Source organism: Dioscorea cayenensis, chromosome 12, assembly GCF_009730915.1.
Source record: "Dioscorea cayenensis subsp. rotundata cultivar TDr96_F1 chromosome 12, TDr96_F1_v2_PseudoChromosome.rev07_lg8_w22 25.fasta, whole genome shotgun sequence".
In the NCBI taxonomy this organism is placed as follows: Eukaryota; Viridiplantae; Streptophyta; class Magnoliopsida; order Dioscoreales; family Dioscoreaceae; genus Dioscorea; species Dioscorea cayenensis.
The window spans coordinates 21,017,161-21,161,339 of NC_052482.1; the positions used below are offsets into that span (position 1 = coordinate 21,017,161).

The window sequence follows — 144,179 nt, forward strand, 5'->3', positions numbered from 1 at the left end:
CAATAGAAACCCTATACTGCAAGGTCCTAGACATATGAACATCCTCTTGAAATGTGATTTCCCCTCCTTTGATTCTTTGTCAATTTTTACTAAACTTCCATGATTCCTTCTTATCAACTCATCCTTGAAATTTGTGATTCATATAAGAATCCTCCCAATTACCATGTATGCATGGTAGACACTGCTTCTTCTTTCCCCCTACAAATTAACCTGATGATATGGTAGATCCATATATATTATACTTTTCATTCAGCCTTCTTCTTAACTCCTTGGCAGATAAATCACCTTCCTGTCAAAGCTAATCACAAACCTTACTTGCAATCCAATGTTGGGTAGCCATTTTACTCCCACATTTGTTTATTGAGCAACAAGAGTGTTCATCTTGCATTTACCTAAAAGGTATTAATGCATATTAATTGCTAGTTAATGTGTATTGCAAAATTAAGTAACAATAAGTAAATAATAATCGTTCTTACTTGGAATACACCTTGCTCTTGAATAATTGATGCATGGACCCAGCTCCAAGAGCATTTATAATTTGCACTACTTGCCGTCACTCTTGATCGATCCCTTTTGATGTACTTAATGGAAAACTCCCTAAGGATGGAGTATTGTTCAAGTGCCCTTTAGATTTAATAACAATCAACAAACAAGGACCCAATCTTTATACTTGGGTTTTCGCCATCAATCTGAATTTGGTCTTCCTTAGCACCTGATTCATCACCTGATTCATCACTCGATTCACTACTATATATACAATGAATGGTAGCTAGTTTCACAATCAATCTGCTCAACCAAGTCATCATCTTGACCACAATCTTCTTCATGCACTATATTGATGATTTCATGATTTACATCAATGTTTGCTTGAACTGGAATAGGTCTGTCATTAGAAGTACAACTTTGAGTTTCTCTCCTATACAGTACTTCTAAATTAGTGACCCTTTGCCCACCCTCCTGTACAGAACATGGTGTTGCATCAACTAATGTTACATAAATCTCACACTTCTTTAAGTCCTTATACTCATTAAACATGTTGGTGAGATCTTCTTCTCTTCTAATTTCAACAAATGACTTCTGACTATTTTGTCATATCACACTCCAAAATATTGGTATTTGATTCAACCCTCAATTGTAGAATTGAGATAGATCTTCTTCCATATTCATTTTGTTGTATAAATCAACATCTACAGTAATTGATTTTTGTTTGCCCAAATGATACTTCAATCTTGTAGTGCCTTTAATTTCCTTGAAGTATCCACCATACTTGAATGTCAACTTATACACATTGTTGACACTATCACTACATTAAATGGAAATTGTTGGAATTGTTTAAAGAACTTACAACCTAAAACAAAGTGGGAAAACATTTTAGCACAAAACAAAAATCTTATTTTGATACCACATTGTTGTAAACTTAATAGGTACTAGGAATCAGCCCTTTAATTCTTCAAAGGTATCATTTAGCATGTAAAAGAAACCTCATCCAAGGTACTACATCCAGTAAGGACCAATAATTCAAGAAACAAAGATGTTATTATCTTTCAGCCATTCAGCTATTGATTAAGTGAATGCATATAAAATACCAAGAACAAAGAAAACATAGAAATTATTTAGACAGTAAATAGATCAAACACCAAAAGTTGACAGTTGAAGCAATATAAAAGAACCTTCTGAATAATAACCAGCAAATATACATATCACCCAAAATTAGGATTTATGTTAAAAGCATACATAGTACACAATAAACAAGATACATAGTACACATGTTTGGTACAAGATTCACATGAGACACTCACCGCTCTCAGAATTGTTCTTCTATCTCTCTCCCTAGCATTTTTAATGGCCTACAAACATTTCCACAAGTCACTCAACTACCAAACACCATTAAAAATTAAAGAAATAGGCACCATGGTATCACACATTCAAAGAGAAAGAACAAAAAGAAGGAATAGCAACCTCCTCTAGCTCCTTCTCGCTCTTGCGATCCACCTCAAAATATCCCTACACAAACCATCCAAACTTGCACCTTTGAAAATACTTTTACCCAATAATATATAAAATAAATCCCCAAAGAAACTCAAATAACACCCGCCAACAATCATGCTCCACTACGCACAGAGACTTGGCACACACATTAACATTCTTAGAGCATCCACGCATCATTAGAAACCAAACTATCAAAAATAATTAACACACAAAAACATGCAAACTAAAAATTTAAAACACACACAACACAGACACCCAAAAGAAAAAAGGAAAAGAAAAGGAAATACCATAAAGGCTTGTACTTACCACACTTGGCACACCAAACACATCAAAAAGAGCACCAGAAACATAACAAAAATCTAAAAATTAAGAAAAATAAGAAAAGATGAACTTGGGCTTCCAATGGATCTGATCCTTGCAACGGGGCAAACTCCAGTGATCTCCGAGTATGGCCGAAGCCGACCCCCAACTTCCGGTGAATTTCCAATAAATCACTCAACAAATCAGCAACAATAAACAGCAGGGGATAAAGTTAATTAACTTCTGTTAATGGAATCTAACATCAGGGACATATCCGTAAGTATCTATATTTTTCAGGGGTATATATGCAATTATATTTTTTTCTGAAGGTAAATATGCAATTATAGAATTTTTGAGATGTTTATAACCAATTTTCCCATTTCTATACTTGAACAAGATAGGATCAAGCGCTAGTTCCAGTTTAACCCACACTAATTGGTCGATTGGGTCTAATTTAACAAACATTGATAAAAATTATTTTTATTATAAGTAAAAGTTTGTGAAAATTCATATTGAGAAAGATTTGAGACAAAGATATAAATATATTGACAAAATAATAAATACCCAATTAAAAAAAAATCCAGCCCCAGCTGCTTGGGTGACCACACCACCATTTTCCTAATAGTTTGCATATCGCTAGAGTTCATATATCTTATTTAGTTATTTTTTAACTCATCATAATTTTTAAATATTTGAATTATCTCTAAAAAATTTGAAAGAAAGTCTTCTAATTAAAAATATAAATTTTCAAAGAATTTATTGTCAAACCTATAATATCCACTTCACCTCGTGTTTCAAAGGAAGTTACTGACGTTGTCTGATGACAGTACGTGATGCACGACCAACACATAAACCAAGTGCCTTGCAATCAAAATAAAGATTCTCCATTCCTCCATGATGCATGCAATCAAGAAAGAGCTAATTATATATTTTTCGTTTCATCATGAAAATTAATGTACTTAAATAAGTGCACCGGATGTTTAAATAGTTTAAATAAAGACAAATATATAAAAAATTTTAAGATTATTACTATTAACCCACTTCAACTATATAAACCCCTTATATACGTTTAGTTTTTATCCCACATATAACTATTATCCTGCTCCATCATTTTCAACAAATTAAATTACTCCAAAATCTTGATCTTCTATGAAACTAAAACTGCCTCCGTGATTGAGTACAATATGACAGATCTCTCTCACCTCACCTTTGGTACGCCACTGCTAACAAGAGTCATCACTGAGACAACTTTTGTTGTGTAAGGCTCGCATACCTTGTTCACCATCAAAGTCGGAGCATTCTCAACTTCTACAGACTTGACTGCAGCACTCCATTTTGTAGCTCGTCATGCAAACGTGCAAAGAACTACTTGTAATGCTAGCTGTTTCGGATATCTCAAGGATAAACACAGCAAGGATGCCGGTGCATTGTTCCGAAGCTTAGATTAATTACTAAAAATTTGCATAACAAAAATATGAATGAGCTACAAATTAATTACTGCACTAATAATATTATGGTGCCTTCCAAGTTCATGACACTCGCACACACATTAAAAAACAACGAGGGTTAAAGATGGTAGTGGTGGATAACAATACATTTAAATGGATTGATAATATTGTGGTGCCTTCCCAAGTTCATGACACTCGCAGGCAGATTAAAAAAAATAATAAAGAATTAAAGATGATAGTGGTGGATAACAATGCATTTAAATAGATTGATAACGTCAAATTAAAAAATTAGCATATTTATATTAAGTATGTGAAAAAATATCATGGAACATAAAAATTTCTAAAAAATGAATATTATGGGACCGAGGAAATAGCTAGTATTTTAAATAGAGAAAAGTAATAATAAATCTTATTACTTAAACACAACTAATTTGGTGCTCACACTTCACTGCATATTCCCTAAAAGTTTTTTTTTAATTATACTTTTTAATCCGACTGACATTAATTTATAATTAAATTTAAAAACAAAAAGTTAAAAAAAATAAATATTTTAAGTGGATATCATGTCATTTTTCATTTTGAGTATCTGACTTCAATTTATATCATTTTGATTATTCAATTTTAATTTGTATTCATTTGGAGATTACCTATAAAATTTCAGAGAGAATTTGATAACATATATGCCGGATTCGACATGTTAACACCAGTTCACCCCTTCATCTATATATACGGAATGACACATCATTAAAGAGAGCCATGTGACCACTCTTATTGACACGACATATGCCACATCAGCCAAGTGAACTTGTTAATAAGTATAGCCATGTGGCTCTCTTTGATGATGTGGCATATCCACATATGCAAATGATATGCAAACTGGTGTTGAAATGATAAATCCGACATAAATGTGATCAAATTCTCTCAAGAATCTCATGGGTACCCTCCCAGTGAACACAAATTAAAGCTGAGTGACTAAAATGATATAAATTAAAGTTTGATTCTCCAAATAAAAAATAACTATAGTATGATAGCCATCCAAAAAATTTGCCCGACTAAAAGGCATAGTAGTACGTGGGGTTTATATACAAATATATAAATCACCCATGTTTGAGTGTTTTTTCATGTATGGCCTAACAAAATGTATAATTTACTCATAGATTTGTTTAGAACTTCTCCAAATATAATATCAAGTACGTTTTTCTGAAACAAAAAATTGTATAATTCTCTACACATTTCCTCTACTTTTTCAAATTTAACCTTTTAGTCCCTTTACTTTTAACTGTAACATTTCGGTCTCTCAAAAATTTTAATTTAGCCATGTCAGTTCCCCTAAACCCCAAACTCTAACCCTAAACCATCAAAAAGGGTGTCTGACATTGCTCATTTAAACATAGTAGAGGGACTAAAAAGTTGCAATTTAAAGTGAGGGACTTAAAGGATAAGTTTGAAAAAATATAGAGACTATTTATAAAATTTTTTAAAATAATTTAAATGTAAAATAATAAAAAATATCTTATATATATAATTTTTTGCTTGATGGGGCCACTTTCGTGTCTAATCCTGATATAGTTGGTTACCGTGATAGTTGTTTATGCAACTCGAGGATGGCTAGGGACAAGGAGTGGTGGACTCTCATGCCAAATGGAAATTTCACGGTGAAATCATTTTATACTATCCTGAATGATGGGGGCATGCATTGTCCGATTGCTAGATGGTTTTGATGCAGCAATTGTCTGAAGAAAGTCAACATTTTCAATTGGTTGGTTTGGCAAAACAAGATCTTTTCTCTTGAAAATTTGGAGAAGCGCAGATGTAACAATCTCCCGACAGCTACTTGTGTGATGTGTCATTATGAGATTGAGTCTATAGATCATCTTTTTCTCCATTGTCATTTTACCTAAGAGATTTGGGAGTACTTTGTAGATTTATTTCAGCTGCATGTTCCAGCTGAGTCCATGTGTCAAATTTGGGGGATGTGGAGTTCCCGACTTAGGCCTGCTTTTAGAAATATGGGTGTTTGGATTGTGAAAGCTCTTGTCTGGAATATTTGGCTAGCTAGAAATGATCGTATTTTTAATGCTAATGCTTCGCCCACTATTGCTATTATTGTGGAAAGTGAACAAATGATTTTATCTTGGTTTTCAGCAGGTACTGATGGATCCAGAGAGAAGTTTGAAGGCTCTATCAATTCTATTAGACGCAATCTGGAGTTTCTGGGACAACGTTCGAAGAAGCGAAGAGACGATGTGATGGCCGAGGAGGCGCATATCCAGATCCCAGGTTAGACCTTGTTGTCTTCTTCTGGTGTTAGGTGCTTGGTGATGGTCATACCTAGTTTTTCTTTTCTGTTCGGTTTGTGACTTTGGGCTTTTGTACCACATATAGTGGTATGTTCTTGTATATTCACTACAAGAAAAATCATAAATCGGCACGGTAAAATTGGCACGGAAATGGAGTTAAAAACCGTGCCAAATTAATTTTGGCACTGTATTTGGCACCAAAAATTAACCATGCCTATAGCACCGTCACAAATACATTTTGACACCGTTTTTTTAATACCGTACCGAACTTTGTCACTGTTTTCGACACGGCTTTTTACTATTGTGCCAACCATTGCCATTGATGTTTGGCACGGACTTTGATTCTACATTTGGCACTATTTTGGCACTGTTTTATTGGTTCAATATTTGGCATGATTTTTAGCACGATTTTATATACTATTCTTTTTTTCACGGTATTTGGCACAGCTTTTAATAAAACTTTTTTGTTACAACTTTCGGCACGCTTTTGTTTAATCTGTGAAAAAAATAATTTATATGAAATTAATTTTATTTAATTTTTTTTAATTACACTAGTTAAAAATTTTGAATTACCAAACAAAAATCATTTTATTGAACTAACAATACATATAGTATAACTATATGCATTGGAAATCATGTAGTATAACTATACAAACACTTGTATCAAAACAACATTAAAACTCCATTCCACATGCAACATTAAAATTCAGTATTGCAGCCTTGTTGCTGGGGAACAAACAAGATCCAGTCCTGGAATACTTCCGGGACTGTTTCATCAATACATTCTAATATCAAAACCCACTTAGTGAAGATATCAAGATCAAGATATTCAAAACAGAGAATTTGAATAACAGTACTTCCTAATGCATACAATAGCCTTTCGATTGTATCGTAAGATGTATGATAGAAATAACCACCAAGGACAAAGATAATGTCCAGTCCTTGAATATCGCCATTATCTTTAGCAAAAATCTGGTAATCTGTATCCCCAGGAATGATGCCAAATATATCCTGAATAAACATGTTACGGATGAGCATTACCAAAAGTAGAGGACAACAATGAAAATGTTGTGAAAATGCATGAGAAACAGAATTTAAGAAGACAGTTTCCTCTCATAGAATAATGTTTGATTGAAAATCTACCAAACCATTTCAAACTTTCATTTAAAACCAGTCTTCCTCACAGACGTTTCCACTAGGTATTAGAGACTGTAAAAAAGAACATGTTTACAGGTTGCAACAGAGCAAAACAATTTATTTAGAAAACCTAATTGACTTCTGAGAGAGAAATGAACTTGGGAAAAATTGAAGCCATGCATGATCAAATAAGCAAGAGAAACAATATACCACTAAAATAAAAATTGGAAAAAAGTATCTCACTTTCCTTAGAAAATATTCAAATCCAACATTGATTTTTATTTTTACTAATAATAGAAATCTCAAAAATCTGAGAGAGCTCCATTCATGAATTATAAATTAAATACAATATCCATAAAAATTTCCATAATAGAAAAAGTAAAAGTCACTGGAAAATCATCATCAAAGTATTAAGCCAATAAATTAATAACAAGATTTCTATCAACTAAACTTTAAACCCATTCATACAAACACAGAACTGGACACAATAACAATGAATTCCAACAAAAAAAGTCAGCAAAAATCATCATCAATCTCTCACATACAAAATAAAAAATCTTTTTTTTTGTCAATAATAAAAGAAAACCATACTTTGTTCAAATAAAAATCATTCATTTTCAGTAAAACCAAACAAATTGAAAAAGAATAAAAACAAACTTGTTATGGTATTCAGCAATGAAAGGGAAAGAAGAACTTGAGAGGGAGTCTTGATGGGTGGTCATGGCCTTATGCATATGAAGAAGCCGATCACACAACCCATCTGTGCATCCCAAAATGGATGGAAGAAAACCCTAATTTTAAAAAGGTGGCTGGAATATTGTAAGTTAAGGAATATTGTAAGAAAACCATACATGTGCTTCTAATGCAACATGGATGGTTAAAAGGGAATATAGTAACTAGTTTGCAACACAAAGATGCAAAATAAGATCACAAAGCTGCCACAATAAAATCCATAGGTCATAAAGGACAGTGCATTTTGTGTTAGAAATGATTATCTAGTTTGTTTCTAAGAAATGATCTAGTTACAATATTATTTGTAGTTTAATAACGGAATTTATCTTACCATGTTGATTAATTTACCATTTTAAGTCTCTAGAGAGAGTGAAGTTATGGAATAATAATACCCACCACCAATAACAATCAAAGAAGTATGATCTAGGCCTACCACACCACCAATCATTTATTCAGAAGTAAAAAAAGTGATTTGATTAACTGGCATTTGCAATATACGAAATTGTAAGAATTCAAACTGCAAGAAAAGAGAGACCTAGGCTAACAATCACACAACAACAAGAATCTTTGGGAAAAATTGACTTGAACCCTGCACACAATTTAACCATTTAAGTGTTGCTTGTTACCAAAAATAAACAAAAATTAAAATCGATTCGTGATTATAATTGATTCCATGGCCCTAGGAAGCGATAACACCTTTTCAAAAATAAGCTGCTTAGGTTATTCCATTGTATCGGATGTCATTTTTATAAGGAGCATGAGCAATCAAAATTGGTTAATGTTGCATGAAAAAATCTGTTCAAAATATCACGTAAAAATTCATTTCGATGTGACCGGATAAAAGTGAATGACTGCATTTTTAACATTTCCATGCATTTCTGCCACTTCTAGTGAAATAAGAAAAGAAAAGCGAGAACACATAAGTATAAAGAAATTTGCATAGAAGACTAGCAAATGAAATTTGAGGTAAAGAAAAGGGAACTAAGCATGATGAGCAAAAATTGATAATGTTTTTACCAAAAGAAAAAAACTTCCTCGAGACCATTGAAAAGAAAAAAATTATTTGTCGCGGAGGGACCTAGCTAGAATCAACTATTTGCCGTGTTGTTTTCGGGCATTGATGCTCGAAGTCAAAAGCAAAGAAAAAAATGAATTATTCAAGTATACAAGATAACTATTCCCTGACTATTAAGCATGAATGGTTAATATTATTCAACTCACCATCATAGGAACCACGATCCACTGTCACCGGGAGAACCGAGCGGACTATCAAAGTGACCATTCACCATAGCGGAAGGATCATCATCCTGAGAATTCCTTGATGAGATCCTGTGATCAAAGCTGAAATTATTGATAACACCTTATATGAAACTAATCAAAGAGGTTGTTGCAACTATTGAAACAAGGATCATTTGAAATGAGATTTTTTTCTAAAGGATTACATTTTGGCTTTTTATCCCATAAAGAAATTTATCGAAGTTTAAGCCAACTCTAGATTTTTATTACTAATTACATCGGAGATACGTAAATATTTTTTATATCGAGTTCATTAAGAAATTAGTGGAGATAATGAACATTTCTTTTAGTAGACGTGATGGGTAAATGATAGACTAAACCCCCACTTGTTTTTCTTAGTTCTTAACATTAATATTTGACTCCATATCTAGATGTGAGTTATTTGCATAACTCTAATTTTTATTCTTTTTGGTAAGATGTTACATTAATAATCTAGTCTTTGTTGTTTACGTAAAAATTCAACTTTTTGTTGCTTTGTAGGATAAGGTATGGTGCAACTATACTTATAATGAAGAAGTTTGATGCTTTGTGAAGTTGATGGAGCTAGTGCAAAAAAGTATAAGGTCACAATTGCACCATTTGTGCCACCAATTCTAATTGAGGATTGCCAAGAGCCGGTGGTTGATAACTATGGTCTCTCATCTATAAGGATGGTTATTTGAGGGTCAGACTAATGGGAAAGTTTATACATATATAAACTTCTGAGGGTTTTCAGGGTCAAATGCAATTATAAATTGACACGGGTGTATGCACACACACATATAAGATGTTCTTCTTTGTAAATATATATATATATATATATATATATTTTCAAATAAGACTCTGTGAGGTTATATATATGCAAAATTCTTAGATATAAGCAATTATGGGCTTTTGCCAAGGTTTGCAGAAAAAGCCCAATTTATATATATATATATATATATATATATATATTACATGCAATTATCGAGACTTTTGTAAGGTATAAATGCAAAAGAGGGATGAAAGCAGGGCAAAGAAGCAGGACAATTTTGAAGATTGGAAACGCTAGAACATGAATATATACAGACAAGAATATGAAACACAATTTTCATATAATAATGCGAGTCAAGCATTAAAAAGACACAAAAAAATGCTTTTTGAATTTTTATTCATGGAAGTACACATATAACCTTACTTCTTTACTTTCTAGCGAGATAAAATATCTATTTGGAATCCATTATAATAATAAAAATCACTAACAGGGAAAAAAAAGAGAATTTTCTTTTATGAACAAAAAAAACTTCAGATATGATTCAGATTCTATTCACAAAGTTTGGAAAAAAGATGATAAAATTCTAATATCTTGAATTCAGCCCTATAACTATAATTAAGATTTAATTACGGAATGTTTATCACGAATGAAAAGAGCTCTAATGGTATCTCCGTGGAATTCGGACAAGCATCCAGAAGCCAAACCAAGAAAGTGTGTTCAGGTTGTTTATCCACATAATAAATCCCAAAGGAAACTGGAGATCAATGTAAGGTCACCACTTTTAACGCCATTAGACATCCAATTATTTCATCCACTTGTAAAAAAATCATCATACACGGCAACTTTCTTGGTTTTCTCGATTGGGACAAACTTTGCACCAATAGCTAGTGCAATGGGTGATCCAAATATAAAAGCCCTCGGCCTCGATTCCTAAGAAACTCGAGACCATCACCAAGTTAGTCATAACAATAATACAGCATCCCTAGAATAGTAAGAATGATATGGCTAGAAACTTGACCAAACACCAAACATATAAATTATAAACACTAGCACCATTACGCTCCGTATGGAACTCCCCAAGTATAGTGTACAGGTGTCAAAAATTTCTTCCCAATTTAAACATGCTACTTGCCTTTACAAAACTTTTTACTAAAAATTAATCACATCAACTACAATATAAGCGAAGTTCGTTGATATTTTACTAGTCACTTTGTGCTATTTTTCCATGTTCGAGTGGAAAAGTTACATTTTAGTTAAGAACTAGAAAATAAAAGAAAATCTGAATTTAGCATAAAGAGGGGAACTTGGCCATATTTAGTAAATCTCTGAGATTACGCTCAAAGACAACAAGAAAGAAATGCATTACTACCTCACGAAGTCTCGACTCTCTACCAATTTTTCAAAGATTAAACACTTCTTGCCCAACAACTATAACAACTAATAATAACTACAAATTCAAATTGATTACCTTTTTAATCTCGATCAGGTCTTGATGATGAAATTTCTTTCTCCTTCTTGTTTAAAAGCAACACTTGAACCTAATAACATTTCCGGTATACCACTATATGAGCACTAATCCCTCAATTTCTACCTAAACTTGTTCGTTTGAGAATTCAAAAGAATGATAAATTCAGTAAAAGTCATGAGTAATATTACTATCAGCAATAGGTTACAATAACAATAATATATAGACAAGCAGTAAATAAAAGAAAGGATTCAGGAAACAATAAAAAGCAGATAGCGAGACAACATGTTTAACAAGAGAACCATTAATTGCAAGATAGACAGGAACAATGGCATATAATTCGAGTTGATTTCGCAAGATATACCGCACCATAACCACACAAATTGTCGCATATCATTATCATGTAAAAATTCAGCTACAAGGACACACTTGTCATGTTGATTCCATCAAATCAAACCATATCATATATCCAAAATAAAAGTCACTTTTGGAAAGGAGATAATATCAACCAAAGTTATTTTGTGATTTTAAATAGACATCAATTTCTTAATTTGAGAATCATAAAATTAAAAAAATAATGTCTATTTTAAATTCAATAAGATAAACCATAAGATTCCCATAACATCATAAACCCCTTAACAGATATCCACCTGCACAACATCCCATTCCATAACATAAAAAACATGATTTTGAATTAAGAAATAAAAGAAAAACATAGAAAACAATATAAACCAATTTGAAACTTTGATTTAAATCTCAATAAAAACAATTGCTAATGTTACTGATAATCTCAGTAAAAACAAACAAATTGAAACTCAACTTAAATTTGACATATTACAATAGAACAACTATACTTGACAATATAAATTACAAGGATGATAGCATCATATGTAAATACAATTGAAACCAAGAAGATAATTCCCAAATCCTTAATTTACTAAAAGATTATTCCATGTGCACTTTCCAAATTTGGAAAGCGAATTTAACAATTGACCACAATAATTTTTCAATACCATGTTCGGATTAAGCATGCCCAAAAATATACATTGATAATTTGATCCCTAAAAGAGAAATAAACAAGAGAATGAGTTATTTGTATCCCAAACAATATAGTATATCACATATATATGATACATATAATGAGAGAGAAATAGTTGATACCTAATTTTGTCCCCCAAACCCAAAAGCCTTCTCATGAATACTGTACCATCATTTTTCCCATTTCAACAAATTAGGTCCTGCAATTAAATAACAAATAATAAATTGTGCTTTTTTATGCTTCAACAATTGAAAATTTCTGTTCATTTGATGTTCTCTTTCTATTTTCTGTTAGTGACTAACATCATCCAACAAACAAGAAAATGTTAGTTCATACTCATGCCAGATGTTGATGCTGATAAATTATCCTCAAATGCATTCATGATGAAAGAAAACAAGATAATAAATAAAATAACAAAATTCTTCCCCATGTAAACAACAATGACCAATAGGATTCGGAGTGACTACTTAAAAACAAAATGTCTGGATTAATTAGCAAACGTATTGAACTATGGAAATCAATGGAGATAGTGAACAGTTTGTACATCAGATGGCTAGCAATCTATAAAAAAGATTATTAACTAACCTGTCCCCAGCTCACAAATTTGACTGCCAATGCATGGGCAATTAATAGGATCATAACAATTTTAACCACCCTATTCTTCATCTGTTCCAATTCAAACTTATTTTAGAAAAAACACAAGAAAATAACTGACACAAGAACAAGATGACAACAATAATTCAGAAATCAGAAAATTGAAACCCCAAAATAAAATTATAAAAAAGAACCTTATAAGGAAGAGAGCTTCTCCACCACCATCATCTTCTCCTTTGAAAACAGTATTTGATACCTAGAATCAATGAACCCTAACCCTAGAAAAAGTTAATTAATCACCAAACCAACAGAAATTCAGAAATAAATCAATCAAAAGGTTTACAGATCACAATACCACTTCGGAAGCACTCTAGGCCAAGATTGTCAACTTGCGATCAAAATTATAGTCATTTGTTAGCAGACCTAGAACTAAAACACCACAAAAATTAGGAAAAACTCAGAAAAAAAATTAGGTAAAGAAATTGCAATACTTCGATAAATCTCCGGCGAGGTAGGCATCGTCGAAGTTGAGGGCGTAAAGAGGATCATACCTGAAATCCTCGAAATGGCAACAATGGTGATGATTGTCCGACATCCGAGACATCAGGCGGAGGAGCAATAGAGGTCGCCGATCGTATCCAAGTGAAGGAGGAGATGATGAGGAAGGCGGTCTGGTGGTCGTCGGCGTCACGATCGGCTGCGGACATGGAGGCGACTTGTAGGAATCTCGAGAGAGGGAGAGGATAAGACAAGCCGGTATTAATTATAATTCCATCCGAGACATCAGGCGGATGGAATTATGATTATATAATATATTATATATATAATATAATTATATATAATAATACAAGTATATATATAATTATCTTAAATCAAGAGTTTAAGTGTTTAACAATGTATTAAAAAATTATTGTATTTGTATTTTTTGCACTGTATTTGATACGGCATTAATCAATTTAGTACTTTTAGCATTATACTTAGTACGATATTAATAATTTACTTATATTTATATTTTTTTGAGTGCAGGATTTGATCACGGTGTTAATATATTATTATATTTATATTTTTTTATACCATATTTAGACGAGTATTAATATATTATTATATTTATATTTTTTTAGCGTAGTATTTGGAACCCAGTATTAATACATAAATATATTCATATTTTTTAGTAGCAGTATTTAGATGCAGTATTAATATATTATTATATTTATATTTTTAGCACCGTGTTGTACGAGTATTAATATATTATTATATTTATACTTTGGCACTGTATTAATATATAAATATATTTGTATTTTTGGCATGGTATTTGGCACGATATTAATATATTGTTATATTTATATTTTTTAGCACTTTGTATTTGACATTTGTATTAATAATTTTCTATATTTATATTTTTTTACGCGATATTTGAGTACGGTGTTAATATATTATTATATTTATATTTTTGGCACCGTATTTGGCTACATATTAGTATATTATTATATTTTTATATTATTGTAGCGGTATTTGGTACGAGTCTTAGTATATTATTATATTTTTATATTGGTGGCTACGAGTATTTGCACTGGAAGTAATATAATATAATATTTATATTTTGGTATGGTATTTGACATGGTATCAATATACTATTATATTTGTATTTTGGCACGACATTTGGCACAGTATTAATATATTATTATAGTTGAGTTTTTGGCACAGTATTTGGCACGGTAATAATATAATTATATTTTTTTAAAAATATGTTTGGAACTGCATTTGGCACTGTCATTTAAAATTATTAAATTTATATATTTGGCACGGTATTTGGCACGGAATTAAAAAATATTTTTAAAAAAATTCATATATTTGACACTATTTCTTAGTTCCGTATCAAATGTTGTAACAAATTTGTCACGATTTTGTTTTCGTGCCAATTTTACAGTGCCAATTTGAAGTTTTTCTTGTAGCGATTATACTGTTGCTTTCTCCTTTTTCTTAATCAAAGTGATTTATTCACTTCGTCAAAATAAATAAAATAAAATAATTACTTTTGAAAGTTGTAGCACAGAAAAGTGTGGTCATCAAAATCGCAGGCACTTTGGATCTTATATTATATTTATTCAATACTAACATTAAGATGCGTGGTCCGTGGATTTTTTTTTTTTAAGAAATTTTACTGAACTATCATCTAGTTGCCTTTTTATTAGTTCAAAATTTGTGGTTAAAATTATAACACTTTTGTACTGTATAATCTAAACCGTTTTCAAAAAATATCAAAATACTTAACTCCGTTAATTTATACTTGAATTAATCTTTTTATCCTTATTTACATTCTTTAATTAAACATGTACTAATTAAGAATCATTCAAGTCTATTTTTAATGTGAATGGTTTTAAATATTATTCAAATAGACTTAATTTACGGTTTTAGTCGTAATACTTTTATAACCTATTATTTAAACTGTTTGAAAAAAAGTGCCAAAACATTCAACTCCCTTAGTTATTGATAACGTGGCATAAAAATAGATCTGAATTTTTTTTATCCTATTTACATTACATACTTTATCAAATATATATATATATATATATATATCAGCCTCTCATAGCAAATACAGTTAATGATATTCTGACAAGACTTTGCAAATCAGGAAGATGCAGGTGGCATTTATTAATTAAACATTAATATATAGATAAAAAGGACATTAATACTCAATGTCACTGCGCCACCAATTTTAACATATATAAACCCTTTGGATTGAAGTTATCTAGTAAACTTCAACACGCCAGTGATTAGTTTTCTGCAGTTGGTCCAGCATCTTTGGCCAATCCACACCTCTTTCTTGAGCAATCTTAACGAATGTCTCCTTAATTCCCGGCAGCATGGTACTTGATCCAGCGATATATATATATGCACCAGCTTTCAAAAGTGTGAAAATTTCATTACCACTTTCATAGATGCTATCCTCCACAGAGTTATTCAAGGCCCTCTGATATCTGCATTAATATTTTAATCATCATTAATATTTGCAAATGATTAATTGATATTATTTATAGGTATACTTTAACAAATTTATGTGAATTTAAAAATTAATTAAAATTATTTGATAATATTAAATTTATAAAAAAAATATTGTATAAATTTTTTTAAAAAAATTATTCTTATTAGAAATTCATCAATGTTCTATTGATTTTTCTCTAATTTAATTATTATCATTTTTTATTATTTCTCTCAAAATAGTACTTTATGTTTTCTAAAAAAAATATATTTTCACATTAGATACGAACATTTAATTTGAAAAAAAAACATTTAATATTTTATAAATTTTTTTTATGAACACGTAAAAAAAGAAAAAAAAACATCTTCTAAAAGAATAAAAAATATACATAGGGCGTAAAGAAATATTAGATAGTCTTTTAAGTACCTGAAGTGATTAATATTGTCATTTTGAATTTGAGTAAATTCGTTGTCGTAAAGAAGACTATTATAGTTGTCAGCCCCAGAGATCAACCAGACATGTTTATTGAATGTAAGAATTTTTTGTTGTTGTTGGGTGTCGAATAAATATTGATGATGTAGGAACAATCGTTGGATGTTGCTGCGAAAAGGAGCAATACCAGTTGTTGTTGCAACCATAATATGTTTGACTTCCCGTGTTGGCCATATCGGCATGGGTTCCAATGTTGATATGGGTTCTATTTCTGGTTTTGGTGGGCTTAGCGGTATGAGTTCCGGTGGGAATACCATTTTACCTCCTGCAGGACCTGTAATAAAAGCACATGACAAAACCAATTTTATTACTGATAATTAAAAGTATTGTGAAAATTTAAATTAAGAAAGATTTGAGAAAAACACAATTGAAAAAAACACACCCAATTTTAACAAAGTTCCCGCACCATGCACCACTTTGACAATATTGTTGGAAATAATCAAGACGTGGGTTGTTTGGATCTAACGCATAGATGTTTGAAGTTTGTGTTAGTTTATCTTGTAGATTTATGTGGATAAGATTAATATTATTTAATTATGTTGATTTGATTAGATAAGAAGAGTAGTTATTTTTTTGAATTTATCTTGATAAGGTAAACGTCTCATAGCTTATCTAGATGGTTTTGTTAGTCTATATATACAGCTTGTAATCTAGCTTTTGATTAGATGAAATAAAATCAGTGAGATTAAAGCTGTGCATCTCTCTCGTTCTTCTCTTTTCTTCTTCTTGTTTTCTCATTTCAAGTAGGCATCTTCTACACGTGGTATCAGAGCCAGTGCATGCCAAGTACCTGAGGTTCACACCAATGGCGATCACCACCCAACAGGCAGCGAAAGAAAGCGGCGGTGTGTCGTTTCACTGCCCAATGTTGACGTCATCCAACTATGACACATGGGCGATCAAGATGGAGGCGATCATGGATGCTCAAGGGGTTTGGGAATCCATCGAACCGGTGGCCGGAACGACCGTGGATCCAAAGAAGGACAAGATGGCGCGGGTATACCTGTTCCAGTCCATTCCCGAGGACGTGCTTCTGCAGGTTGCAATGAAGAAGACAGCCAAGGAGGTTTGGGACAGCCTCAAGACGAGGTACCTTGGAGCAGATAGAGTGAAGAAGGCCCGTTTGCAAACCCTGAAGAGCGAGTTTGATAACTTGCGCATGAAAGAAGACGAATCAATTGATGAATTCGCCGGTAAGTTGAGCGGGATGGCGACCCACTACAGCAACCTTGGCTCCACCTTGGAGAACGCTGCCCTCGTCAGAAAGTTGCTTGATTCTGTCCCTGACAAGTTTTTCCCGGTGATTGCTGGAATTGAGCAATTTTATGACATTGACACTATGCCTTTTGAGGAGGCAATCGGTCGTTTGAAGGCATATGATGAACGTGTTCGTCTTCGCAGCGGCCATGGCAACAACAATGGGCAGCTCTTGTTAACCTATGCTGAGTGGCAGGCACGACAAAAATACAGTGGCGGAGAGGTGTCATCCGCTACCAAGGGGCGAGGAGTAAATGCCAACAGCAATGATGGTCGCGGCCGTGGACGAGGCCATGGACGTGGTCGTGGTTTTGGAACGGGTCGTGATAAGAGTCACATAAAATGTTTTAATTGTGATCTTTATGGCCATTTTGCTTTGGAATGCAGGAACAAGAAACGAGAGGAGGAGACACACCTTGCACAAGCACAGGAGGAGGATCCAGCACTATTATTAGAGGATCCAGCACTACTGTTAGCAATGAACACGGAGTTAGGCAAATTGGTGTTACTGAATGAAGACAAGGTGGAACCGCAACTACGAGCTGACGGTGAGGCATATGTAAGCTCTGACATGTGGTACTTCGACAACGGTGCAAGCAATCACATGTCAGGCCAGCAAAACAAGTTTCATGATCTGGATGACTCTATCCAGGGTCATGTGAGGTTCGGTGACGGCTCTACTGTGCAAATCAAAGGAAGAGGAACAGTGTTGTTCCAGTTTGAAGGTGGAGAGCAAAGGCTTCTCACAGAGGTGTATTACATTCCCGCACTGTCCAGTAACATCATAAGCATCGGCCAACTTACTGAGGGAGGTAGCAAAATTGTTATTGCTAGTGCCTTCCTGCAATTGTATGATTCACAAGGAAGACTTCTCATGAAGGTCAGACGCTCATCCAATCATCTTTACAAAGTGTTGATGAAGACGTGTGAGCCGGTGTGCTTGTATGCAAACATATCTAACCCAGCTTGGTTATGGCATGCAAGATTGGGACACGTAAATTTTCAAGCTCTCAAGATGATGGTCAACAGAGGAATGGTATATGGGTTGCCTAAGATTAGTCACCCGATGCAAGTATGTGCAGGTTGCACAATTGCCAAGCAACCACGTCTTCCATTCCCCACTGTGGCAACATACCGAGCTAAGGAGCGACTCGAGCTAGTGCATGCAGACTTATGTGGTCCCATTACTCCACAAACGGCGGCCGGGAACAAATACTTCTTACTCTTTGTTGATGACTACAGTCGGATGATGTGGGTGTATATGCTCAAGTCAAAGAGTGATACATTAGAACAATTCAAGAAGTACAAGGTACTTGTGGAGAATGAGTCTGGTCATAAGATGAAGATACTCAAAACCGATCGTGGGGGTGAGTTCTTATCCAAAATGTTCAACACATTTTGTGAGAGCGAAGGCATTCAACGGTATTTCACCGCACCTTATACACCACAACAAAACGGTGTTGTAGAGAGGAGAAATAGAACCGTGGTGGACATGGCGAGAAGTTTGCTGAAAAGCACACAGATGCCTTCAAGATTTTGGGGCGAAGCAGTCCGGCACACGGTCTACATCTTAAATCGTGTGACTACAAAAGCATTGCATAATTCAACCCCTCATGAAGCGTGGACTGGAAGAAAACCACGCTTGGACCACCTGAGGGTGTTTGGTTGCATGGCTTACATGAAGATACCAACTGCGCACCTTAAGAAGCTTGACGATCGTAGTATTCCTGTGGTCTATCTCTGCGTTGAAGCTGGGTGTAAAGTGCATAGACTCTTCGATCCACATCACAACAAGGTTCATATTAGCCGTGATGTGATCTTTGAGGAGAGCAAAAGTTGGATGTGGAGTGAGGCTGTAACAGATGACCAAGACATATGGGCCACATTCTCCATTGAGGAACCAGACATTGAAGAAAACAATGAAGCAAGAACATCGAACTCACCAGGGATGCCAAGGGATGTGACTACGACATCAGATGTAGCTCCAGACACTAGAAGCTCACCCTCAGCCACACCAAAACCAACAGATGTAGCACCAACATTACCAGCCACTATGGGAAGTTTGAGCCCTCCATATTCATCCAAATATGATGATAAACCAGGTAAGTTTCGATCTCTTGCAGAAATTTATGAAGAAACAGAGGAATTACATCCATTGTCAGAGGAACTATTACAGGCTGAAATGCATGAACCTGTAACCTTCTTTGAAGCAGTCAAAGAGAAGCAATGGGTTGAAGCAATGGACCAAGAGATTGCATCAATTGAAAAGAATAAGACATGGTCACTAACTGACTTGCCAGCTGGACATAAACCTATAGGTTTGAAATGGGTTTACAAACTAAAAAAGGATTCAGAAGGGAATGTGGTTAAACACAAAGCCAGACTTGTTGCAAAGGGATATGTACAGCGACAAGGAATTGACTACGAGGAAGTCTTCTCTCCAGTGGCAAGAATCGAAACAATCAGGTTATTACTTGCACTAGCAGCTCAATGCAAATGGCAAGTGCATCACATGGATGTCAAAACGGCGTTCTTGAATGGAGAGCTACTGGAAGAAGTCTATGTTACTCAGCCAGAAGGATATGTAGTGAAGCAACAAGAGCACAAGGTGTACTGCATTGTTCAAGGCACTATACGGATTACGCCAAGCACCCCGAGCCCGGAATCTTCGGGTTGGATAGAAAAATTGAAGAGCTTTTTGTTTTATTAAATGCCCCCCAAGAGCATGTCTGTTTATGTGAGAACTAAACAATCTAATATTTTTGATTATTGGAGTTTATGTTGATGATCTTATTATAACTCGAAGAAGTTATAGACATCCAAGAATTCAAGCATCGGATGATGAATGAATTTGAGATGTCCCGATCTCGGACTTCTTTCCTATTATCTGGGCATTGAAGTGGAGCAAAGGGAAGAGAGAATTTCCCTCAAACAATCGGGATACGCTAGAAGGATCCTACAACAATTCGGTATGGAAGATTGTAACCCATGTAAGTGCTCCATGGAACCAAAACTACAACTTGGAAAAAGATCCCCGAGGGAGAGTTTGTTGATCCAACTGAATATCGGCGTGCCATTGGAAACCTAATGTACATGCTGCACACTCGACCTGATCTTGCATATTCAGTTGGGATGGTCAGTAGATACATGGAGAAGCCTACAATGCTACACCAAAAGGCTGTAAAGCAAATCTTAAGGTATATTAAAGGTACAATTGAATTTGGTTTGGAATACACAAGTGGAGGTGATGGCGAAATTATTGGGTTTTGTGATAGTAGTTTGGCCAGTGATATTGATGACAGAAGAAGCACTAGTGGGATGGTGTTTTATGTCAATAAAAGTGTGATTTCATGGAGTTCACAGAAACAAAAGAGCGTCGCATTATCGTCATGTGAAGCTGAATTCATGGCAGCAACGGCAGCCGCTTGTCAGGCGATATGGTTGAGGGGATTGATGAGTGAAGTGACAGGGCGTTCTCCAGAATTAGTCAGGCTATATGTTGATAACAAATCAACGATAGCACTAATGAAGAATCCAGTGTTCCATGGGAGAAGTAAGCACATCAATACCCGGTTCCATTTTATTCGTGAATGCATTGAAAGAGGGGAGATTATTGTTGAGCATGTAAGTGGAGAAGAACAACGTGCAGACATTCTCACTAAGTCACTTACAAAGGTGAAGTTCTCAGAGATGCGCCTCTTAATTGGAGTCAAGGACTTAACACAACCAAGTCTAGATTAGGGGGAGAGTTTGTTGGAAATAATCAAGACTTGGGTTGTTTGGATCTAACGCATAGATGTTTGAAGTTTGTGTTAGTTTATCTTGTAGATTTATGTGGATAAGATTAATATTATTTAATTATGTTGATTTGATTAGATAAGAAGAGTAGTTATTTTTTTGAATTTATCTTGATAAGATAAACGTCTCATAGCTTATCTAGATGGTTTTGTTAGTCTATATATACAGCTTGTAATCTAGCTTTTGATTAGATGAAATAAAATCAGTGAGATTAAAGCTGTGCATCTCTCTCGTCCTTCTCTTTTCTTCTTCTTGTTTTCTCATTTCAAGTAGGCATCTTCTACAAATATATAGTCCACACAAATTGAATTCTACTTAAGCTCAAAATGAATAGAGTTTATTGTTCAAGTTAATAATATTTAGATTGTCTTAATTTTTTTTTTTATAAATGCAACAAGTGTTGTTAGTAAAAGAAACGTTCACACGGCCAAAATTCAATCATCTAGTTAATGTGCCCTCACCCAAAAATATATGGTGCAAATTGCAAGCATAAATCCACATTTGAAGAACTGTTATCATTGTTATCATTGTTGTGGTTAGTGAAATTCAAATTTGAGAAAATTAAATGTCTTGCACCCACTTTTCCCAGTGTGGCTGGGCAATAAATGTCTTGCACCCACTTTTCACAGTGAGGCTGGGCAATAAACCCTTTTGCTCCCTACAAATTTAAAACAAAGTCTTGTAAATAAATATAAAATTTCAAAGTACGTATTTTCAAACCTGAAATTTCAACCACGTCTCCAGCTTTAACGTTACAGAGGTAGTTACTAACACTGTCTGACGACAGTTCTGCACGACGAACACATAGACTGAGTGTATTGCCATCACAAGAATCTCCACGTCTCCATGATGCAATCGAGAAATAGCGTTTGTTCTGCAGGAATGATTGATGTATAATTAGTAGAGATCGAAAACACTAAAAATTAAATCACAAACGTGAAAATGCACGTACTTAAACAAACTCACTGATTGAAAACATACTGCAAGATATTGGCCTTCCATGAAACTAAAGCAACCACAGTGATCAAGCACAATATGGCAGACCTCTCCGAGGCCGCCTTTGGGGCCAACAAGAGTCTCCACTGAGACAACTGTTGTTTTGTAAGTCTTGTCAGCACTCGAAGGTATTTCTCTAGTCTCCCAAGCTTCTAAAGGGACGACTGCAGCATTCAGTTTTGTAGCTTGGCGTGCAGACATGCCGAGAACCTTGTGGTTATACTTGGAATGCTGTTTCTCATTTCTTAAAGATAAACTGGGTAGGGATGTCGGCACCTTGTTTTCGAAGCTCAGATTACTGGTTATCTGCATAACAAGAATATGAATGAGCTACAACTGCATTAATAATCTTGCCTTCCGATCGAGTTCATAATACACTTACACAAGCAGAAAAAAGTTACAACAAAGTATAAGAAACAGACAGAATTATTTATACAAGGGCTTAATTAAGATGTTCACCAGTGAGGCAGAGTGATTAAACCCTAAACTCTTCCCAGGGAGCATCTGCGCATGCATGACACTGCAAAGATTAGCCCTGCAATCAATTAACACAACCAAAACCTTAGCTTGACACGGATATATATATATATATATATATTAATATTTTTAACCAACCACACAATTATCTGAATAATATATACAAAGGATGTTAGTGAAAATAGATACTTGAGAGCCATTTTGGAGTTTCAACAACACAGTGAAAACCTCAGACAACAGTATGAAGAGTGAAGAAGAATGACTCCAAACCCTAAACATATATAGAAGAGAAATGAGGGGAACTCGGTCGTAAAAATCTTCAATTTCGTGGTGCAAAATGCTCACGTGCCCCACCACACTTCTTACTGATGTGAATGCCTAGAACTTTTGAGTGTTAATCAATGCAATTGCAAAATACTTGCCCAGTTAGTTATCTTGTACCTCTTTAACATCAATGCCGCATAAAACAGTTGAGTGTGAGCACATATGACACGTATTTTATGTGAACATATAAAACATTAGCGATTTTAAAAAATAAAAAAAAATAAAATGAATTAACCAACCACCCAATAGCTAAGAGGTAAGTCGTTTAGCTCTCATGAGGGAAGTTGAGACTTTGACTCTCTCTCAATGGTTGAGTCTATAGGGTGTGGTAGCTTGTCCACTTTATTAAAAATAATAATAATAAATAAATCAATAAAATATATTTAAACAAAAAAAATACAAAAAAAATACTCTTTTCTGCCCTTTAAACAAAAAAAATACAAAAAAATATATTAAATTGGAATAGGTTTGGCCTATTAATTAGGGCATTTAACAAAGTGGTCTTTAGTGCATCAACACTCACCTATGCAATGGACAACGCATTCATAATACCTCGTACGTATGTCCCCATCATGAACTCCCACGTCACGTAATCCTCTTGACCATCCTACTATCACATAGTTTAGGTTTCTTTAGCCGATTTAAATGGGAACATGGCCCAAGGCACATGTGACCGTTTGGTTCACGGAATAAGTATGGATGTAAGAATGGGAGTGGTGGAGTAGTGGATGGGAATTGGTAATGGAATTAAAAGTATATAGATATAAATGAAAATAATGTTTGGTTGGAAGGAATAAGATATGGGAATAAAAAAAATATGAAAAAAAAAATCATATAAAATTACTTTTATATTCGTTAATGTAAATGAATGATATTACATACCATAGTTAATTATATTTAAAGATAATTAATTTTTTAATTTATAAAATAATTTAAACAAAATTATTTGTTTTAATTATTATAATTAAATATTTTAAATAAAATCTAATTTAATTATTATATGTTTTATTATAATTATTAAAATAACAAATATATTTAACTATTATCCAATTTAATTTTTATAATTAAATAATACATTTTAACTACAGTTTTATAAAAATTAAAATGGACAAAAATTTCTATTTTCCTAAAAAAATTTTGAAGTCTATTTTAATCATGATTTAATTATGATAATTAAATATTTTAATGACATAAATTAAATTAATTAAAGAGTGATTTAATTATAGGATGTATTTAATTAAGAATGATTTAATTATAACATGTACGATAGAAATAATTTTTTTATGTATTAAGGATATAATGGTAATTAAAGAGGCAAAAAGGGGGAAGGAATGCTCATGCCTCCTCAATTTTGGGGGGCATGAGTAATATGGGTTTTGAGGGGATGATAGGGATGGGCATGGGGCTGGGAATCCCCGTCCCCCACGGGGATCCACCCTGTTTGGGGCGGGGAATCCCCGGTTTCCTCCCCCGCGGGGACCGGGGTGGGGGAATAAAATTCCCCGATAATTGTAGCTGGGTGAGGGTGGGGAGTGATCTTTCCGCCCCACGTTGTTTCCTTAGATTATTGGATTTTTGTAAGAAATGTGTTAAAATAAAAATTAGAAAATATATAATATAATATCATGTTTGTTATTAATAAAGATGAGTCTTAATTGATATCTAAGATTCTAAGTTCATAAATTTAAACATTAGATTAGTGGATTGTTTTTTTTTTTAAGAAAAAATTGTGTTTGGAGGCCGGGGTGGGATCCCCGTGGGGCGGGGAGTGGGGGCTTCCTCCTCCCCGATTCCCCAACTGGGGTGGGGACGGGGAATCCCCGCCCAAGATGAGGAAGTGAGTGGGGAGATACTCCCCGTCCCGTCCCGCCCCATGCCCATCCCTAGGGGATGAAGCCCCCTTCAATCTCGCCCCAACCCCATTGGTGCATACCCATGTCTGGGTATGCACCAAAAGTGCCCCCTCAATCTCGTCCCCAACCCCATTGGTGCATACCCATGTCTGGGTATGCACCAAAAGTGGGAGTGATCCCTTGCCTTAGGGATCACTCCCTCAATCCGAAACGGAATCACCATTAATTTATAATTAAATTTAAAAACAAAAGGTTAAAAAAAGTAAATATTTTGAGTGGATATCATGTCATTTTTTATTTTAAGTATCGAACTTCAATTTATATCATTTTAATCATTCAACTTTTAATTTGTATTCATTTGAAGATTACCTAGAGAATTTTGGAGAGAAATTGATGACATGTATGCCAAATTTGGCACGTTAACACGAGTTCACCCCTCCATCTGCATATACGGAATGACACATCATTAAAGAGAGCCATATGATCACTCTTATTTATACGACATATGCCACATCAGCCAAGTGAATTGGTTAATAAGTATAGCCATATGGCTCTCTTTGATGATGTGACATATCCACATATGCAAATAATATGCAAACTGGTGCTGAAATGACAAATCAGACATATATGTGATCAAATTCTCCCAAGAATCTCTTGGATACCCTCCCAGTGAACACAAATTAAAGCTGGGTGACTAAAATGATAAAAATTAAAGTTTGAATCTCAAAATAAAAAATAACTATAGTATGATAGCTACCCAAAAAATTTACCTGACTAAAAAGCATAGTAGTATGTGGGATTTATATACAAATATATAAATCTCCCATGTTTGATTGTTTTTTCATGTATGGCCTCACAAAATGTATAATTTACTCATAGATTTGTTTAGAACTTCTCCAAATAAAATACCAAGTAGGTTTTTCTGCAACAAAAAATAATGGTATAATTCTCTAAACAGTTCCTCTACTTTTTCAAATTTAACCTTTTAGTCCCTTTATTTTTAACTGTAACATTTTGGTCTCTCAACAATTTTAATTTAGCCACGTCAGTTCTCCTAAACCCTAAACTCTAACTCTAAACCATCAAAAATGGGGACTAACATTGCTCATTTAAACATATTAGAGGGACTAAATAGTTGCAATTTAAAGTGAGGGACTAAAAAGATAAGTTTGAATAAGTATAGAAACTATTTAGAAAATTATTAAAAAAAATTAAATGTAAAATAATAAAAGATATCTTATGTACATAATTTTTTGCTTGTTGGGGCCCCTTTCATGTCTAATCCTGATATAGTTGGTTACCATGATAGTTTTTTATGCAACTCGAGGATGGCTAGGGACAAGAAGTGGTGGACTCTCATGCCAAATGGAAATTTCACGGTGAAATCATTTTATACTTTCTTCAGTGATGGGGACATGCGTTGTCAGATTGCTAGATGGTTCTTGTGCGAGAATTTTCCGAAGAAAGTCAACATTTTCAATTAGTTGGCCTAGCAAAACAAGATCCTGTCTCTTGAAAATTTGGAGAAGCGCAGATGTAACAGGCTCCCGACAGCTGCTTGTGTAATGTGTCATTCCGAGATTGAGTCTGTAGATCATCTTTTTCTCCATTGTCGTTTTACCAAAGAGATTTGGGAGTACTTTGTAGATTTATTTCAGCTGCATGTTCCGGCCGAGTCCATGTGTCAAATTTGGGGGATGTGGAGTTCCCGACTTAGGCCTGCTTTTAGAAATATGGGTGTTTGGATTGTGAAAGCTTTATGTGGAATATTTGGCTAGCTAGAAATGATCACATTTTTTATGCGAATGTCTCGCCTACTATTGTTATTATTGTGAAAAGAGAACAAATGATTTTATCTTGGTTTTCAGCATTTACCGATGGATCCAGAGAGCAGTTTGAAGGCTCTATCAATTCGTAAAGAAATATTAGATAGTCTTTTAAGTACCTGAAGTGATTAATGTTGTCATTTTGAATTTGAGTAAATTCGTTGTCGTAAAGAAGACTCAGTTATAGTTGTCACCCCGTAGATCAACCGTATATGTTCATTGAATCTAAGAATTTTTTGTTGTTGTTGGGTGTCGAGTAAATATTGATGATGTACGAACAATCATTGGATGTTGCTGCGAAAAGGAGCAATACCAGTTGTTGTTGCAACCATGATATGTTTGACTTCCCATGTTGGCCATATCGACATGGGTTCCAATGTTGATATGGGTTCTATTTCTGGTTTTTGTGGGCTTAGCGGTATGAGTTCCGCTGGGAATACCATTTTACCTCCCGCAGGACCTGTAATAAAAGCGCATGACAAAAACCAATTTTATTAGTGATAATTAAAAGTATTGTGAAAATTTAAACTAAGAAAGATTTGAGACAAACACAATTGAAAAACACACCCAATTTTAACAAAGTTCCCACACCATGCACCACTTTGACAATATATAGTCCACACAAATTGAATTCTACTCAAGCTCAAAATGAATAGAGTTTATTGTTCAAGTTAATAATATTTAGATTGTCTTAATTTTTTTTTTTTATAAATGCGGCAAGTGTTGTTAGTAAAAGAAACGTTCACATGGCCAAAAATCAATCATCTAGTCAATGTGCCCTCACCTAAAAATATATGGTGCAAATTGCAAGCATAAATCCACATTTGAAGAACTGTTATCATTGTTATCATTGTTGTGGTTAGTGGATTCAAATTTGAGAAAATTAAATGTCTTTCACCCACTTTTCACAGTGAGGCTGGGCAATAAACCCTTTTGCACCCTACAAATTTAAAACAAAGTCTTGTAAATAAATATAAAATTTCAAAGTACGTATTTTCAAACCTGAAATTTCAATCACGTCTCTGATAGAATTAATCTTGTTAGTGCATATATGACCCTATGTTATTTATATTTTATATTTAGATATTATTGCATTTATGCATTTATGTTTGCAGTTATAACCCTTGGTATTTCAAAAATTGCATTTGCATTTAGAATTATGTTTAGATAAGCTTCTTAATTTGAATTTGTTTAGTTTCTTGGTGGATAAGAAATGTAGTTTGAATTCAGTTATTATTATCAATATAAAAGATAGAAAGGTGGGGAGTTTTGGTTGACCGCGTCAAAATTATCTCATCTTCTTTGAGTGTTCTTTGTTTGTTTTTCTCTGATTTTCCTAACATTTGGTACCAGAGCAAGGTTTGGAGTAGATACCAAAGATCCTGTCAGGTTCATCATCAAAGAGTGAAACAACCGTCGGTACGACAGCATTGAAGGCTCCAACAAGAGACGGGATGGTGACCCTCCAGTATCTGTTGTTCACGAAGAGCAATTACTCGGATGAAGGTGTACATGCGTGCACAAGGCGTGTGGGATGCTATTGAGCCTATTGACCCGAAGGAAGAGATAGAGACGCGGAAGGATCAGATGGCCTTTACTACCATCTATCAGGGTATTAGCGAGGAGACGCTCCTGGTGTTGGCTAAGAAGGAGACGGCCAAGGAGGCATGGGAGATGTTGAAGACAATGCACATGGGCACCGAGCGTGTCAAGGAGGCAAAGATCCAGACTCTGAGAAGCGAGTTTGAAGGTCTAAGCATGCGTGAAGCGGAGATGGTTGATGACTTTGCCACAAAGTTGACCACAATAGTCAGCAAAATTCGTGTATTGGGCGACAAGGTGGAGGAGGCTTACGTCGTCAAGAAGCTCCTTCATGTTGTTCCTTCCAAGTTTATTTAGATTGCATCGACGATTGAGCAGTTCGGCAATCTCCAAACAATGACCTTGGAGAAAGTCATCGGGTCGCTTAAAGTCCATGAAGAGTGATTGCGGGGTTACGAGGATGAGAAAGAAGAATACATCCTATTAACAAAGAACGAATGGAATGCAAGAGAAGAAGGTGAAGGTACATCGAACTCGTTGAGAGGACGAGGAGGAAGCAACTGGCGTGGTCGTGGCTATGGCTGTGGTCGTGGATGTGGGCATAATGATGGAGGCCACAGGACTGACAATAATCATCAAGAGAAGAAGTTCGATAAGTCAAAGATGAAGTGTTACAATTGTAACCATTTTGGACACTTTGCCTATGAATGTCATTCTAAGAAGAAGAATGAGAGGGCCCTTGTTGCAGATAAGCAAGAAGATGATGAACCAGCATTGCTTATGGTCGAGGTATATGAGCTCTTGCAATCTGTTAAAGATTCAACTAAAGAAGTAAAGCTTAATGAACAGAAGATGAAGCTAACTTTGGGGAGTGATGAGAAGTATGAGAGTGATGTATGGTATTTGGACACCGGGGCGAGCAATCACATGGTCGGGTGTATAGATAAATTCAACGAGCTTGATGGAACTGTGAAAGGCACGGTGAAGTTTGGAGATGGAATGATTGTTGACATATGTGGCCGTGGATCGGTTCTGTTCAAATGCCAAAATGGTGAGCACAGGGTATTGACTAATGTGTACTACATTCCAAGGCTTAAGAGTAATATTGTGAGCTTGGGACAACTGGATAAGCACGGCTGCAAAACAATCATGGAAAATGGATACATGTGTATTTTCGATATGTAAAGAAAGTTACTGGTGAAAATAAGGAGGTCAAGAAATAGGTTGTACATGCTTAACCTCAACCTAGCCCAGCCGGTGTGCATGTTGGCAAGCTACAAAGAAGATGCATGGGTCTGGCATGCACGATATGAGCACCTAAACTTCCAAGTATTGAGAAGTGTGGCACACAAAAAGATGGTGGAAGGTCTGCCAGTTCTGGAATATGTAGACCAACTTTGTGATGGTTGCATGGTGGGTAAACAACGGCGTACTCCGTTCCCTCATGACTCAAATTATCGTGCAGAGAAACCACTGCAACTTGTTCATGGTGATTTGTGTGGACCAATTACACCAACAACCCCTGGAGGTAATAAATTCTTTTTATTGGTTGTTGATGATTTCAGAAGATACATGTGGATAGTGATGCTCAAGACTAAAGATGAAGCTTTGAGTGATTTTAAGAAAATCAAAGCGAGTGCTGAGATGGAGGTAGGTCACAAGATGAAGGCCTTGCGAACTAATAGAGGAGGAGAGTTTATGTCCAAGGAGTTCAGTCAATATTGCAAAGACTTTGGGGTAAAACGGTTTCTCACTGCACCATATTCTCCACAGCAAAATGGTGTTGTTGAGCGGAGAAACCAAACCATTATGGCAATAGCAAGGAGTTTGCTGAAGAGAAAGAATGTGCCGGGAACATTCTGGGGAGAAGTAGTGGCGACAGCGGTGTACCTTCTTAATCGTGCCGCAACACAGAGTAGTCGGGAAGACACCATATGAAGCTTGGTATCAGAAGAAACCAAAGGTGCAACATTTACGTACCTTTGGTTGTGTGGCACACGTTAAAACAGTGAACACACACCTCAAGAAGTTAGAAGATCAGAGTACTCCCATGGTATTTCTTGGCTATGAACATGGGTCCAAGGCCTATCGAGTTTATGATCCTAAGACAAGAAAGTTGCACATCAGCCGAGATGTGTTTTTCAATGAGGAGAAGCAATGGGATTGGGAGTCATATCTTGGGCATGATACCACTTTATCTAATCAAGGTAACACATTTACAGTAATGCATGAAACTGACCATGTTGTAGGAGAAGATGAGAGCTGTGGACTAGATATTCCAGTGTCACCCACAATGGGCGCAACACCCACCTCGGCCATAATGATCTCATCGAGTGCCTCTTCATCATCTTCTATGGAGGGGCCAAGTCGTTTTTGGTCTCTCCAGGAGGTGTATGATGCCACATCCGAGGTGGAGCCAGAATATGGTGAACTATGCTTGCTGGATGAGGAAGAGCCAATGAGCTTTGAAGAAGCCCAAAAAGAAGAAAGTTGGAGATGTGCAATGCAAGAGGAGTTGAAAGCTATTGAAGATAATGACACATGGGAGCTAGTAAACTTGCCAAGTGGACACAAACCCATTGGATTAAAGTTGGTGTACAAAGTGAAAAAGGATTCACAAGATGTAATAGTGAAACATAAAGCTCGTCTTGTAGCAAAGGAGTATGTGCAAAAACAGGGAGTGGACTTTGATGAAGTTTTTGCACCTGTTACGAGGCTTGAGACAGTGAGATTGCTCATTGCCATGGCTGCTCAAGATGGTTGGGAGGTGCATCACATGGATGTTAAATCGGCATTCCTCAATAGGGAGCTTAGCGAGGAAGTTTACGTGTTGCAACCGCCTGGTTTTGTTAAGAGGAACCATGAGTATAAGGTGCTGAAATTAAGGAAGGCACTTTATGGACTTCGACAGGCGCCTAGGGCATGGAATTCCAAGCTTGATCAGAGTCTTTTGTCACTTGGGTTTGAAAGATGTCCACTTGAGCATGCCTTGTATAAAAGAAGCCTAGGTGAGTCAAGTTTGTTGGTTGGAGTGTATGTCGATGACTTGATCATTACAGGTTCCAGTACTGCTGACATCACAAAATTCAAGACACAGATAAAGAAATTATTCAATATGAGTAACCTAGATCTATTGAGTAACTATTTAGGGATAGAAGTTCAACAAACATCTCAAGGAATAACACTGTGTCAATCAGCCTATGCAGCCAAGATACTAGAAAAGTGTGGCATGAGTGGGTGTAACCCAACCCAAACTCCCATGGAATCTAGGTTGAAGCTGAGCAAACTGAGTACAAATCCACCAGTTGATGCTACTCTATATAGGAGCATTGTTGGAAGTTTGAGGTATCTTGTTAATACAAGGCCGGACATAGCATATGCGGTCGGGATTGTAAGTCGATTCATGGAAGGTCCTACCACTCAACATATGGCCGCTATGAAGCATATACTCAGGTATGTGAGTGGTATATTGAATTTTGGATGTCACTATACAAAGATATAGGATGAGAAACCGTAGCTAGTTGGGTATAGTGATAGTGACTTAGCTAGCGATGTTGATCATCGCAAGAGTACTACTAAAGTTGTCTACTTTCTTGGTCCAAACCTAATCACTTGGATGTCACAGAAGCAGAAAGTAGTGGCACTATCATCTTGCGAGGCGGAGTATATTGCTGCAACAACGGCTGCATGTCAAGGTATATGGCTAAATCGTTTATTAGTTGATTTGATGAAGCAAGAGTTGAGCTCGGTGGTTCTTAAGGTGGACAACAAATCTGCAATTTCCCTTTGCAAGAATCCTGTCAATCATGATAGGAGCAAGCACATTGACACATGATACCATTTCATCCGGGAATATATCGAGAGTAGCAAGATAGCAGTAAAGTATGTGAATTCAGATAACCAGCTCACTGACATACTGACCAAGTCGCTTGGGAGTGTCAAATTCTTGGAGATACGCCAGAAGATTGGGTTGCGAGATGTGAAGAAAAATCAACAAGATTAAGGGAGTGAATGATAGAATTAATCTTGTTAGTGCATATATGACCCTATGTTCTTTATATTTTATATTTAGATATTATTGCATTTATGCATTTATGTTTGCAGTTATAACCCTAGGTATTTCAAAAATTACATTTTCATTTAGAATTATGTTTAGATAAACTTCTTAGTTTGAATTTGTTTTGTTTCTTGGTGGAGAAGACATGTAGTTTGAATTCAGTTATTATTATCAATATAAAAGATAGAAAGGTGGGGAATTCTGGTTGACCCCGTCAAAATTATCTCATCTTCTTTGAGTGTTCTTTGTGTGTTTTTCTCTGATTTTCCTAACAGTCTCCAGCTTTAATGTTACAGCGGTAGTTACTAACACTATCTAACGATAGTTCTGCACGACGAACGCATAGACTGAGTGTATTGCTATCACAAGAATCTCCACGTCTCCATGATGCAATCAAGAAATAGCGTTTGTTCTGCAGGAATGATTGATGTATAATTAGTAGAGAAAACACTAAAAATTAAATCACAAACGTGAAAATGCACGTACTTAAACAAACTCGCAGACTGAAAACATACTGCAAGATATTGGCCTTCCATGAAACTAAAGCAACCACAGTGATCAAGCACAATATGGCAGACCTCTCTGAGGCCAATTTTGGGGCCAACAAGAGTCTCCACTGAGACAACTGTTGTTTTGTAAGTCTTGTCAGCACTCGAAGGTATTTCTCTAGTTTCCCCGACTCGAAAGGGACGATCGCAAACGATTCAGTTTTGTAGCTTGGCGTGCGGACATGCCGAGAACCTTGTGGTTATACTTGGAATGTTGTTTCTCATTTCTCAAAGATAAATCAAGGGTGGATGTTGGCACCTTTGTTTCAAGCTCGGATTCATCGGGTTATCTCGCGATAATAAGAATATGAATGAGCTACAACTGCATTAATTGTATTGCCTTCCGATCGAGTTCATAATACACTTAGGCCTCGTTTGGATTGGCTTTTAATAAAAGTGCTTTTTTAAAAGCACTTTTGGAAAAAGTACTTTTAGAGTAAGTTAAGTGCTTATGTATATTTTTTTGTTTGGATGTAGTAGATTCACAAGCACTTTTTCGTTGTGAAAAATGTTTTGGATGTTTATTTCAAAAGTACTTATATAGCGAGAAATTACTAAAATGCCCTTTTACTGAATTATGATAATAACTCAATAACTTAATACATTACTCACATGCCTTAGTTAACAAAATAAATAATATTTTGTCACTATTGTTATTTTTATAATTTAATGTATTATTATTATTATTATTATTATTATTATTATTATTATTATTATTATTATTATTATTATTATTATGAGCGTTATTATTATTGCTGTTGTTATTTTTTTTTGTTGTTCTCATTATTATTATTATTATTATTATTATTGTTAATACATTATGATAATAAATATTCAACTAATAATTTCTACAATGGAGGAACAATATTGTTAATTACTAGTACAATAAAAATCACATTAAATAACATCTTACAAGTAGATTGCATATTTTTACCATAATAACAACAACAATATTAATATGCTCTAACAACTACAACAACCAATACAACAATTAATAACTGAATACAAAATGGTTTTTTTAAAACTCACAATAGCTATAACAACATTTTTTTACAAACATTCCAAAATCAACTTGTACCTTGATTGGAGAGTTGATTCGAATAGTGTTTCTAACTCTAATCATTTGTTCGGTGTCTTCATTGGTTGGTTGTTGCCATGAACTTTCACCATCATCCTCAAAGCCCAATTCTCTTTCTTGGAATTGGTTAATGTCTTCAAGGCCCTCAAGAGCATCTAAATCATTGTTTCCCATTCTTCGAATATAATTATGTAGAGCAAAACATGCCCATATAATTTGAAATTGTACCTTCATTGTGTAAGTGGTCATATTTTGTAGGATCCTCCATCTCGCCTTACAAACCCCAAATGTTCTTTTCAATAACACTCCCTCGACTAGAGTGATGATAGTTGAATACTTCATTAGGGGACCTAAAAGCACGAGACATCTTAAATTGTGGAATGTGATACCTTGCACTCTTATATGGGCCTAGAAACCCTTTCATGGTAGGATATCCAAAATCCACAAGGTAATATTTTCCTATAAAAAAATATAACCAAAAGATATAATTAAAAAAATATGAAAGTAGAAGTAGAAATTAAAATTTATTTTAGTTAATTACGAACCTTCTGGTGGTTGAGGAAACTTCATAAATGGATTTCGTAAAACATCAAGTAGAATACGTGTGTCGTGCGCCGATCCACATATTGAAGTCACATACAGCTAAAATATTGGTTGATGTGTACCCTTTCCTATTCATGAACGGGATTTGTTTGTCAGCGGGGACATGAATTGCCACATGTGTTCCATCAATTGCTCCAATGCAATCTTTGAAGTAAGGCCAATATCGATCATCACCATGGATGTGCTCCTCCACATCTCTGAAATTCCTGTCTACTATTCTAATAATATCATTTCCAAGTTTGTGGACAGCTTTCAACACTCGATGAAACTGTCGATGCACTGTCTCTCCAGAATGTTGAAACCTCTCTTCCACGTTTCTACAAGTAACTCCTTGTCCAATTGTGTATAAGAATATTAGTACTGCTTCTTCAGCTGTGACATTTCTCGTATGTTGTAGACCATACTTTTGAGTAAGCTCAGTCACCAAACACCTAAATACAGACTTTTGCATACGGAATTGCTCAAAAAATCGATTTGCAGATCCATTCAGTATCTCATTTACCCACATGTGACCAGTCAAGGAAGATGTTCTTTTCTCATTCTTTAACATTAACTTCATATATTGATATTGTACAACTGCTGCACCTGCATATATCCTTCCAAGTAATTCACGTGAGACATCCAAATTGCTATCTTCATCTTCTGAATCAGATATCCTCTCATTCAATTCTGTATCTGAGTCGGACACAAAATCCATTGTCTAGTTATACCTACATAAACCATAAGAAATGATAAATACGATAAACATACGAGGCAAACATGTAACAAAAAAAATTCAATTACATAAACCATAAGAAATGATAAATACGATAAACATACAAGGTAAACATGTAACAAAAAAAATTCAACAAATCTTAAGCCATAAGAAACAAGTTTAACACAACAAATGTTTCCAACAAATATTCAACAAATCCAAAGCCATAAGAAACAAGTTTAACACAACAAATTATAAATAAGCATGAGAACTAAGTTCAAGTTCAAAGCAACAACTTCAACACAACAAATCCAAAGCCACAAGAAACAAGTTTAACACAACAAATTATAAATAAGCATGAGAACTAAGCATAAGGATAAATGCACTATTGTTGAAGTTAAAATCGGTCGATGTTGTCCATATTGAATGTGTTCAACCAGCCTTTAGCAAGTGATGGATCCCTATTCATTAGGTGCACGAAGGTCTCTCTATAAGTTTTCCTTGCAAACATCCCGACCATGAGGTAGTGATACTGGGCTCCCTCGCTCAACCTCGGGCATCATGTCCAACATATCCACGCGATTTGCCAATCATCGAGAGATCCTCGTCTTCACCTTTTTGAACTAGATGAACGGGACATATTATCCATCCCAGAGATAAGACGATCGAATGATTCTTGTAATTTGTCCGTTGCACTTTTTCTTTCTTTTCGTGATGTTTTTCGTCTCTTCTTATCTTGTGCTGTGCTAGTTTCAGGCCTTAGGGTATCATTACATTGTTCAGGAGTTGCATCACCAATGTGAAAGTTGTCTGCATCTATTTCTCTTTCATTCATCTCATTATGAACATCATGATTAGAAACTTCATTGTCAGTAGATGGGTCTGCATATGGCACCATTGCCATGTACCCTGTCGCTACAACATCTTTTAAACAAATCTCCATCATGTCTAGGAATTTTGGACCCTCATTTCGCCATTTCAAATATTCTGGGTTTTCCTATTGCAAACAATGTAATAAAACAAAGACAATTTATTTTAATTACTTCAAGATAATAATAACATAATAATTAGATGAATAAATAATTTTTGTAAGCTCACTTGTCTTTTTCTTTCCCACCATTCATCGCTTGCCACAATTGTCCTCTTAATAGGGTCCAGCCAAGACCTGTCTGGTGCTCCACTAGCTTTGCCCACATTGAGAATTATTTCTTTAGTATGTCCCATTTATTTTTTAATTGCTTGTAGTTATAACTCACCCCTGTTCTCAAAGAAAATTTTGCCATGATATTTTTCCATCCTTCTTTTGTGAAGTGGGTGTGTGGCCTATTACCAGCTTGAACCTCCTCAACACATATCTTCAGTAACGATTCAGTCTTTATGTCATCCCATCTAGCTTTTGGAATAGTTTCAGATACAACTGCATTTCCATCACTTACATCTATCCCACCTGCTGCTCTTTTGGGTACTAGTTTTGAGGCCATTTTTAAGAGAATATGATTATGAATTTGTGCCCTTATACACCACACTAGAATTCTTGACTATAAAAATGATTCCTAAAAAGAAAAACAAATAGTCATGATACTTGTTTATCTTCTACAGAGCATATACCAATTAAGCATTTTCAATATAGTAAAACCTTCAAATGATGTCAGCTTGTTTTAACTTAATGGACTTCTTTGCTCACATTGAATAACAACCATAGTAGATGCCCAAAAAAACATGTTGTATATTCAATCAAACAGTTTGCTAGGATGACTTAAGAATGTTACTCTATGGAAGATGTCTTGTAAATAAATATATTCTTGTCATTCCTATGCATATATTTTGCTAGTATTATGTCTTGTAAATAGTATTTATAAGGTGTCATTAACAACAGCCATAAATAGAATGATATGCTTCTCCTTTTAATTGTCCTTTGAGACATGAAAAGCTATTAAAAAGAAAAAAACACTATTAGGTGGCTGATTTTTCAAAGTAATCAAAGTTGATACACTAAGCATGTCAAAAACAATCAAGAAAACCTTTTTCTGAAGAGAGAGAGATCAATGATTAAAACGTACTAATTAATTACATGGTTTAAGATATATTTTTGTCAACTAAACATGATGGGTTGGCTAGCTATATGACAACTCTTGTATACCTTGAAAGTAATAAACAAATCATTCATCTTGTATATATATCATTGAACATTAATTAATATGTCATAAATTAAGCAGAGCAATAAAAATTAATGAACCAGCCTTTGAAACCAAACATGGTTATGTATGTAAAGAGATCCAATGATTAGAATACACTGACTTGCACACCTCCAAAGAAATATAAAAAAAAATTGTGCAACTCCCACCACTTTAAATTAGTATGGTCTCTTTTGTATCTTTTGTATGGTCAATGAACTACAGGTCACTTATAGGAAACCTTGAAAGTTATGTTAAACTAATCATTCAACTTCAAATCGACCACTTAATTAATTGCATAATGAAATGGTGATAGCTTCTAGATAAAATATAACTTAAATTTGGATTATTCTAACAACTAGTAGCTTAATTTTGTTTAAAAAATTTCAAATCAATCTATCACCACTAACTGGTTTTTGTTGGATAGTGGAATAAAAGATGGTGAGTGATAAATGAGAGGATTGACATCCAAATCACCTTCAAACTTAGATTTAATTAACCAACTTTTAGCATAGCTATGACGAATGGTGACAATAATTATTTCTTTTCCCATTGCATTCATACAAAATTGTCATCATTTCATCATTTCATAATTTCAAAATAAAAGGAGTTTCTCTCTTTTTCATGCCATTCATAGATTTTATAATAACAACTTACTAATATACACTGGTATGCAAACAAAAAATATACAAAGTATGTCTTATGTCTTGTATAGCAATTAAAACCCATGCCCTGAAATGTAGAGATTTAAACAATTAAAACCTAGGCAGTCAATTATACAAACTCAATATCAGAGAACCAACATACCACTTGGCTGCTAAGCAATTAAAGAACCAACATGGAAAATATCATCAAGAAGTCACAAGAAGCATGACTAGCACCTCAATATCAGACCAATAAACACTAGAAAATCATCAAATCTCCATGCTATTCTCAGTAAACACATCCAAACTCAACTAGAGAGAGAGAGAGAGAGAGAGAGAGAGAGAGAGAGGAATCCATCATTTTTCAACCAAGAATAGCAAATACAATAACAAAAGGTACAAGCTTTTGGATGGATACCTTTGGAAAAATCGACCCACCAATTCGAAGATGAGATGGCGACGATCGCAAATTTCTGAGAGATGGTGATGGATCCTGCGGTTTGGAGATGGGGATGATAGAAGTTAGGGTTAGAAAAGCATGTAATTTTTTAGATTGGTTAAGGGCATTTTAGTAATTGCACTTAACCAACTAACTTATCAAAAACAGCTTATTTCATAAGCTGCTCTCTTGCAGCTTATAAAAGCAGCTTATGAAATAAGTTGTATTTTGGCTTATTTTACAACTTGAGCTTATTCAAAAAAGCCCATCCAAACACAATATTAAACCTCATAAGCACTTAACTTATAAAATAAGTGCTTTTGGATCAGCAATAAGCTGATCCAAACAACACCTTACACAGCAGAAAAAAGTTACAACAAAATATAAGAAATAGACAGAATTATTTATACAAGGGCTTAATTAAGATGTTCACCAGTGAGGCAGAGTGATTAAACCCTAAACTCTTCCCAGGGAGAATCTGCGCATGCATGACACTGCAAAGATTATCCCTGTAATCAATTAACACAACCAAAACCTTAGCTTGACACGCATATATATATATATATATATATATATATATATATATATATTTATATTTATATTTATAACCAACCACACAGTTATCTGAATAATATATACAAAGGATGTTAGTGAAAATAGATACTTGAGAGCCATTTTGGAGTTTCAACAACACAAAGTGAAAACCTCAGACAACAGAATGAAGAGTGGAGAAGAATGACTCCAAACCCTAAACATATATAGAAGAGTAACGAGGGGAACTAGGTCATAAAAATCTTCAATTAGGGGTAGCAATACTTTGTCCGGGCCCGCCGGCACAGTTTTGTCCGGCCCGGAATAAAAAAGGTTTGGACAAAAGTTGTGTTAATCCGGGTCGGGTTTGGATGTTTGATTATCCGAATTTAAATCCTAGGTCCGGATAAATAAATTCGGACAACCGGGCTTTAATACCTCTAAAATTTTGAAAGACTAAAATCATAAGCCCAATTGTTTTAAGCCCAATCTTCCAAAAACATCAAACTTCTATATTTTTTTTTTTATTAAGACTTGGAATTTTGTATGATTTGATTTGGGTTTTGGATTATTGAATTTTTTTCATTTAATGTGAATTAAATTATTTTTTATAGTTTAATATTTCAGTGATGTTAAATGTAGTTTATAGGATTTGAACAAAATTCGAACTTCCAAATAACCCAGTTTTAAAAGAGACCTGATCTGGACAAGTTATGGTTGTCCGAATTTAAAATCGGACCGGATCCAGACACAAATTTATTTTTTTATAGTAATAGTTGTCCGGACCCAATTTTGTCCAGTTCCAAATTTTTGCCACCCCTATCTTCAATTTTGTGGTGCAAAATGCTCATGTGCCCCACCACACTTCTTACTGATGTGAATGCCTAGAACTTTTCAGTGTCAATCAATGCAACTGCAAAATACTTGCCCAGTTAGCTGTCTTGTACCTCTTTAACATCAACGCCACATAAAACAGTTGACAGTGAGCACATATGACACGTATCTTATGTGAACATATAAAACTATAGGCGGGGTTTTTTTTAAAAATAAAAATAAACTGAATTAACCAATCCACTTTGCTAAAAAATAATAATAATAAATAAACAAATAAAATATATTAAAACAAAAAATACAAAAGAAATACTCTCACCGGGTTTTTTATATTGGTTCATTTTAACTAAATAACATGAATTAAAAAAATTGGTTAAAATTAATTAGCAATCTAAAATTTATAAAACTTATATTAACTTTTCAAAATTATTTTTATTTAAAATATATTTAAAAAATATGTATTTTGATATAATTTATTAAAACCAAAAAAATATATTAAATATGAAAAATAAATTTTAAAAATAATATTTAATCCTATATAAATTTTTTAAATAGATAAATATAAAAAATTAAAAAATATCTTCTAACATAGATAAATAATAAAAAAAACACGGAAATGAGTATTATGTAGTGTTTGGATGGGGTGTGGGAACCATTACCCATTCCCATGTTTTGCCCATTTTTTAGGATAGTAATCATTACCCATGGGGGGTCACCATTAACCCCCTATGGGTAATGATCCATTCCCCCCAAATTGGGGGGAATGAAAATTGATTAAGGGGATATAAAATACCTATTTTACCCCTACACTATATATATTAATATATTAAATAAATATAAATATATTAATATTAAAGTAATTAATATTTAAATATAATAATCATATAATTATATTAAATAAATAAATATATTTAATATAAATGTATTAATATTAAAATAATTAATAGTTAATTATAATAATCATATAATAATTATAATAAATATTTATTTTAAATATAAATGTATTAGATATTTAAATATTTAATATTTAATTATAATAATCATATAAAGATTTTATTAAATAAATATTTATTTCAAATATAAGTCATAAAATAATAAATAAGTAATTTAAATAATTAATTATAATAATTAAAATTTATTTAAAATATTTTATAAACAACAACATTGATTTATTTATATTAAGAGCATAAAAGTAATTTTACATTATATTTTTTATTACTTTTTTAATTTCCAATAAATTACTCTTCTATTTTTTTAATTCCTAATGAATTACCTTTTCAACTAAACAACTTTTTCATTATCATCCCCTACTCATTCTTTTCTCCTCTTTTTCATTATTTCATTCCCTCTCATTTCATTACAGTAATCAAAACGCACACGTAAAAATTGGAATAGGTTTGGTCTATTAAGAGCATTTAGCAAAGTGGACTTTAGTGAAACAACACTCACCTATGCAATGGGCAACGCATTCATAATGCCTCGTACGTACGTACGTATGTCCCCACCATGAACTCCCACGTCACGTAGTCCTCTTTACCATCCTACTATCACGTAGTTTAGGTGTCGTTAGCAGGTTTAAATGAAAAGATGGCCCAAGGCACAGGCGAGCAGAGACGGAGCTGGGAGGAACTCGTTTTCTTTTCGTTTATATACATATATATATACATATATATATATATATATATATAACAACTTGATATATTAATTTTTTACAAGTTGGCACAAATAATTTCAAATCTTTAATTCGTCTCTCAACTTCTCAATATTTCTGCAAGATCAAAATCTATATATATATATATAAAGGAAAAATCTATATTTTTTACTCTCATTGATAATAATTTGTTATTAAAATTATTATTTTAAACTTATTAAGGAAACCTGGCTCAATCAACCCGGCATAGAGGATGAGCTCATGACCTGTCGATCTAGCCCCTGTCTCTCAAGTGGCTTAAGCTAGGCCCTTATCCAAGCAAATAATAACTTCAGGCTTTTTTTTTAGTAAAATCGACAAGCTACAAAGAAAAAAATAAATAGGTACGAAACAACACTCGATTCTGATAGACTTGGTAATGCTCCACAGGAATAAACCTACAGTCATACAATCTGAGAAGGAGAATGAGAGGTATTTCTTACATAGGGGATTCAGAAAATGATCTGTAATATGAAAAATTCAAATTTGAAATTTCTCAATCACAAATATGAATGTTAGTTACCGGTGGGCTAACCCACGGTTCGTAATTAATCTCAGACTTGGTCAAAGTTAAGACAACAATGATTAAATACATATATATATATAATTCTAAAACAAAACGTTGGTATAATCATTCGTAAAATGATATATTAATCTTTTGTGTTTTTCAAAGGCAAGGCTTTCTATGATTTTATATATTTTAAAATTTTTCATGTTGAACCCATAAACAATTTGTATGATTAATTATGCTATTTGGCAAAGGTACATATACTTATATTAGTTATATAGCTCTCATATTTAAAGATTTTCATGGACGGTCCTGAAGATTTTTGTGCAACAAAGGTAAAACCGATTGATCTAATGGGTATAAACCCTAGTTCAAACCCTGGATCTTTTTGTTTGGAGATTGCTTAGGAACAAAGAAAGTAGTTTGAGCGTACATCTTCGAATCCATTGATTATGGCCGAAGGTGATTGGGTGCTTGTGGTTCTTACTCAGCGATTACGCGCAGAGGGAGATGGGAACCTAATTCGAAAAATCTAATTCAGAATCTCGATTGTTGCGATGCTCGATCGGGGACCACACCCTATTTATAAGAAATCTTTATGGGGCTAATTACAGTGCTCCCATCATATATTTGACAATTTTGCCCCAAGAAATTCTACACAACATATGATTAATATGTATATCCACACATTTAAAATTAGATAAATAGGACCAAATTCAAACTTGAATCAGATCATAATTTGAGTCCATTCAAAACTTGAATATAATAAGATATACACAATTATAAACATTAGTTGTGTACGTCTACACAACTTATGCACATAAGTCCTTATATCCCTACATATTGTGTGGTCCATAACCCAATAAAAACATCATCTAATCGACTATATAGAACATACTAGCAACCATCAGAAACAAACCCTGTAGGCGGCACTTGTTTATTAAACTATAACAGATAAAGAAGACATTGTAACCAATGTCATTGCGTTCCAATCCACACCTGCTTCGGCTACAATTTTCTCAAATGTATCATAAATTCCATCCATCATCAACTTTAATCCTGAGAAATATATATATATGTATATATATGCACCTCCATTCAAAAGTTTGAAATCTTCATGACCTTTTTTTTCCATAGATTCTGTCGGGTACAATATTTTTTTAGTAAATTAACGATAAATATATTTTTTTTATTTTTTTTGCATTGTACTCAATCACAAATAAAGTAGAAAACCACTAAACTATATTTTGATTTTTTAAATAAAAATAAATAACTAGTATAGAAAAAATAGAGAAAAAAAAACAACATAAAGCCAGAGACGAGACATACAAGGAAAGAACAAATCAAGGACAAACTAGAGTTAGGAGGGTGTAGCTAAAGTGGTTGAAGTTATTGTTTATGCATTGAGTGAATTCATTATCATAAAATAGGCTCTTATTGCCGTTAGCCTTGCCTATCAACCAGGCCAGTCCATTATATGTAACTCCTACATTTAGCTGGCGTTTGGATGAGGGGATTAGGCACTATTGGCATGGGATTGATTGCGAGACATACAAGGAAAGAACAAATCAAGGTCAAACTAAAGTTAGGAGGGTGTAGCTAAAGTGGTTGAAGTTATTGTTTATGCATTGAGTGAATTCATTATCATAAAATAGGCTCTTATTGCCATTAGCCTTGCCTATCAACTAGGCCAGTCCATTATATGTAACTCCTACATTTAGCTGGCGTTTGGATGAGGGGATTAGGCACTATTGACATGGGATTGATTGCTAATAGGAATATATACCCATGTTTGGGTATTTTACTATTAGCTTAGTAATGAGTAATGTAGATAATTTCATGGTATATAGTGAACGAATTTGATTACCCCAAAATTGGAGGGCATAGATGAGAATAAACACTATTGATAGTAAAATGACATTTTTGCCTCTAGTTAAGATTTAATTAAATAATAATTATTAATTTAAATAACTAATTATAATAATTAAATTAAATAATAATTAACATAAATTGAGCCATTTAAATATTATAATAATTAAAATATATAATAGTTATTTATATACATATTAAATTATAATAATTAAAGTGAAATAACAGTTTTGCCCCTACATAGATTTAATTAAATAAAATAATCCATAAAGTATTTAATTATGATAAATAAAGTGAAATGACACTTTTAACCATTAAGTAAAATGAAATGGCATTTTTGCCCTAGTTAAGACTTAATTAAATAATAATCAATTTAAATAACTAACTATAATAATGAAATTAAATTATAATAAACATAAAATGGGTCATTTAAATATTATAATAATTAAAATAAATAATAGCTAACAAGAATTTTTTAATATACATATTATATTATAATAATTAAAGTGAAATGACAATTTTGCCCCTATATATATTTAATTAATAAATAGTTAATAAAAGTATTTAATTATGGTAATTAAAGTGAAATGACACTTTTACCCAGTAGATATTTAATTAAATAAATTATTGATAGTGAAATGACAATTTTTCCCGTCGTTAAGATTTAATTAAATAATATTCATTAATTTAAATAACTAATTAGAATAATTAAAGTAAATTATATTGAACATAAATGGAGTCATTTAAATATTATAATAATTAAAATAAATAATAATTAACAAGAATTGTGTAATATACAAATACATTATAATAATTAAACTGAAATGACTTTTTTGCCTCTACATAGATTTAATTAAATAAATTAGTTAATAAAATTATTTAATTATGGTAATTAAAGTGAAATGACACTTTTACCCGGTAAATTATTTAATTGGTTAATGGTTTACTCTAAATATTTAATTATAATAATTACAGAGACTAAATATTTATTTATATGTAATTATTTTATATATTAATATATCATTACTTATATTAAGGGCATTAAAGTAAATTACATAGAATTCTCTATGTCACTTTTTCCATTCCCAATATTTATTATTTCCAACCAAACACCTTTTTCATTACCATTATCATTATTTTTCTCATTACAATTATCATTACTTTTCTCATTCTCATTACTATTACCATTCATATTCCGTGATCCAAACCGACCCTTAAATCTACAAACAAACATTTGGTGTTGCTACCGGTTGATATTGCAATTGTACGTGATATTGTTGGCTTTCAGAATATTTGGGAATAACATTGCTTTCTCAAAAGCGGTGAGAAAAATTTAAGAAATGAAATGGAGAAGAATGGAAGAGTAATGACAATGAGGGGATAAGAGAATGAATGTGAATGAAAACTATATTTAGTTGGAAAGGTTGAGGAGGTAGTTTATTGGGATTGGGAAAAGTGAAAAAAAGAAAATATGATAACATTACTATTATGCCCTCTATGCAAATGAATATTATATAAAATGAAAAAATAAATTAATTATTATAAATAAATATTTAACTTTAATAGTTCATCAAATCTCAAAATTTTTGTTAATATCATTAATTAGCAATTAATTAACTATAATAAATAACTAATCACATGTTTAAAAATATTTTAAATAAATAACTAAAGATATTTTAACAAATTACCCACTCTCCACCCACTTCTCTCTCATTCCTATTCATACCATCCGAACAAAGTATTGGGTTTACAGGAAGCTAGGCCCGGAACCGGCCCGACTCCTGTTGACCGGTTTGACCCATCTATTAAAAAAATTTAAAAAACATTAAAAAATTCCAGAAAATTTAGAAAAAGTAGAAAAGAAAAATTAAATTAATCACCACGGGGCTAACCCGGCGGGTTGACCCAGTTTCAAACAGGGCTCGACCGGGCAAGTTGACCCGATGTGCCCAACCGTAACTGGTCCGTTTACATGACGGACCGGTTCCGAGCCGGTTACGAGCAAGGCCGGGTTTCCGGACGTCATGTGTCGACCTTAATTAGAGGGACTTCTTAACGGTGAAAATTAATAGGAGGACTACGTGGTCATTTCACAATAATAGAGGGACTAAACTGGGTATTATAACAATTTTTTATCGTGAAAAATGCCACATCAAAATCGCCAATGAAAAAACTCATGGGTGTTAGGGTTAGGGACTACATTGACCCAAACTGAATAATAGAGGAATTCCATAAAAGCAAAAAATAATAAAGGGATTAAAAGGTCATTTCAATATAATAGACGGACTAAATAGGGTATTATACATTAATTTTAACAAATTACCTACACCCAATATTTGGGTGATCACACCATTTTCAAACTAGTATGCATATATACATAGTTCTTTCTATATGTTAGCCACATGAATTGATTTTTTTTTCCTGAAAACTCAAATTAATTGAGTTTCTTGTTCAAGTTAATCGACGTAATTGATTAACGTACTATATATATATATATATATTCTAATTTATAAACTCATAATAATAACTTTTTTAAATATTTATATTATCCCAAATAATAACTTTTTTAAATATTTGCTAACGGTGACGCCCTTCTCCGAGTATCCGGGTGTTTACCCGTTTCGAGAGAAGCTTAGAAATGGCGGTGGTGTGCCAAGGGATATTAAATCTTGGAAGCTCACTGGGAATGGCGCTTTCTCAGTGAAGTTGTTGTACAACTTTCTGATAGATGGGGGACTGCGCTGCCCAGTGTCTAGGTTCTTCTGCAGAAACAGTTGTCCAAAAAAGATAAACCTTTTTAATTGGATGGCATGGAAAAATAAAATTCTCTCACTAGAAAATCTAGAGAAACGGAGTTGTAATAGGCTGCCAACGGCAACCTATGTGCTTTGTCACGAGGGCGTTGAATCAGTGAATCATCTTTTCATCCATTGCTCCTTCGTACACCTAATCTGGGATTATTTCTATAGATTGTTGCATTTTCTTGAACCACCTGCCTCTGTGGCCAACCTTTGGGACTCTTGGAGGATGTCGTTGTGACATTCTCAAAGGGACATAGGTGATTTGGTGGTGAAAGCACTTGTGTGGAATGTCTGGCTTGCTAGGATTGATTGCATTTTTAATGCCAATGTTTTGCCAGTTCATGTTGTTATCTTGAGAATTGATCGCATGATTTTACTCTGGTGCTTTTTCAGGCACGGATAAATCACAAGAAAGGTTGGACGAGTCCTTGAGGGTCATCGGTCGCAGATTAGAGTTTCTAGGACCGAGAGCTGAGGAGCTATTCGAGAGCTCGGCTTTTGGAGAGGCACAAGATCCATGAGAGGGGTATCGACTTTGGTGTGGATCCTTTGAGGAGGTTTCATCCTCCTGGTTGTTGTTAAATGTTGTTTCAGTGGGGTTTTTTGTAACCACTTCTAGTGGTTGTGTTTGTTTGTGTTATGCTTTCTCTTGCTCTACCTTTAGTAGAGGATTGTACTTTGTTATTTTTGCAATAGGTGTGGTTTATCCACTTTCTATTTTAAAAACAAAAAAAACAAAAGCTTGTGATTAAAGATAAAAATTTGAATAATTTATTTCCGGACCTATAATTAATATCAACTTCAACTCTTTCTTTAGTGTTACAGAGGAAGTTGCTGACACTGTCTGATGACAGTGATGCACGACGAACGCATAAATTTAGTGTCTTGCCATCAAAAGAATCTCCCTTTCTGCATGACGTAATCGAGAAGTCATGAATTATAACGCGACTTCGGGTTTCAGTATCATGATCATCCTGCAAGACAATAATTAGTAAAAAAACACTTAAAATTAATAATAAAACACAAATGTGAAATCTGGAAGATCCCTCTGACGACCTCGTCGCCTTTGGTGCCATCAAGGGTTGTCACTTAGACAACTTTTGTGGTGTAAGGCTCTCCTGCTTTGTGGACCTTCAAAGTAGCATTCCCAACTCCAACAGACTTGAGTGCAGCACTCCCTTTTGTAGTTTGTTCCGCAGAGATGCAAGGAACCTTGCAGTTAATTATGCTTGGATTAATGTTGTTTCTGATTTCTCAAGGTCAAACAATTAGGCAAGGATCTTATGGTTTCCAATTAGTTCATAATAAATGACTAAAGATGTTCACCTGTGAGCCAGAATGAATAAACCATATACATTTCTCAGGGCATCTCAGCATGCATGACACTGCAAAGACCAGCCCTGCAATCAACCACAACCAAAACCTTAGCTTGACATACACGATCAGTAATTACACACATGTATATCATGAATAACACAAAGGATATATGTTAGTAATTAAAGTATAGGGATACTTGAGAGCCATTTCGGAGATCTCAGCAATAGTATTGTTGAGTAATGTGCCCTTAGCTCGGTTGACTAGTCAACTTTGACCAATATAACACTTAAAGCATATATTTTATGAAAAGTTAATGTACGTGCAGTGTCTTGTCTATGTGTGAGTAGATGCATGGTTTTGTTGTGTGGGAAGTTGGTTGTCTACTCTCACCTGAGAGAAAAAATTCTAGTTGTCAAGAGAGGCATAGGGCTGGTCGAATCTCATCATTTTCTTAGTGTACATTGCTTCTTCACCTCTCAATATATATGAGAAAAGCTGGTATGAAATATGAAATTGACTGTTGATGGTGTTTTTGCAGCTTGCCGTAAGTTGTTCTTCAACTCCTGATTGCATCTAGTTGTCATTCTAAGAATTGGTATATTTGCCTCTAGCTTTGGATCTCCATGTCTCTGATCTGTCTTGACAGAAATTGTTTTATTTACTGCAAAATGATGACAAAAAATAAACTCAGATCAAAGGATGTGATTTTCTAAAATTAGTGGAGAAGAAAAACACAAGGTCTTAACACTCACACACTAAGAACAGAGAGCTGCCTTTTTCAGACAATGCTTTCTCTCACTCAATTTTCATTTCAAAGTAAACATATATATATCTCATAACATGCACTGACACACTTCCATAACTAGTACAAAATATATTAAATGTTACAAGACACATGACACTAACTTTTCATTACATGACAACCAAAACAATCTATCACCATACACGTACCCAGCTTCCAAGTTGCTCTCGAACTCTCTCCAAACTTCTCGTCAGGTCTTTAGCTGATCTTCAACTGGAATGCAATCATAATCCTGCAAACACAGTCCAACAATTCCTCCCCTTGTTTGAGGATTATTCACTCCAAGCATGTTACACATCTGCATATGTTTTTGAACTGACAGTGGTTTAATAAAACCATCTGCAGCCTGACCATCTGAGGAACAAAACTTCAGATCAACGACTCCTTTTGCTACCATGTCTCTGATAAAGTGGAACTTAACATCTATGTGTTTTGTTCTTCCATGCTGAACTGGATTGTTTGCAATCTGAATGCATGCTTTGTTGTCACACCACATAACAAATGGATTCACAAGCTTCACTCCACAATCACCTAGTACCCTGCTCAACCAAATTCCCTGGCAAATTGCTGCACAGAGAGCTATATATTCAGCTTCTGTTGAAGATAAAGCAATGACCTCCTGCTTCTTTGACAGCCATGAAATAGCTCCTGAACCCAAACTAAATACAACTCCGGTGGTGCTTTTCCTGTCTTCTAAGCAGCCTCCCCAATCGCTATCAGAGAATCCTTCAAGCTTTAATGAATCAGTTCTTTTATACCAAATGCCATAATTGATAGTTCCTGCCAAATATCTTAATATCCTTTTTCCTGCACTGAAATGAAGTTTTGTAGGATTGTTCATAAACCTGGAGAGCAAATGAACTGAATACGTAATATCGGGCCTTGAGTGAGTGATATACATTAATTTTCCAATCAAACTCCTATAGGACTTTGCATCAACCTCCCCTGAATTATCATCACCTTGAAGCTTTATGCTAGCACTGATTGGAGTGGGCATTGTCTTGCAATTTATCATGTTGTAACTCTTTAGCAGGTCTTCAATGTATTTTCTCTGTGAAATGTGAATGCCTAGCTTATCTTGCTTCACTTCCAAACCCAAGAAATAACTCATTATACCAAGATCATTCATTTCAAACATCTTCTTCATTTCAGCCTTGAAAGACTCCACCATTGGTTGAGATGAACTCATACACACCATGTCATCAACATAAATGCATATGATCAACACATCTCCTTTTCCATCTGATTTATAATATAATGTATGCTCATTAGAACTCCTTAGAAAACCTTGCTGCAAGAGATAAGAGTTAATTTTGCAACACCAAGCTCTTGGGGCTTGTTTTAGCCCATAAAGAGCTTTCTTGAGTTTGTATACCCATTCTTCTTTTCCATTCACTACAAAGCCTTTTGGTTGTTCCACATATACTTCCTCTTGAATATCACCATTCAAAAAAGCAGATTTAATGTCTAGATGATACACAGTCCAGCCTTTGTGAGCAGCTAATGCCAATAACAGCCTCACAGTGTCCATGCGAGCTACAGGAGAAAACACTTCATCATAGTCTACACCTTGCTCTTGAGCATAACCCTTGGCCACTAATCTTGCTTTGTGCTTCATGATCTCTCCATCAGCCTTGTATTTTGTCTTAAATATCCATTTAAGACCTACAACTTTCTTGTTTTCAGGAGGAGCAACTACTAGCTGCCAAGTATCATTCTTTTGCAATGCATCCCACTCTTCCCTCATTGCTTCTCTCCATTCTTTGTACTTCTGTGCTTCTTCAAACAACAAAGGATCACAAGCATTAAGAGCAAAAGAACAGCTTTCATAGATATACCTCAAAGTTCTGACTCTTAGAGGAGGAGAACCATCAGTTGGTGCAATGCTTGAACCTCCATTTGTATCTTCTGTTTGGGTACCTTGAGAAATATCTGATGAACCTTCATTTGTGTTATGGCCTTCTCCCACCTGTGATGCGGAGTGTGAATTATTTAACAACCAAGGCACCAAAAATTTCTGATTAGAGTCACATTTCTCTTTCCATTCCCATGATGCTTCTTCACAGAAAACCACATTCCTGCTAATCACCACCTTCTTTGTCTCTGGATCGAAGAGTCTGTATGCTTTTGATTCTGAACTATAACCAATGAATATGGTTTTTTGGGCTCTATCATCGAACTTCTGCAAATAATGCACAGAGTTATGAACATAAGCAATACATCCAAAGGTTTTGAGATGACTTACTGATGGTTTAGAGCCACGCCAAGCTTCATATGGAGTTCGTCCTCGCACTGCTCGGGTTGGTGACAAATTGGATAGGTATGCTGCTGTGGCAATAGCTTCGCCCCGAAAAAAGATTGGAAGATGTTTGGACTTCATCATGCTCCGGGCTCTCTCCACCAGTGTTCTGTTCTTCCTTTCACTATTCCATTCTGCTGAGGGGAATATGGAGCGATAGAACTCGTGCTTGATTCCCCAATTTTTTTCACAATAATTTGAAATTCATTTGAGATGAATTCTCCACCACGATCGAGTCCTCAAAGTTTTTCAATTTCAAACCAGTTTCCCGCTCAACCATCACAAGAAATTTTTGGAAACAATTAAAGGTTTCATCCTTACTTTTAATAAAGTAGGTCCAGCTCATTCGTGAAAAGTCATCAATGAGAAGAAAGAAATACCTGCTTCCTCCCATTGACTCCACCTGCATTGGTCCACACAGATCAGCATGGACCAATTGCAACTTTTCTTTGGCTCTCCAAGCAACTCCAGATGGGTATGGTTGACGAGTTAGCTTGCCATGAAAGCATGCATCACAATATTTTAATTTTTGCAGTTTTGGCATTCCAAGCACCATATTTTTCCTCGTTAGAATCTGCAACCCTTGAATGCTCAGGTGCCCGAACCTCTCATGCCACAGCATAGCTTCTTCAGATGCTTTAAACACCATATTTGCAACAGCAGGACATGCTTTAAAGGAAATATGTTATTTCTTGTACGTGGAATTTTCATGAGCTGGATGCCAGTCTTCACATCTTTAATACTACATGAATTGCCTTCAAATATAACAGCATACCCTGAGGACATGAGTTGACCCACACTCAATAAATTATGAGCTAGGTTAGGCACAAATTGGACATTTTGCACATGCTTTTGTTTGTCCATCTTGCAATTGTATGGCAACCCGATCCCTTGCCGCCTACATCAATCTCATTATCATCACCCAACCTCACCGTCTGTCTTTGTGATTCATCCAAACTATAAAATAGTTCTTTATTGCCGGACATATGATTGGAACATCCACCCGTCAATTAACCGGATAGAAGATTCCAATTCTTCACTCTCCGTGTGAGCCATGAACAAGTTTCCAAATTCTTGTTCGAAGAATTTTTCAAGCACATAGACTCGTGCACGTCCCTTTATCAAAAATTTTGTCTTTAAACCAACAATTTGCCTTAGTATGTCCATACCTTTTGCAATGATAGCATTGGACATTATTCTTTGTTGAGTGGAGAGAGAATATATGGAACTTAATTTTATTAATTATTCAAAATATTTTATAAGACACTCTCTTTCTCTCACTCTAATTTTTTTCTCACACTATACTCACTCTCACTCTTAGCACTCACTCTCACTCTTGCTTTAGCTCAATTAGCTTTCTTGCTTCTTCATTGTTACATTAGCAATGGAGAGCATGTATTTATAGGGTCATAAGTCGGTGGTTAGAATGCTCTAGAGTTATAGATTTTTTTTTTTTGAATGTGTGAGGTGGTGGAATTTTGTGAAGCTTCTTTGATGAGTCAAGAACATTCTAGGTGCTGCTCCTTATCACTCCCCCTCATCACCGTTTTCTCTTGCATTGATGCTTTCTTGAGTATCCCTAGTTGTGCACGTAAATCTTCAAATTTCTTTGTGCTAAGGCCTTTTGTGAATATATCAGCAATTTGGTCTTCTGTTGGCGTCAGCTTCATGTGGATCTCACCTTGCAGCACTTTTTCTCTTAAAAAATGGTAGTGTACCTCAATATGTTTTGTCCTTGCATGAAACATTGGATTTTCTGCTAGGCACACTGCTGACCTGTTATCACAATGAAGTATTACTTGTTCAATCGGTTGATAAAGATCTCTCAGTAATTGCATCAACCACGTGCTTTCTTGTGCTGCCATAGCTGCTGCTCTATACTCAGCTTCAGTGGTGGAGAGAGATACGGTGAGGTCGCCTCTTCATCGCACCATGACATCGCCTCCCCGATCCCAAACTCGAAGATGTAACCTCGTAGTCGATCGTCTCGTGTCACAATCTCCAGCCGTAATCGGCTCGCAATACCCAGCTACATGGCATCCTTCACCTTTTCGTATAGAATACCGTAATCAGTAGTTCCTTTTTAAAGTATCGCGAGATCCGCTGAACTGCTTCCAAATGTGGCTTCTTTTGGATTTTTGCATGTAACGACTTGCTACTCCGATCTGCATATGCCAAGTCGGTCGAGTAAGAGTTAGATAGATAAGACTACCTACCAATTGTCGATACATCCTTGGATCTTCCAAGTCTTTTCCCTTCTCCGCAGCGAAGCTTGATGTTTGGCTCCATTGGTGTAGATAGTGGCTTGCACTCCAGCATCCCGTATGTTTCTAGTAGATCCTTTGCATACTTTTGTTGACATAAGAACATACCTTCCTTTGTCTTCTCGACTTCGAGCCCCAGAAAATGCTTCAATTCTCCAAGCTCCTTCATCTGGAACCGAACTGAAAGATTTTTCTTTTCGTGCAATCGAATTTCTTCGAGTGAGATCTCCGGTTAAGATGAGGTCGTCAACATACACCAGTACTATGGCCATCTTGCCTCCAGTGTGCTTGACGAATAGGCTCGAATCTGATGCTGTTAACCTGTAGCCACTTTGTACAAGAAACTCTGCAATTTTCCCATACCATGCTCTTGGAGCCTGCTTCAAGCCATATAATGCCTTCTTGAGCTTGCACACATACTCTAGATGAACCTTGCTTTCAAATCCTTGTGGTTGATCCATGTAGATGTCTCTATCAAGCACTCCATGTAGGAAGGCATTCTTCACATCCATCTGCCAAAGCTTCCATCCTTTGCTTGCAGCTAGTGCCAATAATACTCGCACCGTTGTTATCTTTGCTACTGGGCTGAATGTCTCATCGTAGTTTATTCCATACTGTTGCGAGAATCCTCGTGCCACAAGTCGAGCTTTGTACCTTTCAATTGTTCCATCTGCTCGAGTTTTCACCTTATACACCCACTTACACGAGATTGGTTTTGCTTCTTCTGGCCTTGGCACCAACTCCCATGTCTGATTTTGTTTGAGAGCAGCTATCTCTTCCTCCATTGCTTTCTTCCATTTATCACTTTTAATTGCTCTTGATAAGATGTTGGTTCTTCAACTTCCATGATTAGTGCAGCATTTGCATACTTAGGATTGGGATGTCTTACCCTCGGATGATCTTCTTAAGGGTGGAGGTATTTCTTCCTGAGAGTCTTCTTCAGCTTCTCCATGAACACCTGTCTTCCATGGGCTCTTGGTCTTTGATGATCTTGGACTTGTGTTTTCTTCAGTTGTTGTTGGTACCTCTTGAGCTTGGTCTTGTAACTGCTCTTCTACTATTGACTCAGTCTCCTTCATATTTGGTTGAACTGAGTCTGTTGAAGGCCACCAGGCTGAAGCTTCATCAAAGACCACATTTCTGGATGTGTAGATGCGTCCAGACGTCGGATCACAGCATCTCCATCCTTTTCTCTCATCATCATAGCCGACAAAGATGCATTGTACCGCCTTCTTGTCGAACTTGGTACGAAGATGATCTGGTACAAAAACATAACACACACATCCAAAGACTTTGAAGTGACTTACTGTAGGTTTGATCTTCCACAGTCTTTGGAATGGAGAGAGGAAGCCCATCTTCTCTTGTGGAAGCCGGTTGATAATGTGAGCTGCCGTTCTCATGCATTCAGCCAAAAATCACCCTGGCACATTCTTAGCATGTAGCATACTTCTGCATATCTCTGCTATATGCCGGTTCTTCCTTTCAGCAACACCATTTTGCTGTGGAGTGTTGGGGCAGGTCAGTTGTCTTCGAATCCTTTGCTCCTTCAGATAGGCATTAAACTCTTGAGAGAGATACTCTCTTCCATTATCAGTACGAAGACACCGTACCTTCTTGTTGAGCTCATTCTCCACCTTCTCCTTAAACTCTTTAAACTTGGAGAATGCTTCAGATTTTTCTTTCATGAAGAAAACCCATACGTACCTCGAGAGGTTGTCGATAAAGGTCACCATGTATTTGGCACCACTAATAGATGATTGTTTAATTGGGCCAAATACGTCAGAGTGCACCAACTCCAAAGGCTCCTTAGCTCTGAATTTAGATTCGTTTGGAAGGGAAGTTGATGAGCCTCACCGAATTGACACCCAGTGCATATTGTGTCGGGTTCAGTACTTCTATGTCGGAGAGGCCTTTGACCATTGACTTCTCCACCATTAACTTTAGCTTGTGATAGCTCACATGCCCCAGTCTTGCGTGCCAGAGATCGACGCGTCTCGCTCTTCCCGGGTCTTGTCTACATAGACTGATTCCGCAGACATCACATAGATAGACTCCAGTTTGCGACCTTCCATTACCGGAGTGCCTGATGCCTGTAGATTGCGGTACACCTTGACTTCTTGTGGCCCAAATACCACATAGTTTCCTTGTGCTGTCAGTTGTGAGACTGACAACAGATTCTTCTTCATCCCGGGAACGTGATAGACGTCCTGCAAGTTAATTTGATCTGAATTGAAGCGCGGGGAGATAAGTGTCTTACCAATGTGGGTGATGGGCGGCTTGGAGTTATTAGTCGTCACAATCACCGCTTCTCCTTGTACCTCTCAAGCCCTCTAATTTCTTGATGTCACCCTGTCATGTGGTTGGAGCGACCCGAGTCGATGATCCGATCATTCTCATAATCGATCTTCTTTTCGCTTTGTTATTGCATCGGAGCTACCACCTCTTTCTCTTCTTGCTCCTCCACTTTGGTGGTGACCACTGCAAATGCTGCTTCAACATCCCACTCTTCTTCACTATCATACCTTCCTTGATGTTTGGTATCTTGGAAGCTTGTTGATGTTGCTGCATTTCCTTGGCCTTTCTTCTTATGCCAACAGTCTCGTGTATAGTGCCCCTTCTTTCCACAGTTGTAGCAGCGATCATCTCGACTGTCACCTCCTTTGGATGGACGATTGCTGGTACTCCTTTGACTACGAGCTCCCCCTGAAAAGTCAGTCTTTTCCTTTGGCCTCCTTCTCTGGCTTGTTTTTGTCTTCGATTGTCAGGTCTCGCTTTAGGGTTGAATCGACCCTTCCTCCTACCAATCGAAGAGTGCCTCCTCCTCTTGCTTCAAGGAAACACCGACCATCCGCTTAGCTAATGCTTCTTGATTGGCGAGCATATTCTCCAGCTCCAACAATGTTGGTTGTGTTGGCCAGCCTCGAACAGCAGCCATAAACCGACTGTATTCAGGTTTAAGGCCATTGATAATTATCCTCCTCATTCACGCTTCACTCGATCTTCTCTTCAGGCGACACTGCAATCTCAATCGCATAGTGATTTTTACCTTGGTGAAGTACTGACTAATCGTCATACTTCCTTACGAGATTGTCATCAGCTCACTTTCAAGTAGTTGGAGACGAGCATCATTCTTCTTGGAGAATAGTGTGGCGAGAGTGTCCCATGCAACTTTTGGTGTAGCAGCATCTCTAATATACTCCAACAGCTCATCTTCAACAGCTGTTCTCAGAACAAACATTGCCTTACCGGCCTTGATGCGCCACCTTCGCAGAGCCTCATCTTTTGACTTCTCTGCCGCCAGATCTTTCTTCTCCTTTGATTTAGAATCACCAGCAGCATCTGCCACTTCTTCAAAAGTGACATCTGGTGGAGTCGTTTCCGACCCACCTACAACCTCCCATAGGTCCCTCGCCCTTGTAGATAGGGACTCTATGCGAGCCTTCCAATTTATGTAATTATTATTGTTTAATTTCTTTAAACCACCAGTCGTATTCTGTGAACTCCATAGGCGTATGTCCGGGTCACCCGACGTCCACAGAAACCTCCTCTGCAGAATACCCGGTGACTTCACTTACTCCCTACTCGGTGAACTTCTTGCAACACTGGTGAACTCCTTATGCTCGGGCACTCGTCGATGATCTGGCAGAATCTTCCCTGGAACCTAGCTCTGGTACCAGAAATTGTTGAGTGGAGAGAGAATATATGGAACTTAATTTTATTAATTATTCAAAATATTTTATAAGACACTCTCTTTCTCTCACTCTAATTTTTCTCACACTATACTCACTCTCACTCTTAGCACTCACTCTCACTCTTGCTTTAGCTCAATTAGCTTTCTTGCTTCTTCATTGTTACATTAGCAATGGAGAGCATGTATTTATAGGGTCATAAGTCGGTGGTTAGAATGCTCTAGAGTTATAGATTTTTTTTTTTTTGAATGTGTGAGGTGGTGGAATTTTGTGAAGCTTCTTTGATGAGTCAAGAACATTCTAGGTGCTGCTCCTTATCATTCTTGAATGATTTTTGCACTCCATGGTCTTCTCCACTTGGATGCCGCGGAACAAAGCCTCTGCCTCTTCCTCTAAACCTTCCTCTTCCTCTTCCTCTTGAGCAGTCTCTCCCTCTTTCTCTGGCTGCTCCTCTATCATGTTCTCTTGATGATGAAGCTTCACCCTTGACATTGAAAGCCTTTTCTTCTGGTTTGTCCATAAACCTGCTTAGTCTGGCTTCATGGGCCTGAAGAGAACCTGTCAATTCTTCCAAGCTCATCTCAGCTATGTCCCTGGCTTCCTCAATGGCTGTGACACACATGTCATACCTCGGAGTCAAACTCCTAAGGATTTTAGATACTACATCCTCATTAGAGATTTGATAGCCCAAGCTTTTACTTTGATTAACAATTGTGATTACCCTTTTAATGTACTCTTGAATATCCTCAGATTCCTTCATTTGCAACACTTCAAACCTTTGTCTTAAGGTTTGCTTTCTAATAGACACCACTCTTGAAGGGCCATGATAAAGCTTCTGAATCAACTCCCAGGCTTCTTTAGCAGTTGCAAGGTCTTGAATTCTATCGAATATAGCGTCATCCACAGATTGCTGAATGATATACATGGCTCGTGCATCTGCTTGTTGGCTTTCTTCTTGCTGAGTTTCTGTACCAGTAGTCAAGACTCCATCTTCAACTACCTTCCATAATTTTAAAGACCGAAAAAGTGTCTTCATCTTAACACTCCACCTCTCATAACCCTCTCCCTTAAAGATAGGAAGAGTTGGAAGAGAAACTTCTGAAGAAGATGATGTAGCCATTGATCTCAAACACAGCTTGCCACCTTGCTGCTTTTCTGGAGAGTGATATATTCCTTCAGCCTTGCTCTGATACCAGTTTGATGACAAAAAATAAACTCAGATCAAAGGATGTGATTTTCTAAAATTAGTGGAGAAGAAAAACACAAGGTCTTAACACTCACACACTAAGAACAGAGAGCTGCCTTTTTCAGACAATGCTTTCTCTCACTCAATTTTCATTTCAAAGTAAACATATATATATCTCATAACATGCACTGACCCACTTCCATAACTAGTACAAAATATATTAAATGTTACAAGACACATGACACTAACTTTTCATTACATGACAACCAAAACAATCTATCACCATACACGTACCCAGCTTCCAAGTTGCTCTCGAACTCTCTCCAAACTTCTCGTCAGGTCTTTAGCTGATCTTCAACTGGAATGCAATCATAATCCTGCAAACACAGTCCAACACAAAAAGCTACTCTGATTTATGCATAATTCCCAACAAACACAAAGTGGAAAACCCAAACAACAGTATGAAGAGTGATGAAGGAGGGACTCAACAATTATTTAATTTGGTGCAAAATGTTCATATGCTCCAGTACTCCTTCACTCCTCTATAGACTATAGCAATTGAACATGTGCATTTCATCAAACGACACTGGATAAGGCTCAATGGATGGTACCACAGGCCTACGTGCCCATCATGCACTCCCACGTCACATGGTCATCTTTGCCATCCTACTCGGTGAATTGAACTATGAAAACCTAGGTAGGCGTGGTTCGTCTCATCATATAATCAGCTTTTAGATGAAATTAAATTCAAATAATATATTTGTTTTTCATTTAGCAGAATATGTGTTCATGCATGAGTGACCGACTGATGATGTGTCAGTCACAAGAGCTACCAACACGGTTTTTTTTTTTTTAATAACTGTGACATTGAGTGATGCTTAGGATGTTTTTTTATTTGATTTAGTAGACAAGACAACTGTCAGAAATGTATCACGCGTCCTCGTCCCCAAGTGGAATTTAACCCCTGGTACTTACTAATATAGTGTGAATGACCATGTATATATATACACTAAGACTCCAGGGCAAAAAGTCATGATCCTGTTAGCAAGTCAGGACTCAGGAGGTTAATTTCTCACACACGTTTGATTATGGGTCTCACACACATAATGTTATGTTATGTTGGTTTTTTTTTTATTTTAGAAAATTAGATTTCTATATTTAAATTTTTAATAATTTTTATTATTTTAAAACTATATTTTACGTATACTTGAATTTTAATATGATTTATATCCTTTAGATTAAGATTTATTTTTAAAAAATAATTTATTGCATTATAAACTCACTGCAATGGGCGATTATCTGCAATTAATAATTTATTGTATTTTTACTCACTGTAATTAATGGTCATTGTGAATGACAGAATCTGACCAGATGGCACTACATTTTAATAATTTCTAGTAATTTAAAAATATTGTAAATGATTTTTTTTTAATAAGATAAAAAAGTTATTAACTTTGATCAATGTTGTGAAAAAGAATTGATCCCTCAACATCTCATTTGGCAAGAGCAATTAATACAATATAGTTATATGTACACTCTATGATCATATATATCTATGAAAAGAAAGGAAAAGAAAAGGAAAGGAAAGCAAAACCCTGAACATATAACTTGAAGATAATTAATAAGGGCAACCCAGTCACAAAAATCATCAATTTATGTGGTGCGAAATGCTCATAATTAATCATATGCCCCACCCTTCACGTGACATTCTCTTGCAATTGAACATGTGAGAGATTTCAACATAAGACAATTGATGGAGAATGCATGCATTCATGGACACATGACACCTCGTGCCAATAATGTCCCCATTATGCACTCCCACGTCATAGGGTCCACTTTGCCATCCATCCAACTGCCACGCATGGGTTTTCTTGGCAAGTATAAATTAATCGAAATATGTAAACGTAGGTCTCATGATATAAAATTTTAAATGAAATTAAATTCAAATAATTACATTTTGCCTTCATGTAATATATTGGGTTGTCATTGGTCGTTACATAATTGGTCCCTGCTTCCTAATTTTGTTTTGCACCACGAAACACAGACTCAGACAAAGACAGAGCGCTACAAGACTTCCTATAACTTTATTGATATTGCTCGTGATATTTTACTACCTTGTTGAGGGTAAAGAAAGGCATGAACCGGTTAATCAGACCCATTGGGTTCAACCCGCAGGCTAACCTGTAACCGGCCCGATCAATAACGGTGGTGAGGTCTTGAGTTCAATTCATATTGGCCACCATTATTTATTTACTTATTTTGAAAATCAAATATAAATTTTAAAAATTTTAAAAATGTTTAAAATAATTTCAAATAAATTGCAATAATTAAAAACTTTTATTATTATTAATTTATTTTTATTAAATTTTTATTATTAAATGTTTTGATAATGTTTTCAAAATCTAATATTAGTAAATGTAAGATTAAATTAAATCACTTTAAAAATCATAGATTTGATTAAAAGGAACCATGAGATTGTAGAAATTGAAGAAATTGTTTTTTATACGAAATTTATTTCTCTATAAAAAAATTAAATATATATATAATAAATTTTAAAAATAAAATTATAATGTTTATTATACCGTTGTTTAATATTATGTCACAATGACTATTTTTATTATAATTTAATTTTCTTTCATTAAAATATATTGTTAACCAGAAGATTTATAAAAATTTATAATTAAAAGATTTTTTTAAAAATTTTGTTGGACTAAAAAGTGTTTTATTAATTTAACAAAATTTAAATTAATTCTTTCTTACTAAATACATTAGAGAATATTATAATTTTAAGTTAATAATATGTTTAAAAATACACAAGATTTTAAACATTTCATTAAAAAAATGCATAAAAATATTGTAGAAAGGATTATGGTTTGAAATTAACATTTAGACTATTGCACACCATTGAAATTATTTTGACTTGTATTATAATATCTTTCTATATAAATAATTTGGTATAAATTTTATTGATTTTGAATAATACTAATAATGGAAGTAAATAATGTTTGGTAATATTTTCATCACAAAAATTTATGGCTCAGTTGGTTAGAGCTTCTTTACACGTGCAAGGGGTCTTGGGTTTTAAAACCCATGTTAGTGAAATTTTTTTAGAGAATATATATATATAAAGAGTTAACCCACCTATTTGACAGAGCCCATCCCAACTGGATGAAACAGAATGACCCGCTGGGTCATCAGTTGAGAAAACTCAACCCGTACCTGGATCAACTACAATGCAGACCAGACCACACTCCTTGGTAGGGATGGGCACGGGTCGGGGTGGGGACGGGGAGTATCTCCCCACTCACTCCCCTATCTCGGGCGGGGATTCCCCATCCCCGCCCCGGTTGGGGAATCGGGGAGGAGGATGCCCCCACTCCCCGCCCCACGAGGACGGGGATCCTTGCCCCATGCCCATCCCTACTCCATGGTCAACTAATCACGCGGGATTTATTTGGCGGGTTTCAGGCTAGGCCAGACAAAAAATCGTCCCATGTCCCGAGCTGGGTTCTTTTATATATAATATATACCCCTCAAATTCACACTCAATCTCATTTTAAATATCCATTTAAATTTTCAAGCAAAACGTAAGCAAAATAATGGTGTAGAATAATACATTTAAATATATTGATAAAATTAAATTTAAAAATTAGTATTTAAATTAAGTATGTGAAGTGTCAACAAGTAACATAAAATATAGAACAAGTGGACACTGAAACGGAAGAAGTAATATTTTAAATTAGAAAAAATAATAATATATCCTATTACCTAAATACAACTAACTTTGCTATCAAATTTCAGTATATATTCCCAAAAGTTTTTTTTTAAAAAAAAATTATACTTTTTAATCCAACTAACATTAATTCATTATTAAATCTAAAAAGAAAAAAGGCTGAAAAGTAGTATGTGGGGTATGTGGGGTTTTGAGTAAATTTTTTACTAGGTCAATAACTTTAGTTCATTTTCACTTTGATCACCGAACTTTAATTTGTATCAATTTGATCACTCAATTTTAATTTGATTTCACAGGACAATAAATCAAGGATTTCAACCTCCAATTGATTACATGGTTATGAAACTAAAAAAAATCAAAAATAAAATAATATAAATAATTTTTATATATAATTACTTACGATGGTTGTGCCATAAAGAAATAGTCATCAAACCCACACAACACTTGGGTTCTTATGTTTATTAGCATATATTATTATGTTAGTATAAAACAAAAAACCCTGAATTGACAGGATCCAGTCAAATGAACATGAGCAAAGACAAACCAGAGGGAAGATTTCTTCAATCAAGCAAAGAGAAGAATCCATTAACCTGGCTCTGATACCATGAAGACATAAAGAGACAGAGGCATGAAGACAGAGAAACAGAGACTAGGGATTTCATATTAGCATTTCTAAGAAAAAAGAATACAGCGGAGTGTGATTTTGTAGAAATATCAGCAATGTGGAGAGAAGAAAGAACAAATGGCAATGTGATGGTGCCAATCTGTAGATGATGGCGAGTGATATGACAATCAATCTCGATATGCTTGGTGCGCTCATGAAAAACTGAATTACTTGCAATCTGAATAGCACTCTGATTATCACAATATAGCGGAGTAGGGTGACAAAGAGAGTACCCTTATCAGCAAGCAACCAGCGTAGCCAAACAATTTCATAGGTAGTCGAGGCCATGGCACGATACTTAGCTTCTATAGAAGATCAAGAGATGACATCTTGTTTCTTGCTCTTCCACGAAATAAGTGAGTCACCGAGAAAAATACAAAATCCAGAAGTCGACTTGCGATCCGTAGGATCACTAGCCCAATCAGCATCAGAGTAAGCACACAGCTCTAACAATGACATAGAAGGAAACAAGAGGCTCTGAAATTGAGTGCCCCGAAGATACCTGAGAATACGAAGCATGACAGCCCAATGAACTGTAGTAGGGGCAGTGATAAACTGACTAACCACTTGAACATCATGCGCAATGTTAGGGCGAGTCACAGTAAGATAAAGCAAGCTGCCAACAACAGTACAATAAAGACTGGAATCTGCCAAAGGAGTACCATCCGACCGAGAGTATCTAGCATTAGTCTCAATGGGAGTATCAATGGTCCAGCTATCAGTGAGTCGAGCACGCTCAAACATATCAGCTATATACTTTGATTGAGATAAAATATTGGCTTTCGAAGAATAGGTAACCTCAATTCCCAAAAAATAACGTAGCATACCCAGGTCTTTCATAGCAAAGCAACATGCCAATTCAGACTTCAAAGAGCTAATTCCATCACAATCATCACCAATATTAATCATGTCATCAACATACAAGGATAATATAATACGACTTGCTATTGTACACTTGACAAATAACGCCGAATCATGGTGACTAGGAAGAAAGCCAAGCGAAGTGATCACAGTGGAAAACTCCTCAAATCAGGCACATGGTGCTTGTTTGAGACTGTAAAGAGCTTTACAAAGCCTGCAAACTTCACCTAACTGATGTGCAACACCAGGAGGAGGCGTCATATAAACTTCTTCATGAAGATCACCATTTAAAAAACATTCTTGACATCCATCTGAGATATTCTCCATCGGTAAATGGAAGCAACAACAATCAGAGTATGAATAGTCATCATTTTAGCAACATGAGCAAAAGTTTCTTCATAGTCCATGCCATAATCTTGGGAGTAGCCTTCAGCAACAAGTCGGGCCTCGTACCGTTCAATGGATCCGTCGGATTTGGTTTTAATCTTGTACACCCAACGAGAACCAATGGCATGTTTTCTGGGCGGTAGTAGAACCAAATCCAATGTATGAGTCTGGTGTAGAGCAGTAAGATCCTCATCCATAGCAGTCTGCCAAAGAGGATCACGAACTACCTCTCTGTAGGATGAAGGCTCAGAAAGATGATGAATAGATGCAACAAAAGAAGCAAAAGAGACAGAATAGGATGAATACTCAAAGTCAGGTAGTTTAGTGGACTTACGGATACGAGTGGACTGACGTAGAGTAGGATTATCCGCAATCTTATCTGGTAACTGGGTGGTCGTAGGAGCAGGGATATGAGAGGTGGATGTCTCATGAACCAAAGTATCAGACAGAGCTTCAATGGGGTCGGTATCGAAGGGATCAATACGAACAAGATCTGATTGTGTCAGATGATGTGAACTAGCAGGAACCGAAAAGAAGGGTATTTGCTCTAAAAACACAACATGACGCGAGACATACAATTTTTGACTAACTGGATCAAAACAACGATAGCCCTTTTGACCAACACCATAACCCAAAAAGACACACAAAGCTGATCGAGGAGACAATTTACTACGCTCAACATGAGGTCGTAGAACAAAACAAGTATAACCAAAGACATGCAATGAGTAATAATTAGGTGAATGACCATACAACTTCTCAAAAGGAGACAAACCTGAATTATAAGAGATTGGAATTCTGTTGATCACATGAGTAGCGGTAAGGACCGCTTCCCCCCAAAACACACTAGGAACCTAGGTTGGCAACAAGAATGAACGAGTTGTTTTGACCAGATGGCGATATCTCTTTTCGGCAACACCGTTTTGTTGAGGAGTGTCTGTACACGAGGTTTGGTGGAAAGTCCCATCAGAACAAAGTAGTTGAGAAAATTCGTTAGAAGTGTATTCACCCTCCCCCCAAATCACAGCGAAAGCATTTAATGACAGATGAGTGTTGGGTCTTCACAAGGGCTCGAAAGTTACTAAATATGGTAAGAAAATCATACCTACGTTTCATAAAATAAACCCAAGTATAATGAGTGAAATCATCAATAAACGAAACATAATATCTAGAACCCCCTTTGGTGAGTACCGAAGAGGGTCCCCATACATCAGAATGCACAAGATCAAACGGTGCAAGGAAAAGAGAAATACTTTGATAAAAAGGCAAGGCTAAAAATTTAGCCAATTTACAACCACTACAATCAGAAATATCATGACTGCCCAAATGACCTAAAGCTCCAGTAGAAGCTAAAAACTTTAAACGAGACGCGAAAACATGACCCAAACGAGAATGCCAAAGATAGAAATCAGAGGATGTACGACTCAAACGAAAAGATGACAAATCCACACTTGAGGCAGCAACATCTGATACTTTGAGCTCATCCAATATGTCCCTACGGCCTGTCCTAATCACCGTCTGAGAGCGCGGGTCCTGAACACAACAATTGGTAGAAGTAAAAAGAACTAAGAGACCAGAATCACATAATTGACCAACAGATGCGAGATTTAAAGTTAGACTAGGAATATGGCATACATCTAAGAGAGATAAACAGGATGTGCGGACATCACCAACGCCGGCTAATTGCATTGAGGTACTATTGGCAGTCATGACAGACAAAGATGGGGCAGAATTAACAGACACAAAGGAATCAATATCATGAGACATATGATGAGAAGCTCCTGAATCCAAGATCCATAACGAAGAGGATGCACCTGAGATACCACATAAAGACAAATCTTTTTGTGAGAAGACCGATATGGCATAAGGCTGAGAAGCAAGGTATTGCTAAAACTGCTCAACCATATAGGGATCCAAAGAGGGGGCAATAACTGCATTGTTGGACAAAGGTGGATGATGCGTCCATGGAGCAATCTGCGGCGGGTGTTGTTGTTGCGGTGGTTGTTGTTATTGTTGTTGAAGTTTGCCTTTACTCAGCAGTTTTGGACACTGAGCCTTCCAATGACCCTTCTGCTTGCAGAAAGCACATTCATCCTGAGAGACTTTAGTAGATGTTCTGTTTTGGTTGCCAGGTGGAGACTGGTGTGGGGCAGGAAAGACAGATGGAGTCGTAGGTGTGACAGACCCCTTATCTAACTTAGACTTGAGACGAATTTCTTCTGCTAGCAGTTCATTAACCACGGAATCAACAGATGGAAAAGGAGAACGATGTAGAATTGTCCCACACAATCCCTCGAAATCATTCCGAAGGGCCATCAGAAACTGTACCAGACGTTGTTCTTCTCTGCGAGCAATATACGGGTCAAATCCTCGTAGCGCTGTAGACTTAGTAAGAGCCAATTGATCCCAGAGATTAGACATGGGAGAATAGAACTCTTTGATACTCATATCATTATGTTGAAGTGCGCGAATATTTGTCTCTAACTGATATTGCTTGGCAAAAATAGACTGTGTGTACAATCTAGCCAGATGATCCCAAACCTCTTTTGCCGTCTCGTACTTAGCCAATTGAACACTAATGGGGTGGATAACCGAATTGTTGATCCACGTGATAATCTTCGAATTATCAGCCTCCCAAGTGTCAACGAAGGCCGCATAATCGGTTTCCTTGCCGTCTGTAGGTTTAACCTGCACACCTGTAACATAGCTCCACATAGATTTTCCAATTAAAAAATTCTTCATAACATAACTCCAATATCTGTAGTTTTTATCATCCAACTGAACACTAATCGACTGAAGCGAATCATCCTTACGACTAGCCATGATGAAAAAGACACAAATATGAAATCCCCAAATCAATAGAAATAAAAAAAAACAGAAAACCCTGAATTGATAGGATCCAGTCAAACGAACGGGAGCAAATACAAATCAAAGGGAAGATTTCTTTAATCAAGCAAAGAGAAGAATCCATTAACCTGGCTCTGATACCAAGAAGACATAAAGAGACGGAGACATAAAGACAGAGAAACAGAGGCTAGAGATTTCATATTAGCACTTCTAAGAAAAAAATAATACACATAAGGGGTTTTTATATAGCTACTAACATAATAATTTATGCTAATATATCCTTATATACTAACATAATAATATATGCTAATAATGTTGTATTTATTTAACGCTGACAATGAAATACATGGTTGTGCGGTTTATTGATTTTGGGTTTTTTTTTACGTAGGGTGTTTATATTTTTGTCAATATATATATAAATAGTGCTTTTTAATAGCTACAAGGAAAAATACTACTCTCTATTTTTTAATCTATTATTTAAAATTATTTAATATCAAGAAATATAAATGGTTCTTTTTAACCATTTTGCCCTACTGATTAAAAACTGCGGCTGCACTTCATGATTAGCCTGATATGCTAGAAGTGAGTAAAATTGGGATATGCAGATTTAAATTTACATCTTATCAGCCAAACAAATATATCAAATTTATAATTTTTAAAAAAAATTAAAATCTTATATTATTCACTGCATCACAAAAATAATAAAAAGTTTTATCAATTCTAAATAATACATAATAAAAATCAAATATTTTCGAAAGTATCAATCGTCTCATGAAACTAGAGAGAAGACACTGGCAATGAAGACTAAAATAGAGGAATTAAAAGAAAAAATAATATACTCTAAAGGGATTTTACTTTTAACAATTTTAAAATTTTAATTCATTATATATATATATATACATATATGACTCTTAAATCTATTAGTTTAGGGATTTGGATTTTATTTAATCCTTGTAAAATTTAATTTATTAATATATATATAACTCTTAAAAGATTAGATTATAAATTTGGATTTTTTACTTTTAGTCCAAACAAAATTTGAATTCATCAATATATATATATATATATATATATATATATAAATATATTAAAAACCGGATTGGATTTGGATACGCATTTTTTATCTTTTCTACACCCGGATCCTATCCGATTTTCATCCTAAACATCCGGATGGGATACCCACAAAATTCGGATTTAAAAATTAGATACTGAATCTATCATCAGATCATGTTTTATTGCTCACCCCTAATACCAAGTTATTAATATTATGACAAGACTTTACAAATCAGGCTGATGTAGATGGCATTTATTATTTAAACGATATTAGATAAAAAGACATTAATAATAATCAATGTCACTGCCACCAATTTTAACATAAAACCATTGGATTGAAGTTATCTAGCTAGTAAACTTCAACACGCCAGTGATTAGTGTTCTGCAGCTCTCTTAGCATATCATCCCAAACCACACCTCTCTCCTGAGCAATCTTGGCGAATGTTGCCTTAATTCCAGGTAGTGTGGTACTTGATCCAGATATATATATATATGCACCAGTTTCCAAAAGTTTGAAAATTTCATCACCGCTTCCGTAGATGCTATCATCCACAGAGTTATTCAAGGCCCTCTGATATCTGCAGCATTTCAGTCATCATTAATATTTGCAAATGATTAATTAGTATTATTTATATGTTGTTTTCACTCATGTCTGTGAATTAAAAAAATCAATTACAATTACATGATAATATCAAATTTATAAACATATTATATAATTTTTCAAATATTATTCTTATTAAAAATCCATCAATATTCCATTAATTTCTTTCTTTATTTCAATTATTATTTTTAATTATCTCTCCCTCTCAAAATGGTGTTATACTTTTCCTAAAAAAATATTTTCTCCCTTTGAAAGTGAAAAAAAATACATTAAACAGTAATAATTAATTTTTTAAAAAAAATCGTTTAATTTTTCAAGGTTTTAAACCGACATTTAAAAAAAATAAAAAATTATCTTCTTAAAAACACATAAATAGGACTGAAAGGAGTATTAATAAGTTTTTTTTCTTAAGTACCTGAAGCGATTAATATGGTTGTTTTGGATTTGAGTGAATTCCTTGTCGTAAAGAAGGCTGTTATAGTTGTCAGCCCCGGAGATCAACCAGACATGGTCAGTATTTCCTAGAAGTATAGATGAGAATATATGCTGGATGTTGCTACGGAAAGGAGCAACACCAGTTGCTGATGCAACCATAATATGTTTAGAATTCATTTCCCTTCTTTCTGTGAATACCATTTGTCCACCGAAAGGACCTGTAATAAAAACGCATGACAAAATTTAACCAATTTTGTCACAAGTAATTAAAAGAGTTGTGAAAATTTAAAGTGGGAAAGATTTGAGACAAAGACATAATCAAATATATTGGTTAGAAAAAAACACACACACAATTTTAACAAATTAAGTTCCCACATCATGCACCACTTTCATAATCTATATAGCGCACACATGAATTAATTGAATGCTTTTATTGTTGGCGTTGATAATATTTAGATTATATATCTCCGTCAAATTAAATTTAAAACAATTAAAGTCTTGTAATTAAATATAAAGTTAATTTAGAATAATTTATTTTCAAACCTGAAATTTCAACTGTGTCTCCAGCTTTAACATTACAGAGGTAGTTACTGACACTGTCTGGCAACAGTTCGGCACGACGAACGCATAGACTGAGTGTCTTGTCATCAAAAGTATCTCCACGGCTACATGATGCAATCGAGAAATAGCGTTTGATCTGCAGGAATAATATTTAATTAGTAGAGAAAAACACTAAAAATTAAATCACAAAATGTGAAAATGCATGCACTTAAACATGCTCGATCCCCACCGATTGAAAATGTACTAAAAGATATTGGCCTTCCTTGAACTTAAAACTGCCACCGTGATCAAGCACAATATGGCAGACCTCTCCGAGGCCGCCTTTGGGGCCAACAAGAGTCTCCACTGAGACAACTGTTGTGTAAAGCTTCTCAACTTCCACAGGTACTTCTGATCTAACTTCCGCAGCTTCTAAAGGGATGACTGCAGCATTCAGTTTTGTAGCTCGGAGTCCAGACATGCGGATAACATTGTGGTTATAATTGGAGTATTGCTGTTTTTCTTTCCTCAAAGATAAACAGGGCAGGGACGTCGGCGCATTGTTTCTGAAGCTCAGATTACTGAAAATCTGCATAACAAGAATATGAATGAGCTACAACTGCGGTAATAATCTTGCCTTCCGAGTTCATAATACACATACACACGCAGAAAAAGTTACAACAAAATATAAGAAACAGACAGAATTATTTATATAGGGCTTAATCAAGATATGATCACCAGTGAAGCAGAGCGATTAAACCCTAAACTCTTCCCAGGGAGCATCTGCGCATGCATGACACTGCAAAGATTAGCCCTGCAATCAATTAACACAACCAAAACCTTAGCTTGACACGCATAAATATATATATATTTATAACCAACCACACATGTCTGAATAATATATACAAAGGATGTTAGTGAAAATAGATACTTGAGAGCCATTTTGGAGTTTCAACAACACAAAGTGAAAACCTCAGACAACAGTATGAAGAGTGAAGAAGAATGACTCGAAACCCTAAACATATATAGAATAGGAATGAGGGGAACTCGGTCATAAAGATCTTCAATTACGTGGTGCAAAATGCTCACGTGCCCCACCACACTTCTTACTGATAAGAATGCCTAGAACTTTTGAGTGTTAATCAATGCAATTGCAAAATACTTGCCCAGTTAGCTGTCTTGTACCTCTTTAACATCAATGCCGGATAAAACAGTTGAGTGTGAGTACATATGACACGTATCTTGTGAACATATAAAGCATTAGACGATTTTTTTTTAAAAAAATAAAACAAAATGAATTAACCAACCACCCAATAGCTAAGAGGTAAGTCGTTTAGCTCTCATGAGTAGGGGTGAGCAAAACCGGGTACCCAACCCGGTTTTAAAACCGGATCAGTCATCCCGGGTTTTTCGGATTGCAAAAAGCTGACCGCTTCGAGCCCGGTTTAAACGGATACTAAAAAAATCGGGATCTCGGTTTAAATCGGATCGGATATCGGATATCCGGATCCAAATTAAGTTTCATCTACTCCATGGATTTTTTTATATAACATCAACATTCATAAAAAAACAAATATGAAACTCTGTAAACTTTATAAAGAGGATTAAAAGCCTACATTATTCTCCCCACAAAAAAATTCAAAAAAATAATAAAGAGTTTCACCGATCTTAGACATAAAGATTTGAAATTTTTTTCCTTTTACTTTTAACCCTATAAGAGTTTAAATTTATTAATATGTATATATATAATAATGTAACTATATAAGTAACTCTTTAAGTATTTAAACAAGGGATTTTAATTTTTTTTTCTACTTACGTCCTTGTAAAATTTTAAATTTATTAATATATATATATAATAAATTTAAATTTTATATGGTCTAAAAAGTAAAAAAAAAAATATATCTTAGAGGGTTTAAATGAGGGATTTGGAAAATTTAAACTAAAGGGTTTAAATGAGGGATTTGGATTTTTTTTTCTTTTTTACTTTTTAAACCATATAAAATTTAAATTTATTATATCTAATTATATATCTATATCTAATTTTATATATATATAAATGAATATATTAAAAACCGGATCGGATTCGGATACCCGGTTTTTAATTTCTCCCGACCCGTATCTGATCCGGTTTTCACCTTAAAAATTCGGACCGGGTACCCGACCCTATTTTTCGGATTTGGTACCCAAAAATTTCGGGTAAAAAAACCGGATATCGGATCGGATCATCGAATCCGGATTTTTTTGCTCACCCCTACTCATGAGGGAGATTGAGACTTTGACTTTCTCTCAAAGCATGGTTGAGTCTAGTGTGTGTGGTAGCTTGTCCATTTTGTTAAAAATAATAATAATAATAAATCAATCAATAAAATATATTAAAACAAAAAAAAAATACAAAAGAGATACTCTTTCCTGCCCTTTATTGTTGCTCATTTTAAATAAATAATATGAATTTAAAAATTTGGTTAAAATTAACTAGTAATTTAAAATTTATAAAAATTATATTAATTTTTCAAACTTATTTTTTATAAATTATATTTAAAAAATGTGTAGATGTATATAATTTATTAAAAATTATAAAAAATATTAACTATAAAAAATAAATTTTTTAAAATAATATTTTATATTTTATAAATTTTTTATAAATTTTTTATAAATTTTTTAAATAAATAAGTATAAAAAATTAAAAAATATATTCTAAAATGGATAAATAAAAAAAAAATGGAATGAGTATTAAAGTAAGGACAGAGACTTGATTGATAGGTATTGGTGTTGTTGAAAATTAAATTGGAATAGGTTTGGCCTATTAAGGGCATTTAACAAAGTGGTTTGTAGTGCAACAACACTCACCTATGCAATGGACAACGCATTCATAATATTTCGTACGTAGGTCCCATCATGAACTCCCACGTCACGCAGTCCTCTTGACCATCATACTATAACAAATATAGTTTAAGTTTCTTTATCCGGTTTAAATGGGAACATGGCCCAAGGCACAAGTGACTAGAGGTGGGCACGGGCCGTCCGGCAACCCGGCCCGGCCCGTGCCCGGCCCGGAACCGGCCCGCCGGGTCATTGACCCAGCGGGCCGGTTCATTGACCCGTAACCGGCCCCTACTGTAGACGGGCCGGTTACGGGTTGGGCTTCTTCCAACCCGTGGCCCGGCGGGTTGGCCCGCCGGTCCAACCGCCGGGCCAAACCGCCGGGCCCGGCCCTAACTAAAACCGGGTTGCAACCCGGCGGGTTGCAACCCGGTTCCCAACCCGCCGAGTCAACTCGGCGGGTTGGGCCCGTTGAAGCCCAGTTGGGCTTCAACTGCTATGAATTCAAAAAGAATTCATAGCCGTTCAACGGCTATGAATTCTTTTTTGAATCATAACCACTAACTATTTTAATTTCAAATTTTAAATTTTCAGAAATTTAATAAATTCTTATAAAATTCTATATATACCCCCACCCCACTATTATTTACTTTTTACCAATTATTACTCTTTCCCAACCCTCTACTCTCATGCTTTCTTAATCTCCTACTTTCATTCTCTCATAATCTCACTCTCTCGAGGCTTATTATTTGGATTCTTGAGTTTAATTATCGAGGCTTAATATTACAGTTGGAATCTTGGATACTTGGAGTGGTTCAACTTTGGTTTTTTCTCTTATTTTTTTAAGATTTCGGAAGTTCTCAATTAACGAGGTTGGTGATGATTTATTTATTTTTATGTTTAGTTATAGTTTCCTAGGCTTGTCTTAATTTAATCATGCAAGTATTAGTTGTATTCTTTATATGTTTATTTTAATTATTAGTTTAGACTTGTGGACATATTAAAAATGCATGAAATTATTATTTGTAGTTTTTGACCTTTGGTTGATTTTTTTTATAAATATTTGGACGAAATTATTATTGTAGACATGAATAAAAGTATTTGTTGAAATTGTTGATATTTATTTTAATTATTATTTTAGACTTGTGGACATATAAGAAATGCATGAAATTATTATTTGTAGTTTCTATAGAGTTGTTTTTTTAAATAATTGTATGAATGATTTTTTGTAGACTTGAACAAAAATTATTATTTATATTCTTCATATTTATTTTTTTATTATTAGAATGGATATGTGTTTTTAAAAAAAGTACATGAAATTAGTATTTCTAGTTTTTGTAGAGCTTGGTTTTTCTTTAATATTTGCATGAAAATTATTTTTTTGTAGAATCGAATGATGCATTTATGATATTAATTTTTTTATTATTAGTTTAGAGTTGTGTTTTTTTAAAAATGCATGAATGTATTTTTATGGACTTGTATGAAATTATTTTTTTAACTTGTGGGAGTTTTAAAAAGTAGACTTGGTTTTCTTTTAATATTTGCATGAAATTATTTTTTTGTGAATGAATTTTTTGTTCTTTGCATTTATGATATTAATTTTTTTATTATTAGTTTAGAGTTGTGGTTTTTAAAAAATGCATGAATGTATTTTTTTATGGACTTGATGTAAAATTATTTTTTTAACTTTTGGGTTTTTAAAAAGTACATGAAATTAATATTTCTAGTTTTTGTAGACTTGGTTTTTTTAATATTTGCATGGAATTATTTTTTTGTAGAATTGAATGATTTTTTGCATTTATGATATTAATTTTTTTATTACTAGTTTAGAGTTGTGGTTTTTAAAAATGCATGAATGTATTTTTTTATGTATTTGTATGAAAATTATTTTTTTAACTTGTGGGAGTTTTTAAAAAGATACGTGAAATTAATATTTCTAGTTTTTGTAGACTTGGATTTGCATGAATGTATTTTTTTATTGATTTGCATGAAAATTATTATGTGTAATTTTTTGTATACTTATTTTTTTAAATATTTGCATGAAAATTATTTTTTGTAGACTTGAATGAAATTATTTTGTAGTATTCTTAGATATTTAATTTCATTATTAGTTTTAGACTTGTGTATGCATTTTTTTTAATATTTGCATAAAATTATTTTTGTTGACTTGAATGAAAATTATTTGTAATATTGTTAGATATTTAATTCAATTATTAGTTTTAGACTTGTGGTAAATACTTGTTAGATATTATTTGTTGTAAACTTGAATGAAATTAGTGGTTGTATTCTTAGATATTAAAACATGGCTTCACGGGGTGGATCCTCTCGAGGAAAAAGCGTTGTTGGATCGGCTTCCACTCCCACACCACCTACTCAAGAAAGCAATCCATTTCAAGATTTTGAGAGCCCAATAGAACAATCGGCACCGGTTGATGTACCCTCACAAACCGGACAAGCAACCAACTCCACAGAAATTACCCTCAAATCTAACATTTTTAAAACTCATTTTACAAAATTGTATAATAATGATGGCATTGTAACACATGGTAAATGTAACTATTGTGGTTCCGAATTTAAACATTGTAAGGGTGGAGGGTATGGCACATTCAACAGACACTTGGAGAAGAAGCACCCGGACAAGCTTGGACATGCTCGATCACAGTCACAAATTCGGTTCACTGTGGATGAAGGTACAGGTTCTCGATCATCTCTACTTTACATTTTCGCAAAAGCAAAATACTGAGGATAAAATTGCGGAGACAATTTCCGTCGAGCGCTGCGTTCGACTTCATCTGAGCGGTGTCAAGTTCAAGAATGCATCAATGACACACTACAACCCGGCATGCAAGAAGGTTTCACGAAGGACAATTCAAAGAACAATATTCAAAACAATACAAGTTTGGTAGAGAACAACTTTGTGAGTATTTTTCGTACTTTTCAACTCTTCGGTTTCTTTATGTTCGATGTTTGGACCGATGTTTTTCATGAAAAATTCTTTTTATGGGTATTACAGGCACATTGGGTTGATGACAAGTGGAACATCCAGCGTGTTCTCGCTTTTAGGGTGTTCAACGAGTCTCATAGTGCCGATAATATTTATGAGACTTATGCGTGGAGTTATCGAAGAATTTGGTTTAATGTTTAAAATTTTTTTCGATTTCTTTTTGATAATGCCTCCGCTAATACGGCCCTCAATTACACCTCTAGAAGATTTTTTTGAGGCCTTCATGTGGTGGCAAATATTTTTCATATAAGATGTGTTTGTCACGTTTTAAATTTATGTGTGCAAAGTGGTTTGGAAGAGCTTAAAGAATTTGTACTCCCCGTTAGGGAAGGTCGTAGCTTATATGGGAAAAAGCATGACCCTCATGAAACAATGGGCTCGCTATTGTAAAGCACATAACATGAGGGTCAAAAAATTCCCTAAAGATGTCAAAACAAGATGGAACTCAACTTATCGGCTTCTTAGTGCAACATTTCCCTATAGGACATTGTTGACTAAGTTTGTTAATGATTCCTTAGTTGGTTTTTCTTTATATGAGTATAACTGGGTAATTATCGCTCGTATTATTGATTTGCTTGTGGTTTTTAACACATGTACTAATTTGTTTTCCCAAGTTTATTTTCCTACTTCCCATTTATTTCTATATGGTCTTTGTTGACGCTGGTGAACAATTTTTGGAAGTTTAGATTAGATCCATAATTGTTTTGTGCGATTAATCACTATGAAAAATGAAATGGTTGTCTTATTATAAAAAAATATACCTCCTATTGCTTTAGTTGCATTTGTTCTTGATCCAAGGCAAAAGCTAGAAGGTTCTGCAGGAATATTTGGACGCATATTACAAAATTCTTAGGATTCGATGGAGGACAAGATTCCCCAACCGGTTCCCCGAGCTTGCCCATGAGCGACGTGGATACTCAAGAATCGAACTCGGACTCGAGCGGCATTGTGGATGTCAATGAAATTGTTGTTGATACTAGAGTCAACTTGTCGAATTATATGATAGTCTATCAGATTAGATATAGTCATATAGTTCCACAGGGTCAGTATGCGAGGCGATGAGACAATCTAGTAGTGGTGGAGGAGAATCATTCCCAAGAGAGACAAGCAAAGAAGAAACCAAGGGGATCACAATATACTGAGTCTCGACTTGTACTTAAACACAACTTTCCGGGTTCTCGGAAGAAATCAACACGGATACGACTTTCAACGCTCCTCAACTGGTGGCGAGGTAATGAAAAACTGCGACCCCATTCTTTCACTAATGGTAAAGGATATTTTTTTGCATGTCCTATGTCTCATGAGCTTTGCGAAAGCGCACTTTTTAGCGCAGTGAAACATGTTGGATTCGACATCGCTCGCAATCGACCCCACAAAATATCGAAATTCAAGTTTCGCACTGGACGACCGGAAACGTGCTCAAGTTCTGCAACAAAGCGTGATGTAAAGAAAGTCCGGATGCTAGTGATTTCTTCATACGGATAACATGATGAGCACACCCGCTCCGACTAAATCATCGAGTCCCGACCAAGACCTAGATGGTACCGGATTAAGTAAAGTGGGTGACGATTATAATGTGTAATAGAACCACGTGGACTTTTCGATTCCTCTTACACCCGTGAGGATACGTGAGGCAACTTAATTCGACATGTAAACCAATTAAGTTCAAGTCCCATTTATTTCCAAATTTAGCTGTAATTTCAATTTTTAGTGAAATTTAGTATAATACGATAGACATCTCTTATTACTTGAAACTCGTGGTCTTCATTTTTGGGGTCTTAATTAATTCATTTTTATATGAAATTTTCTGAATTTTTTCTTGAATTTTCACAAATTTTTTGAATTTTTTTCTGATTTTTTTGTAATTTTTAAATTTTTTAAAAATTGAGGGTGAGCCACGACCCGGCCCGCCTGGCCCCAGCTGCGGGCCGACCCCGGGCAACCCGGCGGGTTGGCCCGCCGGTTGGCCCCCGGCCCGCCGGAGCCCAACTTGGGAGCCGGGCCGGTTCTGGGCCCGGCTTCATGTGACCCAGACCCGGCGGGTCCGACAGGGCCAACCCGGCCCTGCGGGCTCTGAGCAGCCGGGCCGGGTCCGGGTCAGATGGGCCGAACTGAGCCCAGGGCTCGGACCCGCTCGAGCCTCGGCTCCCGGCCTCGTGCCCACCACTACTTACACTCCCATAAATATATCATTATCTTAATGAACTGAACAATCTAAGAGCCCTAAAAAAACCCATCTAAGGAAGGAACCACCCATATAGAAGAGCAAGCAAGTGCTTCAAGTTGCATTAGCGTTTGGTATTTTTACAATTCTTAAATCTGAATTTTAGGTTGTTTTCCAAAAATTTTGGGCATACCCATCTGTTGTGACACAACACAGGATACATATAAAAAATTCCATAGGGACCCCATATCAAACAAAGATGTATTCTATTTATCATCATGTTGCTGATACAACATGAATAACCAGTAACATAAAGCAAATCATATGATCCCAAGACAACCAGAGAAACACAAAACATCCACAAATTCTACAAGATCTCACTGTCTTCTTCTCCAAAAATTACATTAGTAAGCACAGGTAGAGAAAAAAACAAAAGAAAAATAAAAAGAGAACCAATTGCCAAAGATTCAAGGTTGCCCTTCATAAAAGAAGATCAATACCAAGGAATTATCATCATCATCAACAACAACAACAACAACAAGAGCATCAAGAGGCCACCGGAAGAGGCCTCTTAGAGGCCATCAATGGACATAAATGGAGGGATGTGTCCTGGGTTTCCTAGCTTTTTTTATAGGCAGGAAGTAAGCAATAAAAAAAACCTACTTGTGGGGTCTTGTGGGATCAGAAGTGGGAGGATCTTCTTTGGATATACCTCCCAGCATTTACTTTATTCCTCCACTTTATCCCATTTGTTTCCCATTCTCATTTTATTAATATTCTTTTACTATCTTTGTGCATGATGATATATAAAGAATTGAGGAAAGATGAACACAGATGCGACAAACATTGCCAACTCAAAGATAAGTATATAAAGATATCAGTTCACAACATATAAGTAGCACTCATGATATATTTTGAGCAAAATATAAAAGAAGACATCACAACTTAGAAAAGCCCTTCAACATAGAACAGAGTTCCTGAAGATGATATATATATAGTAAATGCGCCATACCTATCTCCTCAAACTCTCCACTATGTAGCTCGCATAAAGATCCCTTCAAAACAAACATGAGAATAGTCAAGATAAGAGCAATGGTTTTCCATCAACAACAAACATATAAATGAAAGACAATTCACACTTAAAATATGGTAATAAAAACCGGAGATCATGTATTGACAGCAACAGAGAAATTGTCTTACATTGAATGTTTTATTGCATTGAAAGCATCAGAAGCTGGCAGGAAGTCATTAACAGCAACATCCTTGTTTTCATTTTTCTTGTCTGAGAGTCATGTGTCAAGGAGAAAACAGATCAATGGAAAAAAATGGCTTGGATTCGATCAGTTATGCATCATGCATCAAAGAACTAGTCACCAAAAGGAATCTAAACACAAAACGTTCAGAATTGGTAAAAAGAGGGGGAAAAGAAGAACCTAAAAGGCAAGGCATAGTGGCAAAGGCAGTATACCAATCAGTTAGTATATCAGGATTACCATCTGATTTCCTACTTTGGCTTCATAAATGCAACTCTAGAGTAAGAAATGACACAGAATGTTTAAAAGTAAGACAAGGATACAATCTTCGAAAAAACGCCTGATTTCAGCAAGTCGATGGGGTGGGAGCTCTTTGATATCATTGTAATGCTTGTATTCAGGATCATCAGCACACACAGCAATTATTTTATCATCCTTCTCACCCTGTTTACAACATCAACCACATCAGAACTACAAAGCAAGCTACGATCACAGATTAGTCAGGGCATCAGCAATAGAATCGAAGGCAGACAAAATTACAATAGTACCTGATCAATCATAGGCATGAGACCAATTGCTTTGGCTCGAAGAAAACATCCAGGAAGAACTGGTTCCTATGAGAAAATAGCATAAATGATAAAATTTGTTTAGAGTTTCAAATTGAATTTATCCAACCAAATGCCAGAGAAAAGATGCACAGTAAAACACCAGAAACTACCTAATATATCACCAAACTGAACTAGATGTTCTATAAATTAATAACCAAATTTGCCACAATTAAAGTCAAGTATTAAGTTTCCTTCTAAATATGGTTACATTTCAACCATGGAAAATGGATGGGAGGCCTTACTTGCATGATAACCAACACATCCATTGGGTCACTATCTTCACAAAGAGTGCGGGGAATGAAGCCATAGTTGTGAGGGTACACTACAGATGAATAGAGCACCCTGTCCACCTGAATACATAAGACAACAGCCATTAAAGAATGGAACAAGAAAACACCGCACTAACTCTGATTCTTAGCCAACCTTGATTAAACCAGTTTTTTTGTCAAGCTCATATTTCACTTTACTCCCCCTCCCTATTTCCACCACCTGCACGTATTCATGTAAGCAAAAGTTTTATTACAGTGGTTATTTGTGGAACCATAAACCAGATATTCATGATATATAAAGTGCCAGCGTGCTTACACAGTTGAAAATTTCAGGTGCACCAGGTCCTGCACCAACCACAACAGAATTTAAAAAAGACAGAATGATGTAAGAAAACATATAAGCAATACTATCATGTGCAATATATATATATATATAGAGAGAGAGAGAGAGAACCTATCTCCAGGTCATGCCAGGGGTGTGCTGCAACAGACCTCCTGGACATGGATGATAGTATTCTTTCATTGAGAGGTGGCTGTGAAGGATGAGACTCAGCAGACTTAATTGATGCCTCGATAGGTGGAGTCATACTTACAGCCTAGCCCTGATAAATAATAATTCACTCAAAACCAGGAAGAAGGAAAAAAAAAATTATCAAGTTCAATGTCACATTTTAGATGAATGTTAAGAAACAGGATATACACAATATCCACATCATCTAACGCAAGTGAAAATAACAGAGCCTGCTTAACCTTAATTTCATTTATTTCTAGTAAAATCTTATCTCCCATATTTGCCTTGGCCTCCTTGTTCAAAATAATGACTGAACCGCTTCCCTTCTTTTTCAAACTCTTTCAGAGTGAATCTAAAATTAATTTATCAGGTTGCCTGCTTAGCCACCAGTTGATGTTAAAGTGCTCTTGTTGCTTTCCACTTGGAAAACGAATGCTTTCTCATGGTTCAGATTTTTCCCATCTCTCTCTAGCACTATTATTTAAGATTATATTATTATTTCTCAATAGCTTTACAAAGGAGCTGACAACCTCAAGAAAATAATCCTCTTTTTTTTCTTTAGAAAAGGACTGGAGCCTCTATTTCATTGAATAGTCAACATGACCAGATATGTCTTCTTCTAGCTAGCTTTTAATATTTTAATAAAAACAAAGAACACAAAATCCTCCATTTGCAAATGACTCCTTCAACTCCATGAAGTATTCCTTTGAACCAAAAACTCATTTTATGCACAAATTCACACCCTATATACCCTTTCTATCAGAAACAATTACAAAATCCTAAAAACATTTCCAATCAATTTGAACTAAAAAAATCCTAAAAAGCTAAGGCACACAGAACTACTCCGATCATTCACAAAAATGGTTCACATCCACGCAAATAGTCATGAAATCAGCATCAAAACAGAGCTATCTACATCATTATATGACACATTGCAGATCAAGCAACATAAACTACAAAAACCCAAATAAATCCATGAAATCACAACTCCAAAACGAGATCAAACCAACAACATAGAAAAACCAAGCAGATCCACAACCACAGCAATAATCTCCCACGCATCTGATACCATACAAGAAAAATCTCAACAAATATACATCAAAAAACATCAACAACTAGCACATCAAAAGATCCACCACCTCTACTCTCCTCTCCACACAAACAATCACGATCTACAACCAAAAAAACCAAGAAAAAGTACAGAAGAAAAGGCCACAAAAAAACCAAAATCGAACCAATGAAATCAAAAATGAAGAACAGTACCTGAAACGGAAGCAGATCTGGCTGCGAGCAAGGAGAGAAAAGGGGATCGAGGTGGTGAGAAAGAGAAATACGAAACCCTAGAAACTGGGGAATTTATAGAGCGAGAAACGAAGGCAACGTTCCCGCTGCTTTCCAAAGCACGCTATTTAAAGCATCTTCTTCTTCTTCTTCTTCTTCTTCTTCTCTTCGAGGAAGGCATCAACGAGAGAAGATTCCAGAGGATCAAAGCAGCGAAGAAGACCGTGATTCCAGCTCAGCAAACACGTGGCGAGTCACGATTGGTGGACAGGAGTGGGGCCCAGGACGGTGAAGAGGACAGGACTCTAACATTCTCGAGGGGGGAAAACGTGATGGATTTTGATGTTTTGATCGGACGGTGGAGATTGGTCGGCGGCGGATCGGACGGTGGGGAGGGATGCGTGAATGAGGATCGCGTGGACAGGACGCGTCTGTGTGAGTGTGTAAAGCCGGTGAAAGAGTAGCATTCCCGCGTGATTTGGCGAGGCACCTCCGGCGAGAATACGTTACTGGTTCCGGTGATCCTGCGGAATTCTTTGGCTGTGATTGGGATCCACACGTGGCGCTTTGCTATTGGGTCTGAGTTTTAGAGAATTATTCAATCGAATTAATTATTTAATTATTATTTTTTATGTATGAATTGTTTTGAAAAGATTTATCCTACATGTCAGTAAAATTGTGTAATTTCTGCTCTTTTAATCCTTCTAATATTTTTAAGTACAATTAAATCCTCATATTTAGTCAAATTCCGTCGTTCTAATCCACAGTAATATTTTTAGGTATAATTAACTCCTTTCAATTTACACTTGCCCATCTACACAGCGGACTAAAATGACCTAATTCGACTAAATATAAGGACTTAATTGTACATAAAAATATTACAAAGACTAAAAAGACCGAAAATACATAATTACAGGGATCTGTACAATAATTAAATCTTTTGAAAATAGTCCAGTAAAGAGATGAGTGGTGCAAAGTCAAATCCCTTATACATCAGTATTATATAGTGTTTTGTAAATATAAATATATCATAGAATATTATATCAGTATTGTTTATCACTGTTTATAGGACCTTCCTTCTGGAATTATAAGGCAGAGGATTTATTAGTATGAGGTGAAGGAGGGGTTTATAAAGGAGGGTAGAGTAGGGTAAAGTAAGGAAAGTGGAGTTTTTAAGTTATACCTTGTTTGGGGCTAAGGTAAGGTAAATGGAGGTTATCAAACCTTCTAATGTTTGGATTGAAGGTAAGAGATGATAAGGTTTTATGGTGATATTACTAAAATACCCTTTAGTATGTTGTAATAAGATTGTTAGATATTATTATAAACTACTAAAAAAAAGACATATAAAAAAACAAATATTATAAATATTCTCTTACCATAAATATGCTTTTAAAAAAATAAATATGATTTTTCAAAATTATTTAGAAAGATTCAGGGTATTTTTGTAATTGTTTGAAAAGATTGAGGGTATTTTTGTCCAAAAAAATTGAGGGTATTTTTGTAATTGTTTGGAAAGGTTGAGGGCATTTTTGTCTAGAAAAAGTGAGATTGGGGAATTTTTGGAAAATCCTTAACCCTAAATAAATAAAGATATAATTGCTTAAAAAATTTGAGGGCATTTTGGTCCAAGAAAAATTCAAAACCTTGCTAACCCCCCAATTTGGAGGGTTGAGAAATGAGGGTAAATGGAGGTTTCTCAACCCTCCATTTAACCCTCTCATACCCTACCCTCCAAATAACCCTGGATCTAAACAAGGTTTGGTTGATAACCTTACTTTACAAAACCTCAAAAAACTTTCTCCCAAGCAAGCCCTTAATTTCTCTGTGTATTAATTTATCTCATTTAATAATTTTTTAAAAAATATTAAGCAGTTGTACCTGCCTATTCTTTGATAACTCTTGTGGGATGATACTTGTTGCCATTAGTTGCTATTAATCAATGGCAATGGAGTAAGTTTTGAAGTTGATTTTTTAATTATTACTTGCGTTGAAAAATTCAACCATAATATTTTAAAAAATATTAACTTAATCTCCTTTTTTTAATCTTGCAATCAATTGGGATTTTTTTTTTTTGCTTTGAGTCAAAAAAATTATATGATAAAAATATTTAAAATAAATTAAAATAAAAGCCTATCTAATTTTATATTCTATAAATTGTTATATATCAAACTTTAAAAAATAAAAGCTTTGGTATCACAACACAAACACTGTCATTATTTCACTTTGTATTTAATAAAAATCAAGGAGATCCCTTATCTTTTGGGATCGTAATTTTTTCCTTTATATTTCACTATGTCTTTTTTTATTAATTTTTTTATATTTTTTTATATTATTAATATTTTTACAAATAGATGATAATTGTCCATCAATACATGTACAGATATGGAGCAAGTTCAATACCTATTTGTATTTTTTCAAACTTTGGGTTCAGTCATCTATATTATTATTTTTTTTATAAATAACTCTAAATCAAAACAAAAAATTACTTTTTTCAACATGATCTTATTTGAAATTTATTAAGAAAACAATATTTTAAATACTATAAGATTGATTCTATCCGAGGTCAATCTTTTTTCTAAAAATAAAAACATGATATATATACACACACAGATTTTTTTTTTTCTAAAAAAAAAACATTATATATATACACACACAGAGCTTTATATATTGAAAAATCTCTGGTGTTGAGTGAAGGGGCTAATGATGGATATGGAGGACGACGAGAAGAAGGTGACAACGGTGACAGGGTTGCAACCATGGAGCATCCCAATTAGCACCCCTGCTTGCCAAGTAATTCATTTTGATTAAGTCTTCTTCTTCTCTTATTGATTATATTTATATATATATATATATATAAATATATATATAGACAATATGGAATCCCGGATCGGTAAACACACTTAATTTACCTTTTAATTGCGAATCGGGAAAGAACTTTCTATCTTTTACTTTAACATAAGAGTCAAATGTTTTACTATTTGATTTTATTTTTTATTGTTTTGATTTATAAAAATGGTAAACGCTATGTACGTTATGATTTATATGTGTACAAATTGAGAATTAATTATTCAGTCTGTACATTTTTATCCAGTGAAATAGATTTAGATAGAAAACCTACACCTGCGATTGAGGATATGTCACCACTATTATATCTAGCAAGACACGAACTTAAATATATTTTAAATGTTTTCTTTTCGCAATGTGATTGTGCTACTAACTCTTTTATTTATTTTTTATATATAAATTTTGTTTAAGAAAAAAATAATAAACAAGTGATGTTTTAGAAAAATAGAGTAATATATGAATATTATTAATAATTCTCAACTATTTTTTAAAAAATTAAAGATTGATTTTTGTGCGATGGAAAATTAGTGGAGCGGTAATTTAGAAAAACTTTAATTAAAAGATATTTTAGTCAAACTTATCTTGAATAACAAGATCTTGTTAGAGAGAATCCTTTTCATGGTTTGAAAAGAAAATTTTACTTTTTCAAAATAACAATATATATTAAAAAATTAATTACTAAATATATTTATTTAAAAATTTAATTATTTTTTTAAGAAAAACTATAAATTGATTTATTTTATTTTATAAAAATGGATAAACCATTAATTTACTAAAGAACCAAACAAAAGACAGAAATAGATAAAAAAAGATAACACCAACTTAACATAAAAAGCTCTTACTAGAGATAAAATATTTTTTAGAAAAACAAAAACAAATAAGAACTAAAAACAAAAAAAAATAACAAAAAAGACTTGGCGAAGTCCCGGTCCAGTAAGATAAACACATATCTATTTGAATTGAACATGGAGTAACCTTTGCTCTCCTCTTGACTCTTGTTTTATTTATTTATTTATTTCTTTCTTTCAAAGAATGCCCGGTTAAAACTTTAAACAACCAATGCATTTATTATAAGCTTGGAGGTTTATTAAGTAGAAGTGTAATTTTTGAACCTACCAATTGAGTGATTGTTAAGACTCATTAAATTACTATGAAAAAGTATTGTGCTATTGAAGTTAAATTATTGTAGTCATAGAAATGAAATTGATGTCTATATTTTCTTAATGAGGCTAAATTCGAGCATAATAAATTAAATTCAAAATAGACTCAGTCTCAATTGAAATAGTGTTAAGCCCAACTTTAATATAGCAAAGCTCCATTAAATTCATATTACAGCTTTACGTCCAATCATCTCTTAATTATAATTACAATGCATGTTAATTTTGTTTTTTTAATGTTATCTATTTTATTTTATTTTAATAAATTGATGATAAATATTTTCTTTTTTTATTTTTATTGCATTGTGGTTGGAAGAGGTTTTGGAAAATGTTGTGTAATTATTATTTAATAAAATAAAGGCATATATTATTTGTTATACATAGAGACCTACACCATCTATGTGCGCCCCTGGTCGTCGCCAAGGTCACCAAATGTGCTTCATTTGCCACTTCTTAAATGAACAAGCTGCCTCAAAACTGAGGGAAAGTAAAACACCAACAGGTTTAGAAGCATTCAGCAAGCTAACTCTTGAAGATCAAAGTGCTCCAAAAGTGGAGGAAATTAATAAAACACCAACATGCATGGAAACATTCAGCAGCATTAATGTTGCAGAAATGGAGGAAAGAAAAACACCGGCATTAAGTTTCGTGAACAATGAATTATTATCTCATCAATTCTCTTCTCTTTCACTTGATAAGTCAAACTCAGAGTCAAAGTCAAAGTCAGATGCAAATGGTCAACTACAAAGTCAAATGAAAATTCTTCATGAGATTAGTGATCACAGCAGGATGAAGTTTCTCATGGAGAGTAGAGTTCATGATGGTGTGAGGTTTGCTCTTAATTTACCTGGTTTTTTCAACAGACTTGAGACCAAAACTCTGAAACCATTTATGCCAGTGAGTTTGCTTATAAGAGAGTTATCTAAAACTGAGAAGAGAATTTATAATTATAAAGTAAAACATCAAATGGAGATGAGAGCTCATGGGGGTGGTTTGAGGTTTGGACCAGCTTTAACTCATGGTTTCAAAAGAGTTAAGAAGACAATTCCAGTTGCATCTAGACTAGAATCATTTGCATGGAATTGGGTGCCCAATGGTGAAAACAGCAGGATAAGTTGGCAAGATATTAAAAGAAGAAGATAAAGATGGAATTGGGTCTAATTACCAAACTCTATAGTTTTTTTAAGTTTATTTAAGTTGTTTAGGGGTTTTTGTTTTATTTGATTGTATTTTATTTTTTCAATGGCCAATAATTTATGTGAATTCTTCATTTAATGCACTAAATTATCCACTCTTCAAACAAAAAACACACACTATGTAATAATTCAAAAATAATAAACAAGTTATTATTATTGTTATTTTTATAATAAATTTAAATCAAAACAAAAGATAATTTTTTTTAATATAAAGTGGATAAACCACTGCTGCATACAAAAAAAAAATTGATCCTATCCGAGATAAACTCTTTTTTTTTTTAAAAATAAAATAAAAGCATACTATATACACACAGAGAGAGCTATGTAGATATTAAAATATCTCTGTGTATTGAGTGAAGGGGATGATGATGGAAATGGAGGACGATGAGAAGAAGGTGCCACGGTGGCAGGGTTGCAACCACTGAGCATCCCAATTAGTGCCCTTGTTTGGCAAGCAAGGCCTTTTGATAGAGGGTTTTTAATAACAATATGGATGACTCATGATACACACCCTGTTTACTCATTATGAATTGAAAAAACCCCTTGATCTCCCACTGGAGCGTTGGAGTTAAAATGTGTTCCTGCTCGATTTAAATATATCATCACGGATGTGTACATGGATTAAAAATCGATCATCTAGTGTATTCTCATCTGTAAAATAGGTTTAGATTGTTATTATTATTATTATGTTTAATAAGACTTGAACTTAAAACTTTTTAAATTTGCTTTTGATGATGAAATGTACTTTTGATGATGGATAAAACTACCGACTCTTTTATATTTTTAGTTTTTAAATAAATGTTGTTTTAAAAAAAAATAAATTAAACGAGCAGTGTTAAAAATAAATAAATGGTAACATTGTTTTCAATTTATATGAATATTTATTTATAATAATCAACTAAGTTTTTTTTTTTTAAAATTAAAGATTGATGTTGTGGGATTTAGATTTAGTGGAATGGTGATTAAGAAATATTTTAATTAAAAGATATTTTAGTCAAATATTTGTATGTTGAATAACAAGATATTGGATCTTGGCTATACTCAGACCTCTGTGGAGACACACTAGGTTCTGAATTATTTGTGTTAAGGGGGGCCTTATTTTGTTGTCCTTTTGTTGTACCTAATCACATCTAGTAGTTGATGACTTTTGTATTTTTTAATCTTAATTTGTAGTAGTTTATTCATTTTTTTTAAAAAATAAAAATAAAAATAACAAGATATTGTTGGGAGCTTTCATGCTTCATTGTCGGGAGCTTTCATGCTTCATGGTTTGTTTTACTTTTCAAAATAATAATATATATTAAAAAAATAATTTATTTTTATTCTTACTATTTTAATAATAGTAATATTAATAATAAAACAAGAGCAGTAGGTTGATTAATACTTCACTTTTGCTCTCCTTTTGACGCTTATTTTATTTATTTACTTTTTTTCTTTTTAAAGAATGCCCAATTAAAACTGTAAACAAATAACCACAGATTACTCCAATAGTTGTTACAAATAAGTGTATGAGCAAGACACAATCAAATCCATGTGAATATGTGAATATTTTCAACATTATGGTTTTTTTATAAGGACATATATATTTTCAACATTTTTAATATATTTGGGTGGTTTATCAAAAAAATTTCCAAATTTATGATTTATTGTGAACAGATACCAACACCTTTAATGTGTGCCAATGGTCATCACCAAAGTCATCCAATGTGCTTCATTTGCCACCCAACATCCACAAAGGATTCTTATCTTCAACAAGCTGCCTCAAAACTGAGTGAAAGCAAAACACCATCAACATCTTTGGAAGCATTCAGCAAGTTAACTCTTGAAGATCAAAGTGCTCCAAAAGTGGAAGAAATTAACAAAACACCAACATGCATGCAAGCATTCAACAGCATTAATGTTGCAGAAATGGATGAAAGAAAAACACCAGCATTAAGTTTCATGAACAATGACTTAATATCTCAAGTCTCAACAACTCTTCTCTTTCACTTGAAAAGTCAAAGTCAAATGCAAATGGTCAAATACAAAGGCAAATGCAATGGCTTGAATTTCAGCAACTACTTCAACGTCTAGAACGTGTGGCTATTGCTCACAAGATGATGGAGAGAGTTGATGGAGGTGTGAGGTTTAGTTCTAATTTTATTAATAGTTTCAAAAAGACTTGAGAACAAAACTATGGATCCAATGAGTTGGATTTTAGAGTTATCTAGACGTTTGGTAAACGTTTCTCTTACTCATGATCAGAAGAGAATTTATTTAGATGAAGTAAAACGTTCAATGGAGATGAGAGCTAATTATGGGGATAGTTTCAGGTTTGGACCAATTATAATTAGTCGTTTTAAAAGAGTTAAGAAGAAAATTCCGGTTGCATTTGGACAAGAATTATGTGGTGAAAGAAGAAGGATAAGTAGGAAACATATAAAAAAAAAAGATCATAAGATAGAATTGGGTTTAGTTACCAAACTCTTTTTAGTTTTTATTTTTATTTTTAAGGTTTATTTAAGTTGTTTAGTGGTTTTTATTTTGTTTTATTTTATTTTATTTTATTTTTTAATGCGCAATAATTTCTATGTAAATTCTTTCATTTAATATACTTGTTTATTCCTTCTTCAAAATTTGATAAAAAGCATTGTTGAGCCCAACACAAGTACTTTCAACATTGGCAAATTTTAAATATTTTCATTCTCATTTTTTTATTTATTTTTTTAAATGGTTTTCTCTCATCACAGCATGACACAAATTTTCTAAACGTAATATAAAAAAACTCTGATTATCTCATATCACCTTCAAGCTATGATAGAGGAGAGTAGCCTGATTGTGGAATTAGACGAGATGACTTCTTATGAACGGTTATTCACAAACAAAATTTTTTTTTTTGAAATTATAAGAGATATTTTGATATTTACATCTTTTTATAAATCTAAAATATGTATTAAAAAAACATAATAAAAATAAGGGGGATTTTTTTATGTTTATTTCATCTTAATTTAAAAGTAAAAAATAATTGAAAAAATAAAATAAAACCACTGAAATATTCCCTTCCAATCAGGGGCTAGCTCCACGTGCCCTGATGACAGCCGGCGAAAGCGCGGTCAATGCACCGGCGGTAAGATTACCCCCTCCGTTAAGGTCAAATTCGAATTTTTCATTTTTTATGAGAAAAGGAGCCTCTTTTTCTTCATCTTCTTCTTCGATTTCTCCAATTGCTCTCAGATCTCGAGGTATATATTCCTCCAATTTCCCTCATTTTTGGTCATCTCTTCCATTTCTCAATTGTTTTTGGAATTCAGAGATCGGTTTTTTTGGTTTTAGGGCTTGGGATTTCGTTGTTTTTGATCGGAAATCGTGATCTTGCTGTGTTGATCTATGGCTGCTCCACCAGCGAGGGCACGGGCGGATTATGATTATCTCATAAAGCTCCTCTTGATCGGCGATAGTGGTAAGGGCTTCTTCTTTTCTTTTTTGATTCCAATGTCTGGTTTCTTTTAACTGTTTGATGGATTTGTTTGATCTACGAATGCGAATGATGGATTTAGGTATCCTTGATGTTTCTTCGATTTGATCTATAGTCTTCTAAGTGTTGTTCCTGGGATGAATAGATTCAGGATTCCAAAATTCAATTTTTTTGGTTGCTTTTGGAATTATGCAAAATTCTCTCATGGCCCAGTGAACCAAAGACGAACGCCTTTTTGGTTTTGAAACAGTCTTGTATGCGATTTCATTTATAGGTAAATTGTTTGTGAAGGATTCGTAGTCATATAAAGCTTTGATTTGAAATGTGAAACATTGATTCATGTGTCTCCTATTTAACATTCTGAAAGCTTGGGTTAATGCTGTTCTAGTGTTTAAGTTACAAATTGCTGTTTTGGTATGTCATTTTGTGAGGTTGGAACTCCACGGCTCATGCTTTGCTACTTCTAGAAATTTTAGAAATTATGGGTTTAACAATAGAGTAGAAATTTGAAGTCATTGTTAGCTTTTGGCTTCTTTAGGTAACAATGTGCTATCTTTCTATAATTAGTTTAACCATCTATTGTTTGGTGCCCATTGAATAACCTTTTGCCTGCTGTTAAATGTTTGATCTCTGCCGAGGAGCAAGAGGAAGCAAGTCCTACTAATTGCTACCACAGAGCTTAACTTTTTTCTTATACTCTGTATATATTTTTATTCTATGGTTTGTTATTGTTGTTTGGCATCTTTTTGTTTAGGATTCTTCTATCATGCAGTTCTTATTTTTAGACATTTTGTTATGCCCTTGATTTTACTTTAAATTTTTGGATCTTCAGCCCAAAAATTATCTGGGGAGTTGTGGTAATTAAAAGAACAAAATAAGTGGATGATCTGGAGGAATCTTTTGGAGTTGTATTGATTCTCTAGTCTAGTATGCCAATCCCCATTTTGCTAATCTCATTTCATGTTTTCAGGTAATATTTATAAACAAAATGGTGAAAATATTAAATTGTAAAATCTTGGGCCAATTGTTTGGAGGCCTTTTTCGATTCTTTTCTTTTTTTTTTTCTTCTTCTTTTTTAATTTTTTGCTTTTGGGGCAAAGTCTCTTCAAGGTCTTTATTCTCTTTATCCACTCCGAGCCGATGGCTTTTCTAATATTCCCTTGCAACTTATGCTATTTTATCACCCTTATAATATGTTCGTCTGCCTAAATATTTTTAGCTCTTTATTGTTGTTATAGTTATCAGCTTTAGATTCCTTTCATGTGGCAGGTGTGGGTAAGAGTTGTCTTCTTTTGCGGTTCTCAGATGGATCCTTCACCACTAGTTTCATTACAACAATAGGGTGAGTTTATTCATTTATTTATTTATTGAAGCTCTTATCCATATCAAAGTGCAATTTGTTTTTTTCTTTTTTATTTGTAATCTGACTAAGATCATTTGTCTCATCACTATGATATTATGTTTTGCAGAATAGATTTCAAAATTAGAACTATTGAGCTGGATGGCAAACGAATCAAATTGCAAATTTGGGACACTGCAGGCCAGGAGAGATTTCGAACTATCACGACTGGTAGGTTTGTAATTTCTTTCTGCTTCAGGTCTTTATGTTAGTCTGTGTTATGTTGAAAAATTTGTCTTTCTTTTGCTTACTTCGTACCTTCCTTTAACTCGCACACAGATCCATTAGTATGGAACATGGATAGGAATTAAGCCCTTAGAACACATAAATTTTTTTAAACTGATTATAATTTCTAGTTTCCATATTCCTTTTTTACCTGAAAAAATTACTTCAGTGTCTTTCTTTTTATCAAATCAAGTTGCTCTGTGCAGCTTATTATCGTGGAGCTATGGGTATTTTGCTTGTGTATGATGTTACAGATGAGTCGTCCTTTAACAGTAATCTCCTCACTTCTTTGGATTATTATATTACTTATACTATTTGGGCATTCATTATGCTTGATTCCTTGCCTTGCAGACATCAGGAACTGGATTCGGAACATTGAGCAGCATGCTTCTGACAATGTTAACAAGATTCTTGTTGGCAACAAGGCTGATATGGATGAGAGCAAACGGGTGTGTCCAGTGAACCTCATTCTTGAATGTTATCTTGTCTGTTAGTGGCTTTTCAGTGGTTCTTTTATTTAAATGCCTGCTTCCTCGGTTTTGATGATATGCAGATATAGTTTCAACTTTTGTTTTCCTTGGTTTTATCTCTGGAATCTTTTACCTTGTTTTCCTAACTTGCTATCATATATTCTGCTTCAAAATCTCTCTGATATCAGATGCTAAATTATTATTTTACAATGTTAGTTTAAACTAAAGACTCCAATTTAAAGTTCCCATGTACCTGTGTTCCCTAAGATCAGGGTGTGAATTATTGTCTATCGTAATGTGATTGGTTGAGTATTAATTTCATTTATGCATTGCTGATAGGATTGCAATATTTGATTTTTATGGACTTATTATTTTCATGAATTTTAGTTTGTAAAATCTGAAATCAATAATATCTTTTTGCTAGGCGGTCCCAACCTCAAAGGGACAAGCACTTGCTGATGAGTATGGCATTCAGTTCTTTGAGACAGTAAGTAGTAAAAACTAAAAATTCTGCATTTCAATTGCTTTACAATCATTAAGATTTATCTTTTCTGATTGGGATACACGTCGCAGAGTGCAAAGACTAACTTAAACGTAGAACAAGTTTTCTTCTCCATCGCCAGGGACATCAAGCAAAGGCTTTCAGAATCTGATAACAAAGCCGAGGTCAGTGCCTGGCCTTTTCATCTGATTCAGTAATCATACTATAACCTTAAAATTTCAGGCCCTCAGTCCTGATGTTTTCATTCTATTATTGTCTCAGGACCGCACGATTAAAATTAACAAACCAGACCAGGCAACTGCCTCAGGCAATGCTCCAGAAAGATCAGCATGTTGTGGTACATCTTGAAGGAATGGTTCGCCGGTGGTCTACTCCGGTGATGCTATCGAAACTAATTCACTTCTTTACAGATGATTATGTTATTGAGATTAGGATACATACGATGATGACGCATGTATTTTTAATCCCATCATTCTTTGCAACTGCTTGTTCAAGTGTGTAATTTCAGTTTGGGAAATTGCTATATAGATAGCTTTGGTTTGAGTCTACCAACACTTAGCTTTCTAGATATGATTCACACTTGACATCCTGATGAATGCTTGAACTACATGTTAAAGGTTTTGGTGCATTGCTTTATTATTGTTCTTGTCTTCATCATTCATTTGTAATGCTTTCAGGGCTTTGTTGAAAGTATAGTTTTGAGTGTTATGGAGATGTTATTCACAATTTGGTTATCAAGATTGAATTAGTCTACTAAAATTATTTATATTAAATATTGTATTGAAATAATTAGTATTGATAAATATATTTTAATATTACAATATTTATGTTAATAGGTGTTGATTAAGTCAATATTTTGACTTTAAAATGTATTTCACAATTTTTTTTGGTTAAAAAGAACTTAAGCATAAGAACCTTCGAATTAAACCCTTAAAAGAAAATTATTATATTTTTGCCCAAAAAAAAATGAAATATCATATTTATTGATTTTTATTGTAAATCATTTTCAATTAATTATATAACTTTTAAATCAGAAATCAACTAATTTCTTTGTTTAAAAAACAAAATAACCTCTTCTCTATTCACCCTACACGGTCGATGAATATAAAAAAAATGTAAAAATTAAGTGGAAATAATAATAATAATAATAATAATAATAATAATAATAATAATAATAATAATAAATTAGTGTTTGGTCGGAAGAAATAAGAATATTAAATAAAAAAGTAAAAGAGAAATATAATAAACTATTTTAAATATCTTTTAGTGTAAATAAATGATAGTATTTAAAAAATGGACTATATTTAGCAAGAATTAAATTTACTGGTTATTTAATACTTTAAATGATAATAATAATTAAATATTTTAGTTGAAAAACACCCTTTAACTATTATCCGTTTTAATTATTCTAATTAAATATTTAAGTTAATTAATTCATGAATAATGATAATTATAATTAATTCATGTAAATTATATCTTCAATTGTTTTAATTAATGAATTAAATATTAATTCAATAATTAAAAATGTTAAATTTTATTAAATGAAAAATTAAATTAAAGGGCAACTTAGCCATTTTTATTTCCCCAATCTTGATTCTTGAGGGGAATGGGCTATAAGTCCAAGTGTGAGAGTTTTATTTCTCTATAAAAATACAATTCATTTCTTTACCAAATACCAAAAGCGGATATACAGTTACATTAAAAAGTTATTTCTATTCTAACAATGTCTTTTCCTTAACTCAAACACACCGGAGAGCCCAATATAGTCATTTTTATAAGTTATTGAAATTAAAATTTCATTATATAAATAAATAAATAAATTTTATAATGATTTACACTCTAATAAAAAGCTTATTTAGATTATTTTTTTGAAAAACTAAAAATATTTTTTAATAAGTTAAACATTTCTAGGTTTAAAAAAAATTGTTTGTATTGATTTTTCTAAAAAAACAGAATATGTATAAAAACAAGAAGTTAGTCATAAACCTGAAAAGCTATTTTTTATCTTATTTTTATAATTTTTGTTTTTACAAAAAACTAATTCAAACATAAAATACCAAAAAATGTTTAATTTATTCTTTAAAAAAAAGCATTCTTTTCTAAAAGTTTTTTTACTAAATTAAAAAAAATTATTTTTAATAAATTAATTCAAACAAAGCCAAAATTTCACGGAAAAATAGAGAAATAGACACTTGCACATGCTCCTCACACAATCAATGCCCAATATTGATGGAAAAAAAGCAAAACTTTGACATAACAAAAGAGCAAAAGAGACAGACAAAGTCAGTAAAAAGAAGTAAAGCTCAAAGCCAAAAAATTACTAATTTTAGCCATCTAATATACACATATTCAAACAAAGTCACATCCTCAAAAAGCTAACTCCCCTCCTTTAAATGCACTGCTACTACTACCACAACAAGCACAAGCACAAGTACCCTTTTCTTCATTTATATATTATGTGCGCATGATCATGAACCAACTTTTGAGAACCAATTAATTCAATATCATGACAAAACCAGGCTGCACAGCACCCTCTGCTTCTTGCATTAAAAACACAACAATAGCTTGGTGCTTCTCTCACTAATAATCACACCCTTCACTCTTCCCTTATGTTATATTCTTAATTAAATGAGAAATAAAAAAATGTAAATAAAAATTATATAAAAAAAATATACAAAAAGAAAAGCTATCAGAATCTTGATGTCTCAAGACAGCTCTGACTTCTTGATGTGTAGAAAAGCAGTTGTTCTTCAGCTTGAACTTTCCCACATGACAACACTCCTCCTCCTGAGTTACTGCTACAGTGCTTGTTGCACGCCAAACCCTCCTCCCTTCCTTCTCCTTCTTCCACGTGGCACTCCCTGTCTACCTCAACGGTGAACATCGAGTACACCGGCCGGTGATCTGAGAAACGCGTTTCCCCTCTCACATACCACATCTGTTTCATTCCCTTCCCTCTCCACAGTATTCTATCACACCTTAAATTACAAAACACACATAATTAAAGATATATATATATATATATATATATAAAACTAATAAAACAATCACATGGGGTGGGTGGAAGAGCAACAGAGAGTGATCATGGACTGGATCCCTTAAAACAATTAGTATAATATCCCATGCATGTTCATATATATATCCTACTCAACATATATAATAATAAGTTAATAACACCATAAAATATATGCACATATATATCTTATGATCATTGTTCATTGTAGGGTTGTCTTACCAAGCAGGGTTACGCCGTTTCTCTTTAGACTTTGCAGCATTTGCAACATAGTTATCAGAGTTTGCCAAGTATTTGTAAGTTGGTGGAAAATATATCTTCCCTTCTTTCCATCCTCTGAACACTCTCCCTGCCTTTTGTTCTATTCTAAGCTGAAAAACAAACATCATTATGTTAATAACTCAAACTCTAACTAATTAATAACTATTTAATGCTCACTTGATCCTTCTCCAAGAGTGCTTGCCAGTCATTCTTTTGAAGAAGCTCATGGGTGTCATTCAAGCTTGTTGTTAGACGGTAGTTAAGATCCCCAAGCCATATAACTTTACTGTAAAGTTTGAAGATTGAGTTTTAGAGCTTTTCTTTGTAATAATAATAATAATAATAATAATAATAATAATAATAATAACTATTATTATTATTAATGATGATGAATTTAATTAATTAACTCACTCACTTGTGTTCTAAGATGGTGTCTGGGGATTGAGAACGTCTCCTTGATTGTGGGAACTTTGTTCTTTTTAAGATCTCCGACACGTCGGAGTTCCGCCGGAGCTCATCGCCGTCCTTCTCTCCGGACGCCAAGTGAGTGCAAACAAAGCAAAACGTGGTTCCATGCAGCGTCATACTTATTGAGATCGCTCCCTTAAAATAAATAAATAAATAAAATTTTAAAAAATAAGTGTGGGGTCATTTTGGGAAGATTCATGCACGCAAGACTTTTGGAGGGCAAGGAAAATGTTCCCAAAAAACACACACCTTGTTTCCCATGTATCCCATAATGCCCCTACCGACCCGAGACACTCGGAGCTCCCGCACGTGCGGCACGAGACCCGACCGGACCCACACGCACATGAACACGCCGACCATTTGCTTGCTTGCCGCCAAAACAAACTCGAGATTCGCACTCTCGTTCTCATCAAAGAAATCTCGTCCGTTGATTTCCCACTCCATAAACTCAGTGGCATTCCCGCAATTAACTGCAAGACCAGCACCACTTTTTCTAGAGTTCAACGCTTGCCCAATCAGAGACACCCACGTGGCAGCCGGTCCTTTGTCCTCAGCCCCAAGAACATTCCCTGCGTTCAAAGGAACTATCTCCTGAAACCTGTCCAGTTCCACAATTACATTAATACCCTTCACTCAATCATAACCACAAATTAATATAAAAACCATAATTAATTAATTAATTAATTAAATTAAAAGTATAGTTACCCTAGCACGTAGATGTCGGCTGGATAACACGTGCGATCGAACCATTCCCGAAGATCAAGACTTGAGTTTGGGGCTCTCCCACCCACGTTCCAAGTCCCCACAAACATCCTATAAAATTTACTCAATAATAATTATTAATTATTATTTTTTAAAAAATAATAATTAATATAATTAATCATTTAATTATATATATAATATAATACCGGAGGTTGTCATGTGGAGGAGATGATGAGACAGTTAACGGGTCGGGTCCGAATCGTGGCGGATTAAGATCCGGTAACCACTGATTATAATTTTCTGAAAAAAAAATGAGAGAAATTTTTGAAGAGTTTTGTTTTTCCCAAAATGACCCGGAGGAGAAGATGAGAGGAGTACCTTGGAGATCGGGTAATAGAGTCTTTGTCAGAGCAGCTCTTTCTCCGAACTTGAGCTTGTGCTGCAGTGGAAATAGCTTTATTAATTTCATAAATTAACTTAATTTTTATTTAATTTGATTAGTGGTATTAATGAGAGATGATGATGATTAGTGATTAATACTTACTGTTGATGTTGGAATGGGAATGGAAATCATTGGGCTTGTTCTTCATGTTGAGCCATTTCTTGACAACACTCTTTGGCCATGAATACTGTGGAAAGTAATTATAAGATAGATAATAAAGAAATGGTTAGAAATATGGATTAATTCTAACTAAGTGTGATTATTTTAAGAGTTAATTAATTAATATGATTGTATTTTACCTTTGGATTTGAAGCAGAGTTGGTTCTCATGATTGGAAGAGAAGAAGAGAAGTTGCTGAAGAAAACAAGAGTAAATATTAAACTTAATTCATTGAATGAAATATGTAAAAATAATAGCTAATAAACATACATCTAAAGAACAATATAAATATATATACATATATGAAAATAAAAAATTCAAATAAAAGTAATTGGAGTGAAGATGGGTTTACCTTTGAGAAAATCTTAGAGAAAGAGAAAGGGAGAGGGATAAATGGAAAGCATAAGAAAGGACCATGGTTGGGACTTGGGAGTTTATATAAGAAGAAGATGATGAAGAGAAAGGAAATAGTTTGCATGGACGCCCTTGACAAACTTTAGAATTATTTTACTAATTTTAAAAAAATAATCCTTGATTGATTCTAATTTTTTCCTTTCATATAAAACAAATTTGCCAATTATATTTTAATATTGAATAATTAAAATTTTATTTATTTGTTATACTGAGTAGTTGTTTTTGAATTTTGACCAATAAAAAAATTTGGTATTATATATATTAAAGGGGTTGACGTGATGATGTCTATAATTTTACTTTTAAAAATTTGGGTGAAATCACGAGTGTGATATAATAAAGAGAAATTGAATAAATTAGTATAAAACTTACGCGTTTTATTATGCATAAATCTCATTTATTAATTTATAAAAATTAATCATGAAAATGACTATTAGATTATAATTAACTTTCCCAATAAAATCAACCTTTCAATTAAAAACTCTTTACATAATGTATTTCAAACATTAATACACTCCCAAATCAATGTCGGTACTTTCATATATTATATATATTTAAGTTATTCAATCACTATCTTTCAAGTCAATTACTTGATTACAACATTCTACTAGTCAATTGAATTATTACATGTCTTTATTATAAATGAGCTCACCTGACTTCAATTAGTTAAAAGTTAGCTCTTCAAAGTTTCAAACCATACTTAATATATTAGTTAATTATATATATATATAGATATATAGATATACCATCTTGATCTACTTCATTTATAATATTATTATAATATACATATATTACCAAAGAGACATTAATATAAATCCACAGGACGCTATATATGATATAGATATATGTACATGTATTGTTCATTGTAGTAAATTATAAGGTCAATATCATAGTAGTTAATTTTTGACTTAATGATCTCCCACTTGTGTGTTTCAAATGTATTTACTGACTTATTAATATATATGTGTGACTAATGACATCTTGATGACACTTTGACAATGAGAGATGGACCCATTAATTAATTAAGTCTTAATTTATTAGTGCATGAACGGGTTTTCATTAATTAGAATAATTTTTTTTATAGTTTCAACGATTCTCCTTCTAATTTAATAAATAATTTTATATTATTTTGTATCTAATTTATAGTTTTATATATGATAAAAATATTTAATTCATAGTAAAAAAAATTATTATGCTGAGTAATTTTACAGTCGTACAACAAAATTCTTCGAATGGAACTCTTCGTTTCATCACTCTAAAATCTCATACACTACAATCTATATAAATAACAGAATATAATCCTTTATTTATAACAATATGATGTCTGATTAATTACATAAAAAATTCTTATAATCAGTCAATTGTTTATAACGTTTTATGATTTTGCTTATAACAAATATTCTAAATTTTTTTATTTATTACAAAATGATGTAATGCATTGAAGAGGATGTCCATTATATGCATTTCATTGACCATCTTCAGTATTATAAACTTTATTAATTCAAAGTGGCCATTCACCCAAATTCCACTTTGCTCACCCAATTCCACTTTGCTAAGTAACAATATTAAAATTGGTTCCAAAGTAAAACCCACATTAATCTCATTAAGGTTTTATTTTTATTTTTTATTTTTTTATGCAAATCTCTTTGCATGCACTAAACGTGGACAAGTGTTAATTCCACTTAATGAGTTCTAGTTTTCATCCACAATAATCACATTCCTAATTCATCCCCTCCCATAGCTAACATCACAAAAAAACATAATTAAGGCCTCTAAACCAATCCTAATTAAGTTATTAATATTGGATCAGTGGGGTGGTCTCATTCCATCTGTTCCTTTGGCCTTTCTCTTGATTTCTTTTCATTCTTTATCCTTTATACTCCTTTTGTTTCAAATCATTCTTTATAATAATGGAAGCAATAATGCATTACTTAATGACATGCTAGGGAGTTAATCTTATTAATTTAGATTAGTGTTCTATTTAAGCTTCATACTTTGCTTAATATGTCACGTGATTACTCTATTTCCCTTCATTGATTTTTATAAATAAAATGAATAAAAATAAATAAATATAGGTATTATATTAGTTAGCACATCACCATCTAATTAATCATATAAATCATCATTAACACTAATCCTAATATCTTGGAATGGCATGCAACATTTATAAGATAATAATATGATGCATAACTACGACAAAAAAGATCTAATAAATAATGTTCTTCTTGCCTTGATGTCCATGAAATTATTTAGCCAAGGAATAATCTTCATGTAAGCTTCTTGTAATCTTCGAGGAATATATTCCATGAAGATTGTGAACTTAATTAAGTAACTAATCAAAAGTATTAATTAAAGAAGAGATTAAGGTGTAATTGCTTGCCTAAGGCATGACGTACGTTAACTTAGAAATGCTAGTTCAACTGGAGACACAAGAGATTTCAAAGAGAGATAAAGAAATAATTAGAAAAAACAAATCATAGTGATTATATATTAATCATTGACTAATCTTAAATTAATGTGCAAATTAATCATATGTGTTTTCATAAGCTAATAATATTATTTTAACTCTATTTTCAACGTAAGCAAAGGAAAGGTAACACAAATATTTGAAGAAAAACTATTTTGACAATCATGGAGTTTGAAAATGAATTAATTAATGAAAGATTAGTGGGAACTTACTAATTATATTTTTGACTAGAAAAACAGGTTGGGCTTAATGTACACATTCATCATATTGTTAATAAAATAAATTTTACTTTTTGCACCGGCCACTTTGCTTACCAAAATTATTCACATATTAATAATAAGTATCATATATTTCAGTTGAAACTTTAATTTACATTTCTCATAGTTAATTTATGATACGTGTTTAATTTCTAGTGGTAATAAATAACATGTGATTTAATTTGATTTAAAATATTATTGATGTCGATAAATTTTTTATTTTTTTCCAAAAATGGAAATGACAAAGTTAGGCCATTGTTAATTAAAAGATAAGGTTTTAGTCGTTCCAAATCATACAACCTAAAAATTTAACTTTAATAGACTTGATCATTATGAATTATAGTGGAGATATATAGATCATGCTATTAATTAATATAATTAATCTAACTTAGTTAACCCAATTTTTTTTTTGCCGACACGGTTCATGTATTAATGATTAGGGATGAAACTTTTAGTTAATATACGTGGTTCAATTTTGTTTAAATAAATATAAATATATATTATCTAAGTTTGTGTAAATTATATGTTTATCCTTTTGCTTCTTCGGTAGTGCATATTGTTTTTCTTTTTATAAAAAAGTAAACACACATTGCATTTTTCATCTTTGTTATTGGTGATAGTATTTAACACAATAAATTATGAGGCCGCTCGCCTGTAGTTCAGGTTGCTAAAAGACAAGAGTTTGATGGACCTTTGTCAAAAATCAAACATTGTATCCAGTTCTTTGGGCTTTCCACGTGCGAAGAGTGTAACCCTGATGATAGTCACGATGATAATACTAGCTAGTACGCTCTTCTTTGTCGGCTTAGGGTTTGTCTTTTGGCGGTTTTGGGACTCCTGTAGTTGAGTCGCCTTATTGTTTTTCTGCTTTTAATGTTTTTTGGGTTTTCACTTCTGATTGTATTTTGTTTTGTTTTTGGTTCCACTCCTAGTATACTATTTCGGTTTTCTATTGTTTTTATCTGTTCTTTTGTAACTTCTCTAGATGTATCCTATGTTTTTTTCTTAATGCACGGTGATTCATCTATTTTTTCGAAAAAAAAAAAAAATTATCTCTATATGTTTCACATGTCTTCCAAAACCATAACACATGTGTGTAAATATATATATACACACGTTTTTTCTTTGATATGCCTTAAATATATTTTTATTTATTTGAAACGCAAACAATTATTCTATATTAATTCTATTTTTTTTAAATGAAGGTATTATTTTTATTTTTATTTTTTATATTTGACATTATGAATAAGCCGCGGTGGTCCGCTATTTAATTCTTTTACAATTTTAAATATGACCATACACTTCTAAACAGTAAAAAGATTTTTATTTTTTTATATAAACAAACACGTCTTATGAACAGTAAATCATGGATTAATTATACAAAAGAAAAGAAAAAAAAAAGGACTATTGGTAACATCCAATGTAAAATACTATAAATAAATAAACAAACAAACAAAAACAAAAACAAATAAAAGAAAGATCAATAGAAGCAAAAGCCACCATTGAAATCAATCCAAATCCCAACTCAAACCCAAACACAAGTCCAAGTTCAACTTTTCAACCTTCTTCTTCTTCTTCTTCATTTCAATGCCAAGCACTGTTGGTTGTCTATGCCTTCTCATATGACCACCCAAAGCTTGTCCAATGGGAAACTCAATCCCACAAATGGGACACAAATGTGCTCTTCCCTTAGAAGAACTACCTCCAAGGCCATCATTTTCTCCGGCAAGCCCCCGGAGTTTCCTATGACTTGCCCGGTGTCCTCCGAGTGCTTGAAAAGACGAAAACCGACGTTTACACGTCTTACATTCGAAAACCCGGTCCCGGTGATTTACCGGAGGAGAAGAATTCATCATCATCATCAACAACTTAGCCATGTTTATGTCCTCCATTTCTAACTCCTTCATGTTTGTTCCCATGTATGTATGTTATATATATAGAGAGAAGAGGAAGGTTGTTAGCTTACTTCATTGACTTTATGTTTGACCATGAAGTTTATTGGTCAGCAAGGAAGCTGGTATGGTGATCCATGTGAACATATATATATACGTGGTGGCTACGTATTAACCATTAAGCTTTGGCTTGTGACGGCATGACACACGTAATATGGTGATTGTGTTGAAAGTTCCACCCTTTTAAAAAGCTCTTTGGTTTGCATTCTAGAAGACAATGCTCTTTCCTTGCACTTGTTTTTTCACTGCAATGAAGTCTCTCTTGGATTAACTTAACTTCATCATGTTCACGTTCACATTTATTATGTTTCTTTTATCAATATATATATATATATATATATATGTCATCATGTTCACGTTCACATTTATTATGTTTCTTTTATCAATATATATATCTTAGACCGTGTTGCTAACTTTGACTTTGAAAGATGGTGGAATGGAGTTAGTCTGAATGAGAGTTAATTTGTGACTACATGTGTTTGATGTTTGAACTATATTGGTATACTTATTTTGATCAAATATAAATGTTTATTTTATAGAGTTTAATAGTAACCCAATGGATAGGATGTGCAATTGCAAGGAAGCATCATTTCTGCTGGACTTAGCTTGCAGCTTTTGGTTTCCACATTTATCTACTCAGTTACATTTTGTGGTTTCATTGCGATTTAGGATTGAGATTAGTTAATAAAACTAAGAAATATTATAAATTTTTGATGATTAGAAACTAAGACTTAATAGTTGTAATTCTTCGTGAAAATTTTAATAAAATGGTAAGGTGTGTTTAATTTGTTGCAAATATAAAGATTGGATTGCAAAGAAAGTCATACAAGGAAACAATGAATGCTTAGACTAATTCAACACAATGACAAATTTTGATTTTGATCAATCAATAGTCAAACATAACTTCTTCTGAGGCTATTCCCTTCAGCATTTGAAACATAAAAAAGTAAAAAAATAAGAAAGAACACAAGTTTGTCAATCTCAAGGTGGCAAGTTTCCTGACAAATACTGTGATAACTTGTCTCGAAGAATCAATCCGTTATTGTCGATAATATCGCAGAATTGCTGTTTATACATTGAAGAATCATGTTGGTGAGACAATGGCACTTGATTCTGCAATTCATCTTCCAAGTCTATAGTGATGTTATGCAGTAAACAGCAGACAAGAATTATTCTTGGTAGTCTATGCTTATCAGGTCTCCACATCTCCCCTTGAACAATTTTCCATGTCTCTTTCAATCTTGCCAACGCGCGGTGTACGACAATTCTGGCCGCGGAATTTCTTTTGTTGAATTCGGCTTTGAATTCGGAAAGGTTTTGTTCTTGGTAGGGAGTGAGAAGCCACGGTAAGAGAGGGAAACCTGAGTCACCGATGATGTACTCTCTTACTTGTGATCCTTTTGACAACAGCTCCATTTTCCGGCCATTCAACCGTAAACCTTTCTCACATAGTTTGAAGAATGCTGAGTTATGCAGAACTAGATTGTCATCGAGACTCCCTGGCCAACCGGTGACAATGTCTCTGAATCTCATTTCAGGATCGACAATCGCTTGCAAGACCATGCTGTGGTTCTTCTCAAGATCGATCCATACGTTGTTCGAACTGTCTACACAAGGCAGGCACATCATGATGTGGGTGGTGTCTATCGCACCACAGCAATTTGGAAGACCGCAAATCTTCTCGAATTTGGACTTTATTGACTCCATTTCAGCTTCTGAGTTTGGCCATCTTAAATGGTTTATAGCTTTCTCTTCCATTGCTTCCACAAATCGCCAAGTTACTTGAGAGACGGTTGATGGGTTTATTTGGAATGATATTCCGACATTGAATAGTGACTCGCCCGAGCTCAATCTTCTTAGAGCAACACCTACTTGATCTTCCACAGTTAGAATCGTGCCATCGTTGTAAGCAAAGTTTGTCGGCTTTGCCACGAGATTTTCGCTCACTAATGAACATATGTAGTTAAATGTCATTCTTGATATCTTGAAAATGGACTCGAACCTGCCTGGTTCTTTCGATAGAGCCAAAGGTCCTGCCCAACAATAAATGAAGTTCAAGAACATACAATTAAGAGAGACTAAGGCAAAAGAAATCAACAGAAAGGCAAATCAATCAAGCAGTTCACAGTGACGCACAGATTATTAAGAACTCAGTTGATCGAATGACATTCATTGTTCAAGTATTTATGTAACTTGCATTGCATAAATAAGATACTCTGCTGCAAAGTTTGCTGCTTTTTTCTCCCGGACGAGAGACATCAAATGGAATTAATATGAGAAGCTAAGTTCCACAAAAAGTCAGAAATACGGATTAGAAGATAAAAGAGCTTAAAGACATTGGATGCAGTCACTACCCTTTAATGTATCAATTGCCCACACTAGAATGTACCACAACACTGTGGAGATTTAGTTTGTAATACCCACATAAACTTGTCAGAAATGACTGCCAAACAGGGATATCAGCACTGAAGAACGAACATATCGAAAATGTAAATCTCCATATTGAAATCAAACATCTTCATTTATTCAATGCTAAAGTATGCATGAACCACTAAATATGTCAATTTAAATATCTGCATTGTTCATCTAAGACAACTCAATGTTTACCCCCTTCAATTGTTCATCACACATTACTTCCCTAGACATGATCAAATAGAACTAAAAAGGATTGAATGATTACCTGAACAAAAATTCCCCAAAGAAAAACAAAGAACAGTAATCTAAACAAAAGCATAATAAGAAGAAAAAAAAAATGGCTATCAAACTACATTATACTGTGAGATCATACAAAAAGGCCATATTCAAACAAGCATTAGCTTGAAATCCTCACTGGTTCAAACAAAAAAAATGAAAAAAAATTGTGCATTTCAACATCCCCAACTGCTCAAACACAATCAACAATCCAATCCACAACTTGTATGCAAGAAAATCAACTCCACAAATTGTTTTCTCACATCCAATGCAAAAATTTACCTCCAAAAAAAAAAACAACACAACCAGACATTCACATCAATCTCTCCATTCCAACAATCTTTAAAACCATGAACAAATCAGAGAAAAACCAAATCCCACATTATTCAAACATCATCAATAGCCAAACAATAAAAAGCAAACAACTTTATAGAACTAAGAGCAATAGATTGACATAAATATATATATTAATAGAAAGAGAAAGAGAAAGAGAGAGAGAGAGAGGACCTGTGAGCCTTCTTGAGAAGTGGAACCACCAATCAAAAGGCTCATCATCCCCATGATTGTTAGTCTGAGAAACAGCCTGTTTCTCAACTCTCCTCCTCTTCCTTGACCCTTTGGTGTGACCCATGAATACCACCAACACCTTCAACAAGAAAAACCACCACCAACTGGATTCAATGCTCATAAAACACACATACACTAACATTAACACCAAACAAGATCCAAAAACTAACAACTGGAAAGCAAACATGCAAACCAAAGTGTCAAACAAACACTCACAACAATAACAATAACAATAACAACAACAACAACAACACTAAGAGAAAGAGTGAGAGTTGTACAGTAGTGGGTGTGTTAGAGCATGCAGAGAAAGTGGTGGTTCTTGAGAGAGAGATGGAGAGAGAGAGAGAGAGAGAGAGAGAGGCAAAACAAGGGAAGCAAGAAGTGGCTGCTGACTTAGAGAGAGTTGGGGGTAGTCTCTTCTTCTCTTTAATCAAGTATTACTCTTTCTCTCTCTCTCTCTCTCCCTTGTATATATATATATATATATATAATGCTTATAATTATATGTTTGATTTCCAAATTTAGGGGTTTCTTTTCTAATATATATATATTGTGATGGTTTGAGAGAACCTAGATATTTGAAATAATAATAAATATAAATATTTATTGAGGATCTCTTTGTTAATTGGTATTATGATTTTAAACACTTTTTATTAATGAATATTTAAGAGAAATATATGGTATTATTTACTTATGTTGTAAGTAATATGTGGTTATCAATAATAGTACAACAATATATTGGTTATTATTTTAAAAATAATGATATTAGAGTAGGGTTAACAAAATAGAGGACATGAAAATCGAGAATTTTTATTGTGGAATAATTATGAATTTATTTTTTTTAAAGTGAACAAACTGCTCTTGAGAAAAGTTTAGTTGTACCAATGAGAAACACACTCAACTATCACGTGTCTTTATTCTTCATGAGAGTTTTCTGGGGCCGAAATGTCATTAGGATAAGAGTTCTTTTAGTTTATTATGATAGTTTAAAATAATATTAGTATATAAAATTGTTATTATATGAAATTGTAAAACATGTTAGATGAGATGGCCACACACGTCATCATGCCTGTTTAAATCCTTAATCGTTATCCTAAAACTTATTAGTGACTTTCGGATCAACAAAACTCAATATTAATTAAACAGAATTTAAACTACAGTTTGACTAATTCTAAGTTCGGAAGCTCAACATTAGTTGGGATTGATATTTTTCCAAAATTTAAAACTATTTGTAACCAATAAAACAAATTGAGGAATAATTTATTATTCATTGGGTCACGTTCCTTGGTGTGAACAGAATTATAAATTTATATTAGCTTTAGCTAGACTTTTTTTTTTTGGGCCGTTAAAAAAAAATGAAGGCAACAATAATAGCCCAAAGTTGATGAACTTAAATGGGCCCACAAATGGAACTATTTCGTTATTCCACAATGACAGTTTTGGAAATAAGTATTTTTTAAAAACGACAGGAAGAGATTCAATATTTTTATAAGATTTTCAGTATCTTGTCCGAGTTAGTTTAGTCAAATTATAAATAAAATAAATAAATAACAAATATTTTTAAATCCATATTACAATACTTGTATATACAATTTCGGTGGTTATGTTAAAAGTTACAATTTTTTATTTATGAAAAATCACTTATAAAAAACTAATTTCACTAAATTATTTGGAGCAATATATTCTTAACAAAACCACCCTAACATCTTATGTCCTTATAAACAAACATAAAACTGTGATAAGCTTGTGACTTATATATTAAAAAAAAAATTATTACGTTTGCATGTCCTTATTAGTAATTTTATAGTCTACAATCAATTTAAAATGTAAACATATTCAGATGCGTATTTGGATAGGCAACGAAACTTTTAACTTCCATTAAAATATTTATAATACCAAAAGATATTTTAAAAAATAATAACTTTTTTTTTGAAAAATAATAACAACCACTGCTTAGTAGAGTAGATTATTACTTAAATAATAAATAAGTAAATCCATAACTAAATTTTTAAATAGTTAAATAGTATTTTTGTAATACTGCATAAATATTACAGATAATATTATAATAATATTGTTTATTTTTAAAGAGGTAATAAGTCATATATTTATTGTACCGTCAATTTTTTTTATTGATAACCCTTTATAGGTAGCACGTGTGGTTTTTATAATAGATATGTATAATAAAACAAATAATATAAGTAATTATTTTTTTATAAAAAATCCAAATAGACTAAAGAGTAATGACTCACTGCAAAGAAATTTCAAATATATGAAGTCTATACTATCGGTCTTCAATCTTCACAAGAAGAAATAAAAAAAAAACAATTTGTAATAATTCGATCCAAACAAAAAAAACCAGTTTAACATCATTTTATACCAACGGCTTTTGGGTCAATTGATATCGGGTCTTTTGCGTGAGGCGTTTTTTTTCGGGAAGGACCCGGTATCGAACTTCATGTACTACACAAGGTGAGGGCACATGGGTCAGTATTGAGTCTTGCTCCCCACACGTGCACATCTCCCTGGCTACGGTCATTGTCTCTCTCTCTATCATTTATTCTTTAAAAAAATCAATCTTAATCTAAAAGCTCCACAATTCTAAAAAAAGAAGGACAAAAAAAACAATAAAAGTCCAACCAATCATTGTTATGCAGCAAGAGAAGAAGAAGAAGAAGAAGAAGCCACACAACACTTTCAAAGAAGGTGCTCCAGCGCGTTAAGTAGACAACACTTTTCCACCCGCGTTAAGAAACCAAAATATCAAAACTCATAACAATAATTAGTTTTATCATCAGTTTTAAGTCTCTCATGTGAAACTAAACCTTAAATTTCCTCATGCATCTCTTTACACGCTATAACCACAAGCTCTATATATAAAAGGACACCTCTCTTACACACTCTTTGTGAAACTAGACTTATAACTTATTCCATTCATTTCATTTCATGCAGATGAATATGATGATGATGTCATCCAAAAACACAGAGCTAGATCTCTTGTTTCTTGTTGGAGAACATGAAGAAAAACATCAACATCATCATCATCATAAAGAGCATAAGAAGAGAAGCAGAGAGTTTGATGATGAGTTTGAGTGTAAAACATGTGGACGTTGTTTCCCTTCATTTCAAGCACTTGGAGGACATAGAACAAGTCATAAGAGAAGAAGAAGTGTTGATGGAGATCATGATAACAAGCTGGTTGAGAAGAAGAAGATGATGATGATGAAAAAGAGTCATGAATGTAGTGTTTGTGGGGTTGAGTTTGAAATGGGGCAGGCTTTAGGTGGTCATATGAGAAGGCACAATCCTGTATTGAAGAAGAAGAACAACATGAACAACAACAACAACAACAAGGTCTTGTTTTTGGATCTTAATTTGTTTCCTTGGGAGAATGATTTATATTTGACCACTTAGTTTTTTTTTTTTAGAGTAATATATTTATTTGTTTATTTCTTATTATATTGTATCTATTCCACTGTATTTCTTATATGATCCTATGCTATTTATTTGTATTTTCCCTGTGTTGTCTTTTTTGTTTTTGCCTCTATGTTGTTTTTGCTGTTTTTTTCTTATTCCATTTCAGGTGATCCAGGTTTTGTTATAGTGTTTTTTTTCTCTAATTTCTTCGTGTAATGAATTTGTAATTTATCTATTTTTTTTAAAAAATATATATTTCACTAATTTTATGTTAATTATTATATGTATAAAAAATTTGTCTTTCTAAAGTAATAATCTAGTTCATAATTTTAATTTAATATCATAAGAATAAATACATTCATTCACATATATTGGCATTTGATTAATCAGAACCTTTGTAGAAGAATTTTTATTATTTTAAAAATGAACAGATATGCATTGAATTATCAGAAGGAAACAATACTCCATCCAGTATTTAGTTTACATTATTAAAGCAATTTATAATGAAGACGTAATTTAAAACAAAAAAAATAGCCTGAGAGCGTAAGCAATGTTGTCATTGAGTGTTGACCAGAATTATAAAGTCAGTACACTTCCATTTGTACACACTAGCAATTTACACTGATGATTCAGTCTTTGGTGCACTGGAAACAAGGTATATTGACTGACTTGAGAAAAATTAAAAATACATGCTACAAAACACAGACTACTACAAATATATATATATATATATATCCTCTTTTTAAATTAAATGGCCATATTTGAATTTATCCTAGACTTACTAATAATTACCAGGGAGATTTATACCAAACCCAAATTTAACTTCACCGAGAAAGAGCAAGCAGTCAAGCAGAAATAGGGATGGTAACAAGACTAACAAGACGGTACAAGGAGGGGTCTCCGAGTCCCCGCTAGAGGGGGTATCTCCCCGTCACCGTGAGGATCCCCATATACATGTAAATTTTGTTTGTTTTAAAAAAAATATAATAATAATACACACTAACATACATGATAAATATAAAAATTATTCAAAATAAATCTCAACAAACCAACAAAACAAAATTTACAAAAGCAAAATACTACAAACGTTTAAACTAAAATGAAATTTAATGAGATAAATTTACAAATTATTTAAATTAAATATATATATATATATATATTACTTTTAATTGGGGACAAAGACCCCGCAGAGTGGGGATAGCAATCTCCGCCCATGCCTCGTTTAATAAACAGAGATGGATTGGCTCCCGTCCCCCACGGGGAAATGAACCAAAAAAACCCCATCCATGTCGGATCAAGTCCCCACGGGAATCAGAGATTTTCAACCCCATTACCGGTCCTAAGCTGAAATTAGATGAGTAAAAATAATGTATAAATTAAAAATGAAAATTTAAAAATTTATTGAAATAGTGTTATATCAAGCACTAGTTACAGTTAAGTGGCAGTGGGAACAATATCACATGGCCTGACACCTGCAAAAATATATAAATATATATTTATTAACCTATAAATAATATTTGATAGAACAAAAGCAAACATGCCCGGACAAAAGCCTTCGCTTCTCCCAAAACCCCAAGCACATTAAAGTCCGTGTTAACTTAACACCAAAGGCTCCAGTTAATACATACTTGCTATATATATATATATATATGTCTATAATAAAAGCTCAGCATTTAATTAACCTATTAACATAGAAATCCTACAACTTGGTGCCGTGATCTGCAAGGAGAGAGGGTACTCAATTCATCACTTTTCCTTTTCATTTTCTTCAATAAAACTTTGGTTAATAAAAACTAAGGATAACATTAATTACTGGCCGGAGTTTGAGGAGTAATGGTGGTAATAGTAGTATTAATGCTAGTCCCTTCAATGAACCTCTTGCTCCCATGAGTGCTACGTGTAATGGAGGTGTCCTTTTTTGCGCCAAGTTGTCTGGGTTTCCTGGGGATGCATTTTGTACGTACTCCATCAATTTCTTTATCTAATAACTCCGTCTTTGAGCTTCTGCAAAAGTTCACAAAGAGATTGAAATTTGAATGGGTATGAACATTAGACTAACATATAATAATAGCAGGTAAGTTCCAGGAAAAACTGAAAGGAAACAAAAAGGCACCAGGTTTCTATCACTGATACTACTTTAATTGAGATACATGGTTGAAAAGTAGAAGTATAGCTGACAATTCTCTGGGTAAATAAGAGTGGATAGGCTGGCCATACACAGAAGCCATCACTTCTAAAGTCCAATCAGCACCAAACCTTTTATCACATTATTTAATAAATGGGATTTCACAAAAATGATGATAAACTTCATGCTTTGACCCTAAAAATATACAAAATATTCATTCAGTCATTAAACTAACCAAATCTATTTATTTATTTTTGGTGGTGCTGAAATGAATATTTACTTTTCAAGCAATATTATTAAACTAACAACATGATCTAACTTAAAAAGAAGAGCAACAATTGGCAATTATGAGAGTGTAAAGGTAAAAACAACAAAATAAAAACTAGAACCCATGAAACATTGGAAATTTCATTCACGTGAATTAGACGTCATTCAAGGGATTCCTTGTCCTTTCAGTACTATATTCGAACGTCTCAACCCATACCATAATTGACCATACACTACTATAACACACAATAACTCAATTTCTAGAAATATAAAATGTATCATCCTCTCCATAAAATACAAAGACGAGCACAAGTGACCAAAACAATAAAAAGTTCATTGCTTTACATCAAAATACTAGTTTACTTCTAAAAACCAAACATCTGTCAAAAGTTAAGCTCTTTCAATATTCATCAGCTTCCAACGTTGACATGAAATAGATTATAGTAGTAAAAGAATACACTTGTTGCAAATGCCTAGAATAAAATTAAAATAACAATATAATGATTTCACAAATTTTATTTAAAACTTTTAGAAACAAGTTCAGCAATTTACAGTAAGTAGCTTTTTTTTACTTAAAAATTAGTTCTTGATACTTCTAACCTACCAATTTGTGCATATCAAGTGCCTCAACACACAAAATATCTACTTATTTTTGTAAAAGATAAACAACTGGAAGATAGCAAAGAGGGCGGGGAGGTGAGCTCACCGGTCGGCGTTGCAGGAGGAGGAGCGCTTCAACGCCGGGAACTCAGCACCGGCATCACAACCCTTCTTCTTGATTTCAATGAAGCTTCCACTGAAGTACTCCTTGTCCTCCAAGGTAATCCCTGAGGAGAAGCTTGGGTTATCCATCAAGCCGTCCATTGTCTCTTTCCCCATAAGATCCGACCCTACACGTGGCACCCTTCTCTTACACTGCGCCGTAACGAGGTCTTTCACCGAGATAGACCCACATGAGATCAAATTAATCAGCACCGCTGATGCCCTCATCCTCCCACTCACGCTACTCCCAACCGTCCGATCAAGATCCTCCGTAGCTATGGGGATTCCCCGACCGTCCGATTTCATCAGTGATTCTAGGGTTTCAGGGCTGGAGGACGACGGCGGGGGTGAGATCTCATCGCTGTTGAGCTCCGCCGGGGGTTGCTCTTCGGGGACATGCAAAGCTCGCCGGCGCTGCTTCCGGTCATCGGTCTGGGTGGACGCGTCGGCCGCGGCCTTGACGGCGGAGTCGGAGGCGAGGTCGGCTTTGTAAACCTTGTACTCATTGAGATCAACCGAGCTCCACGTCGTCTTCTTCCTCTGTTCGACCGAAAACTCAGCATCATCTCGAGATCTAGGAATCTCACCCGACCTTTCAGACCTCGAAGAAGGCGATGATTCCACATGGTGAAGCTCTGAGCCTTTGAGAACATACTCATGGCCATGAACTGGATGAATGAGATCATCCTCCGAGAGATCATGCCACACAAATCCATTCTTATAACTCCTAAAAATCAAACCCCCAAAATCAAAAACCCCCAATCAAAAGACAAAAACAACGAAATCAATCAATCAATCAATCCAAACTCACCGTTTGGAAGACCAAGAGTAAGAAGACGCCATGCCTTTTCCTCGGAGCAAATCAAGCCGATTCATGGCATCTCTGAGGTAAAGCCCATCACTTTTAGACAAAGGAACCTCCATGAAGTGAGGATGCTCAAGCTGACCATTCCTAGAGAGATAGTAAACAACAGCTACCTTCTTCTCCACCACTCCTCTCGGCTTCGGCTCAATCCAAACCTTCCTTCTCTCCGGGCTAATCCCTCTCTCTCTCCATTGTCTCTGCGCACTGATCGCCATTCTCTCAACCTCTCAACCAAGCTCCTCGCTTTCTCTCTATATATATATATAAACCAAGAAAGACGATGATCCGAAGACAATGAGAAAAAAACAAAATAAATAAATAAATAAAATAAAAAGAAGCTTGATGAATAGGGTCAATAGAGTCAACGGAGTGGGCTCACTAGTCTTGTTAATAGTCTCAATCACATCGTATCGATTTGAAACAATGACGCGGGAATGTGATAAATGCTTAATTATTTTTTTAAAAAAATAATAATTATTTATAAATAATATTTTAAAAAATAATAATAATAAAAAAGAATAATGAGAGGTGTGGATGATTTGGGTCGGTGGTCTAAGAAATCGGCGAATGGGTCCAAACGGAGTCGTCGCACCCAAAAGGGTGGAGCCATGTTACTCGCATTGGTTTTGAGTTGGCTGCACCATCTCGGCCACGTGCGACAAGACGCCTGTGTTGACTTCAAAGACAAATGTTTTCTCTTTTTTGTTTCAAAGTTTTGAACTCGGTCCGCGCGCTGCCCCCGGCCGTTTCCATGTAATGCATAATTATTTATTAAAAAAATTTAAATAGTTATTGATATGAACTGTGGGTTGGTGTTATTAACCGTGGGCAAACTCAATTCGATAATTATCCGTAATTATAAGTATAATTGAGAGATATTGAATTTAACTATCTTCTTTGATTGTAATTTATAATCAGATCTATGTAGAAGTTTTAATGCATAATTATTTATTAAAAAAATTAAATAATTATGTGGATATGAACTATGGGTAGATTGTATATATTGTGAGGTAGCTGAAAAAAATTTAGAGATTTTTAAAATTTGAACATTTTAGATTATAATTCATTATAACTTATGTTCAAAACTTTTTTTGTAAAAGCTTCCTATGAAGATTATCTTTTATTTTAATTTTAAAGTTATATAATCAGAGTTAATCATATAAAGTTAGTCAATTAGTGCAGATCTTTGTATCTGTTTATTTTTTGTTCCGCTGTTTGTTTATTTTTCATTAAAAAATGAATAAAAAAATGGTATGGTATGGTGGTAATTTTGTTTTGTTGTTTATACCACCTACCCTAAGAAACATGATAGGTTGTATATTTATGTAGCTTGTCTGGCACGTGAACTACGGCTACTTGAATTTTTTTCCGGACTATATATTATTTTAATTTCTTTAGATTGACTATGTTGTGTTACAGTTTAGTATGAATTAAATCAGAAAACATTTTATTATTTTTAATAAATAACATTATATCAAAATATAAAAAAATAAAATAAAATAATACTAATTAATAGATGGTTGGTGGGGTCCATTGGTACGTAGTTTTGGAGGGGATTGGATATTGATATTGATCACAAGAAGACGGATAAACAGTAAAGTTGGGTTCAGCGTAAAGCCCGGATCACTCAGGAGGGACCTTTGTCCTTGTTTGCACTGATCATTGGCTTTACTCTCCTCGTGATTTACACTACTACATTTAGCACGAATCTCAAAGAAGAGTCACTGACATGGATTACATGCAGACACCAGCAAAAGGCAACCAATAATAGAGAGCATATAAATGGAAGCTGTTCTTCTAGTTTTTTTTGTCAGACTTTCAATCCATACAACAACTATAACATCAAGTTTGCTATATTATAAAAATAAAATAAAAATTCTCACATAATTTAGCAGAGACACTAGTAATGCATCTAATTGAAGACAATAACACAGAGTGTGCAAGATCAACTGTTTGTATTCTTTTGCGGGCAAGACGATGAGAGGTGGCCGGGGATACCACACACATAACATGTCCGTCTTTTCTTCTTTGCTGTATTATTCGCAATTCCGCTGTTATCGGCATTCTCACTGGCAGAATTCGAGTTATTCCATCTCTTTTTCTTCTTCTTTGTCGTCTTAGCATTGTCTAAATCATCAGTTGACTTTGAATTTGGAACTGTTTTAACTGACTTGCTTGGAACTGCACATCGTATTCTAACCGGGCGGCCGGAGACAATATGCTGATCGAGTTTCAGGGCAATGGAAAGCGAGATACTGTCAGAGAAGTCTACGTGGGCGTATCCCTTGAATTCTTCGATCTCTTTATCCATACCCCATCGGAGGGAGGTGATACTGCAATCGGAAAAGAGATTCCTCAAGTCATCTTCAGTTATGTCCCAGGACAAATTCCCGACGTATACTCTGTTGTATCCCTCCACAATTTCGGGCGCAAAGTCGGGTTTTTGGGTTCTGTTGGCCTTGAATGATTGTATCTTCAAGTAAAACCCACCCCTGAAATTCATGTAAATGAAGTTATGCATTAGTAATATTATGAAATTCAAGTTATCCACTCCTGAAATTCATCTTCAGGTGAACTTTGCTTACATGTCAGCACCATCAAGAGCTATAGCTCTTTTAGCTGCAGCTTCAGTCTGCAAAAGAAAAATCCATGAAATGTCACATTTTACAGCAATAAAAGATAAATTCCCACTCCAAATGGTTGATGTAAAATCCATCTGCACAAAATGAACATTATTGATGAGTAGATTGGTTTTTTCAAACATGTGGATGCTAGCATCCAACAGAGATATCTGTTCTTAAATGCTGGCGTTTGCTCTGATGTCAATTTCAATGATTAATTTCCAACCAGGTAAAGTATCTAACCATTAGGAATAAAGCATGATGATTTTATATTTGGCATTTGAAAACATCTTCTGAGACATACTTATTTCTAATAGTATATTAAAAAGAATAATCAGGCCTTAGTTGTCAAGCACATAAAATGCCAAAAACATTATAGAAAACAAACAAAATTCTATTCTTCAGACCCCACAATAACGTTTTCCTCATACTTATCATTATTCAAAGTCATGTCATTTCATTTGCATTGCTTCATTATTCCCACCATGCATGTGATACTACAAAGCTCAAAGTATCCATGGAGATAGCCTTACAAACTTAAAAAATCATGAATCAAGAATGATGATCTTGAGATTAGTGGTTTCTGACACAATGAATCTAATTAGATCCTGGAATAACTTTAAAGCTTGGAGAAGGTTAAATTAATACCCTCAAGGCATCCCACCCACAGGAAATGAAACTAATCAGCTAATTTTATAGCCATGGCATATACTGTTGTCCTGGGAACTATAAGTCATGAGCTGTAGTCTATCTGAAAAATGGCACATTTCACTAAATAAGCACATCAGTAAACACTCACTGGGCCATGCATGCACAAGAGAGAATAAAAGAAGCCACAGCATCTATTTGCTGAGTCACTGAACAAGTAATGCAAATATTTAGTAGAAGTGCACATCATTTGGATCATAAATTTTGGCAAGCTACCACCTAGTGGCGATAATATGTGGTACATTTCACAATGCCAATACTTAAATAACAAAAATCTCACCAATTGTGAGCTCTTTTTTTTTTTTTCAGAAACAGTCTTCCAACAACTTCAAATTCCTGTCACTTCTTCCTACAACTTACAGTGATTGATCTTACACCATCAGACATATTGAAGTGTGAAATTAAAATCTAATCATAAATCCAACTAACCAATTGCTTGCTAGGAAGAATAGAGAATGCCTCTCTTATGTAGAAGAGATAAACAACCAGCATATGCAAAGGTGAAACATAAGAAATGCTAATAAATGACAGTCGAATCATGGCTGTATATAATAGAGAATTTAAACAGATTACTAATATGACCTTGAAAGTGAGAATAGCAATTCCTCTGAACTTCCCACTCTCAGGAAACTTCATACAGTCCACTTCAGTCACAGTGCCACAACTCTCAAAGAAGCTTCGTATATCATCCTCTGTTGAGTAATAAGGGATGCCACCCACATATACCTTCTTAGCATGATCCTCACTGTAACAAGATACACAACCATCAAACAAAACCCATAAAATTACATTTTCTTTTGGATACTAATCTTTTCAAGCAATGACCATGACACAACACTAGCCATTGTTTTTAAAGCTACTGCTCTCAATCCATGACCAAGAGACAATATGCTAAAGAATTGATTTATTTATTTATATTGCAAATGCTAATTCTCTGTCCATGAACAAGATAATGAACTGGCCGAAACTAAATAGTTTCAGGTATTAACTTTCTCATTACATGGACACAACATAACAATAGGCAATATATTTAGGTACTAATGCTCCCAACCCATGAAGACTAGTACAACAGTTCCAAAGATTTTATACATAAATATATACACACACTAATCCTCCCAATTTATGAATAAAAGACTATCAAAATTAAATTTTGTTTTCAGCTACTAAGCCTCTCAGATCATGAACACTGAATACACGATTCAAAACTAAAATTTTTCAGATAATTTTCTCAAACCATGAACTAACACTAACCAAATTCAACACAACTAATGAAAGCAATTACAACACTATCCAAGATTACTTTTTTAGATACTAACATTCTCAATCCATGAACAACACACGACACTTGCCAAAATTAATCTTCTCAATCTATAAGCAAGACACAACACCAGTCAAAATTTATTTTTATAAGATACAAATCCTCTCGATCAATGAATATAGCCCAAAATCAATTTATGAAACAAAGCAAAGTGTTCTCACCTCTCTTCATTCCCAGCAGGCTCCAAGACCTTCTCGCCCTCATTCCCATCTGTGTTCTCCTTCCTCTTCTTCTTCCACACCTTCTCGCGCCACCACTTCTTCGTCTTATTCTTCTTGCTCTTGCTAGTCGCCGCCTTCTCATCCTCTTCTCCCTCAACCTCCCTCTTCCTCTTCCTACTCTCCTCGTCGTTCAAATCACCGGAAGCACCCTTCTCAACGTCAGGCTCAGTCTCCGCAGCCATAGGCGCAGAGTTCCTCTTCTTGGAACGCCTGGCCGAGCTGGGCTTCTGAGATTTAGAGGCCAAGATGCGATCTTTAACGGACTGGAGCTGATGATCAAGATTGCCGGCATCACTGGAGCCATTGCCAGACTGAGAGACGGCAAGAGAGTCCGCAAGGAGGCTGCGGAGCTTGAGCTTAAGCTTCTTGTTCGACAAAACCATGGGAGATAACACCACGCCCCGAAGGTGTTCGACGATATGCCGCTATGAATGCGGAGAACTGTGTTTGCATCGCGATAAACGACCATTTAGGTCTAGGGGTTTTGCTTTGAGATGTGGATCACGTGAGACACGAATCTTGATGCTAAGGCTCACCTGTTTATCTGGTTGGGCTGAATCCAACCAATTTGGTGGTGGATGACTTAGTAACTCAAATTACTCCACCTTCCATATTTAATAAGATTTTAATTATTATTATTTTTTTATATATAGCGTCCTCTGGAGTATGTTCCTAGATAATGATTCTAGGAACGTTGATGTTGAACCATCGGAGTGAAATCCAACACAGCGAAAAGAGAATGTATATTATTTTCATTTAAACCGTTGATCGTGATTGTAATAGTACCTGAATCAATCATGACTATTAAATTTCATTACCATTAGACCTACAATACAAACTAAAATACCAACAAAGGACAATTCATGAATCTATTTGGAATTGTTATAAGTGTCTAGCACCATTCATTATATTGTTTATGAACTAACATTTTCCTATATCTCTCATCTGTGTACTCTCTCTAACTTTTTTTTATAAATCTATAAATGTAATACCCTGAACCTGTGGATAACTGTTAGAAAATATACTCAGGGTATTACTATAGTGGTAGTAAGATTTTTCTACAGATTAATCTTGTTGAGAAACCCCAAGTGAAAAGAATAAGGACCTAAGTGTAAAAGTTTTTAAAAGATTTTGGGTTAAAGAATAAATGAAAAGGATGGACATGAAATGTTTATGGAAACCGAGGACTGAAAGGTAAGATGGAAGGGATCTTTTTGAAATGTTGTTTTATAATCCAGGGATCATTGGATAATTTGAAAGGACCTTTTGAGAATACTATTTCATAATTCAAGGACCATTTGGGAGTTTTTCAGGGACTGTTTTGTAAGAAATTATGTTTTCAGGGACTAATAGTGAATTTCGGCTGAAGAGTTAATTGAGAGAAAAATCTAGAAACTCATGTTGCTCATCTTCTTCTCCACCATTTTGCTACAGATGAACCCGAGAGTTAAAATGAAGAAATGGGAGAAATTAGAGGTTTTTAAGGAGAAAGATTTGGAGATCGTCGGAGTGAGTTCACGGAGTGGCTACTTGCTCTAGTAAGGGTCTTCTTTGGTGTTGTTTTTGTTTAATGTTTGTGTATGTTTAGATGTATGTATTTTGGGTGATTTTTGGATAAATAATGAATTTGCTTTTGAGAAATTATGATGGAGTTGATGAGAGTGTTGTTGTGAAATTATTTTTCGTGTTAAAACCCTCAGATTAGTGATGAAAATTGCTTTGGATTGGTGAGAAGTTTCTTGCGATTTCATCGTAGTAATTCTCGTAGCACCCGAGATTAGGGTTTGGTTTGATTAATTAAGTTGATGATGATTAATAAGGTGTTAATGATGATGGTTAGATTGGAATTGGTTGAGTTGAATTGGTTTTGTTGAGTTGGGTTTGATCAAATCAAGTTGAGATGGTTTGGGTTTGGTTCAATTGATTTGGGTTAAGGATTTTGGACTGAACCAAGTTGGTTCAATGGATTTTGTATAAGAATTGAGTTGGTTCAAGGCTGGTTCAGTGAAATTGAGTTTGGTTCAGTGAATTTGAGTTTGGTTCAATGGAATTGAGGTTGGTTCAGAATGGTCTAGCCCAATTTGAGTTGGCTTAAGTGCAATCGGAGACCAATTTGATTATCGCAAGGCCGGGGTTTGAACCGATTGGAGTGAGTGAGCAATAGAGAGTCTATTATTATTTTTTGTATTTTATTTTGAGTTTAAATGTAGTATTTATTTTGTTATATTATTCTGTTAGGCGTTGTTCAGTCTTGGGAGGGAGTTCAGGGTCTAGCAAAGGAACCCGAGGACACTTAGGGTGAGTTGGTAGTGGCTATTATTTTTAAATAAATAAATTATTATCATTATTTTTGAAATAATTGTTTAATGGCTAGTATTTTTGAAATAAATGTTTAAGATTTCATTTTATCATGTTTAATTGCAGTATAAGGTCGAAATATACTTATATTTATTTTCCTACGATGTGCCATGATAACCAGTATTGATACATCGACTTTTGTATAATTATACGATGTTGTGAATAGTAAAAATACATGTATATGTGATTTAATTATTCAATTCTTGTATTTATTTTTGATGGGTATATATGCTTTGATTTGGAGTGATTTATGAAACCATGTGAGCATATTAAAAGATGTTTTATCGGCATTGTTAGTAGAATTGGTTTTCATTCATGAGTATAGGAATGAGTATCGTGGATCCCGAGACTTTTCTTGGCGTTATGCGATTGTTATACTTTTGGCATTGGGCTTTGTGGAAAATAATGGTTATTTCCGTGATGTGAATACTTGTCCCCGGAAAAGGATCCCGTGTTATGATTTATACTGAGATGGTATTATTCGTTTGTATTTACTTGTTGGTTTTGATGGTGACGGGCTAAGGCCCCGACTCTGCGAGTAGTGGGTCCCCGCAGGCCGCCCTTTAGAGGTGGCGTGGTGGACTGGGTATTGATTACTACGAGGGGCCGCTCAGTGGGAGTGTAGAGCCCCGAGTCGGATATTCATCGGATGGCAGGGGTCACCGAGCCGGGTGAACCGATGGGTCAACGTCAGGACATGAGTTCCTCGACGGCTCGAACCCTAGCACGCTGACCCGCCGAAGGTTTTAGAGAGTTTTCTGAACCATGTTATCTTTGGGTGAGTGTTGGGTATTCATGTATTTTGAATTTGAGAGTTATGTTATTTTTGAATTGTGATGAGGCGGTCTCTCACGAAATTTGTGTTTTCTGAGAAAATCAAATTGATGTTGATTTATGTTGAATTTATGTTTCGAAAATTCTTTAAAGATTGTATTTTGCTAGAATTCTGGTATTTTGGAAAATTATTTGAAAGCGATTGAGTATTTATATATTTTATATATACATGATTTAAGTATTTGAAATTATTAAGCCCACTCACACCAACCCGAATGTCTCTGTAAGCTGCGGGAGCGAGGACCCTAGATTGCACGATTGAGTATAGAGACTAGTCGGGGTTGAATCCAGGGATTGCGATGGGTCCCCCCTTCCTTTCTTTTCTACTTATGGTTGTTGTGATCTCAGTAGCGCTGTATGCAAAATTTGAGTGTATCAGATTCATAGATGTATGTATTTGAACTCGTAGTTGGTGTGAAATTGTAAATCGTGATCAGAGGTCCGATTTTGTTTAAAAAGCAGGGGTGTCGCTCAGGTTAAAAGGGAATTTTTAAGCGATGGGTCTAGCATTTCACTCCGTAGAAGGGGGTGGGTGTGACAATAAATGTCCTAGATGATGTTTGCTATATATATTGGACAAAATAACTGTCACTCTACAAAAGGTGTCAATGAACAAATATATATGTTTAATAACTATTTAAAGATTTATTAACTCTTATATATCACATGAGTTAAATTAGAGTCTTATCCCGTGCATACTCAATAGTTATTTTAGAAACCAATTAATGTGAGTGAATGAACAAAAATACTACAACATTATTATCAACCCAGAAAATCCAACTCTGAGTCTGCCCATTCATTATTCTCCTACCATTCCATTACTTCATAATTGATTTGAAACGATAGATCTGCCATTTGGCCTTTTCGATTGCCGCCTTTTAACAAACGGCTACTTTTTTCCATTACGTCATCGCTTCTCTCTCTCTCTCTGAAATTTTTCCCCCAATTCGAGCTTAGGGTTTGAATTTCTCGTCTTATCTATCTTTGATTTGATTATACTCAGGTACATGAGAACTCTCACTAGGTTTTCTTCAATGTTTTCTTGAAATTTTTCTGGTTTTTTTTTTTGTTGGAATTCTTAATCCGAGCTTTGGATTTTAGTTTTCTTGTCATATTTGTTTGATTTTTCTTGTACTCAGGTAGTTGGGAAATGCTACTTTAATTTATTTTTTTAGTTTTTTAAGGGTTTCTTGAAGAAATTTTTGTGTTTCTTGAGTAGTAGGGTCACTGTAATTCTTTTGATTTGCTTTCTATTCAGGAAACTTGAGCAATTCCTTCTCTTTTTTAGGTTTTTATTGTAGATTTTTTTGGCGTTTCTTGTGTAGAAGCGTTTCTACTTTTAGGATTTCAGTAATATTTATTTTGATTTGCTTGTAGTCAAGGTAGTTGAGAAATTCTCCTCTTTTTCTTGCAGGTTGTTTTTTTTTTGGGATAGTTCTTGAGTAAAAAGGTTGCTGTTTTACTTCTTGAATTGTTCCTTTTGTCATCATTTTCTTGTTTTTCTTGTTTTTATCGATGCTTGGAGTTGTGATTCTCTTTAGCATGTTTGCCATTTTTGATGTCTTACGGCTATGAAATGGGAGTTATTGGTTTGATTGTTTTAGGCTTTCTTTGTTAGGTTTCTTTTGTGGGGAATCATGTCAGTTACTTCCAGTCTGAATCGGAAATTAGGGTTTTTCATTGCCCCCGCCTTCTCCGGCACCATTTCTCACTCCCCGAACAGAGAGACGGTCATTGGATCTCAGATGGGCTGATGGGAGCTCACCTGCAATCCAGTTTGATAAAGATAAAGAAGTTAATGTCCAAGTAGTTCTCAGATGCAGGTTAGGCTAATACTTTCTAGTAAAGACATTATTTTGGATGATATCTTTGTTGTTTATATGTATTGGCCTCTTAGTTTGAGAAGCATGCTCCTCATTCTTCAATTTCTTAGTTCATTTATTCTTTAGCACTCAGAAGCTACAACCAACTTCCTGGCACTTCCGTGGCTAAATTTATGAGGCCACAGTTTTTAACATCAACTCAAGTAGTATATGGAAACTTTGCATGATGATTTAATTTGTAAACAATATGCTGGTGGAAAAAATAAATTGTAGTTAGCCAACGTGGAGTGAACTTTGTGAAGATCAACTAAACGTGAGTAGGACAAGAATTTTGGTTTCCTGTCCACTTTATCAATTTGGTTTGTGATTGCTTGGGCTTGCAGGCCATTAAGTGATGAAGAACAAAGATTGAATGTTCAGAAAGCAATATCCTGCATTGAACAAAAGAAAGAAGTCATTGTCTTTCAGAATTCAGCTAATAAGCAAGTGGAAAAGACGTTCTTGTTTGATAAGGTGAGTGATTGCTTTCTAATTCATAGCTTGTTTTGCTCCAGGCAACAAGGTTGCCCAATATCTCTTCTCATTTTTTGATTAACATTTTGTCAGGTATTTGGGCCCAAGGCACAACAAAGATCAATATACGACTATGCTATCTCACCCTTTGTCAAGGATGTCCTTGAGGGTTACAACTGCACAGTCTTTGCCTATGGGCAGACAGGCACAGGCAAAACTTACACAATGGAGGGAGAAATGAAATTTAAGGTATGTGACAATAGCCTAAATTGATACTGTTTCTCATGTAAATGGCCTTTAAATCATTGATGATTAATGTACTTATTATTTGCTCCAGGGTGGAGACTTCTCTGGAGATGCTGGTGTTATCCCTAGAGCCGTGCGCCATATTTTTGATGCGCTAGAATCACAGAAGTCTGATTATAGTATGAAAGTAACTTTCCTGGAGCTGTACAATGAAGAAATAACTGATCTGTTAGTATCTGAAGAGCATTCTAGAACTATGGATGAGAAACAAAGGAGGCCAATATCTCTGATGGAAGATGGCAAGGGTGGGGCCATAATTAGAGGACTTCAGGAGGAGGTTGTATACAGTGCCAATGATATATTCAATCTGTTAGAGCGTGGATCAGCAAAGAGACGCATAACTGACACTATGCTGAACAAGCAAAGCAGGTGAAAGTTTTATTTCACTTATTTTCTGAAATATTGTATGTGTATCATAGAATTAAATTCAATTTTCTTTTCTGCAGCCGATCTCATTCCATCTTTTCTATAACAATCCATGTGAAAGAAGTGACACTAGGAAATGAAGAGCTCATAAAATGTGGTCGGTTGAACCTGGTTGATCTGGCTGGATCAGAGAATATATCCAAATCCGGCGTGAGAGAGGTATGTCGTTTCTTTGTAGATTTTAATGGAATATTTTCTCTGTTTGGCATTAAGCAGATAACCACTGCCTTAAAATAGTCATTTCTCACCAAGGTGTCAGTCATGGGTGATGCACTCTGTTGGAAAATCTAGATTTTTCTTCCATTGCTTGCCCATATTGAGAAAATGAGTCACAAAGGAGGCCCAGGGAATAAATAATAGTATTTTGATTTTAGTGAAAATTGTGACACCAAAAAATGCTGCATGGTGAATATCTTAACTAGGTTTTTTTTTTTTCGTTTTTAGGAACGAGAATAATTAAGCACTGCGATTAATATTATATTCTTTTAACATAGTTCATTTGGATTCAGCCGATGTTTGGAAATTTTGGATATCAGGTTATTTGTAGGAGATGTCTTTGCTAGCCTTTTTCCTTGTCTTCAATCTTAGCAGACACACAGGCCTCTAATTTGCACTATTTATGGATTACTTCTGTTATTTCTGACATTGGTATAAATACATAGGTTCGAGCTAGGGAAGCAGGAGAAATGAACAAGAGTTTGCTAACACTTGGTCGTGTAATAACTGCACTTGTGGAACATTCTGGTCATGTTCCATACAGGTCGCTATCCTAAGATCTCTATAAATTTTCTGCTTTATTGCACCCAATTCTGTTTTATTATTCTTTTGCTAATCACTGTTGTCAATATATCAACTATGAGCAGAGACAGCAAGCTAACAAGACTGTTGAGAGATTCTTTGGGAGGGAAATCGAAAACCTGCATAATAGCAACTATATCTCCATCTGTCCTTTGTTTAGAAGAAACAATGAGCACACTTGATTATGCATATCGTGCTAAAAGCATCAGAAACAAACCAGAGGTTAGATATATTTGCCTAGCATATAAGTTGATCCAACCTTTAACTCATTTAAAACCCAAAATCTTTTGCTGTGTAGGCCAACCGAAAGGTATCCAAGTCTGTGCTTCTCAAAGATCTGTACTCGGAAATTGAGAGGATGAAACAAGGTCTACAAATGCCTGAGGTTTTATTATTGTCATGTCTTAAAAATCGTTGTCATAAACTTTCATCTCTCATTTGTTCTATGTATCAGATGTAAGAGCTGCTAGAGAAAAGAATGGTGTCTACATTCCCCCTGAAAGGTTTGCTCGGGATGAAGCAGAAAGGAAGGTCATTTTCATAAAACACTCAAGTATCTTCTGTACATGCCTGCCATTTAGGAATCTGTTATTGTTGACACAACCGCTTACCATTCTTCCCATATCACAGGCCATGAGTGAAAAGATTGAACAGATGGAATCCAATGTTGATCTCCTTAGAAAGGTAGCTGAAACTCTGAGGTAGAATATTTTTAGCGTCATTTTATATGCATATACAGATGGATTATTAATTCCCCTCTTACTTTTAGGAAGCCTTGAAATTCCAAGAACTTTACCAAGCAGAACAAGAACACAACTTGGATATGGAAAGTGAGATCCAGAAGTGTAAGGTAAATGGCTGCCTGATAGTTGAATTATTTGCTCAATATGCATGATTTTTACTCTCAGTTCCATGGTATAGGAAAGTTCAGAAAAAAGTAAGAAAACCTTGCAAGATCTTCAAGGAGTGTATAACACGACTAACTTGATGCTAAAGGAGAAGGAATTTATCATATCAAATTTATTACAATCAGGTAAGTTACAACAGCCAACTGAGTTTGTTATTCCTATGGAGTGCATCTGACATTATTCTAATTTTCATGATATATTAGAGAATGCCATTCTTCAACGTGCAAAACAAATGCATAGCAACCTGGAAAGTGCTTCAGAAGACATGTCTCTACTTTTAGCAAAAACAGGTAACAGCCATCTTTGCACAAAGAATTTCAATTTTCCTGTTTTATATATAATTTATCAAAAGCTTTGGGCCTGATTGAAAATGTTGTTTGTGTACAGAACGGCAAACTAAGATTGAGACAGAAAATCAGGGGTTGGTTCTGAACTTTGGTTCTCACCTTGATCAGAGCCTAAAGGACTTGCATAAGACTGTGATTGGGTCAGTTTGTCAACACCAGCAAGTATTGAGATCTATGGAAGAGCATTTTAACTCATTCCTCTCTACAAAATCAGAGGTGACATTCCAAACTATGCATGTGAAAGATAAGCTTTATGTGGTTTTCAATTCTCATACATTGCTACCATGATAGTAGGCAACCAGAAATCTGGAGCTGCGGATTGCTAACATCAAAGATGTATATGCTTCTGGAGTTCAAGGCATGAGAAAGCTGGCTAATGTACTTCACAAGAAATCTTTGTCAGATTTGGAACAGATGAAATTATCAATTTCAGCCCAGATGATTTCTGTCGAGAATGCAAGTATCGAATATTAGAGTTGACTTGATATTTTGAAGGTGTAATTTGACATTTATCAGAAATGCATGACTAACTAGGTATGCTACTTGCAGTTTCTCATTACCGCAGTTTCAGAGGCTGAGCAGGTTCTGAGTGATGTACAAACTTCTCTAGAAGAGCAAAAAGAATTGTTGGCTGTTTCAGCTTGTCAACAAGAGATGGTAAATTATTACATGTTCTGGATTCAGATTGTGTTGCTCTCTAGACTCTTCGTTGCTGAAAAATAATACCAAAAACCATATGAGAACTGCAGGGACTGAAACAGAGTCTTGTTTCAACACGAGTGATCTCGAGGACCACAATTGATTTTTTTAATGACTTGCAAGAAAGAGCTTCTAGGCTTGCAGCAACTGTTGAAGAAAATCAAATGGAAAGATCACATCAGTTAGAAGTTTTTGAGACCAAGTTTAAGGTCAGTCTTATTTCTAGTTGTATGAACGCAGTAATCTTAAGCCATTGACCATGACTAAGATTCTGTTGTAATTTTATTCTATACAGGAATTATCTGCTAAGGAGGAAAATGCTGCTCTTGAAAAGATTGCTGGGATATTAAGAAACCTAACAAGCACAAAAGATAATATGGTCAGTTGCTTCTTTGGTTAACTCAGGATTACACAGTTTATATGCTATTTGTAACACATCTCTCTTTCATTTGACCAGGTCTTGGCGGCATTACACAACATGAATAATAAAGAATGTGGAAGAAAAAAAGATGTTGCAGATAGAAATGGCTGACATGCAGAAAGTTTCAGCTAATGTGAAAAGCGACTTTATTGGACAGATCGAGAAGGTTGAAAAACAGTTTTACGAGAATGAAACTTCAGCTGCTGTAACTAGGGCTATGATGGAGAACATCATTCAATCATGGTAAGGTTTTTTAAAAATATGGATGGTCGTTTAGAATTAGACTATTAGTGATGAACTCAATTACATTAATTATTTCTTGTTGGTCTCTGATGTTATCCTCCTATTTGAAGCTCCAAGGAAGTGGATAAGTCTATGCAGTATTGGGAGGTGGCTCAATTATCTGTAAACAAGCTTAATGAAGATCATAATGTGGAGATTGTTTCTTCTGTAGAGTAAGCCATTTCCTTGTTTCCATTTATTTTTCTTGTCATAGTTTTCCTTTCTAATTGTGATTTGTATTTACCTTTCTTTTTCAACAGGGAAATACAGCAAGAAAACAAAAATATTCTTGAGGAATTCGTGTCAGTGTCTTCCTGCACTGATGTCGATTTTGAAGTGGGAACATCGCATCTTCTGACTAATGCCAAGGGTGAATATTTTGCATTTATAGTTTTCAACTTAGGACTCTTTCTTATGTTAATAACTAAAATTTTTACCTAATTCATGAATCTCTCATGCATAATGTCAGATTCACATTTGCTGGATCTTGAAACTAGCAAAACGATGAACTCTATGACAACCACTTGCTCTGACCAATTGAAAAATTTGCAACATGACCACTCTGAGAGAATAAAGGAAATAAGAAACTTGGCAGACGAACAACTTTTGAAGGAGTACTTGGTGCGCATTTCACTTGTTTTGCAGACAGATTGTGCGCATTTCACTTGTTTTGCAGACAGATTGTAGCACATTGTGCGTATTTTTTCTTGATACATTCTTGTGATTGTCATTCTTTGAACTTTCTTGCTCTCAGGTTGATCTTCCAACCGCTGCTACTCCGAAGAAGACATCAGTTCTTCTTCCCAGCTGGTCTTCAATCGAGGAACTACGAACACCTCACATAGCTGACCTTGTGAAGGGAATGGAATCAGAAGATAGATTGAAATCTGAACATGAGGTAATAAAACACCAGCAGTATTTATCACCATTAACATCAAGAAGTCCATTTGCAACCATTAATAGATTCGAATAGAAGTATTTTTAAAAAAAAAGAAAAAATTGATTGTCTGATAATCGGCATTGATTAACATCAAGAAGTCCATTTGTGACCATTCTGTTGTAGCAGTAGTAAACTAGTTCTGTAACTATGATTGGAACTATGTTATAACTTGCTCATATGAGAGATGACTGGTTCCTCCTGAGTATGTGTATGTATATGTAGTCAAAGAATCTACTGAGTGGTTTTGTCTTAGAGCTGGTGTAATTAATTGACAAGCAAAATAATTGTTGTTTATTTTACATACAAACTACTCTCAACTTACATAAAGATATGTGCATATTATGATATCAGGATAAATATAGAACAAAGATGCATCAAATCTTAATTTTTTTTTAAAAAAAATTGTACCATTAAAATAAGCTCACAATTTTTTTTAAATTTTTTTTGTTTAATAATTTTATAATTACAATTACAAATGGCCGTTAAGGATTAAAGATTTTTTTTTTTTTTAGTTATTTCTGTTTTGATCCATATATATATATATATATATAACATAGTATGCACCATGTGACTTAAAATACCAAACCCATAACTTTCATTAAACACTAACTCAAAAGGAACATTAATAAAAAAAAATAATAATAATAAAAGACAAGAAATTAAGCAAAAGAGAGACATGCAAACAAAACATGAAATCTCTTTCAATAATCCACAACAGGGAGTTGTTCATGGGTTCTCTGGCCAATAAAAACCAAGTCATAAACAAGCGCCGCCACCGCCGCTCCGGCGAACGGACCAAGCCAGTAAACCCAGTGGTTATCCCACGTGCCACTCACGAGCGCCGGCCCAAACGAGACAGCTGGGTTCATGGACGCGCCGTCAAAAGCGCCGCCGGCGAGGATGTTAGCACCGACGATGAAGCCAATGGCTATTGGTGCCACCACGCCGATGTCACCCTTCTTGGGATCCAGCGCGGTGGCGTAGACGGTGTAGACAAGGCCGAAGGTCATCACCATCTCCAGCACCACCGCCCTCCATGCGCTCACGTCCGCCGCCAGCGCGAACGCTGCTGTTTCCTGCTCCACATTATAATACAAACATTAAAAATTAAAAATTAAATTAAAAATTAAATTAAAATTTTACAAGAGTTTTACTATTTATTTATTTATTTTTAGCTCTTCCATCCATCAATCTCCAAATAAAAAAAATTATAAAAGAATGAGAGAGGTTTTGGGCTCCCAATAGTTGAAGGATGTGTTTTCTTTATATTTATTAAAAATATAAAAAGCTTTATTAAACATTAATTATGATAAATTATTGATTTTTTAAAATTATATAAACTTTCAAATTTATTACATTTAAATATTTTTTAATATAAAACTGACTATAATTACGGATTTTCATTGTCACTATATCCAGTGAGACTTGAACTCGATATCTTTTAAATATCTCACGCTCATTTTTCATAATGGGATCGATACTATTAGGTTATTAATATTTTGTTCTATTTATTTTTGTTCATTTTAGAGTTTAAAATATATAAAGTTAAACAAAATTAGTTTTTTTTTTTAATTTAAAAAAAATCTAGTTTAATAATAATAATAATTAATTAATTAATTAATTAATAAGGGTGTTATATGCAAAAGATTGCATGCAATAAAAGGGGGGTGTTTTGGTTACCATGCCGCCGGTGGCGAACTTGAGAAGCAAGCACGCGACTACCGATCCAAGCAACTGAGCGATCCAATACAACATCGCCCTAAAAAACGTGATATTTCCACCGATCAACGCTCCGAACGTCACAGCCGGATTCACATGCCCACCGGAGATGTTCGCCCCCACCGACACCGCCACGAACAGCGCGAAACGCATGCGCCACTGCCACCGCAACCAGCCCCGCCGGCGTCGTCGCCCCCTCATTCGTTAGCTTGCCTAACATTATACATATATATATACATACATACATAGATTGAATCAATATATATATATATATACATGAATGCACACAAGGTGTTTGATTGAATTACTCACTGAAAGCCATTCCAGAGCCTTCACCGGCGAAGACGAAGATGAGCATGGAGATGAACTCGGCTAGGGCGGCGCGGAGAGTGTCAGGGTGGCTTGCCTCTGCCGGAGCTCCGATGGCGATCTTGTTGATCGGCATTGTGTGTAGTTTGGGAGTTGCACTGAAGGTGTTTGTATAAATACCCAAGAGAGGTGGTGACGGGGAACGCCGGGAATCAAGTGGACAGATGTCGGTTGCCCTTGCACTGAGGGCGGGCCTCCGATTCACTGTGTGAATGCCACGTGGATTGATTGACTGGCTGTGGAGATCTTAGCGGTGATGTTGCTGGCCGCCGACTTGGTCGTTTTGTGGGTCCCCGCCACCGTCCATCTTGTTCGATGATGACCTCGATGTATCACAGCCGTTTGTTTTCGTCCGCACGTGATGTGTAACATCTGGGCACGGGCCGTCCAAAACAAGACGGGCCGGGCCGGTTTGGGGAAACCCCAACCCATGACCCGGCGGGTTGACCCGCCGGGTCAGGGCCCGGTTTGGAACCGAGTTGCAACCGCCGGGTTAACCCGGCGGGTATAGCCGTTGGTTAGCCGTTGGGGAATTCAAATTTTTTTTTAAAAAATTTTTTTCAAAATTCAAAATTCAATTTTTTTTTTCATAATTCAAATTTATTCAAAACTTCTATATATACCCCTCATTCATACCCTTTCATAGTTTTTATCAATTATCATTCTTTCCCAACTCTCTTACTCTCATTCTCTTAATCTCATTCTTTCCCAACTCTCCTACACTAATTCTCTCATAATCTCATTCTTTCCCAACTTAATATACTCTCAATCTCATAAGGTTTAATATTGAGAGAATTTGGATTTGGAGTCTTGGAGTCTTAATATTGCAATTTAACACTTTGAAGGCTTAATATTGCAATTTGATACTTGGATTCTTGGAGGCTTGGAGTGGTACAAATTTGGATTTGGACTATCTCTTAATTTCTTTCATTTCGAAGCTCACCAATTAACAAGGTTGGTCATGATTTATTTATTTTAATTAGTTGTAGTTTTGTAGGCTTGTTTTATTTAAAAAAAAATTGTATGAAATTAATTATTGTATCATTGTATAATTTTAAGTTGTAGACTTGAATGAAATTATTAGTTGTATTTTTGATCTATTTATTTTAATTGCTAGTTAGACTTGTGGTTTTTAAAAAAATTGCATGAAATTATTATTTGAAGTTTTGTAGACTTGTTTTTTTTTAAATATTTAAATGAAATAATTGTTGTAGACTTGAATGAAATTATTACTTGTATTCTTAATATATTTATTTTAATTATTAGTTTAGAATTCAAGCTTGTGGTTTTAAAAAAAATTGCATGAAATTAATATTTGTAGTTTTGTAGATTTATTTTAAAAAAATTTGCATGAAATAATTGTTGTAAACTTGAATGAAATTACTAGTTATATTCTTGATATATTTATTTTAATTATTACTTTAGATTTGTGTTTTTTTTAAATGTATGAAATTATTATTTGTAGTTTTTTTTTAAATATTTGCATGAAATAATTGTTGTAGACTTGAATGAAAATTTTACTTGTATTCTTGATATATTTATTTTTATTATTAATTTAGAGTTTAGATTTGTGGTTTTAAAAAAAATGCATGAAATTAATATTTGTAGTTTTATCGACTTGTTTTTTTTAAAAAAAAATATTTGCATGAAATAATTGTTGTAGACTTGAATGAAATTATTAGTTGCATTCTTGATCTATTTATTTTAATTGCTAGTTTAGACTTGTGGTTTTTAAAATAATGCATGAAATTATTCTTTGTAGTTTTGTAGACTTGTTTTTTAAATATATATATATATATATATGCATGAAATAATTGTTGTACACTTGAATGAAATTATTATTTGTATTCTTGATATATTTATTTTAATTATTAGTTTAGAGTTTAGACTTGTGATTTTTTAAAAAAAATGCATGAAATTAATATTTGTAATTTTGTAGATTTTTTTTAAAATAAAAATATTTGCATGAAATAATTGTTGTAGACTTGAATGAAATTATTACTTGTATTCTTAATATATTTATTTTAATTATTACTTTAGATTTCTGGTTTTTAAAAAAATACGTGAAATTATTATTTGCAGTTTTGTAAACTTGTTTTTTTAAAAAATTATTACATGAAATAATTGTGATAGACTTGTGGCTTTTAGTGTTTTTTTAAATATTTGCATGAAATATTTGTATGACTTGGAATTGTTCCTTGTAGATATGTACATTAATTAATTTATTTATTTTTATATTTTGTTATTTTTTTCATTGTTTCTCCTAGACATTAAAAAATGGCTTCACGTAGTGGAAGCTCGAAAGACAAAAGCATTGCTGGTTCGGCCTCCACTCCCACATCTACTCAAGAGAGCCATCAATTTCAGGATGTTGAGAGCCCAATGGAATCGGTGCCAGTCGATGTACCCTCACAAACCAGACAAACAAATAACTCCACGGATACCGCCCTCAAATATAGCATTTTTAAAACTCATTTTTCAAAATTGTATAATAATGATGCCATTTTAACACATGGTAAATGTAATTATTGTGGTTCGGAATTTAAGCATTGTAAAAGAAGATATGACGCATTCAACAGACACATAGAGAAGAAGCACCCGGACAAGCTTGGACATACTCGATCACAGTCCCAAATTAGATTCACTATGGACAAAGGTATGGATTCTCGATCATCTCTATTTACATTTTCGCAAACAAAATATAGGGATAAAATTGCAGAGACAATTTCCGTTGAGCACTTGCCATTCAATTTCGCTGAACGGTGTCAAGTGCAAGAATGCATCAACGACACATTGCAACCGGCATGCAAAAAGGTTTCACAAAGGATAATTCAAAGAACAATTTTCAAACAATACAAGAATGGTAAAGAACAACTTTGTGAGTATTTTCGTACTTTTAACTCTTCTATTTCTTTATGTTCCGATGTATGGACCGATGTTTTTCATGAAAATACTTTTATGGGTATTACGGCGCATTGGGTCGATGACAAGTGGAATATCCAAAAGCGTATTCTTGCTTTTAGGGTGTTCAACGAGTCTCATACCGCCGATAATATTTATAGACTTATTCGTGGAGTTATCGAAGAATTTAATTTAATGTTTAAAATTTTTTCGATTTCTTTTGATAGTGCCTCTGCTAATATGGCCTCAATTAGGTCTTTAGAAGATTTTTTGAGGCCTTCATGTGGTGGCAAATATTTTCATATAAGATGTGTTTGTCATGTTTTGAATTTATGCGTGCAAAGTGGTTTGGAAGAGCTTAAAGAATTTGTACTTCCTGTTAGGGAAGTCATAGCTTATCTGGGAAAAAACATGACCCTTATGAAACAATGGGCTAACTATTGTAAAGCACATAACATGAGGGTCAAAAGATTCCCTAAAGATGTTAAAACAAGATGGAACTCTACTTATCGGCTTCTTAGTGCAACATTTCCCTACAGGACATTGTTGACTAATTTTGTTAATGATTCGTTGGTTGGCTTTTGTTTATATGAGTATCAATGGGTAGTTATTGCTCGTATTATTGATTTGCTTTCAGTTTTTAACACATGGACGAATTTGTTTTCGCAAGTTTATTTTCCTACTTCCCATTTATTTTTATATGGTGTTATTGATGTGGCTGAACAATTTTGGAAGTTTAGATCAGATCCACAATTGTTTATTGGTATGGTCCCCATGAAGATTAAATGGTTGCTTTATTATAAAAATATACCTCCTATTGCTTTAGTTGCTTTCGTTCTTGATCCAAGGCAAAAGCTAGAAGGTTTGCAAGAATATTTGAAAGCATATTACAAATTCTTAGGATTCAATGGAGGACAAGATTCCCAACCATTTGCCACAAGCTTGCCCATAAGTGACATAGATACTCAAGATTCTGAATCGGACTCCGACAACATTGTGGATATCAATGAAATTGTTGCTAATGCTAAGAGTCAACTTGTTGAATTATATGAGAGTTATTGTATTAGATATAGCCATATAGTCCCACAGGTTGTACGAGAAGCAGTAGGACAATCTAGCAGTAGCGGAGGAGAATCATTCCGGCAGAAGCAAGCAAAGAAGAAGCCAAGGGAATCACAGTATACAGAGCTCGACTTGTATTTGAACACTACCTTCTGGTTCTCGGAAGAAATCAACACAGACATGACCTTCAACGTCCTCCATTGGTGGCAAGGTAATGGAAACCCGTACCCCATTCTTTCACTAATGGTAAAGGATATTTTTGCATGCCCTATATCTACAGTAGCTTGCGAGCAAACTTTTAGTGCGGGTGGAAACATGTTGGACACGACACGTTCACAGTTGTCCCCACAAAATATTGAAATTCAAGTTTGCACGGATGATTGGAAACGTGCTCAAGTTCGGCAACAAGAAACAGAACAAGAAAGCCCAGATGCTAGTGATTTCTTCTACACGGATAACATGATGAGCACACCTGATGCGACAACAGCCAATGAATCCGACCAAGACCAAGATTCTAACAAATAGATAAGTGGGCAATTGGTTACACAAAATAAGAGAACTACGTAGGCTTTGATTCCTTACACCCAAGAGGATACGTAGGCAACTTAATTCAACAAGTCAACAAATTAAGTGCAAGCCATTGATTTTTTTAATTCATGGTACTTTGAAATTTTCTAAATTTTTGTTAATTAATTTATTTTATTTTTTTCCTTTTTTTTTTTAATGGACTAGCCAACCCTGCCGGGCCGGGCCGGGCAGAAGAATTATAAATATTAAAGAACCCCAATTAAATCTCATTTCACAGTTTACTTCAAGAGTTTGAAAAAATTAATCAATCCACTCTAACTTAGAAACCCATATTTTACATAAGAAGAGAAAGAAATAATAAAAGGCTTCACTTAAACTTGATCGATAATACACTAAAATTACCCATTCATACAGCTTGGTATCAAACCAGATCACTAAAACATGCTGGAGAAGATATTCATAACTTTCCAAAATCATAATATACAATTCTATGTATAAGAATAAAGTTGGCATATAAGACTCAACAGGTATACAAATCAATGATATAGCTGGACCTATAATGTCGGTATTGAGAGATGCTAACATAGTTATTAGATGCAGAACAATAATAAGACCTTGCATGCAGCTGCAAAGATCACCAAGAAAAGGGACTGGCTCCTAATAAGAATATCTCATTCTCCAAATCTCTAACCCATTGACAGACGCGATTGCATGTCTTTATTGCAGAAACCTGCATTTTCGTTTAAAAAGATGTGAAAATCTTAGTCACAGACAAATTCAATTGTAAGATACAAGTTACAGCAATAAAAGAAGATCATGACTGCTGGATTCCAGATCAAGAATTGAACTAATGCTCCACTACAAGATTCTGAGACCAGTTTGAATGTGGCAAAACAAATAGTGTGATGCACGGTGGACTCCATGCAACAGAAATATGATGCACATGCATTCATTGATCAAAAAAGAAATGCACGAAATTATCAAACCTTGTCCGCAAGTGGATCAAATGCTGCATAAAGTTCAAAGTCCTGAGTAATCCAGCATAGTAGGACTGCCATGTAACAAGAGTTAAACTAGAATTAGAGATAATCAAAACATATTAAGAAAAATATGGACATCAGAAGAACAAATCCACCATAGTAGGACTGCCATGTAACAAAAAGTTGAACTAGAATTAGAGATGATTACAAAGTATTAAGAAAAATATGCACACTACCATATGAGAAATAAAGGGTGTTTTGAACATTCAATATATTTATGGTCCTGGTTGGGCAACAAAAGCAGAAATCAAATTATTCAAATTTTTACTTTAAAATTAGTGCAGACATCACCGATTCCTAAAAATATATTTATAACACAAACACCATCCAGTTTTACAAGAGATCAACTCATTGTAAACCAGAATAAATCTTACCATAATCCTCATCCCTTCTATACTGGGTTTTATGTGGACCAGTTCCTTTATCATGCATGGAAGCAAACAGCTTCTGATAAGCCCTGTACAATCTGCATTATAACCAAAATTTAATCAAGGTTGCAGCAGCTACATATCTAGATGACTGAAAACTAAGGAGTACTTTCAGAATGGTGATTTAGCGATGGCTATAATACCGTTTCTGTTGAACAGAATTATTTATTGGTGATGAGAACTCTGACGACACATATTGATCAAGGTAAATACTTCGATATATGAAATGCCACAGTCCAGCTGGACCACCAAGGCCCATATGAGGGCGAAGAGATCCAGATATGTTATTTTCTTGACTTGAGTAAGGTGAGACAGATCTAGATCGGCGAGAAGAATCAACGGGCAGGTCCTCAACATGCAGACCACCATCCAGCATAGATCTCTGAACTTCAACAAGAACATTTGATTTCACAAGAACTCCCTGAATACGAAGCCTATGGAAACAAGGAGAATAAGTGAAAGAGGACAGGATATAAAAATTAAGGCAACAACAGATAATAGTGAGGATCTAAGATATAAACTCTAGCCAGAACCACATAATCCAGGCCTGACTACTTCTTGTCCCAACATAGTATAAGTTCCCACTGAGGTGGCTAGGACCAAGTTAAAGGTGAATGGAAGTCTTGACTGGAAATCAGATCGACTGAAACAGAGGTTTAGACAAAATCAGACAAAACCGCAAGCCTACCTGCACTCTTTGAGATGGTAGAAAGCATCAGAACTGGTAGTAAGCAATGTCAAGTATGTATCCTCCTGTTACAAGGCAGTACATGGAATATAGGGTCAAAAAAACTGTACTACATGAGAATCTTAATAAACAAACAATATGAAAGTGTACACAGAAGGAGAAGAAGATACAATATGTATATAGTAGGGAACTAAATTCAATTTTAACTCACATCAAGATAATGGACATATGCATATAGAAACGCCATAGGGTTATATCTTGGCAAACAGATTGGTGAGAAGGATTCCGATGTCCTGCAAATCGCAAAAATAATAATACCATTAGAGAACCAAAAGTTAGGTAAATCCTGAATATGCGCACTTCATAAAAGAATGCACTTCTTCATATACCTAAAAGATTCAGAAGACAATATAAAATTAGCAAGTAAGAGCATATCATCAGGATGAAGTGAGGCTTTTTGTGCTCCAACAAGACTGACAACCTGCAGCAATTGCACAAAAACACATTACATGATAAACAAGATAAGTAAACTTGAGATAATAAGTTATCTTCATGAAAACTGGTATACATGTTAAACACAGATCCCACAAATTAGAAAGGCGCAATACAGCTCAAAGATTAGCAACTTACAACAACTAGAAAAAAGAGCACTTCTTAAGCAAGAATGAAAAACTTTGACATTTATATAAATCAGTGATAACATATCTATGCTACAAGAATCCCATTGGTGCATTGATGTACAGGATAACAGAGAGAAAATTTTGATATGGAAGGAATAGCATATAAAATAGAAAAAATAAAAATAAAATAAAATCATCATTTCATGAGATTGGGCAATAATACAGACCTTGTGCTTGCACATCAAAATTGCAAAAAGGACTCCTGAATCAGCAACATCTTGCAAGATAGCACCAGCAGCTTGCCTTGTCGAGTAAGCTAGAGGAAGGCATGTATATGCATGAAGAAATGTAGCTGGGTTCCTGAAAATTTTAGAAAAACAAGAACATTAGAAGCTTCATCTTAAGCTTCATTCCCTGGCAAATTTCACATGTTGGCCTCTATTCCTTGATGTCCATAATTACAAAAAATAATAATTCACAAAGTTAAAATCAAAATAAATAAAAAGAAAGCTTTTTAAGACTCATAATTAAGTAAATTTCAACAAATAATCACAAATAACTTAGTTTTCAGAATAAAACTTACATGTGAAAAGACCATACGGTTAAAATCTAAAAAAATATACTACCAGGATATAAATGATTAAAGGTGGAAATTAGAACAATAAGATAGAAATGTTCTGACCAGCTAAACGCATGGATCAGAGAGGAGAAAACCGCATCAGTTCCCCCAAGCAAGGGTGACATATCAAATTTTGGATTCTTCTCAAAACATCTATTAACCGACTTTGTCAAAATTAGGAGCATCTGTATCAGAACATGCAAAGAAAAAGCACCAGAGATTAGCTGAAACAGTGATTGCTCAAAGACCTATAAGTAGATTCGATGGGTGCAATGCTGGGAAGCCAAACTCACACAGGCTAAAGATGATATTTAGGTCACAGAAAAAAACGCATTAACACAAGTGAGAATGATCTAAAATAGTAATACCTGCCCATAGATAAGCTCTAATTGTCCCTTCAAGGCTTCGTATGGCTCTTCAGTACAGCTAATGCATACTAAATATATTGGGCCTTTCACAAGGAAAACTACCTGACACAATATAATGGGCAAGAGTTACAAATTCCTTCACCATATACCATAACTGAAGAATGATGACTTCAACAATCAAAGTATAAGAGCAAGATGTAATCCTTACTTAAAAGAGTAACTCGAGAGTGGAAAACTAACCTGATGCTTCCCTGCCCTCACAAATTTTACTCGATCACCGCTGAGAAAGAAATCAAGAAAATATTAGATTGGAAAAACTTTGCTACAAACTATACCAAAACAAGTTAGATAAACTGCTGAACAAAAATAGATTGCCCACCCCAAACAGATGGGGTGCAATCTATTTGTTGGTGACCAAATTAGCTGGTTGTGACAGCATACCCATTCTCCACAAAGGAAATAATGGCTTGAAGGGTTGCAGAAAAACCAGCCAACTTATGCTCATCTCCATACCTAAGAATCCATCAAAAAGCTACATAAGTTTCACAATTCTGCTTAATCAGATACATTGAATTTCAACTAAAACAAGATACCTAGAGTATATTGGCTTCCCAGAGTGGCTCAGTATGAAAAAATGCTTCTTTCGCTTCCTCCATGAAACAGAGGCATCATCCTGCACTTCAATTGTCAGTCTATGCCAACTCAAGAGAAGCAATTGCTACTACATAAGAACCTCGCTCATTTCATGTAGAGAAAATGCAAATGCAATAATTGATAAAGTTTGAACACAAAGCAGCCGAATTTAGCCACAAACCTCATCATCATGCCGTTTTCGAGGAACCCAATCATCTTGCAAGGTTACACCATCATCAACCTCTTCAATCCCACTCGATGGCCCGCTGCTCCCTCTCTCACCAGCATACCCACTGCTGCTAGGACTACAGGGCACTGCTTCGCCATCCTGCTCCGATATCTCTCTCCAACCACCGCCACCATGAGAAGACGATCCCTCTCCCAACAACTCTTCCTCTACGACTTCGATCTCGTCCTCCGCGTGGAAGTCAGCAGGCAGTGATGATCCGTTGCTCAAAAGACGAGATACAGCGACATGATTGCCTTCTGGCTCCTCCAGGCTGATCGAGGCCAAACGTTCCTCCTCCTTGGGGCTAGGGTTCGGGATCGGTTCGGAGACGTCGGGGGAGTTGGGATCGGAGGCCATTGGTAATGACGGAGAAGGATGAGGGATGAGGTAGGGTTTTCTAGGGTTTCGATGGAGAAGTAGCGGTCGTTCTCTGGAGAAGAAGACGACCCCCAAGATTGGCCGGTAGTTAGGACCCCGAGCACGACCAGTAGAGAACTCGAGATGGGCCGACTTCGGTACTTGCCTTAGAGATGGGCCATGGGCCATGGGCCCAGGCCAGAATATCACCTCTTTGATAAATCCAAAATTTTAGGTCTTTTTTTATTTTTAGTCCTTTAAATAAAAATATATTAATTTTGACTTTAAATAAAAAAATATATAATTATTTTCCGGTCAAATTAGTGTAAGAGGTCAATAAATAAATAAATTCGTTCAGTCCCAAGTAAATATATATATATATATATAATGAATTATATTAGAAACTAGACCAATTCAGAAACTCTCTTGTCAATGCCGTCCGGATGTGATGTGGTAAAAATTTTTTTATTTTTATTTTTTTGTATTACTATATATATATATATGTCATTTTTATGCTTTGTGAGTTTTTCATTATAATGAAATGTTTTGATTGACTTCTTACTTTTGCAGTGTTTTAAAATTATTTCAATTTAATCATGGCTTTTAATGATATGTTTAGAAGTTATGATAACTTCACTCCAAACACAAGACACATGGAAAATATAAACATCATTGCCTTTGATTAACAAATTAATTCACAATGGAGGAAGCACACCCAAAAGAAGAATGTGGTAAACCTCCATAAAGAATAAATACATTAAGAACAAGAAGTACTAGCACAACCTGCGTCCTATGCTCTCCTCTCCATTCACAATCAATCTCCACAAACTAATTCTAATCCTGCATTTCAATTACAGTGTCAAGTGTCAACAACTATCAACAAGAAAACCAGCCCAGAAGAGCAAAAAGCAGAATCAGCAGCTCTCATTTCATTTGCAATTTTCCGGCCGACCAGATGCGGGGAGGTATGAATGACACTGCAACCATTTTTCCCTGTGACCAAAATAGGCGAAGAGCCAGTATAGTTTACACACAGCCTAGACAATCCGATGTTGTCGAATCCCCTTACCGAAATGTGGCTGCATCAGCCGAACATACAGGCCGTTCATCTGCGTCAGAGCATCATGAGTTCCTTGCTCGACGATCTTCCCACCATTGAGCACCACTATGTTATCCACATGTCTCATCATTGCAGCTCTATGGGCGATAAGAATGGTCGTCTTGTTTCCCATAATCAAGGTATCAAGAGCCTCCTGTACCACCCTACTCGACTCGGACTCTATTGCGGAGCTGGCCTCATCCAACAACAAGATAGGTGCATTCTTCAATACAACACGCGCAATTGCTATCCTCTGCTTCTGTCCTGGTGTTAGTTCTACTCCTCTCATGCCGACATGAGTGTCATAGCCATGAGGCAAGTTGCTGATGAAATGGTGAGCATTAGCAATTCTCGCTGCTTCTTTCACCTCTGCCTCGGTGGCATTGTGTCTGGCATATATGATGTTTTCTCTTATTGTTGTTGAGAAGATAACTGGTTCCTGTGGAACCAAGCCCATGTGACTGCGCAGCCATCGCAGGTTGAATAGCTTCAGATCCCGGCCATCCAATAAAACTTGGCCGGCAACAGGATCGTAGAACCTTTCGATGAGAGAAATTATTGTACTCTTTCCAGAACCCGACACACCCACAACCGCAACTGTTTGACCCCCACTAACTTTGAGACTAAAATTGCTAAGCACTATAACTTCAGGGCGAGTTGGATAGCAGAAGTCAACATTCTTAAGCTCGATGCTCCCAAATACATTAGGAGGTTTAAGGCCAGAGTTATCATCAGGATCAATCTTAGGTTCACGGTCTATAATTTCAAATACTGAAGTGAGGGAACGCGCCTCTTAAGTATGTATGGAGCAAGGCCAAAAGGCTCGACAAGTGCAAATGTTGCAAAAGAGAAAACCATGTACTCCTTGAGTGCAGTAACTAACTTGACATGACCATTTTTCACAGAGTGTGCAGTATACCAAAGGAGAAGAGCATTGCAAGCGAAGAGGAGGAACTGTGAGATGCCAAAGGCGAAACCAATGCCCATACCTTGGAGAAAACTTTGCTTAAATATTCTACCAAGCTGCAGTCTGTACAGTTCCATAACTTTGTTACCTGCACAGAATGCCACAACAGTATAAATGTTTCTCACAGCATCCTCAAGGACCAAAGAAGCCTTCCTGTGCATCTCCTGAATTCCCCTTGAGAACCCAGCCAACCACAGTTTCTGCAAGTCATTAGTGGTATTCATTGTTAAATAATACTAATAAGAAAGAAAGAAGAAAAGAAAAGAAAAGAAAAGAAATCATACAATTTGCTACATAAACATGCAAATCAAAAATGTATTCATGATAAACATGCAAATCATATACTCTAAAACCTCATCCCAGTCAATTATGAAAGGATACTGCAAGAAAATTCACTCTCTCCATAGGAAGTGGTACAGAACAAACCCAACATTAATAAAATAGTCAGGAAGAACTTGAAAATGGAAAGAAGGAAAGATGCAAAACATTTGACAAGAACTACAGTCCAAGGAGAAAAACATATTCATGTAAACATAAGAAAGCATTGAAGGGAAAATTGAAAACACGATGTCAAATACGGAGAGATCCACTCCATGTTGATTAAGATACAGATATGGACAGTAGAGATACCTGCGCAACTGCAGAAAGTGCGAGAATAGGCAGAGTTGCCAACGCAATAAGTGCCACTCGCCATTCCAGCAACATACCAATAATAAGGGCAACAAGAACTGCTGCAGTGTCCTGTATAAATATTGACAGTCTATTGCTGAAAGCAGCACGAACAAATGTCGCATCATTAGCCAAGCGCATGGACAATGTATCAGCACTGTTCTCTTCTTCATCAAACCAGCCAACTTCATTGCGCAGCATCGCTAGAGAGAATTCCAAAAAGTTGGTTTATTATTCATGAATCATAACATTAACTCAATTTGCTCATATTCAATATTATAAAGATGGCATCAATTACCTGAAAACATCATCCTTCTAATTCTCTCCGTCATCTTTTCACCCATAATACCAAAATAGAAGTGCTGCAAAAAGTTGGCAACTACTGTGATTATACCCATGCCAGCAATGATCAAACACCATCTATTCACATCATGGCGTATATCACGGAAATTATGTTGATAATATGTTGCCACTATCAGAGCAATAGTATAAGCAAGAAGAGGGTTGAAGGAACCAAAAATAGCAGCCCCCGTGCTCCCTAGGAGAGCATAAAGCCATTCTGCGAAGCTTAGTTCTGCAAGCCTCCAAAAAGATGGTGGCCTTTGGTGCAAATCCTTCGCCTCTCTCTGCCTAGATGCAATATCATTAAAGTGACTT

At 34.5% G+C, this 144,179-nt stretch overlaps 14 protein-coding genes and 2 long non-coding RNA genes across 20 annotated transcripts in view; 4 read left to right on the top strand and 12 right to left on the bottom strand.

Moving 5' to 3' along the window:
- Positions 1–6,695: 6,695 nt before the first annotated feature.
- LOC120273421 lies at positions 6,696–8,588 on the bottom strand. Its single transcript, XR_005540524.1, has 2 exons — positions 8,442–8,588; positions 6,696–7,048 (listed from the first exon to the last, which is right to left on the bottom strand). It is a non-coding gene; the product is annotated as an uncharacterized LOC120273421 (long non-coding RNA).
- Positions 8,589–12,613: 4,025 nt separating this feature from the next.
- On the bottom strand, positions 12,614–13,807 carry LOC120273988. 2 transcript variants are annotated; one of them, XR_005540662.1, is made up of 4 exons: positions 13,585–13,807; positions 13,389–13,462; positions 13,228–13,305; positions 12,614–12,638 (listed from the first exon to the last, which is right to left on the bottom strand). It is a non-coding gene; the product is annotated as an uncharacterized LOC120273988 (long non-coding RNA). The 2 variants fall into 2 exon arrangements; XR_005540661.1 differs by lacking the exon at positions 12,614–12,638 and adding an exon at positions 13,041–13,105.
- A 1,834-nt stretch (positions 13,808–15,641) lies between these two features.
- LOC120273729 (ferredoxin--NADP reductase, root isozyme, chloroplastic-like) lies at positions 15,642–70,785 on the bottom strand. Of its 2 annotated transcripts, none has more exons than XM_039280434.1 (6): positions 70,652–70,785; positions 70,459–70,534; positions 69,971–70,309; positions 69,724–69,877; positions 69,161–69,398; positions 15,642–16,011 (listed from the first exon to the last, which is right to left on the bottom strand). In XM_039280434.1, exons 1-6 carry the CDS (start codon positions 70,660–70,662, stop codon positions 15,783–15,785), a joined length of 1,047 nt encoding a protein of 348 aa, XP_039136368.1. In that variant the 5' UTR covers positions 70,663–70,785; the 3' UTR covers positions 15,642–15,782. The 2 variants fall into 2 exon arrangements, with proteins under 2 accessions (XP_039136368.1, XP_039136367.1); XM_039280433.1 differs by lacking the exon at positions 15,642–16,011 and adding an exon at positions 68,293–68,722.
- Positions 70,786–78,065: 7,280 nt separating this feature from the next.
- On the bottom strand, positions 78,066–81,750 carry LOC120273760 (soluble inorganic pyrophosphatase 4). The gene is made up of 9 exons (XM_039280463.1): positions 81,613–81,750; positions 80,293–80,440; positions 80,155–80,183; positions 79,993–80,058; positions 79,812–79,919; positions 79,510–79,575; positions 79,285–79,405; positions 78,909–78,990; positions 78,066–78,763 (listed from the first exon to the last, which is right to left on the bottom strand). The coding sequence occupies exons 2-9, from the start codon at positions 80,423–80,425 to the stop codon at positions 78,721–78,723; spliced, it is 648 nt and encodes a 215-aa protein (XP_039136397.1). The 5' UTR covers positions 80,426–80,440; positions 81,613–81,750; the 3' UTR covers positions 78,066–78,720.
- A 2,659-nt stretch (positions 81,751–84,409) lies between these two features.
- On the top strand, positions 84,410–86,835 carry LOC120272980. Its single transcript, XM_039279625.1, has 2 exons — positions 84,410–84,423; positions 86,019–86,835. The coding sequence occupies exon 2, from the start codon at positions 86,034–86,036 to the stop codon at positions 86,775–86,777; it is 744 nt and encodes a 247-aa protein (XP_039135559.1). The 5' UTR covers positions 84,410–84,423; positions 86,019–86,033; the 3' UTR covers positions 86,778–86,835.
- A 3,125-nt stretch (positions 86,836–89,960) lies between these two features.
- LOC120273854 (ras-related protein RABE1c) lies at positions 89,961–93,519 on the top strand. Its single transcript, XM_039280589.1, has 9 exons — positions 89,961–90,051; positions 90,143–90,269; positions 91,554–91,626; positions 91,754–91,854; positions 92,115–92,180; positions 92,260–92,357; positions 92,803–92,865; positions 92,952–93,044; positions 93,142–93,519. Exons 2-9 carry the CDS (start codon positions 90,197–90,199, stop codon positions 93,226–93,228), a joined length of 654 nt encoding a protein of 217 aa, XP_039136523.1. The 5' UTR covers positions 89,961–90,051; positions 90,143–90,196; the 3' UTR covers positions 93,229–93,519.
- A 2,097-nt stretch (positions 93,520–95,616) lies between these two features.
- LOC120273853 (type I inositol polyphosphate 5-phosphatase 8-like) lies at positions 95,617–98,339 on the bottom strand. The gene is given in 12 exon segments (XM_039280588.1): positions 95,617–95,741; positions 95,744–95,858; positions 96,116–96,264; positions 96,332–96,440; positions 96,570–96,757; positions 96,872–97,220; positions 97,328–97,435; positions 97,531–97,624; positions 97,703–97,763; positions 97,869–97,953; positions 98,066–98,120; positions 98,278–98,339. Coding segments are annotated over 10 exon segments (1,266 nt in total). The 5' UTR covers positions 97,899–97,953; positions 98,066–98,120; positions 98,278–98,339; the 3' UTR covers positions 95,617–95,678.
- Positions 98,340–102,568: 4,229 nt separating this feature from the next.
- LOC120273317 (zinc finger protein ZAT7-like) lies at positions 102,569–102,979 on the bottom strand. Its single transcript, XM_039279938.1, has one exon. It carries the CDS (start codon positions 102,977–102,979, stop codon positions 102,569–102,571), a length of 411 nt encoding a protein of 136 aa, XP_039135872.1.
- A 907-nt stretch (positions 102,980–103,886) lies between these two features.
- LOC120273356 (protein ALP1-like) lies at positions 103,887–106,699 on the bottom strand. 2 transcript variants are annotated; one of them, XM_039279981.1, is made up of 3 exons: positions 106,549–106,699; positions 106,211–106,349; positions 103,887–105,045 (listed from the first exon to the last, which is right to left on the bottom strand). In XM_039279981.1, the coding sequence occupies exons 2-3, from the start codon at positions 106,332–106,334 to the stop codon at positions 103,994–103,996; spliced, it is 1,176 nt and encodes a 391-aa protein (XP_039135915.1). In that variant the 5' UTR covers positions 106,335–106,349; positions 106,549–106,699; the 3' UTR covers positions 103,887–103,993. The 2 variants fall into 2 exon arrangements, with proteins under 2 accessions (XP_039135915.1, XP_039135917.1); XM_039279983.1 differs by lacking the exons at positions 106,211–106,349; positions 106,549–106,699 and adding an exon at positions 105,149–106,150 and having other exon boundaries at positions 103,888–105,045.
- Positions 106,700–109,219: 2,520 nt separating this feature from the next.
- LOC120273318 (zinc finger protein ZAT1-like) lies at positions 109,220–109,871 on the top strand. The gene is made up of 2 exons (XM_039279939.1): positions 109,220–109,621; positions 109,851–109,871. The coding sequence occupies exons 1-2, from the start codon at positions 109,220–109,222 to the stop codon at positions 109,869–109,871; spliced, it is 423 nt and encodes a 140-aa protein (XP_039135873.1).
- A 1,241-nt stretch (positions 109,872–111,112) lies between these two features.
- LOC120274101 (protein UPSTREAM OF FLC-like) lies at positions 111,113–113,951 on the bottom strand. 2 transcript variants are annotated; one of them, XM_039280851.1, is made up of 3 exons: positions 113,650–113,950; positions 112,783–113,565; positions 111,113–111,688 (listed from the first exon to the last, which is right to left on the bottom strand). In XM_039280851.1, exons 1-3 carry the CDS (start codon positions 113,916–113,918, stop codon positions 111,490–111,492), a joined length of 1,251 nt encoding a protein of 416 aa, XP_039136785.1. In that variant the 5' UTR covers positions 113,919–113,950; the 3' UTR covers positions 111,113–111,489. The 2 variants fall into 2 exon arrangements, with proteins under 2 accessions (XP_039136785.1, XP_039136787.1); XM_039280853.1 differs by lacking the exon at positions 111,113–111,688 and having other exon boundaries at positions 112,779–113,565; positions 113,650–113,951.
- Positions 113,952–115,482: 1,531 nt separating this feature from the next.
- Positions 115,483–119,026, bottom strand: LOC120272971 (28 kDa ribonucleoprotein, chloroplastic). Its single transcript, XM_039279613.1, has 4 exons — positions 118,512–119,026; positions 117,615–117,777; positions 116,289–116,335; positions 115,483–116,195 (listed from the first exon to the last, which is right to left on the bottom strand). The coding sequence occupies exons 1-4, from the start codon at positions 118,952–118,954 to the stop codon at positions 115,649–115,651; spliced, it is 1,200 nt and encodes a 399-aa protein (XP_039135547.1). The 5' UTR covers positions 118,955–119,026; the 3' UTR covers positions 115,483–115,648.
- A 3,036-nt stretch (positions 119,027–122,062) lies between these two features.
- On the top strand, positions 122,063–128,241 carry LOC120273319 (kinesin-like protein KIN-5B). Its single transcript, XM_039279942.1, has 20 exons — positions 122,063–122,152; positions 123,435–123,586; positions 123,970–124,099; positions 124,193–124,348; positions 124,437–124,774; positions 124,852–124,990; positions 125,494–125,591; positions 125,695–125,851; positions 125,928–125,997; positions 126,084–126,160; positions 126,260–126,313; positions 126,399–126,479; positions 126,551–126,662; positions 126,741–126,827; positions 126,925–127,100; positions 127,179–127,340; positions 127,434–127,541; positions 127,634–127,792; positions 127,879–127,962; positions 128,041–128,241. Exons 1-20 carry the CDS (start codon positions 122,063–122,065, stop codon positions 128,113–128,115), a joined length of 2,505 nt encoding a protein of 834 aa, XP_039135876.1. The 3' UTR covers positions 128,116–128,241.
- Positions 128,242–129,798: 1,557 nt separating this feature from the next.
- Positions 129,799–131,837, bottom strand: LOC120273043 (probable aquaporin TIP1-2). Its single transcript, XM_039279680.1, is given in 4 exon segments — positions 129,799–130,302; positions 130,907–131,092; positions 131,094–131,158; positions 131,258–131,837. Coding segments are annotated over 4 exon segments (759 nt in total). The 5' UTR covers positions 131,391–131,837; the 3' UTR covers positions 129,799–129,927.
- Positions 131,838–136,234: 4,397 nt separating this feature from the next.
- Positions 136,235–140,903, bottom strand: LOC120273894 (vacuolar fusion protein MON1 homolog). Its single transcript, XM_039280635.1, has 14 exons — positions 140,383–140,903; positions 140,162–140,241; positions 140,010–140,081; positions 139,809–139,848; positions 139,569–139,670; positions 139,264–139,385; positions 138,809–138,941; positions 138,351–138,442; positions 138,173–138,254; positions 137,962–138,026; positions 137,417–137,707; positions 137,220–137,311; positions 136,792–136,856; positions 136,235–136,535 (listed from the first exon to the last, which is right to left on the bottom strand). Exons 1-14 carry the CDS (start codon positions 140,785–140,787, stop codon positions 136,440–136,442), a joined length of 1,737 nt encoding a protein of 578 aa, XP_039136569.1. The 5' UTR covers positions 140,788–140,903; the 3' UTR covers positions 136,235–136,439.
- Positions 140,904–141,441: 538 nt separating this feature from the next.
- The window catches only part of LOC120273494 (ABC transporter B family member 6-like), a 7,066-nt gene continuing 4,328 nt past the window's right edge, over positions 141,442–144,179 (bottom strand). The window contains 4 exon segments of the mRNA XM_039280123.1: positions 141,442–142,672; positions 142,675–143,053; positions 143,484–143,725; positions 143,821–144,179. The exon segment at positions 143,821–144,179 is cut by the window's right edge and continues 429 nt beyond it. Coding sequence (XP_039136057.1) covers positions 141,825–142,672; positions 142,675–143,053; positions 143,484–143,725; positions 143,821–144,179 — 1,828 coding nt within the window. The 3' untranslated portion in view covers positions 141,442–141,824.

What these genes read in the sequence shown, in the direction of transcription:
- LOC120273318 (XM_039279939.1), top strand. Translation starts at nt 109,220, where the DNA reads ATGAATATGATGATGATGTCATCCAAAAACACAGAGCTAGATCTCTTG. An exon ending in ACAACAACAACAACAACAAG is followed by an intron (nt 109,622 to 109,850) that starts GTCTTGTTTTTG and finishes ATTCCATTTCAG; the next exon opens with GTGATCCAGGTTTTGTTATA.
- LOC120273729 (XM_039280434.1), bottom strand. An exon ending in AGACACAGTTGAAATTTCAG is followed by an intron (nt 69,399 to 69,723) that starts GTTTGAAAATAA and finishes TTTTTATTACAG; the next exon opens with GTCCTTTCGGTGGACAAATG. An exon ending in AACCATATTAATCGCTTCAG is followed by an intron (nt 16,012 to 69,160) that starts GTACTTAAGAAA and finishes ATATTAATGCAG; the next exon opens with ATATCAGAGGGCCTTGAATA.
- LOC120272980 (XM_039279625.1), top strand. Translation starts at nt 86,034, where the DNA reads ATGTGCGCCCCTGGTCGTCGCCAAGGTCACCAAATGTGCTTCATTTGC.
- LOC120273894 (XM_039280635.1), bottom strand. Translation starts at nt 140,787, where the DNA reads ATGGCCTCCGATCCCAACTCCCCCGACGTCTCCGAACCGATCCCGAAC. An exon ending in TTGTCTTCTGAATCTTTTAG is followed by an intron (nt 138,255 to 138,350) that starts GTATATGAAGAA and finishes TGCGATTTGCAG; the next exon opens with GACATCGGAATCCTTCTCAC. An exon ending in AATTCTGTTCAACAGAAACG is followed by an intron (nt 137,312 to 137,416) that starts GTATTATAGCCA and finishes GTTATAATGCAG; the next exon opens with ATTGTACAGGGCTTATCAGA.
- LOC120273319 (XM_039279942.1), top strand. Translation starts at nt 122,063, where the DNA reads ATGGGTCCCCCCTTCCTTTCTTTTCTACTTATGGTTGTTGTGATCTCA. An exon ending in TCTGGTCATGTTCCATACAG is followed by an intron (nt 125,592 to 125,694) that starts GTCGCTATCCTA and finishes AACTATGAGCAG; the next exon opens with AGACAGCAAGCTAACAAGAC. An exon ending in AGATGATTTCTGTCGAGAAT is followed by an intron (nt 127,341 to 127,433) that starts GCAAGTATCGAA and finishes TGCTACTTGCAG; the next exon opens with TTTCTCATTACCGCAGTTTC.
- LOC120273854 (XM_039280589.1), top strand. Translation starts at nt 90,197, where the DNA reads ATGGCTGCTCCACCAGCGAGGGCACGGGCGGATTATGATTATCTCATA. An exon ending in AGTTTCATTACAACAATAGG is followed by an intron (nt 91,627 to 91,753) that starts GTGAGTTTATTC and finishes TATGTTTTGCAG; the next exon opens with AATAGATTTCAAAATTAGAA. An exon ending in AGATGAGTCGTCCTTTAACA is followed by an intron (nt 92,181 to 92,259) that starts GTAATCTCCTCA and finishes CTTGCCTTGCAG; the next exon opens with ACATCAGGAACTGGATTCGG.
- LOC120273356 (XM_039279981.1), bottom strand. Translation starts at nt 106,334, where the DNA reads ATGGGTCACACCAAAGGGTCAAGGAAGAGGAGGAGAGTTGAGAAACAG. An exon ending in CTTCTCAAGAAGGCTCACAG is followed by an intron (nt 105,046 to 106,210) that starts GTCCTCTCTCTC and finishes ATTGTTGGGCAG; the next exon opens with GACCTTTGGCTCTATCGAAA.
- LOC120274101 (XM_039280851.1), bottom strand. Translation starts at nt 113,918, where the DNA reads ATGGCGATCAGTGCGCAGAGACAATGGAGAGAGAGAGGGATTAGCCCG. An exon ending in TACTCTTGGTCTTCCAAACG is followed by an intron (nt 113,566 to 113,649) that starts GTGAGTTTGGAT and finishes TTTGATTTTTAG; the next exon opens with GAGTTATAAGAATGGATTTG. An exon ending in TCCTCCTGCAACGCCGACCG is followed by an intron (nt 111,689 to 112,782) that starts GTGAGCTCACCT and finishes GAACTTTTGCAG; the next exon opens with AAGCTCAAAGACGGAGTTAT.
- LOC120273760 (XM_039280463.1), bottom strand. Translation starts at nt 80,425, where the DNA reads ATGACTCCACCTATCGAGGCATCAATTAAGTCTGCTGAGTCTCATCCT. An exon ending in TCATGCCTATGATTGATCAG is followed by an intron (nt 79,406 to 79,509) that starts GTACTATTGTAA and finishes TGTTGTAAACAG; the next exon opens with GGTGAGAAGGATGATAAAAT. An exon ending in AATGCAATAAAACATTCAAT is followed by an intron (nt 78,764 to 78,908) that starts GTAAGACAATTT and finishes TTTGTTTTGAAG; the next exon opens with GGATCTTTATGCGAGCTACA.
- LOC120273317 (XM_039279938.1), bottom strand. Translation starts at nt 102,979, where the DNA reads ATGGGAACAAACATGAAGGAGTTAGAAATGGAGGACATAAACATGGCT.
- LOC120272971 (XM_039279613.1), bottom strand. Translation starts at nt 118,954, where the DNA reads ATGGTTTTGTCGAACAAGAAGCTTAAGCTCAAGCTCCGCAGCCTCCTT. An exon ending in TTGCTATTCTCACTTTCAAG is followed by an intron (nt 116,336 to 117,614) that starts GTCATATTAGTA and finishes TTTCTTTTGCAG; the next exon opens with ACTGAAGCTGCAGCTAAAAG. An exon ending in GCTCTTGATGGTGCTGACAT is followed by an intron (nt 116,196 to 116,288) that starts GTAAGCAAAGTT and finishes CATGAATTTCAG; the next exon opens with GGGTGGGTTTTACTTGAAGA.